Source organism: Phaenicophaeus curvirostris, chromosome 8, assembly GCF_032191515.1.
Source record: "Phaenicophaeus curvirostris isolate KB17595 chromosome 8, BPBGC_Pcur_1.0, whole genome shotgun sequence".
NCBI lineage: Eukaryota > Metazoa > Chordata > Aves > Cuculiformes > Cuculidae > Phaenicophaeus > Phaenicophaeus curvirostris.
Window position 1 is genome coordinate 19,772,380 of NC_091399.1, and position 111,793 is coordinate 19,884,172.

At 50.5% G+C, this 111,793-nt stretch overlaps 5 protein-coding genes across 14 annotated transcripts; 1 reads left to right on the forward strand and 4 right to left on the reverse strand.

Annotated features, from left to right (window-relative positions):
- Positions 1-17,391: 17,391 nt before the first annotated feature.
- GLUL (glutamate-ammonia ligase) lies at positions 17,392-29,019 on the reverse strand. Of its 2 annotated transcripts, XM_069862687.1 has the most exons (8): positions 28,982-29,019; positions 28,579-28,797; positions 22,793-22,983; positions 21,372-21,533; positions 20,952-21,098; positions 20,351-20,478; positions 19,981-20,180; positions 17,392-19,054 (listed from the first exon to the last, which is right to left on the reverse strand). In XM_069862687.1, the coding sequence occupies exons 1-8, from the start codon at positions 29,017-29,019 to the stop codon at positions 18,736-18,738; spliced, it is 1,404 nt and encodes a 467-aa protein (XP_069718788.1). In that variant the 3' UTR covers positions 17,392-18,735. The 2 variants fall into 2 exon arrangements, with proteins under 2 accessions (XP_069718788.1, XP_069718789.1); XM_069862688.1 differs by lacking the exons at positions 28,579-28,797; positions 28,982-29,019 and adding an exon at positions 24,212-24,310.
- A 1,906-nt stretch (positions 29,020-30,925) lies between these two features.
- On the forward strand, positions 30,926-49,621 carry RGSL1 (regulator of G protein signaling like 1). Its single transcript, XM_069863082.1, is given in 19 exon segments — positions 30,926-30,997; positions 34,880-34,984; positions 35,245-35,319; positions 36,067-36,196; positions 37,175-37,283; positions 37,602-37,762; positions 37,940-38,290; positions 38,293-38,654; positions 38,656-38,835; positions 39,378-39,440; positions 41,128-41,266; positions 41,269-41,355; positions 41,454-41,460; positions 42,573-42,766; positions 43,237-43,354; positions 44,100-44,241; positions 44,863-44,987; positions 45,154-45,266; positions 49,458-49,621. Coding segments are annotated over 19 exon segments (2,697 nt in total).
- Positions 49,622-52,217: 2,596 nt separating this feature from the next.
- On the reverse strand, positions 52,218-58,601 carry RNASEL (ribonuclease L). Of its 4 annotated transcripts, none has more exons than XM_069862680.1 (7): positions 58,530-58,601; positions 56,104-57,720; positions 55,581-55,669; positions 54,997-55,187; positions 54,765-54,891; positions 53,892-54,013; positions 52,218-53,499 (listed from the first exon to the last, which is right to left on the reverse strand). In XM_069862680.1, the coding sequence occupies exons 2-7, from the start codon at positions 57,566-57,568 to the stop codon at positions 53,364-53,366; spliced, it is 2,130 nt and encodes a 709-aa protein (XP_069718781.1). In that variant the 5' UTR covers positions 57,569-57,720; positions 58,530-58,601; the 3' UTR covers positions 52,218-53,363. The 4 variants fall into 4 exon arrangements, with proteins under 4 accessions (XP_069718781.1, XP_069718782.1, XP_069718784.1 ...); XM_069862681.1 differs by having other exon boundaries at positions 56,104-58,085; positions 58,530-58,592; XM_069862683.1 differs by lacking the exon at positions 58,530-58,601 and adding an exon at positions 58,384-58,508.
- Positions 58,602-65,851: 7,250 nt separating this feature from the next.
- RGS16 (regulator of G protein signaling 16) lies at positions 65,852-71,146 on the reverse strand. Of its 2 annotated transcripts, none has more exons than XM_069862691.1 (5): positions 70,770-71,146; positions 69,387-69,488; positions 68,641-68,702; positions 67,178-67,344; positions 65,852-66,922 (listed from the first exon to the last, which is right to left on the reverse strand). In XM_069862691.1, the coding sequence occupies exons 1-5, from the start codon at positions 71,129-71,131 to the stop codon at positions 66,722-66,724; spliced, it is 894 nt and encodes a 297-aa protein (XP_069718792.1). In that variant the 5' UTR covers positions 71,132-71,146; the 3' UTR covers positions 65,852-66,721. The 2 variants fall into 2 exon arrangements, with proteins under 2 accessions (XP_069718792.1, XP_069718793.1); XM_069862692.1 differs by lacking the exon at positions 70,770-71,146 and adding an exon at positions 70,074-70,399.
- Positions 71,147-82,384: 11,238 nt separating this feature from the next.
- Positions 82,385-107,232, reverse strand: LOC138723548 (regulator of G-protein signaling 8). Of its 5 annotated transcripts, XM_069862725.1 has the most exons (7): positions 107,093-107,212; positions 99,438-99,496; positions 97,403-97,935; positions 95,437-95,538; positions 94,426-94,490; positions 86,196-86,362; positions 82,385-84,148 (listed from the first exon to the last, which is right to left on the reverse strand). In XM_069862725.1, the coding sequence occupies exons 3-7, from the start codon at positions 97,426-97,428 to the stop codon at positions 83,966-83,968; spliced, it is 543 nt and encodes a 180-aa protein (XP_069718826.1). In that variant the 5' UTR covers positions 97,429-97,935; positions 99,438-99,496; positions 107,093-107,212; the 3' UTR covers positions 82,385-83,965. The 5 variants fall into 5 exon arrangements, with proteins under 5 accessions (XP_069718826.1, XP_069718825.1, XP_069718823.1 ...); XM_069862724.1 differs by lacking the exon at positions 97,403-97,935 and having other exon boundaries at positions 94,426-94,487; positions 107,093-107,232; XM_069862722.1 differs by lacking the exon at positions 97,403-97,935 and having other exon boundaries at positions 107,093-107,229.
- Between the last annotated feature and the right edge of the window lie 4,561 nt (positions 107,233-111,793).

The window sequence follows — 111,793 nt, forward strand, 5'->3', positions numbered from 1 at the left end:
GATGTGTCTCTTGGGGATGGGTCTCTCCATCCCATCGAGCTGCCAGCAGGATAGAATTCAGCCTTGCTGGTGTTACTCTGGAGGAGGTGATGACAACTGGGAGCTGTTTGAGGAGAAAACGTGGATCAAGGGCTGCTTCGGGAGGAGAAGATGGGGAGTGGGGTCTGTCTGAAGATGAAGACACGTCTGAGGGGGAAAGCATTTTCTTTGCTGCTGGGGCACTTCCCCACTACAGCACAGTACAGACCCGCTCCAGCTGTTGCAAACCAGATAAATAGCTGCCAGGGCAGCCCAGACTGCTTCCCCCAGTCAGGGACAGTGAGATCCAGAGGGTTTCCAGTGGAAAACTCCACTGCCTGCTCCTCAGACCACTTCCCGGCCAGCAACAAGCTGCTCCTAGCCACTCCACATCTGGAAGGGAAGCATCAGGAAGAGACATGCTGGGCACTTCCCTCCTGCACATCTGGAAACTGAGAGCACTGCTGCGTTGTGCTAGGGGCAGGGAGGGGTGTGCTGGTGTTATTATTCCAATCTGGCCCGGAGTCCTAGGAAAACAAAAGCTTCTTCCTTGCCAAAGGGAAGGCTGGCTAGGAGCAGCCACTAAAGATGACGGCTGGGCTATTCTCTGGGCTTCTAAACGCTACATTTTGGTAAATTTAGACTGACATTTTGCAGATGTGAGCCCTTCTGGTGAGCCAGCAGCCTGGCCAGCATCAACACTGGCTTTTGCCATTCAGTGTGCTGAGCAAGCACCCTTCCTCCCCCAGAAGCTCAGCCTCGGAGCTTCCAGCCCTGGCAGGGACATAATATGTAGGGCAGACACCATCAGAAAAGAATCCACCCAGATGTGCTCCAGAGAGCATCAAAGCCTGGACAAGGCAGTCTGGTTGGAGCCTTTTTGGACATTCAATGTATATTGAGACAAAGGAAGGTGCTTGCGAATTCTTCTCTTCTCTTTAGACAGATCATAGAATTGTTTGGGTTGGAAGGGATCTCAAAGATCATCCAGTTCCAATGGGTAGGGACACCTCCCACTGGATCAGGGGCTCCAAGCCCCATCCAACCTGGCCTTGAACCCCTCCAGGGATGGGGCAGCCACCCCTGCTCTGGGCAACCTGGGCCAGGGCCTCCCAGCCCTCACAGCAAAACATTTCTCCCTAAGATCTCATCTCAATCTCCCCTCTTTCAGCTGAAACACCATGGTAAATGGCTTCAAGGAGAAGAGAAGACAAAAAAAACCCCAGGTTTTCTTCAGAGCAGGTCTCTCCTCTGCATTTAGATCCCCAGATACAATAGGCGGTCTTTTTTTTTAACCTCCCGAATATATAATATAAAGGCACCAGGCAGTAGTTGTTTCCATAGCGCTTGATCTTACCACCCTGGAAGCCGGGCATAGCCCAGCACTTGCTGAAAAGCCTGGTGCCCGGGCTCTGTGTCCTCTGCTTGAGTTGGCCATTGGAGTTAACGCAGGCAAATAAGGAATCAGGAGGAATGTCATTTATTTTCTAGAGTTCTGCAAACAATTAATACGGCCTTGTCCTTTGGATGAACCTGGTTTGATAAGGATCCTATCCATGTTCTAATGATTCCTTAAGAAGGGAAAGCTGAATGCAAGGGAGCCATCCAGCTCTAGCCTGCAAGGGAAACGCGCCCTGGGAAAAGAGGGATGCTCCAAGCTTTCAAGGCTTTTCTGCACAAATCCAGTGGTGCATGAGAAGGACCCTATAAAGGGGGTAGAAAGGACAGGGAATGGCGGGGAATCGCTCCTATATATCATGACACAAGGTTTTTTTCATACAACAGCTCTCCTGCAACTGGTTTCCCCCAGAAGCTATTCAGCCCCAGCTCCAGACCTCTGGGGTTTTCAGAGCTGTTATGCGTGACTGCTGGGTGGCTGCTAAGCACTGGAGTGGGATGTGGCTGAAGAGACAACCTTACTTTCATAAGGTATCTAAGAACAGAAACACCGCAACAGACCTTGAAGATGAATGGACTAAAGATTGCAGATTTTTAATACATAAATTAGAGTACTAGAATAATGCAAACAGCTGAATATCCGATTTTGTGGCTTATTAAAATCCAGGGGAAGCCAATCCTCTCCACACACAGCTCCCCAGGGATGAACTATATTTCACTGCTCTGTGTCAGGGTTCAGATGCTACAGGGATGTACAGAAAGCTTTTCAGCACAGCAAGCCTCCAGAAAACACAAAGGTAGCTTTGTCTGAAGATTATCAACCTTTTTTTTTTCCTTAAATAGCAATTCTGATCGAAGATAAATATGTAAGACACACAGAAATATGTGCTTCTCTCTAGGAAAGGAACACATACTGCCATGAACAAACTAGGAAGAGCAGAAACACAGAGAGCTTCATGTTGAAAAGCTTATCCTGTGGTAAAGAAAACCTGTGTCAGCGTGAGGAGAACTGAGCAGGTTCGGTGAGTTGCTCAAGCATGGGCTTTGCTAAAATTTTGACTCATTCAGAAAGAAGGATGGAAGAAAGACGCTACTACCCTAACAGATTTAACCAAACATAGCTGCTCTGCTGAAGCTTTGAGTGATCCTGAAGACCTGGGGAATAGAGATTAGCTCTGTTTTGACCAGCTCAGTTGCTCCTACAATCCCCATCTTTCCCCTAGCGAGCACTTTTGCTTTTAACTGCTTCTATTACTTCCTTTGCCTGATCACTCGCTGCCAGGACAGATTCAGCGTTGTCAGAAATGCTCACACCTTCAGACCAAAATGAAGTTCTGTTCTGAAGAGCGGCTGTGGAAGCATTGCGGGTGATTTGATCCCTATGACCTGCAGAAGCCCACGACTGCATCAGTTCTGCAGCACTACCAAGGAATAAAAGGGAATGGTGCCACCAAAGCAAGAGGCTGCTGCTCAGAAAACCCATGGGGACCACATCCAAGTTTCATCAGGTCTTTTCCCTCTAGAGACTGTGTGATGTTTCTCCAGGACAGTCTGCGCTTGGAGATGAACTTGGTGGTTAAGCCACACCAATAAATCCAAAAGGAGAAATAGCATCTATAGGCATAACGAGAACATTGTACAGTCTTTATTGCCCAAAGTCACGTCTCTGCTTTTGATTTTCAGGGATCCCAGATATTTTTGCAAAGGCTTATTTGACCTTGGTAAAAGGGAAATATTGTAGAACAGAATCTTAGAATTGTTAAGGATGGAAAAGACCTCTAAGCTCATCCACTCCAGCCCCCAGCGCAACACCACTGTGCCTACTAAACCATGTCCTGAGTGCCACATTTACACATTTTTTTGAACCCCTCCAGGAATGGGGACTCCACCACCACCTTGGGCAGCCTCCTCCAGTGCTTCACCACTCTGTCAAAAGAAATTTTTCCTCAATATCCAATCTAAACCTCCCCAGGTGCAACTTGAGGCCACTTCCTCTCATCCCAACACTTGTTACTTGGGAGAAGAAACCAGCACCTACATCAGTACAACTTCTTTTCAGGGAGCTGCAGAGAATGATGAGGTCTCCCCTCAGCCTCCTCTTCTCCAGGCTAAACAGCCCCAGATCCCTCAGCCACTCCTCATAAGACTTGTCCTCCAAACCCTTCCCCAGCATTGTCGTCCTTCTCCAGACGTGCTCCAGAACCTCAATGTCTTTCTTGTAGCAAGAGGCTCAAAACTGAGCCCGGGATTTGAGGGGCAGCCTCACCAGTGCCAAGTCCAGGGGCAGAATCACATCCCTGTTACTGCTGGCCCTACCACTTCTGATCCAAGCCAGGATGCTGCTGGTCTTCTTGGTCACCAGAGCACACTGCTGGCTCTTGCTCAGCTCAGTGCTGTCTCCTTTGGGCTAAACTGCTCTGTAGCTGCAAAGTGCCACCCCCTCTCTCTTCTACAGGGTTATACAAATATATAAAACAACTATCTGGGCTTTTACCACCCTATTAATTTCTAGGCAGGTCTTCATGAACGCAGCCCCTCCTGGACGCCATCTGATTTCACAAGTGCCAAGAACTTTTCAAACAACTCCTAGAAACCAGGGAAAACACACTCGAAATGAGTAAAGGCAATCAGCTGAAAAAGAAAATAAACCCTACAACTGCGTGGTTTGAGCTCATCCGGTTGATGAGGCAAAAGGAGGCAAAAAGCCAACGCCAGCCTCGACACCAGCCACGTCCCATCGCGAGGATGCTGGTTGGGAAGGGAGCCCGGCACAGCCCAGCACCTCATATCGCGCTGCCGCAGCTCATGTTGCTATGGCCCTCAGGTCTGAACCTTTGGAAATTAGGTAAAAGGTCTGAACATGAAGCTTTTTTTTCTTTTCTCTCCTCCCCCTACACAGCCGTGCCCCTTGCCTAGCACAATCCCTCTTCCTGCTGAGCTCTAGGAGGAAAGCAGCTGGGATGAAGAATTAACTCTCACAGTCCCAAGGGCTTTCCAAAGCAGGAGCAGCAACGCGCGACACAGACGGTATCGCAGGGAAGGGGAGATGTACGAGCAGATCTCCTTCCTACCTGCCCTGCGGAGATCAACTGGATTAAAAAAAATAAATAAAAAAACATATGCATGAGGATGACTGCATCATTTCCTATCCCCAAAAGGGGGACGGATTTTAAATGGGTTTCAAGTTGGGGGGAACAAGCTGCTTGGAGATCCTAGGGGATGGGATTTTTCCATCCTCTGGGTGGAATCTGGCATATCTAAGGGTGCATCCTAGACCTGGAAGGACTCACTGCTTCCCCTTCTAGAGCAAAACACGCAGTCCCACTACCCACGCACATGGGTCCCTGAGTGGCTCTGCACATCGGAGCTTGGTTTGGTCCAGGCTGGAGCAAGGACATCTCTGGCTGAGGTCAAAGTTGATGTTGAGGTGCAGTGCTCAGCTGGCAACACACCCGTTCACCACAGACCCACAGACTGATGCTGGCCCTGTTCCTGGAGGCAGCCTGCCTGCACCATAGAATCACCAGGCTGGAAGAGACCCACCGGATCATCGAGTCCAACCATTCCTATCACCCACATGCTCTGAGCTACATGGACATGCCTGCACCCCCCTGCCCACCAGGACCACCCCCAGCATGACACAGGTGTACCTGAAAAGGCCACCATCCCACTATAAGCATCTCTACTGTATCGAGGTGGACTGGGAGGGAAGGTGCTGGCCCCACTGGCAATTTTAAGGGTTACCCCATCCAAGCCCCTTCATACTGCTGCAGGGAGGGAGGCTGCAACTCCCGATTAGAAAGCAACTACCACCAAATTTTGGCTCTGGGGAGCTCATGGTTGCTCATCCAGCCTCCCCCTAACCTCTTGCCTGGGTAGCAAGCCAGGCATTTTGATGGTATGGGGCCAGAAAGCTCTGCAGGGCAGGGGAAGGGTAACAAAGGCGTCTTTGTTTCTCCTGCCTGCTTGCTGCTTCTCCCCAGCCCTGGTGCAACACCTACGAGGTGGAGTCATCTTTTCACAGAAAATACCCAGCAGTGTCTCCCAGATGCTGGGTCACCACAGCAGGATCAAGTTCATCACCCTCCCTTTCCCAGCCACCAACTGAGGAGCAGAGGAGCCAGGAGTGATTGCGGCAGGATTTGGCTGGTGTCTTCTCAGCCAGGTGTTTGTATTAATCCTTCCTGGAGCAGACTCCCACCTCTGCCCATCTCCCTGAGAGCCAGGCTCATCTCCCACCTAGTACGTCCCTTCTCCGGCACCGTGGAGTGGGAAGGTATGAAAAGTAGCATACACATTTTACCTGCTCTCTTTCAGTCTTGTTTACATAGGAACATTAAAACAGATAAACTACAGGTGTCAAGTCCTTAGATTCTGTAGAGAAATCAATTCTCTTCTAGCGAGACAGCTAGGAAAACCCCAAAGAAATGCTGGCCCTAATCTATCTTAGGTCTGTGATGGAGCAAGAAGCCTTCAAACCACGGAAGGACCTAGCTTGAAGCTGGCCACATCTCTGCTTACACATTTTTTTTGTTTTCCTTCCCTTGTGCCAGTGGGTCACCTGTTCTTCCAGCAGCACCTCTTGGCAAACGCTGCTTTGTCCATCACCTGAAACCAGCTCAGCAGCCACAACAATGCTACTGGTGCTCAGAAAACACGGTCTGTCTTCTCATGGATGATCTCATTGAGAAATCTATCCCCAGTTGGCACCATGGTTAGAATCATAGAATCACTAGGTTGGAAAAGACCTCTTAGATCATCAAGTCCAACCATTCCTATCTGCCACTAAAACATGTCCTCAAGTACCTTGTCTACCCACCTTTTAAATGCTTCCAGGGATGGTGACTCAACCACCTCCCTGGGCAGACTCTGCCAGTGCCTGATAACCTTTCCTGTGAAATTTTTTTTCTGATGATTAAGTGGTTAGATTTAGCTACAGCAAAATAGGACCACTTTTAGAGTATCATCATGTTCTTTGTTAACCCTTGCAACTCCCTGCTTAGAAAAAGCCCATCCTGAAAAAAAAAATGCCCTTGGATATTAAACATCTGCATCTCCTATAAAACATCAGCTGGGGTCATTGAAAGGAAAGTAGACACCCATCAGTGTCTTGGGCACTCTCAGGTGATTCAGAAGCCGCGAGCTGGGCTAGGATGGAAGCTCACGCTTCCCCCACCAGAATGAGGTCCTGCAGCAGCCTAGCTCCTGGCCATCCCATGTTCCACGCCCAGGAGAGCAGCAAGAGCCAAGCTGGGACCCAGCGGGATCGTGCACCATGTGGCTGTTCAGATCCCAGGCTGCACTGGCACTCTGAGAGGTAACAATTGCCATCATTTTCTTTGCAAACTGCTTTTGGTCTCAACGTATTTGGGATGCTAAAAACACATGGCCTATGCCTTGCTTTTGCTTTCAAATACAGAGCTGCTTTGCAGAGCAGTGCTCTGCTACGCCACCTGCAAAACTGCACCAGGCTCAAAATGAAAACCAAAATCCCAAAGGGCACAGCCTGTCTAGGGTATAATTTACTCTGCAGAGGCCGATTGCTACCCAAAGCTGTAAAAGAAAGCAAGGGGATGCCTGGGGCTCAGTCCTCCTCGCACACACACAGATGGGCACGAGGAGGCGAGGGCTGCTGCCAGCTTGGGGACGTGTGGTTAGGAGGAGCCGGAGCAAGGGTTGAAGGCTGTGTGCCAGCATGGGTTAAAAACAGAGCCTACAGCCAGATGAATCATAGAATCAGAGAATCACCAGGTTGGAAGAGACCCACTGGATCATTCCCATCAACCTCTAAACCACGTCCCTCCACACCTCGTCCACCCGTCCCTTAAACCCCTCCAGGGAAGGCGAGTCAACCCCCTCCCTGGGCAGCCTCTGCCAGTGCCCAGTGACCCTTCCAGTGGAGAATTTTTTCCTAATGTCCAGCCTGAACCTCCCCTGGTGGAGCTTGAGGCCATTCCCTCTCGTCCTGTCCCCTGTCCCTTGGGAGAAGAGCCCAGCTCCCTCCTCTCAGGTAGTTGGAGAGAGCAATGAGGTCTCCCCTCAGCCTCCTCTTCTCCAGGATAAACACCCCCAGCTCTCTCAGATGCTCCTCTTGTTCTCCAGCCCCTTCCCCAGCTTTGTTGCTCTTCTCTGGACTCGCTCCAGAGCCTCAACATCCTTCTTGTGGGGAGGGGCCCAGAACTGACCCCAGGATTCGAGGAGCGGTCTCACCAGTGCCGAGTCCAGGGGGAGAAGAACCTCCCTGGCCCTACTGGTCACTCCATTTCTGATACAGGCCATCCTCACAAGCCTCACTCCAGCAGTGGGCGAGAAACTTCTTCCAGGCAGCCACTCTTCCCTAACCTCCCTACCAAGTTAATAATTTCATCACTCCCACTGATGATGGGCTGACTTCAGAAGCAAGATCATCCTTTGCCTTGTTACTCAACAGTTCCTGGTCCTCCTCCTCTGGGAATCTCCTTGTGTCCAGCCACCCCGAGCAGGGACCAGGCTGGCCCTGGTGTAAGCATCCCACAAGCCACAAGCCCAAGGCGGGATGTGGAAGTGGACGACTGCCCAGAGGGCTGGTTATATGACTTTGGTGGTCCTGCCCTAGCAAAGGCAGAAGTGGGAGCCAAAACTCACTGTGACCAACACCAGGGACTTGGCTGCTTGGGGCAGTTATCCAGGCAGCAAGGAGGAACACACCTTACTTGAATCTCACACCACTTCACTCAGAGCAGCAGCCTTGAAACAACCTAGGCTGCAAGTCAGCATGCACCATCCTTCTTGATGTGCCACGCAGTGACAGACAAGCAGAGTATCCTTTAGCCTCTGACTCCAACAGCCACGCTACGTCATGGCAGACAATTAAATAGCATCTCATTTCGCCTTAGGGTAAGAAAAACACTATTCCTCCCTGCCTCTGCATGAGGAAAGTGATGGGAAGGATGCAAGGTGGAGTAAAAATTAATGAGGTGTCTTCCCCTCCTTCAATTCTCTTTTGCCACATAGGGTTTAATGGCTGGAAAGCAATCCAAGATCAGCAGATGTGCACTGGAAAAGTGCACCCATGCAAATTAGTCACAAACCCAGCATAGCCAAACGAACGTAGAGACAGAGCAGAAGTGTGCAACGCAATAAACGCCACACAGCTCCTGGTAAAGAGAAACCAAGTCAGGCAGAAAAAGCCATCCACAATCACGATTTATTCCATGCCTTCCTCTCACCCCCACTGCTCCCATCACTTATTTCCTCTCGCCACTGTGTTGAGGGCACATTCATGCTGCTCTGGAGGAGCAACCTCAGTCCCTGTGGACATGGCAGGCTGGAACCAGCCAACACAGGTACTGGGACTGGTACAGTTCAGAGATATTTATTCTTTCAAAGGGCAGAGGAAGGTGCAAAGCAGAGGAAAGGCTCCAATAGTAGCAGCATGATGGACATGGTATTTCTGACAGCAAAAGTCCCTTCAGAAACTGAAAAGGACTCTGACAAGGATGTGGGTGCAGCCAAAATAACCCAAACAATAATCAGGGTTTTCTTAGCAAAAAAATGCTGCATGTTTTCTCATGACCAGAATACAAAAAAAAACCCAGAACCTCAAAACAATAAAACCCACCTCCTAGCCGAGTATGTTCCTCTCCCTCCAACTCCTCCCAGTGTTCTCCAGTCCGTCACATCCTTCTCAACCCACTTCCACGCTGAGCTACCCATTAGTGGATAGACAGAGTAGGGGGTTGAGGGCTGAGCTGAGCATCAAGAGGAGACACTAGTTTAACGAAGCCAGCACACGGAGCAGCTTTGCTGTTCAAGACTTTCTGTGGCAAAGGCAGGGGTCTGGCTGAGAGCGTGGGGCAGTGCTGGTATGCGGGGGTCCAGCGTGAGGGTCAGCAGCCCAGGGGCGAGTGCCTGCAGGCAGCGGTGCCAGAGGAACGACTCCTTCCCCTGCCAGGGAGACGAGCCAGCACTGCCCACAGGCACATCTGCTCCTGCTTTCTCTATTTTCCGTGCCACCAACATTCAAAACAAGCTGTTCCCAAGCCCGGAGGAAGGGCTGGCGCCTGCCTCGTGGTACCTGGCACAGCGTATCCCGCAGGACAAGCACACGGTGCTGTGGAAGCTTTCCAGAAGGACTGAATGTTTTGGCAGAGCCAGCGCTCTGGTCTTGCGGCGTGCCTGGGCAGAGCGTAGCGATGCACACACACACACAGCTCCACATGCCCCGGCCACGGAAGAGTCTCGTATTATTTTTTGTATGCTCCAGAAGAGGACTATCCAACAGCAAGTGCTTGGAGATCTCTCCATGTAAGTAAAATCCTGTCTGGCAGCAGCCTCTGCTGGACTGCACAGCCCAGCTCCTCGCCCTCCTGCTCCAACAGACACCACGAACATGCATGACTACTTCACCTCTACAAAGAGCACCTCTCCTACCCTCAAAGCCCCCCAAAGCCCAGGTCTGGGAGCTCAGTTCAAATTCAGTATAAAGCAGCTCAGCGCTGAGGTCCAACTGAATTACATCCATCTCCACCAGCCATGGATTTGGCCCCACTTAGCTAAGAACACTTGATCTCCTCCCCGAGCCCTGCCAGCTGGTCGAAATACAGCTGCTGCTTCAATAGAGCGCAGAAAAAAGGCCTGATGCTATTTACAACAAAAAGACGAGTATTGCAGCATTTGCTGTAGATTTCATGTGAGCAGTTGTCGCTGGTTGGATAGAGGGGGGAGCTCCCGGGTGTCAGAGCTCGTTGGGTTTGCTGTTGCTAGCACCCACCCAAGATGTCCAGTGACAGCAAGGTCACGTTGCTTGCACAGGGAGTGATCCAGCTCACCTATAGCCTGTTAGAAATCCATTCACCCACATCTGGAACAGGCTGCCCAGGGAGGGGGTTGAGTCACCTTCCCTGGAGAGGTTTAAGGGACGGGTGGACAAGGCGCTGAGGGACATGGTTTAGTGTTTGATGGGAATGGTTGGACTCGATGATCCGGTGGGTCTCTTCCAACCTGGGTATTCTATTCTATTCTATTCTATGATTCTATGATGTTCCAGGTGCTCTGCAGAACTCACCTGGCATCGTTGCTTTTCCCCCAACCTCAACCTTTGCATAGAGATTTCTGTTTTACCAAGACCAGATCTTCCAGCAGAAGTTTCCATCTTACAAGCTTCGTAACCTTCTCCAGTGGAAGCTTCCCCAGAAAGTCCAAGCTGCCTCTTTGCAAGATGCAACAGGAAGAAGAGTTTTCTTTCATTTTAAGAGGAAGCACGTGCCCTCAAGCTTACGCAGGTGCAAATTGCATGGCTTACTCCTTCCTGGGTGCTTCTGAGACACCGGGGGTGGCTCATGGCGATGATTCACAGCAATTCTGCTCCTGCTATGCTAAAGATGAGCTCCATGTACACAAGGGCATTGCAGTACATTGTTCAGGCAGCATTCAATCCCTTCTGCTCTCAGTTGCCTGTAAAAGCCAGGCAGACACATTCTGTAGGGTCTGGAATGCTGCCCCTTTATCCCTTGATGTTTCTGAGCTATAATCTACCCTGTGTGCAGATCCTGGTGAGAGGGAGCATGCCTAAGCGCTACAATTCACAAGTAAGACAGCACTGTCACCAACTCTTTTCCCTCCCCGTGAAAACAGAGGCCAAACGACCCAGCTGAAACACCTCACGGACCGGGACATGATCACAGCACTGACTGCCGCATGACGCAAACCTTTAGGATGCTCTTTGGTCCCAAACCACCATCCAGAGATCATCCCTGGCTCCTGCTTTATTGACATTCCCAAAGAAGCGCTGAGGACAACTCTGCCACAGACCACTTCCTTGCCCAGCCAGCTCCATGAGCAGCTTTCCCCATCCTAGAGAGATTACAAAGAAAAAACTTCCTCGCTGTAGCAGTCTCCTTTCTTAATGAAATGCTTCCTCGTAGGTCTAGAGCCCACGGTGACAGTGTCACCCGCTGATCACTGGCACAGTTATTTGCCAAAAGGGAAGGCTCCACGTTGCAGGGAAAACATTTTAAAGAGCGGATGGAGAACTTGCCAGGAGAACCCACCACAAGGAGAGGTGGAAAAAATGGAGCCAGTTAATCACCCTGCATGTGTTCTCCGTCTGAGTGGAAAATAGTCTGAAAATATCCTGTATTTCAGAGCAAGCGCATAGTTTTCGATGATTCAGGCAGCTGGAGCCCTGGCCTCCAAGTTTCAGAGACAGGCTAAGCCCATCTTTAAGCCCAGCTGTTCCCAGGAAGCTTCCTAAATGGAAACGGCATCCAGACAACATAGCCCTGGGCATGGCTATTCCAACCTCCAACTTGGTGGCTTGCTCAGGATCCCCTAAACACAGGGAGGTGCCGAGAAGATTGTTTATGTGGTTGAAGCGAATGTTGATCCTAGCAATTTACCAAATACCTGCTGACCAATGTGCTTTCCAGGATCCTACAGGATTCAGCTCAGAAGGGGAGAAGGATCCTGTTTGCAGACAGTATTTTAGGCATTTTGGCCGAGCTCTGGCTCAGGACAGAAGCATCTCCATGAGCCATAGGGGTGAGCTTGAGCCACCTGGCTTTGTGGCAAGGAAAACCAGCCCAAACCTCTATCTGATTAATAATTCTCACCTTAACAGCATGCTTGGCACTGGGGAAAGCCGCTAGCAAAAACTGTGGAGTGTGGTATCTCATCCACCCACAGAGCATGAAAACACACAGCGAGGCAATGCTGCTATCAGCTTTATCCAAAACCTGAGGGTAGGTTCCTTCTGAACCAGCACGGCCCACGCCCAGCAAAACGGAGTCCTGGATCGCATCAGTCCCGAGCACGGGGACTGAAGGCAGCTTGCTCAGACTGCAGGGGAACCAACAGTGCACCCCACACCCAGCCAGGATGGTGCCACAGGACGCCCGGATGCAGGATCTCCAGGGCTCCCCCAGGCCCTTGGTGGCACAAGGGTCCTGCAGATGTGGCACCCTGGGAGGACAGTCAGTGGTGGGATGGATGAATCATAGAATCACCAGGTTGGAAGAGACCCACCGGATCATCGAGTCCAACCATCCCCATCAAACACTAACCCATGTCCCTCAGCTTGTCCACCCGTGCCTTAAACCCCTCCAGGGAAGGGGACTCAACCCCTTCCCTGGGCAGCCTCTGCCAGTACCCAATGACCCTTTCTCTGAAAAATGTTTTCCTAATGTCCAGCCTAAACCTCCCCTGGCGGAGCTTGAGGCCATTCCCTCTCGTCCTGTCCCCAGTCCCTTGGGAGAAGAGCCCAGCTCCCTCCTCTCCACAACCTCCTTTCAGGGAGTTGGAGAGAGCAATGAGGTGAAGAAACTGCTGGCACCAACGTGGGCTTCCTCAAGCTCTGCAGCCTATCTGCTTTCAACCCACCTTCACCACCGTTTTTGGGGTTAGGATTACAGGCATCTTCTGTTTTTCTCCCCCGCCAGCCTTTCTGAGGAAACGCAACCTGGGCCAGAGAGTTCAACAGACAAACAGAGGAGAGGAAGGTGCCAAGGTGAGGTGTGCACGCTCGGGCCAACCCTCCTAGCAGCCAAGGAAAGGGCTTGCTAAGAGGAGTCACAGCCACAACCTGTTGACAAAGGAAAACAGGGCTCCTGCACAAATGAGCTGGCTCCACCTGGGGCGAGGGATTAGAAACCTCGGCACAACCCTTCGGATTCCTCCCAACAAACCAACTGTGGCTGGAGGCAAGGATTAAACCCAGTGGCAGAGGAATGCGGCTCCTTCCCGCTGCGGAGTCCAAGTTGGCACCGCATCCCCACTCAAGACACGGCTTACATAATGCAGCTTATGAAAGCAAAATAGACTGGCTGGGCGAGCCAGTGGGCAGGCCAGCATGGAGAAGAAAAAAGGGGAAAAAAAGATTTTTTTTTTTTTTTTGGCTGAGGTAAAACGTAAGCTATCCCCCTGAACCACAACCTCAGTACATGCAACAGGCTTGCACCATCTCTCTAGGGAAGGGAGATAAGGAGCAGTGAGGGAGAACACTTAGGAGGGGCAAAGACCAAGGGCCCAGGCCTCCTACACAATAGTAAAAGGCTACAGCTCTGGTGCTTATTCTGAAGTCATAGAATATGGATTTTTCCCTCAAAATTACGCCTCCGACCCTAGGTTTCTCCCCGTCCAGGCAGGCTCCTATCAAGGTCAATCCGTGCGTGTTCTATGTGCAAGGCCACTGCAGGTTTGGGGGGCTAACACCCAGAAACACCTAGCCCCACTTCTCCTTCCTTCCAAACACAGGCCAGACACCTCCAGGAGAAGCTGGGAGAGAGGCTCGGATCCATACCATCTCACACAGAGGATGGAGACCCTTGCGATGCCTCAGTGCGGAGAGCAGGAGGGCTGGGGTACATATTCAAAGGCCATTGCACGAGAGAGGAGAACTGTCCCAAAACATCCAGCACTGGCTCAGAACAGAGTCACAAGGAGCAAACTGAGATCACCATTTCTTCATGAACCAGGCAATTAACAAGTGACATCTTTGGGCAGTCAGATGGGTCATGACTCAAGGACTGGCCCCTTTGTCAGCAAAGGGAGTCAGGACTTGGTTTAAAAGTAGTAAGAGCCAACACAGCAGAACCAGGCACTGCAGGTAGGTGGTTAGTCCCAGCTCAACAGCTAGGAGAACTGCTCCTGGGTGAAATATCCACTCATGAGCCAACCCAGTTGTGACCCTGCACCCAGCTGGCCAGGGAAACCAGGGCGACCTAAGAAGATCTTCCCTTTCAAGAACCCCTACTTGTTTCCTAAGTGGCTGTCCTCAACTTAATCAGTAACTGAACAAGTGGCATCAAATCCTGGCTCAGCTGAAGCTGAATTACTGACTTCAGCGACAGCAGGACTACTCGCCGGCTCCATCAGCCTTCTCATCTGGGTCACACCAGATGTTACCAACCAGCTAAACTTGACCTGTTCCCAGCACCTTTCCAGAGAATGCCTTGGATTCCTCCAAGAGGGCAAAGGACCCCAGTCCCTCTTCAGTGGCTCTACACCAGCTCCCAACAGAGTCGACAAACAAGTGTAAATCTCAGCCGGGACATCTCTGAACACCACACTATGAGAAAAAGTAGAGTGACTCCAGGAGGCATTTGAAGAGAGTGCGGGAGAACACAAGGTTCAAGCACAAAGAGGCTCTTGCAGAGGTCTGCAATTCACCACCTCGGTAGTCTATATCTAGCTGCCTTGCTGGAACCATTCCTTCCCGTCTTCCACCAGCAGAAATTGCTGCAGAACAGTCACATAGGCCAATATCAACATCCCAGGAGAAGAAGAAAACACAGACTCAACAAAAAAAATAAACGAAGAAAAAAAATGCCACTCACTCACCCCAGGTAACAGCATCCGAAAGACAGCTCAGCAAAACTTCACCCACCTAAGACTAGCTGATTTCTCCTTTAGAAGCTGAGTTCAGGAAAGGAGGGCTGGAGGCTGCATAAGGATACGAAGGCTGACCTAACAAAAAGAGTCATCTAGGAAGATTGACCAAAAACCAACAACAGCAAAAAAAAGGGAACATTATGCAGACATCAGAGCAGTATCAGGACACTTTGAAAGAGTAAAATAAACCCAAGCAGACACACCTTATGCATAAGGCTTTTCAGGAAGAGAAAACCCCTCACATCCTCATGGTAATTGGGCTGGCACAGCCCAGCATTAAAAGATGCTGCAATCATGACCTTGATTAGCTAATCTGCTGCAGGCTGTGTTTGAAGGGAGCTGTGGCTAATCTTATTTTGATTGCCTTAAAATTCAGTTATGGAGAAAAGCCCAGTGGGTGAACAGATAGATTAATAGTTGTGGAGCAGCCTTGACTCCTAAGCTGCTGTTCAACCAAAAGAGAGAACAACCAACAGGCACTTCAAAAAGCTGGTGCTATATTTGACTGCCTTGTTCGGAGCAGTTCCTGATGGTCCCATGTGCCTAGCAAGCCCTTTGGAATCAATACTGTCATTTTCTTGTATTTGGTGAATGTTTATATATTATTGCTTATGTTTTAAGGATGTGTGAATAAGCAGAGAAGAGGGATTAGCTTCCTCCTGAGAGGCTAAGATCAAAAGTCAAAATGTTTTGTATAAATAAAAAAGAGAAGGACTTGGGGTGCTGGTGGTGAAGCTCAATATGAGCCTCCAATGTGTGCTTACAACCCAGAAATTGAGAGATCTTAGGAAGAAATGTTTTCCTGTGAGGGTGGCGAGGCACAAGTTACCCAGAGAAGCTGTGGATGCCACCTTCACGGAGGTGTTGGAGGGTAGGTTGGAGACAGCTTTGAGCAACCTGATGCAGTGGAAGTACTGGATCCCTTCCAACCCAAACCATTCTATGATTTGATGAAGTAAATAAGCAGTAAACCCCGCTTCTGAAGGTTACAGGCTCAATTTTCAAGAGCTCCACAGTCTCAAGAGGATGTCTCTCTGCCCTACGTAGTTGCAAGATAGTGTTTAGGTGACTTTCAATTCTAACTCATTATAATATTTTTTAACATACGTTTTTAATAATCATCTGAAAAGCTGTTTTGCAGCACAATGTTTGTTGTTTCAGCCTTGTTTTCAGCTGTGTTTCAGTTGCAAAGTGAGTGGACAAATGCTTTCTCAGCTGAGAACAAGAGGAACCATTAAGCATCAAACTCACGTTCTGCTGTTCTGAATTTATGTTCAAAGCAGATGGAGAAGCAAAGGATTGAAGCCTGCTCCCATCATCAGCCTGGCGACCAGCTTAGAGATGGCATCCTCTGCAGGGGAACACAAATGGTAATCGATGTCTCTGCATCAATGAGGCTCTGTGAGGCACAGGGAGGGGGTGTTTACACCCAGGGCAAAACCTGGCTGCCCATCAGCTACTGCTTTGGCTGCTGGTGGTGCTTGGGGTCCAAGAGTAAGTAAACTGTGCTTCTTTTCCCCCCAGTTCCTTTGTTCCCCACAAGAAAAGGGTCTCTGGAGGGACGTGGCTCCAGCCTTGATGATGCACAGTGCTCAGAGGCACAAGAATCTCGAGCCCCTGATCCAGTGGGAGGTGCCCCTGCCCATGGCAGGGATGGGACTGGATGATCTTTGAGGTCCCTTCCAACCCAAACCATTCCATGATTCTAGGAAACCCCAGCATTTCTGGGCTTGCGAGTTACTACAGAGGAGCAGGGGTTTCTTCTGGCTGCAGTCCCTTGCTCCAACCAAGAGTCCTCGCGGTCGTGTCATGATCAGAGGAAAGAACACGGTGACAGCTTTGCCTCTGCTCTGGTGACACCCCACTCCACACGGGCAAGAGGGTAACCTGGGGGCCTTGGTGAGGCCTCCAACGCTCCCTCAAAGGGAGATGCAAAGGACCACTTGGTCCACAAAAATATGACAGCAGGAACAGCTTTATCAGCCCAGCAGTGTGTGTGTGTGTGTGTGTAGTTAATCCATATTTAAAGCTGGGAATTGCTAAAAATGTCCACCCCTGGAGGGGGTACCTCTCGGGAGCTGGGAAACAGCACCCCAAGCTAAATAAAGGAACTCGGGGAGCAATGTGACACGTTTCTACTACCTTGCTTACTTTTCTAAACGCTTGGTTTTCTACCAGAGGTGGATGAGCAGCATTTTTTCCACAGGGAGAGCAGGAAAGCCTCCTTTTTTTTTGACAAAGTTTGCTGGAATTTTATTTTCTGTGGGATTTCTACATCCCCTGGAACTTGCTTGCAGGCTGCTGAGGAGATGCACAAACACTGTGCTTACCCATCCCAGGGACACTCACAAGCCCAGACTCTTTCTCATGCCAAGAGACCCTCCCCCACCTCCAGACACAGCTAGACAATCATTCACTGGAGAATCAACAACCACCTCCAAAACCCCATTTTCTGGAAAGCACACACAGCCTGCAAGACCCCCACACCACAAATGAAAAGCTAAAGCCCAGACACTCTCAGGGTTAAAATTCCTTCAAGTGTGAAGGCAACATGCATCCAAGAGAAGCTGCCAGGATGAATCAAAAAAAAGGAGGCAGAAGTTGGAATTAAGGTTTTGTTCTTTTTTTTCTTTTTTTTATTATAAAAAAAAAAACCTATTTGGAAGAAGTCCAAATGCAACAGAATATAACTGGCACCATCTAAGATACCCAGAACATTTGAACCCCCCGGCACGAGCCAGGGAGCGCCAAGGCTGGCTGGGAGGGACAGGTGGCCTCTCCCTTCTCCTAGCCCCCATCACAGCTGGATGTCAGGCAGCTCAAGAGCCAGGACACAACAGTGACATCAACGGTCTCTGTAAAACCATTCTGTTTTAGAAACTAAGAACATTAAAAAAAAAAAAAAAAGAAATCTAAATCTTTTTTTTTCCTTTATCAAAAGCCCTGCTTTCGTGACACGCTAGCCCCGCTGGAAAGATAAAACACCCACAGCTCTGCCCAGAACCTGGTTAAGTTGACCGGTCAACTCCTAGTTCAGGACATCTTCCTCCTGGTTATCCATTCATGAGCGTGTCGCAGCTGCTCGAGTTACAGGGATAAATGCTTCTGTGGGATTCCCAGGTCTGGGAATCGCCTCCTGCAAACTCCACGCTGCAACAAATCCCATCTGAGTCTCCTCCACAGAGCCCTCCAAGCTCACCTTCAGCCCTACCTGGAGGCCCTCCAATAGCATCCTCAGGAGCTCTGCCTGCTCTAGCCGGGTGAGTCATAGGAACGTCTTCTCTATGAAAAACTTTTGTATATAATTTTTTTGTTGTTTTTATATTTAAATAGAAAAATACTACTTCACTCTGTTACAAGCCAGAGACCAGTTGACTCCTAGTGACAGAACCTCAACACTCCTACACGGCGCTCAATGCTAGAAGATTCCTGAAAACCTCAGAGCGGCCAGAGGGTGAACATCTCCCCATCACACCATACAGGCAGGAGCACGGGGGGCTCCAACACAGCTCCCATCTTCCCTTCTCGGCAGAAGGACACCAGCCTTAGAGAACCATTAGCCTGCAGGGAGCCAGCGATGGGGATAACAACCCAAACTCAACTCTTGTGGAAGTCAGCAATAGTTTTAAGCTTTCCACTCACCCACTGGCTTTCTGTGTTAGGATTCTGCCCCTGGAAGCCACTGGATCCCATCAGATGTACACAGGAATTAGACGAAAAATAAAACAGTGGTTAAAAGTTCTCTAACACCCTCTCCTCCTCTTGTCTTCTGAAGACTCAACGACAAACAGGCATCAATAAAACTAAATTCGCCCTCCTCCCCACCTCAAGACAACAAGAGTTACTGAGACACAAAACGTGTTATCTTGTACCCTCAGGATTACATCTAGAAGGGAAGTTTAGGGGTATGGGAAGTGTAGGGGGAAGGCGGTGTCTGTGGGCGCAGTCTGCTTAGTTCTTGTACTCCAAAGGCTCGTCTCCAGTTTCGTTGAGGAGACACGTGCGGACGAGGGCCTCTGTCACAGCATAGGGATCACAGTTGGCGGAGGGCCGGCGGTCCTCGAAGTAGCCCTTCTTCTCATGGCCCACGTTCCTGGGGATGCGGATGCTGGCACCACGGTTGGCCACACCAGCAGAAAACTCATGGATATTGGATGTCTCGTGGAAACCCGTCAGGCGCCTGGCATTGTCCAGCCCCCCTTTGGGGTCATAGGCACGAATGTGGTACTGGTGGCGCTTGCTCAGCTTCTCGATGGCCTCTTCAATGTGCCTATCGAGGGAGCAAGGAAGAGGACAAGACACAATGAGTGTCCGATGCATGGTATGAACATCCAAGCGCCAGCAGATTCATTGCTGTCCCCAGGCTACTTCATGATGAAGCCTGTGTCCTACAACCCACTCTTCTGATCATCCCAACACAAGGTTTCTCTTCACTCCTACTCTGACCCAGGCTGGTTCATGGAAAGGGATGACCATGGCCTCAAAATATTCCTTGGGAGAGCTGTGTGTAGAGCACCCCCAGCTTAACCCATGGCCAGATCCCACAAACACATTGCCTTGAGGAACCTGCTCTCAAGGAGGAGATTCTTATATACAGAGCTTTCTGTTTGGGAAGCTTCCACAGTCACGGGCTGGCTCATTATCCCAGGTCATCACTAAGATTAAGGGAAGAAAACACAGCTGCCAGAAGGAATCCCTTCACAGACCTCCACTGCAACTCAGTGCTGGAAGGTCCCTGTCTGCACGCTAGTTCCACATGGGAACTCTGGTTTTAACTTTCCAAGATCACGTTGTTTAAGAAAACATGGCATTTGCTTCCATAGCCTGCCTAGACAGAAGGAAATGGTCTTTCTCCTTTCCTATGGTTCTAAAATAAAATTATTATAAACTTTTGTTTGCAGCACTGACAGATGAAGAGCTGGACAGCCTGTTAAAATCAGCTGCATCCTGGACACCCATGCCCCCGTCAGCACTGAAGTCGCTCTACTGCTGGTTGAATTTCCCACCCAGCACCAAGAAGAGAGTGTATCATACTAAAGAAGTAAAAAATCCAGTAGGAAGGTTCAAACATAACACCAAAGACCAAGGCATCATCTCCCATGTGGTCCAAGGCTCTGCACAAAGCCTGCTGCCAGCAACCAAGTCCAAAGCGCTGCCCAGCAAGCAGATACTACCAGCTCATCTCAAAAAACTTACTTGAGACCTCCGTCTTCCCTCATGTTCTTGGTGCTGAAGTTGGTGTGACAGCCAGCACCGTTCCAGTTCCCAGGGATGGGTTTGGGATCAAAGGACACAATGACACCAAAGTCTTCGCACACCCGATGGAGGATGAAGCGTGCAATCCAGAGGTGATCCCCCATCTCAATCCCTTCACATGGTCCCACCTGGAACTCCCACTAGAAGAAGGAGGAGTCACTGGCTCAGTGGTGCAGAAACACTCGCAGACACTTCCCACCCCCTTACGCTCTGATTGGTGACAAAACTACATGGCTCAGACCCAAAAGCTCCCACTGTCTGGGATTTTCTCTGTACTATCTCATTCCATGAGGCACCCAAAACACGGTACCTGGGCTGGCATCACTTCTGCATTGGTTCCTCCAATTTTCACACCGGCATAGAGGCACGCTCGGTAATGGGCCTCCACAATGTCTCTGCCGTAGGCTTTGTCCGCCCCTACCCCGCAATAGTACGGACCTGCAACGGCACGGGCGAACAGCAAGGAGAACATGAGTTCCAGCAGGAAAAAGGCTTCATTTCAGTCAATACTGAGCACACGCAGGAAAGAACTCTCCAAAGGCTCAGGATGCACGGAAAAGCCCTAAAATCTAGTTTTTTGGGGAGCACTAGCACTGACACAAAGCAAGTACCTCTGAAAGTCTGAGCTTGTGCTCTGTCCTGCTGAGCAAGAGTTTAAGTCACTGGCACACTAACAAACCTAGCAGCAAATTTAGATGCGGCCAATCTTCATCTTAGAATTTCAGTAACGAGCTTAATTTCATGGGTTAGTTTTTGCCCATGTCCTGTTTGCTATTGTCCCCCTTCAGTTTTAGAAACACCTCAAATCCTTCAGCTCGCCTGAAGCACCTGAGCTGCATCACACAGATTACAGTTCAAACACGGCATCAAGGGCTCCTGACTAGGTCCAGCGCAGGCACCCAGAGGGTTACCTTGGGGTCCAGGGAAGCCGTTGGAAGGCCAGCCAAATGGATGTCCATCTGTCCCCAGAAGAGTGTACTCCTGCTCCATCCCAAACCAAGGGTGCTGGTTGGACACCATATCCATAATGCGCCTGCAGGTGTGTCGGAGATTTGTCTCTAGAATGGAAAAGCAACATGAGGCTTATTAGCATCTCTGCCTCCATTCATGTTTTCCACTTAATTTACAGTTTCTGTCCCAGCAGTGCTGGTGAAGAATCCCCAGGACCAGCCCTTTCTCCACCACCGGCACTTTGTTTGCCTTTTACTTTCGGGGCAGGGATTATTTCTGTCATGCATGATGCTAAAGGCATGAACAGCATGTAGACAGGTCTCCCCTTCTTCTCCCCAGAAACACCACCTCCACCTGAAAAAGGGAGAAGGTCCATTCACCTGCAGACTGGCGGTTGTATTTGAAGACCTCGCAGAGAACTAGTTTATTGGGGTCCTTGCGAAAAGGGTCCCGAAACATAGCAGCAGGTCGCAGGTACATGTCACTGTTGGAGCCTTCAGCCTGGAAGGTGCTGGAGCCATCAAAATTCCACTCAGGGAGATCTGGAGCAGAGAGAGAATGAGTCACAGTGAACCAGGGTCCCCAGTCACCAGGAGGACGGGCTCCTTGCTGCCCTCCAGTATTACAGAGGTGAAGAAGCTTATAGAGAACAGGCCTACAATAGGTTTAATCCCAGCTCAGCTGGTTTTGTTCCAAGTGGAGGAAGAAAAAAAAAAAAAAACACAACTGAAAAAAAGAAACCCCAACAAACCCAAAACAAGCTAAAAACAAGGGGAATTCAACTTCCCAGCCACCCTGGGAAACACAAGGAGCTGGGCTGCTGGCCAAGCCCATGCAAACCGAGCAGCACTGAGGACACTTCCCATGTCGCAACAGCAATGGGGATCAGCAGAGCACCCGCTCTGCTTGCAGAGGTGGCTGGGCAAGCTGGGAGAGGGCAGAGCACGAGACATCTTCATGGTTTAGGAATGAAGGGAGCCATGATATACCCTTATCCTTAAAGCCCTAATCAGTGTTGCATGGCCTGGAGAAGGTGGGAAAGCAAATCAGGCGTAGGTGGGGTCTTCACGGAGGAGAAGTATGGGCAGCTTGGCCCCCTCACCCACCCCTCCTGGCCGTGCGCTGCCCTCAGGTCAAAGCCCAGACAGAGAAGCAGTGAACTCCACCCGGAGAATGTTATCTTCTCCATATCCTCAGGGGGAGATGGAGGATGGGAAGCACAAAGATTCCAAAGGAGCTCTGCCAACCACTCCCTTAGAGGGAAAAGGGGGAAACAGTAAAGGGAGAAATAAAAAAAAAAAAAAAAAAGAGATAATTCTGCTCAGTCACACACAGCATTTTCATTTCATAACTGTCTCCAGCCAGCACCATGGCAACCTAGGGAAAATCCTAATGCTATTATTGTGTAAGCTGGGACTGTTTGTTCTGAGGGACACAAGCTCTTAATTACACCGGATAGCTCCATTCTCTCCCCTCCACTTTCTTCTGCCAAACTACTTCCGGCCAAACCGAGTTCTGGAGAGTCAATGGGCCCCCGAGTCCCTGCCAAACGCCCCCAACCCCTGCCAAGAGCCCCCTCCGCAGCGGGGGCAGCACCAGGGACCAGCTCCCAGCCCCAGGCATCCCACACCAACTCCACATCTGGAGAGGTGGGAACATCCCCCCACTTTGGGTACCTGGGGAGCTACGTATCTGAGAGGGGTCAAGGAGCGACGTCTTCCCCAAATACCATCCCTGTACCATGAAAAAGGAGGGATCGCAACCATTCTCCACAGCGAGGGCCAGCGAATCCTACACCAACCTTCAATGCTCTTGGGCTCGTGGTCCAGCGTGCGGGTTTTGCAGCGGAGGTGCTCCCCTGTCCCATCGATCCAGATGTACATGGCTTGGACCTTCTCGCCCTGCGGCAGCTTCATGTACATGTGCTTGATGGCTTTGCTGAGGTGGGAGCTCGCCGAGGTGGCCATGGCTGCAGTCCGGACCAGGGGGTTCCTGCAGGGAGGACGCAAAAAAACAACCCCAATCATGAGCTCTTCCCTGCGCTCCCAGATTTTTCACCCTCCAAGCCATGGAAGAGCACGAGGCAGTTTGGCCACAGGACTGCCTCCCAAATCCAGCAATCCCACGCCGTCCTGCAGGCAGCAAACACAGCAGCTCAGGCAGAAGGAGGCAGCTGGGAAAGCTCCTCTGCAGAACCTTTCAGCGTCCCATTCATGCTCAAACTCCTGCCGGCTCCCTGCCACTAAACTAAGTCTTATCCACCAAGCAACAGCCCTCAAGAGTGCTCCTCAGACCTGAGTGAGTTTGTCACCTCTGTTGCCACCACCGCACTGGAGCAAGGCGAACGCCCAGGAAAGCTTAGCTGGGGCTTTCTTAACAGACTTGCTTCAGACGGGAGGGTTTGCCAGCCCCAGCTGCCCTCTCGGATCAGCTGAAGTTATACAAGCCTTGTCTAGGGCAGGAGCCAGCGCAGAGGAAAGCAACAGGCAGCTCGAGCAACCCAGGCAGCAATGGGGAGGCTGAAGGGGTCCAGGTGGTGAGAGAACCATAGGTTCACTAGGTTAGGAAAGACCCTTGAGATCATCAAGCCCATCTGTACCTGTCCACTACTAAACCATATCCCCAAGCACCTCACCTACCCAGCTTTCAAACCCCTCCAGGAATGGGGACTCCACCACCTCCCTGGGCAGCCTCTGCCAGGGCGCCAGACCCCTTTTGGGGAAGAAATTTTTCCTCACATAGAACCTTGAACCCGAGCTACAAGCATCCCCCAAGCCCAGTTCCCAGGGACAGCCGGGTCCACGCAGCTCTGCGAGAGCTTGGAAGCACAAACAACTTGGAAAACACAAACGATTTGGAAACACGAACGACTTGGAAACCTGAAGGGACTCGGAAAGTCACTCCAAGCAGCCTTCCCCTCCGCTGGGAGGCTCGGGATGCCCGGAGCAGCCCCCCTCAACCCCCCCGAGCATCACCCAGGCGTGCACCTCCTGGCAGGGAGGAAGGCGAGCAGCTAGGGAGCCTCGCGAATTAAAAACCACCAAACATATCCGCTTGCAAGAAAACACTCGCGCTGCCTCTCCGCCCACTCAAAAGAAAAAAAAAGAAAAAACAGAGAGAGCAAAGCGAGGATTGGGGATTTTCCCCTACAAAGCTCTGTCCGGCAAGGGGACCAGCAGGGGGGTGGGCGAGGGGTCCCCCTGCCCCGCGGGGCTGTTACCTGCGCTCGGGATGGATGGAGGATGGATGGATGGATGGATGGAGGATGGATGGATGGATGGAGGAGCGGTGGCGTCGCTCCCCCGCTCGGCTCCGGGGGCACCGCCCGCAGCCGCTTTATCTCCCCGCAGCGCCGGCCCCGCAGCCCCGATTGGGCGGCCCGGGGCAGGACCGGCCCGGGGGGGCTCGGGGGGGCCGCTCCGCCTCCTCCTCCTCCTCCTCCTCGCTGCCCCTGCCCCCTCCTCCCAGCTAAAGCGGAGCGCCCCCCCCCCTCTTCGCTCCGCACCCCGAGGGATGGGGGAGAGGGATGGGGGGGGGGGGGTGTTGGGTGTTTTCTTGCAACCCTCCCGTCTTGCAGAAATAACCCCTCGTCTCGCATAGTTCTGGGAAAGCGGCGTCGGGAGCCGGTCCAGGGCTTTCCACAGCGTTTACATGAGCGGCTGCTTTTGCATAACTCGCAGGGAGGGATGGAAGTCAGCCGGCCCGGGATAAACAGGGCAGCGGGGAAGGAATCACAGAATAACCAGGCTGGAAGAGACCCACCGGATCATCGAGTCCAACCATTCCCATCAAACACTAAACCATGTCCCTCAGCGCCTCCCCAGTTCTCCCCAGTTAAGGGGGTGACAGGTCTGTGTGGCTCCCTGCAGCATCAATGACCTTCGTCCCAGCCTCTCCCAGCCCCTGGGCTGGGGTTCAGTTGGCCTGGCCGGTCAGTTGGGGACTCCTTACCCAGGGGGGTGGGTAAGGACTGGGGGGACAAAGCCTGTGCAGGAGGAACGGGAGCCCCGACAAGCCTCTGGCTCTGGCTCTGTCCGCAAGGGGTGGCACAACAGGCACTGCCTCGCTTCACCCCTTCGCTCCAGCACCTGGATTTGCAGCCCAGACCCTCACTCCAGGGCACGGAATCAGGGAGGAGAAATGCCCCAGCCTCACCACTTCAGAGGCATCCAGGTGGTGAGGGGCACTCAGTAAACTGTAGGTGCTGCGCTGTATTTTTCCACCACCCTGGCTCGTTCGCTGGTCCCATCCTCGCTCCTGCTCAGCCCCCTGCACCTCCCAGCCCAAGGGGTCGGAGAGGGGTGGCAGCCGGGGCAGAAGGAGCCACACACAGGGACCTGGTCCAACGCTTCTCTATAGGTTTGCAGAGAGGGTTTGTTTAATCAGGCCACCAACCGCTCCGAGAGCTCCAAATTCTTGGAAACACGCTTGCTACCCGCACGCCTGTCTTGGGGTGAGGGGATCCTGGGCCACCCCATGCCAGCCTCGGGGGGATGGCACCAGAATTCCTCCAGAAGCCGCACTCTCCTGGCCACCACAGCCACCCTGACGAAGGCACAGCCGCTGCACAGCCAGGAGCTGGGGAAGTGGGCAGGATCCTCAGCCAGGAGGAGGTGGAAGCCCTGGCTAAGGCCTCGCCTTGGTTTATTGCCCAGCTCAAGAGCCAGGTCCCCTCCCTCCAGGGACAAGCCAGCTCATTCTTTACCACCACTCTGCAGCAGCCACAAGTATGTGTTAATGCCCCAAGGCTGTCCAAGACAAGGTGAAATTCAGGTGCTTTTTGCCTGCTCTCATCCCTGCAGCAAGGCAAAGCCACCAGGCTTTACAACAGAAACTCCCTTCTCCAATACCCCAGTTCCTGCACCCTAGGCAGGGTGCAAAGGTTTCAACACAAACAAATACCCGTAGAAATTAGCCTGGGATCCTGTACCCAGACCAAGATCAGCTGCAATCACCAGTAGGGTCTTTAGGCTGGACATTAGGAAAAAATTGTTCACAGAAAGGGTCACTGGGCACTGGCAGAGGCTGCTCAGGGAGGGGGTTGAGTCCCCTTCCCTGGAGGGGTTTAAGGCACGGGTGGACAAGGTGCTAAGGGACATGGTTTAGTGTTTGATGGGAATGGTTGGACTCGATGATCCGGTGGGTCTCTTCCAACCTGGTTATTCTATGATTCTATGAGTCTATGATTCTATGAGTCTAACAGTTTAGCTGAAGAACAAGGAGACAGGAGCTGGTGCAGAGACCTGATCAGGCAAGGAGAGACCTAAAACAGCTCCCATAAAAGGGACCTGCCAAGCCACAAGCAAGGTAAAGCCCTGCCCAGCTCTTCTCTTTGGGTTTGTAGAGAGTGTTTGTTCGATCAGGACACCGATAGCTCCAAATTCTTGGAAACACGCTCGCTACCTGCACATTTCCCAGAAAGGCTGGCTACCAGAGCTGGCTGCAAGCAAGCCCAGGATGCCTGCAGGTGGAAGCCCCTGGGTGCGGGGTGACCCTCGTGCTGTCCAAGCCTTAGGGCCGGGCAGCTCAAGCTCCAAATAACCCCAAAGGGGAGCGGGGAGCACAGGCAGCTCGCAACATCAACACCTCCTCCCTGCCCCATAACTACATCCCGGCCAGAGAGCCCTGGGAGAGGCCTCCAGCGTGGGCAAGAGCTTCGTGGCTAGGGTGGGAGGACGTGGCTGCCTGCCCCGGGGGAGCCTCTCCCCTGCACAACCTGTTTACGAGCCCGCCGAGAAGCGCCGCAGCCGCGGGGCCAGCGCCCTCTCCCGGGAGGCTGGAGGGGAAAAATCCGGCCCTTTGCCTCCTTCTCCGTGTTCCTGGCAGCTTGTTTACCGGCTGCCTTCCCCTCCTCCCCTTGCAGGGTTTTTTTTTTTTTTGGGAAGCGCAGCTCGCCCAGCTGCCTGCTCCAGTGACCCTTATTGTCACCGAGCCTCCAGCGACACAAAACCCTTCTCGGGGAGCTGGGGGGGCCCGGTGCCAACGAGGGACACCTCCCTGCAGTGGGTTTAAATCAGCCTTCAAAGGGCCCCGCTCTCCATGCGCTGCGCCCTCGCCAGGGACAATGCAGGGGCGAGTCCTGACTGGCACGACTTTCTTTTTTCCTCCTATTAATTCGTGGGAACACCTTTATTCGCTTGCCCCGGCACTTCCCTCCGGCGCGGCTCGTATCCTGCGAGAATTGCCAGGTTTGGAAAGCGCCTGGAGAGCTGGGGAGGTCGGCCAGGAACATGCTTTGCAGCCTTCTGCCTCCAGAAGGGAAAATTTCTTCACCAAAAAGGTTCTTGGGCTATGGCAGAGGCTGCCCAGGGAGGTGGTGGAGTCCCCATCCCGGGAGGGATCTAAAAGATGGGCAGGCAAGGTGCTCCGGGCTTTAGCAGCGGAGAGTACGGTTGGACTCGCTCTCAAAGGTCTTTTCCAACCAAGCGATTCTATGATTCTGTGATTCTAAGGCAGCAATGCAAGGTCTCCCAGTCAACAGGGCAGCAGAGGCTCTCAGTTAGCATGAGACGTGCCCGCTTTTACGTGTACCCAGTCTGATACCACCCTGGCACCTCTTTTTCTAGCCCCAGCCCTGGCTTCTCTCCCCACCGTGCCTTGTTGGGACTGCTGTGACCCATCCCTGTCCTCATATCCCCCCCAATCCCACCTCTGCCCTTACATCCCCTCTAATCCCATCCCTGTCCTCATGTCCCCACCTGCCCTGAGCAGTTTGCTCTTGGCACAGGGGCCTTACACCCCTGCCTGGCTGCTAGGAGCCCCTGGAAGTGCAGCCTGAGAAATTTGGGAATGCCTTAAAAACACAGAAATGTCACTCTGTGATTAAGGGTTAAAATGGCAGGATGTAAAACGCCCCTGGGATTTGCTTCTGCAGTGCTGGACTCTTTCCTGGCACCTTTGGGTAATCTCGAAGGATGTTTCCTCACTGCAGCCCCTGCAGCTGGAGAGCTGCTCAACCCCTGGGATCTCAGCCCTGGTCAGCTAAGCCCGGGTACACATTTGCCTTTCACCAGCAAAAAAAACCCACCCCATTCTTAAATAGAAATCAATGTGTATTTTTCTTTAAAGAAGCATAAGCACACAGGGAGGAGAAATGGTGCAGTTAAATCCCAGGAGGAGGCCTGATGGCACAGCTGGGAGGGAGGAGGGACCAGCATCTCTCCTCTCTCCATGCCCAGCAGCTAAGACATTCCCAAATTCACCATTTCAGACCGATCCAGGGAAGCACTTGAGGCAGCAAGGTCCCACGTAAGGAACCAAAACACACCCAGGTGAGAGCAGACGTGGACTGGGTGTCCTGACGGGGCATCGCCTCCATCTCTGCCCACCACTGAGCTTGAAAAGACCACTGTCTTTGCTTGAACACACCAGGCTGTGCCCACCACCGCTGGCACCTGAGCTCCTGACAGGCTCACGGGGCTGGAGGAACTGAAGATGCAGTCCCTTTTGCAAGGACTGGAAAATGAACTTAGCACCAAACAAGTGCTTAATTAACAAATCGCTCCTGTAAGGCTTGAATGGCGTTACTGACCGAGGACAGGGAGCTTGCCACAGGGCAGGGGAAACATCTGCGCTGGGGGGACTGACCTTGTGCAAGCAGCGGTGGTTGAGCCATCTCCTCTGGAGCGGTGTGGGAGGCTGATGAAACCCCCCAAGGCAGGGAGGTGGTAGCTGCTTGCCCGATAGGTGAGCAAACATTGCACGCTCCGCAGCAGGCCCATGCTGCCTTTGAAGATGCTGCCAGGGTCAAGGGTAGCCAAGGGCTGGTGACCAGAGGGCTTTTGGAGGCAGAGCAGGTTACCTGGGCTGTGCAGAAGGACAATTTAGGAAAACCAATTAATAAATGAAAACGTGCAGAGGCTCCCTCCCTGTGCTGCAATACCCATCCATGACGCATTTAGGGGAAGAGGGGCCTTGGACTGCAGCCTCATGCAAACCCCCTGGTTGCCTGCACCTCCCTCTCCACCCTTTTCTCAGCCACCGTGCCCACCTTGCCTCCCCTTGCAGGGAACCAGCACATTGCTTCATTCCCAGCACCCCCAGTTCCTGGCTTGCCCTGGGGAGGGCTCTTTGCAGAAGAGGTGTCGCCGCTGCCAGCTCCAGGCTGGTCGGGCAGCAACCCCGCCAGGCGGCACCTACCTGCCCTGCCTTGCACGCGTGCAAACCTTGCACGGGGGCCGAGCGTCTTCAGTGAGCAGGGGACGCCGCCGAGAAGCACGTGCTCGCCTTCAAAAGCGACCAGGAGAAGCTGGAAGATGAGAACAGCAGGGGCAGGCGGGATTTGAGACCTAGAAATTGCTTGGCTCGGTTTGCTCGGTACAAGGGTGGAGAATATCCCGGGGAGCACTCAGCGCATGCCTTTCCCTGCAGTTGGAAATTGGTCACAGTGTGCATTGGCAGGATTGGTTTATTTTTTTGTTTGTCTTTTTTTTTTTTTATTAGCACTGTTCATGCTGCTAAATGCAGTCCTGGCTTGGTCAGGGCTGTGATAGCTGTGGCTGGCAGATTAATTGCAGCCTAATATACTTTGCGGCTCTGTAAGTGAGAGTGCAGAAATCCTCAAAGCGCTGCCCAAGCGGATTCGATGGTAGGATCCGCTGTAAATTATAAAAGGTACCTAGCAAATTGCTGTTGACTGTGTCCCTTCCCTGTGGCTAAACGAGGTCTCTCTCCTGCCACAGCTTGTGCGTAACCTGGCTGTTCACCAGACAACAGACCCAGCCACATGTATAAGGTTACACGAGCGATTTCGCTTGAGCTGGAGAGGAGGCAAGCGAGCGCAGAGCTTGCTGTAGGGGCTGTCAGGTGTAATGGGTCAGAGCCCAGCCTTCACCGTAAATCCTAAGCAAGGATACTACAGACAGATGGCAATAGGCTCAAAAATGCTTCTAATTAATGTAAGGAAATACCAGAGATGTCCTCACTGAGCAAACAAGTCTTACACCCTCAGGAGACCAAGCATGAAAATCACATTAAAAAAAAATCCTAATATATTCAAGAATATTTAAAGCTGAACTGCCGTATCCGAGACCTCAGACTATTCCAATTTCAAGGTGCTATAGGCCCAAAGGCATCAAACCCATTTGCTGAAAGTCCTTGAGGTGTTCTGAACTATTTATCTAAGAACAGACCGGGACCGTGTGAGGGTGGGGGAACCCAGCCTTGCCCCAAAAGCTCGCTGTGGGCGTAGGAGAGCAGCAAGGTGCTTACTCCTCTCCCTCGTGTTGGAGTTTCCTCAGCTTGGAGGGGCTGTGGACCATGGCCCGAGGTGGAAAGCGATGCAGAGGGGGTTTGGGCTGCTCTGGGTTTGTGGGTACCAATCGCAGCTCGGGGGCAAACAACTCCCACCCTCCCCGCAGCGCCAGAAAGGTCAGGTTGGGCTGCCTGGGGAGGCTGCGAGCGGCCACTGACCGCAGGTGATGAGGCTGACCCTGGGGCCAGGTAGCCTTGGACTTTGCCACAGCGGCAAGCCATGCCAGTTTGTGTTTGGCAAAGATAAAACCCAGCCCCTCTGTCTCCCCAGGAGATGAGGCTCTGCCGCTGGTGGAGGCGGCCTCAGATCTGCTGGGGGTGGGCTGCTCCCTGTGCCAGGGGACGGGGGACGTGGGTAATTTGGGCTTGGACAGAGCGGGAGCAAAGCTTTTCTGACGTGTTTGGTGTTGCAACCCTGACCTTATCTTTGTACAAAGAGTCCGGCCACTCAGTGTTCCTCTCTGAGCCCCCTTCTAAATCTGGACTGTGCTCATGCATCCATCTATTTTTTTAAGCTTTTTTTTTTTTTGTCTTAATAGTTACATAGCTCGCGTGAGCTCCTGTTGCAAGGAGCCATTGCGGCAGGATGAGCAGGTCAGACCAAGATGACCCTGGGCAGCTGCAGCCACGCTGAGCAGGGTTCCGTCCTGCCGGACCTCGTGGGGTCTCCTCCCCAGTAACCATGTCAGCCCTGTTCAATGTCTTTATCAGTGACCTGGATGAAGGCTTGGATCAGAAACGGCGTGGCCAGAAGGTCCAGGGAGGTTATTCTCAAAACCATTCCTGGCAGAAAGCAGCAGAGCTACACCAGCCTCTGAGGATCTCATTGGGCATCTGCTCAGTTGCCAATTGGAAAATTTATTTCTTTGACAGTTGTGACCTTTCTCTGAGGACTTTTGAATCTTTCATAGATGAGACAGACACAACACCAGCTCATCCCTAACCTCTCATCTGAGGGGAGACCTTATCACTGCCTACAACTACCTGAAAGGAGGTTGTAAAGAGGTGGGTGTTGGTCTTTTTGCCCAAGCCATAGGTGATAGAGAATAGCCTCAAGCTTCACCAGGGGAGGTTCAGATTGGACATGAGGAAAAATTTATTCACTGAAAGGGTTATCAAGCACTAGAACAGGGTGCCAAGGGAGGTGATTGAGTGCCCATCCCTGGAAGTGTTTAAAAGGCAGGTGGATGAAGCGCTTTGGGATATGGTTTAGTAGTAGACAGGTACCATACTGTTTGGCTTGATGATCTCAAAGATATTTTCCAATCTAGAGATTCTATGATTCTATGATCTCTTGGTCTTAGCAGCACAAATCCTTATGAATTTGTGATTGGAGCTGCTCCTCCCCAGGGTCTCCTATAACTCCTTCCCACTACTCTGCCTGGCAGCACTAGGACAAGGTTTCACACTCACGCCTGCCCCTTCCCCATGTCCATTTGGCATAGTGACCAGCCGATGCGCTCAGGCTGTGAATATGGGAAGGTGAGGGTGCATCCCCAAAGGGCTGTGTTTGGGGCTGACCCCACAGCAGCCAACACAGGGCAGGCACTGCCGAACCATCCTGCAGCAGGACACAAGCCTGTTCCCATCCCCGCCTCCCAGAAGGAAAGCATCTCCCAAAGGACAACATCCCTTGGTGGTCACCATGAGGACGCGCATCCCACGTGGACACCACCCACTGCTGTTAAACCTGGCAGCTTCAACTGTGACCTCCCCAGGCCACATGTGTGTGCAAGGGTAGTTCAGGCATGATCTCTAATGTGCTTTCACCAGTTAGAGACCAACGGGATGAGGTTTAACAAGGCCAAATGCCGGGTCCTGCACTTGGGGCACAACAACCCTGAGCAGCTACAGACTAGGAGAAGTCTGTCTAGAAAGCTGCCTGGAAGAGAAGGACCTGGGTGTGTTGGTTGACAGCGACTGACCATGAGCCAGCAGGGGCCCAGGTGGCCAAGAAGGCCAATGGCATCTTGGCTTGGATCAGAAACGGCGTGGCCAGCAGGGCCAGGGAGGTTCTTCTCCCTCTGGACTCGGCCCTGGTGAGACCGCTCCTCGAATCCTGTGTTCAGTTCTGGGCCCCTCACCACAAGAAGGATGTTGAGGCTCTGGAACGAGTCCAGAGAAGAGCAACCAAGCTGGGGAAGGGGCTGGAGAACAAGAGGAGCGGCTGAGAGAGCTGGGGGTGTTTAGCCTGGAGAAGAGGAGGCTGAGGGGAGACCTCATTGCTCTCTCCAACTCCCTGAAAGGAGGTTGTGGAGAGGAGGGAGCTGGGCTCTTCTCCCAAGGGACAGGGGACAGGACGAGAGGGAATGGCCTCAAGCTCCACCAGGGGAGGTTCAGGCTGGACAGTAGGAAAAAATATTTCATGGAAAGGGTCATTGGTCACTGTCAGAGGCTGCCCAGGGAGGGGGTTGAGTCCCCTTCCCTGGAGGGGTTTAAGGGACAGGTGGACGAGGTGCTGAGGGACATGGGTTAGTGATTGATGGGGATGGTTGGACTCGATGATCCTGTGAGTCCTTTCCAACCTGGTGATTCTATGACTCTATGAAGTCTCTGTTGTGTCCCCCCCGGCCTGGTGTAGCCCCGGTTCTCCTTGCAGAGGCAAACACGCCAACGCACAAAGAAACGAGCTCAGAGGGATGGAACAAGCCGGTGCCAGCAGCCCTGGGGTCCCCAGCGCCACCCCCACCATTAACCAGGAGCCGTCCCTGTACTAACTGCAGTGGTAGAGCCACAAACCCGTTGGTGAGCTGCAGAGCCCTGTCCCCGCTGGGGGCGGCCTCCCATTCCTGGTTTGACAGCGCCACCTCGTGAGGCCGCTGAGCTCCCGGGGACTCGGGGTGAGGGAACTCGTCCTGTCCCGCAGCTCCTGGGGTGTGGTTTAACCTGCCCACGGCCGTGACAGTCACAGGGGCTGTTGCCATAACGGCAGGAGGGGATGAGACACTCAACACAACATTTTGTCAATGGCCAGACTGAGAAAGCCCAGGGCTTCTTGGACACACAAGGTTGGTAGGGTCTGTCCTGCATCACCCATTTAGGCCAGCGCAGAAGAGACGTCCAGTGCAGCAGAGCCCACAAAACCTCTGCTCCACACTCTCCACAGGCCATGAAACCCTTCCCATTGCCAACCACAGCACAGAATCACAGAATCACCAGGTTGGAGGAGACCCACCGGATCATTGAGTCCAACCGTTCCCATCAGTCACTAACCCATGTCCCTCAGCACCTCATCCACCCGTCCCTTAAACACCTCCAGGGAAGGGGACTCAACCCCCTCCCTGGGCAGCCTCGGACAGGGACCAATCACCCTTTCTGTGAAAAATTTTTTCCTAATGTCCAGCCTGAACCTCCCCTGGTGGAGCTTGAGGCCATTCCCTCTCGTCCTGTCCCCTGTCACTTGGGAGAAGAGCCCAGCTCCCTCCTCTTCACAACCTCCTTTCAGGGAGTTGGAGAGAGCAATGAGGTCTCCCCTCAGCCTCCTCTTCTCCAGGATAAACACCCCCAGCTCTCTCAGCCGCTCCTCATAAGGCCTGTTCTCCAGCCCCCTCACCAGCTTCGCTGCTCTTCTCTGGACTCGCTCCAGAGCCTCAACATCCTTCTTGTGGTGAGGGGCCCAATCAGAGCTAATCAGGCTGCCCAGGGAGGGGGTTAAGTCCCCTTCCCTGGAGGGGTTTAAGGGATGGGTGGACGAGGTGCTGAAGGACATGGTTTAGTGTTTGATGGGAATGGTTGGACTCGATGATCCAGTGGGTCTCTTCCAACCTGATGACTCTATGATTCTATGAAATCAGACCCGCTTCCCCGTGACAAGGTACAGCGGATCCCCCAGGCACGATGGTGACAAAACCCGGAGGACACTAGCAGCCCTGCTGGGTCTGACACTGCGGCGTTACAGGCTGCAGGCATCAAATACCCACCTGGGAAGCAAATTCCTCCTCCTGCCAGGGAAACTGCAGGGTCACTGCTGCTGCAGGGAGATGTGGTTCCTTCTTTCTTCCTCCTCTTCCCACTGAAGGGTCTCCAAGGTTGGCTCTCAACCCCAAATCTGATGAAGCAGGGCAGCTAATAAAGGTATCTGGGGTTGCTGTGTCAGACGCAGATGTAGTGGGCCCTCCTGTAAAATTTCCATCACGAACTGAGCTGATAAGCTGACAGAAACCATGCACAGTGCCAAGGTTCCACCAAGAACCTGGATGAAGGGAAGACGTTTGCCCTAGTGGGGAGAGGAGAAGAGTTTAATTTCAGGTGTGTCCAAGTGTGTTTGCAGGGCTGCTGATTAAAAAAGTGACATTTCCCCCAAGGACAACAAAGAAGGAGGTGCTGAGAGCCCTGTAGCCCCCAAGCATCAGCCAGGACAAGCGTGTTACGAACAGCATGGCATTCCAGAACACGTTCCTGGGACACAGCAGGATGGCAGCCACTGGTGAGTTGTCTTTGCAGGGGGCTACAGCTCCTCTAAGCACACTCAGAAGGGGACAGCAGGGAAAAAGAAGCAGCAGCAGCGTTAGGCTATGGAAACGTAGGTCTTCCCTGTGACACAGAAGCATGATGACCACCGGTGAGTTCTTTGCTGGAGGCTACAGCCCCTCTAAGCACACCCAGGAGGGGACAGGGCGGGGAAAAGCAGCTTTAGGCTTTTCTTCTCCCCCTTGTAGCAACCATAGCCTCTACGGACATGGAGCTTCTGCTGAGAGATGATGTTTTTGTCGACTTTTTCAACACATTTCTGAATCTTCCTGTAAGTCCACTCTGCATCATAAAGTCCAGGACCCTTCTGAGCTCTTCTCAGGTGAATTTTATGCTTCTGCGGTGTTAGAGTCCCCAGGAAAACTGGGAATACACCTCACTCAGCCTGGGAAAATGACAGAAACCTGAGGACCTGCACTTGGAGATAGAGGTTTGAAAGGGAAGATTATGAGGGCTAACTAGAACAGCTGGACTCCGGGCTTCTCTGCCACCCTCCACCTCTTTCAGCTCTCTCCTTTCCTTCTGATATAGGTTTTTGGCCAGACACCAATTTACAACCACAGCACAGGCCAGTGGGACCTCTGGCCAGAACCGCCAAGCTGCCTGGCGAGAAAACATCCCTTGCAAGGAGGGTGGAAGGGAACAGGGCAAGGGAGGGAAGAAGCCAGCTTCTCATTGCCAAACTCTCCTGTTTGTGCAGCTGGGGGATTATTTCAAACCCAGCTCTCACTTAGCTTTTAAGCCCTGGGAGGAGCACAAGACTTTTAAAGTCTTGGTGTAGCTTATAGGGTCCATCCAGCCCTCGGTAAACATCGACAGCTGGAGTTAAGGAAAGCAGCTGTGGTGCCAGAGAAGGATGACGTGATTGTCAGCCCCTTGCATCCTGTACTCCTCCTGAATTCACCAGGAGTGAAGTCCTGTTGATTCTCAAACTGGCACAGCCCTTCCCATGGACGTCCACCTTCTCCAAAGCCACAAGTGCCATTTGCAGCACTCAGATCCCGCAACAAAAGGGAACCTGCTCCTCTCAGTGCTGCCAGAAACCTGCCGTGCCATCCCACCTGGGCTGCAGGAAAGCAGAGAGGCTGCAAGGAGAGGCAGCCTTGCAGGGAGACACACAATGCCAGCTCTCCCAGTTGTGCAGGCAGAGCTCACGGAGATGAGGACAGAGGCTCACGTATCCCCCTTCTTTCACAGCACAGGGATGGTTTGTCTCGCTGTGCAGCAACAGGGTACCTTCCCCTGCCTCCCTCCACCCTAGCAGGGGCCCGCTACTCACCCTAATCTCCAGGGAAGAGATGGCTCCTTGCTCACAGCCTAATCCTTTCCCTGGGCATGGGGTTTTCAACGCAGGATCTCAGCCTCCCAGCTTTACTGGCTTGGCTGACAAAGCACCGCCTGCCTCACTTCTGCAAATCCAGCTTGTGCCTCCACCTCATCCTCTGCTAGAAGCTCCTGGGTTTCATTCGGTCGCAAGAAGCAGGTGAGTCATTGCAACGTGGAGAAAATCAGAGCAGCTTTGCTGCTGTAGCAGGGCTTCCTCTCTCTGGGGGCTGTCACCGCCTTGTGCCTGCCCAACGGGTCGTGCCTCTGCTCAGGGTTAAAAAGGCATTGCACATCCCATTTTCAGGGATGCAGCAAATCCCAGGGTTTCCGTGGGAAGACTGGAGCTTTACCCTGCTGCTCTGTTAGTACAGGCTCGTTCTTTCCATGGAGTTGAGACGAAACAGCTGCTTAGTGGGGTTTGCCAAACAGTTCATGGGTGGAGCAAGGCTGGAGAGCATCCACAGGCATGGGAAATGGGAGTCTGGGGTTTCAGGTTTGCTTGGATGCAGGCTGCCCAGAGCTTTTGTGCTGTATTGTGGTACGCTCCTCATCTGGTGCATCCTACACTGGGAAAACAGGCCTATGCCGTAGTCTGTCCTACTGGCAGCAAGTCTGAATTGTGCTCAGTTTCCCCCTAAAATGAGTCATCTCAGCCCAACTAGCTGCTTTGTCAGCCCACGTGTCAACGCAAGGCCACTGGAAAGCAAGCTGTGGCACCTGGAATGCAGATTTTCACTCCATAAACTTAAGCAGCTCATTGAGGCTCGCTCCAGGGCCGTCACTAAGAGCGCTGGTGCATCTGCTCTGGCTGAGTTGAACCTTAAGCTGAAGGAAGTTGAGGACAAGTCCCAAACACAGGCAAAAAAGGTGGATGTTTGCAAGGGGAAGAGGCATGTTAGCCAGGCAGACTGTCACCTGCGTGAGTGGCTTCTACTGTGTTCCTGCAAACACCACACGTGCATCCCAAAAACCTGCCCAAAGCTCCCTTTTCGGCACGATTTGCTGGTCTCCTGGCTCACAGCACTGCAGCCTGTGTCAGGGAGCCTGGGGGATGCTGGGGGGTCTGGAGGGCTTTCCTGGGGACCACTCCTGCACGCACAGCCCAGCGCCACGCTCTGCACTTTCTCTCTGACAGCAAAGTTGCTGAACTGGCGACGCACTGACCAGCGGCTGCTGGAGAAGTTCATCAGCGGGAGCCAGGGCATGCAGCTCTTTCGGGTCTTCATCCAAGGAATGGCAGGTAGGCAGGGGATGCTCCACTTCTCAGCCAGTCGCAGGGAGGCAGCCTAGTGGGGCAGTGACACAGGTAAGCACTGGTGGGACACGAAGCGCTGTGATCCCACAGAGACCTTTCAAAGATGAGCCAGCAGCAGAGCCGCAGCACGGGCACTGTGTGCTGGAAAGATGCATAGCCCTGACCCTTATTTACACTGTTCCCTCACTTCGTCCAGGTGGTCTTTTCTTCTTTTTTCTTTTTTTTTTATAAAAACACAGGGAGATTTGCTCATCAGCTAGGCTTCCAGGGACTATCTCCAATTCCCACCCCTTGTCTGATCCATAAGGGAAGAACTGATCGACTTCTGGCTCATCACCAAAAGGCTCTTGGTACTTGATGAATCAGATGCAGAGCAGAGGGACCTCTGCTTGTCCTTACTCCACAGACTGAAAGCCACTCACCTACGTGAAGGCTCCACGGTCATCGCTCTCTGCAGGATCACTGATTGTAAAAAACTTGGGAGCTGGGGATAAGGAGTGCTCTTCCAGCTAGGTGGCCTTTCCTGGATGTTCCCAGGGAGATGGGATACCATCACCAGCTTTGCTTGGCTGGGGAATGGTCTGCATGGAGACATCTCCCCATCATAATTCCCTGCATGGTTCAGGGAACCCTGAAATGGTTCAGGGCCACTGCTGAAAGCCAGGCACGTTCAATCCATCAGCACCAGGAGGGAGATCCTAAGAAAGATGCAGGAACAGGCCCTCTTTATGATCCAGAGTTACTGGCTCCCTAAATTCTTTATCCACTACAAGAAGAGAATGAAGAAAGAGAAATCGTGCCAGCCCCTGCTGCAGGAATATCAGAAGCATTTATTATGGGGCAACTTTCAGGAGCCCTCAGGCTTTTCAGAGAATTGCTTCACAACGTATGTTAAAAAAAGCCAGGGTTTGTCAGGGTCCTACTGCAGTAAGAAGGCCAAAGAGGAGATCGGGACTCTGCTCAAGATGAGAAGAGACACTCAAGAAATGAAGATGCCCTTTCTCAAGTGCAACCAGAAAGGCAGCCAAGGCCAGCTGCGAGCACAAAGGAGCCACATCTGGCTGAGGAATCTTGGAGACTGATTCCGCAGCAGTCGGTGTACCCCGCAAACACTGTCTTTGGAGGCAAAGGAGGAGCAGCCTCTCCCAGAAGTCCTAGACCCTTTGTCCAGCTGCCATATCTGAAAAAGCTGGTCAAGGCTTCAAGTTTCCTTCCCTGGGCCCTTAGTGCTGAGAGCTGCGCAGGACGTACCTTCTGGGACTTCTTGAAGTGCCAGGACCGCTCCGTGGAGACTTGCCTCCTGGATCTGTGGCATGACCTGGAGGAATTTCAGCCTGTGGCACTGGACCCCAGAAAAAAAAAAAACAAACAGTTTCTTTCTGCGTCATTTGATGAGCGAGGAGATATGCAAGAACTAACTGAAGGAGGGCACCATTCAACAGCTTCCCCCGGAGACCAGAACTCTCAGGAGCTTGCGGGATGACCTGATGTCTGGAGAATTCTCCCCCTGGATATTCAGAGCCCAGAATGAGATTTGCAAGGTACAGAGTGGTGCTGGTGGTGGTCAGGCTGGGAGTCTCAGTTGGCATTGGCACCCTCGGGCTAGTGCGAGGGCTGTGGGACTGTTTAAGAAGAGAGATATTTTGAAAATAAAGATGGAAAGGAAGGGGAAAACCTAGTCGCAAGTGCCTTGCATTGGAACCAGTGACCAAGATGTGTCCAGTCAGTAGATAGGAGCATCCTCTCCAGTTTACTGAGCAGTGGAGCATTTAGCAGCTGGTGACCTTGGTTGTTAGATGCATGGGCCAGGGGATGGCAGGATGGTGACTGTCCCTTTGCATCCAAGTCATTGATTCCAGCACAAGCAAAAGACATTTACAGCTCTCACACTTCTGGGCAGCCTCTGAGCAGCCCAATGGACCAAGTCAAGTCCACAGCTCCCAGCAGAGCTGCCTTGGACATCCCTGCGAGGTGTAACCTGCCCACAGCATCACTGCTGCGACCTCAGGGTAGGGTGGTGTTGATGGGTGCTGGTTGCTACTGGAGCACCAGCTGAGAATAACCCACCTTTGCTCCTCCTCAGGTACTCTTCTGCATCTATGAAGAATTTCTAGCTGATGATGACAGGACGTTCCTCCAGTTTATGGTAAAGGTGCTGCAGAGGAGACACAGGCATCCTCGTGGGGTACTCGGGCAACAGTGAGGATGAGAAAAGCTGGAGAGAGGGAGGGAGAAGAAACCCAGCATTAGTTGTGGTGGTCCAGCATCCCATGGTGTCCCCTGGCCAATGCTGCTGCACGGTAGTACAGCAAAGCCTGCCCTGCTCCAGGTGTCCGGAGCAACGATCCCCAGCTCTTCCACTGCAGCATCCCATAAGTCAGCAGCACTGTGGGCGCACCCTGCAAGAGCTTCCTTGAGACAGACCACAACCTGGCCCAAAAGCAAGGAGATTCAAAAGCAATCTTAAGTATAAGCAGGGATGAGACCGGCAGCAGGCTAGCTAACAGCATCATGGGCAAAATACTTCTGGGAATTAACTCTCCCCCTTTTTCCCTTGCCTAGAGCAAATACTGTTATTAATGTGACTCATCCAGCATGCTGGGGGAAGAGGACATACAGCCTTTTAGCCTATGATTCAACCATGCTCAAGTTTTCCACATATTTTTTCCACTGTGTAAGGGACGATTTAAGAAAGAAGAGTCACCAAGAACTCATCTTCCCAGACTATTATCCCTCCTGGCAGCATAAATCCCACTAATCCCGCGGTTTTAAATGCCGGCCTCACACCAGGAAACATCCCCACAGACCGAAACCTCTGAGCATCCCACCTGCATCCCTGCACAACAAAAATTGCAGGCAATTTTGCTCTCTGCAGAGGGTGTTCTTCAACCATTGGGCTTTTCCCCAAAACTGCAATGTAAAATCAAACATCTGATCCTAGAAATAATGAGAGGCCATCAAGGCTAGCAGCCCCAAAGGCCTGGCTCACAGAGATGCCAGCATCTCAGCCAGTGAGAGCTGAGCATTTTCAAAAAGTCAGCTGACAGGTTCTGACCCCGATCCGTTAAATGCTCTTGGTTGTAAGTTAATTAGCTGCCCATGTTTTTAAGCATCTCTTGTCAAGGAAATTACCCCTCAGAGCACAGACCTGGCCTGGGATTGCAATTAGCACTTCAGCGGGTGCCGAGGCCGTGCTCTCTGCTGGCATCATCCCCTAAGCCAAGCTCCTCCCGGGTCTCACTACACTGATGTCAGGAGAACTGCTCAGGGCTTAGCAGGGTTATTTTTGGTGCTTGCTCTCAGCAGCATCTTTGTCACAAACCAGCCACTCTGACCCCTCTGCCTGGCAAGTTGAGCAAACTGCTCTTGGTAGGAAGGGCCAAATCCTGTGCGGAGGCTCAGCAGGAGGTGACAGAGGCTCTCCCAGCACATCGGCCACAACCCATCCCAGGAAAAGCAGCCAGCCAAAAAGGCACATGAGGTTCCCTCTCAGCTGTTGAGACCTACAGGGCTGCTTTTAGCCCTCCTGTGTGGATGTCGACATCTCCAGGGAAGATGCAGCCTTTGCTGGCGAGCTGTTGTCTTGACTCCCTGGGGAGCCTGCTGCACGTCCTCGCTGTGTCCCAGCCACAGGCTTTAAGCAGCTGCATGGGCACATTTGAAGTCTATGCTGAGCTTTGTGCTCCTGTAGACTTCTTCAGGCAGCTTCATGCTAAAGCAGAGGTCTAACTTGGGTAGGTTTGTACTCTAAGGCACAGTAAAACATACAACTAGCCTGCTCCTCAGATGGGGTACGCGCTTTGTGGAATCACCATCTGCTCTTCTTGCTGTAGTCTCCCCAGAGCAATGTCCTGATGCCAGAGATAAAAAGCCACACGGTTGGGAAAGATGAATTCTTCCTCCTGTCCCAGCGGATAAATGAGTCCTTGAAGCTCAGCCAAGCCTTGCATGGCACAAGGAACTTGGAAGATCTTTAAAGCAGCAGCTATTAGTTGTCTCCCAGGACATCCAGAAAGGGGGCTTAACAGAGGCAGGTGATGAATCTCTCCTGCACAGGATCGGTAAGAGGCAACACTGAATTTCTGCCAGGGTTTACATTGGCTCAGGCTGATAAGACATATTTTGTGCATCTGTGGTGACCGATGTCCCTAATGCTCAGGGTTATGGTGCGTTGCTGTATTGCTGACAACACACGGACATCGTGGAGTGGGTTGGATGGGTTATCTAGGAGCCATGAGCTATAATCCAAGCTTTGGCTGTGACCTATGGGCCAAATGACCTCCTGCCAATACCAGAGGCACTCACTAACTGCATGAATGTCCACGTGGCTCATGTCTCACCTCCTGGGAATACGCCAGACATGAGTCCTCACAGCTCCACACAGGGATATAAAGGGTAACCAGGATACAAGTCCTGAGTAGTGGCAGGTCTTATTGTTTATTGTGAAAGTCAGTCTCAGGAGCCACACCTAAACAAAGCAAATATTGGTCCCAGTCCACTGATCTTCAAGTAAAAGCTTGCTAAACCCAGGAGCAACTCAAATATCTCACTCAATTCCCAGCTCTGGTTTTCCAAAGCTCTGCTGAAGCTTTTCAGCGTACCTGTCCTGTGGCTTTACAGCTCTTGATAATCTCCTGACCTACCAGCTGCCAATGACAAGGATTTTCCATTCCAAAACACCCTCTCGGTGGCCTAATACATGAAGCCCTCTGCCATTCATTGGCAAATAATTGTTTATTCTCAACAAGTGCCAGAGAGGAGCACAACTTCCCTCTCCCTCTAGTCCTTCCAGGTGCCTCATCCTTACCTGCCTCCCTCCCCTGGTCTCTGCAGGGCTGTCCCACTCTATTTGCAGGTTCTGAGGTCTCCAGCACAAACGCGAAGTCCTGCCATCTCCTTGGCTCCCTGGGTGAAGCGTCTTCTTCAGGCTGAAACCAGTTCATTTGGACACATGGCAGCAAAGCTGTTGGACAGGTGCACCTAGAGCAGAAAAGATACAGCTTGTCGGACGAATCCCACCATGAATTCCCAAAGGCTCAAGGGACGGTGATCTTAAAGGGCTTTTCCAACCGAGACAATTCTATGGCAAGGCACGCAAGGCATGCTGTGCTCCACTAGATCCTGTGGGATCTTCACAGATCCCACACACTGCTCGTCCACATGTTTCTAGCTCTTCTTCAGGTGTCTCTTTCTTGTTGGAGAAACAAGCACAGAGGATCTATTTTCCAGGTCACTGGTGGCACAGAGATCACATCTTCTGGTGTCTCCTCCTCTACAGGCACTTTGTGAAAGTACTGCACAGCCCTGCCTACCTGCACTCCTTCAAGGAGTTCCTCCAGGAGCACGATGCAGATCAACCACTGCATTTCTGGATGGCTGTGGAGAATTTAGCCTCAGAAACCAACACCAACAAGAAAAGCTCCCTCATTGACAGAATTGTCAGCAATTATTTCTGTGGTAAAATCCCAGCAGGTAGGTGCCTTCCCACTCTGCACTTTACTCCATTCATGATGAAATCCTCTTTTCTCCAGGCTGGGTGCTGGTGGCACATTTTATATCATCTTGCAGGGACGTGCCAATTCTCCTTTTCCCTCCGGGGAGCATTTATTTGCTGAGGCCTTTCACTGCCACTTATATTTCTAGGGAGGTGTCCTACTTCTTTGGCAAGACATACAGACAGAGACCTGCAACCTACAATTCCTGCAGTGGAATCTCTATCTTGTCTTCTTTAGACGCTTTTGGAATCACAGCTTCACTCCCAAAGTATGCAATTAGCAGAGCAGGCAAAAGAAAAGGGAGGAGACAACCAAACTGAGCAAAAAGCAGGTTGTGCAGGCAGAGGTGGGACAGGGTGCCACTTGCAGACGTGATGGCAGAAGGAGAGGTCACAGTGGCTCGGGGGTGGCTGGCAGGAGCAGGCAGTGACCACACTTCCCTTCCAGAGGAGCAGCTGGACTGCCATAATTCAATCATCAAAGAAATAAGTAAGGCCAAAGCAGTCAGCCACTGCATGTTGATGACAGCTCAGGTCTTCGCCCAGAAGGCAATGGAAAAACAATGGTGAGCATCTTGGTCAAGGCGGTTCCTAAGAACAAATTGTTAAACAAATATATCCTTTCCATGGGAACCCCAAGGTGACAGATAGCAACTGCTACAAGTATGTTTCCCTATGATCTATCAGCCAGTGCATTGAAATCCCAGGCAGACTCACCTCACCCCTGCAAAACTGCTGTTGCAACTGCTGATGTGTTTATGTCTGCAGGGCTTGTCCCATGGGCACCAAATCACTGTTGGGCTTAAAGGGTGCTGGGCTAGAGGAGGACGTGCAATAGAAATAAACAGCATGGACACTCCCAAGCCTGCTACATGCAAGAACAAAGCCCCCTCTCCTTTTCTCCAGCCTCCTCCAGGAACAGAATTCCAGCAGACCCCAGCCCCAGGACTAGACCTGTTAGCTGCTCCCCTCACTTAGCCATCCTCCCACCAAACCACTACCCTGCTCATGCATCTGGCTGCTCCTTACAGTCTGTCTCCCTGTAGCTGTCTACTTCTAATCTGCTCATGGTTACTCGCCCTTGGAGCCCCCAAAAGCCTCTGCTTCAACCAGAAGACCCCTGGCTCAGGGTTCCTGTTTGGGTATCCTAAAAGCATTTTTGGTTTGATAGTCCCAGGCAATCTAACATTTTGCCTACGAAAAAATTTTGGATTGCTTTTTCTGGCCCTGTAAAGACAGAGCTAAGCAAGAACAGGCCCATCCTAGCAGGCAAGAGCACTTGCTTCAGGAAGATCCCGCGTGCCTTTGCAGGTTTTGCAGGATGGCTGATTCAGCTGACGCTCTGGCAGCCCGCAGCAAGCACTCGGAAAAGGAAGTTGCTTTTCTCGAAAAGAAAGTTGCCCTCATCAGCAGAACCTACCTGAACTCTGATACTCCTCCCCCCAAACTGTGGGTAAGCTGCTGGGACCCACCCAGGAAAGCTGAAGGCTGCTGTCTGTTCATTGCTTAAGACCCCAGCATTGCAGCTGTGAGCGGCTGTGGAGAAAAGGGAACCAGGCAGAAATCTGGATCTGCTCCAGCCAAACATGTTGTGAAGCTTCAGAGTATGCTCTGGGGTCTAGGACCTTCACTTGGGCTCTGTGGGATGGGAACCGATCCACCACCAGACCCACACTGCCACTTGACCCAGGCAGATTGAAAACAAATGTGTGGACAAGGAGATAATAAAATCCCCTTCCTACTGGAGAAATTCCAGGGATGATGCACTAAGATGGGTGCTGCCCTCCACCAGTTCAGTCTTTTCAGTCAACATTACCCTCTCTCCACTGCATCCACTTCTTCCTCTTTAGTAGCCATGGTTCCTCCTGTCCTGAAAGCACAACACGGTGCTTTCCACAAGAATCCAGAGGAGATACCACCCTTGTACCTGAGACAATTGCCAGGATGCAAGTAGCATATCTCTTCTTAGGGACTGCTGAAATCCAAGGTGGGGTCAGGGAGAGAAACACACCTCTGGGGCCCACAAGGAGTGCCACAAACTGTTTTGGTTAAGCAAAGTCTCTTCTGTGGCCAGGTAAACATCTCTGAAGAGGAGAGAGATTTAATCTGGATTTTATCTGCCAAGAACGTACTGAACCGTATGCTCTACCACAGGGCCAAGGTCCTCATCTTCCCAATCCTGATGCACTTCTGGAAAAGGTACCTGCCCCCTCTGTCCCAAGGTGGTGGAGGCTTAGTGCGTGCCAGCCTTTTCCTCCAGCCACCTATTCCTCTGACATGAGGAAAACGCAGCTGAGACACTTGCCAGGAGCTCAGCTGTAGATATCTGCTTGGAGGTTTGCTGTCTTCAATATTTCTCGTACAGATTCTGCACCTGGAGGGTGATGAGGGGCTTTCAGATCCCCAGGAAGGACAAGGTGACACTCTCTTTGCCCAGTACACGTGTTTCCTCTAAATCATCTGCCATCTACAGTCCAGGTAAGCTGAGTGCCTGTCCTCAGGCTTGTTCTTCCAATGCAGAGATGTCCAGTCCTGGGTTTTTGGTGTCCTATGGGATTCCCCTTAAAAGAGCCAAACTCCTTCCTTCACACAGCTGCTTCACATAGCTTTGAAGACAGACATTGTGCAGGTCTATTGGAAAATGAAGCATCTTCAAAACCATCCCTTCCCCTGAAATTCAGTCAAAACTACCTAGTGGGTTTTTAGAAATGTCTTTGGGGAACGGGGAAGTTGGTGCAGAGACTTCATGAGCAAAGAGCGGTTGCATAACTCTTGTTTACTTCAAAAATCAAGATAAAAATACTCTCGCACACACCCTAAAACAGAAATAAAGCAAGTAATTTAAAGCAAGAAATAAAGCAGGAAAAGGAGAACCACCATGCAGCCAAACACCAGGCTCAATGGTGTTACATGGACAATGCTTTGAACATCTGGAATGGAGATAGAGTTTCATTAGGATTTGAGGTGACACTCGCTAGGACATCTCCAGGGAAAGACAAAGATATCATTCTTCCCCCTTCCTCATCCACTTGTTTAGTTTCAATACACGAAATAACTCTAAACTGAAAAACACAAAGTGGTGCTAAGTTCTGTCATTCTGCCTGACAACTCGGCTCCCTGGCTGAATATTCATTTGGTAATTGTCTAATTGATTTTTGATTAAAGAAGAAACCAAAATAGGCATGTACTAATCCTGATTTGACGGCCGAGTGGGTGTCAGCAAGCTGATGTTCTGCTCCCTGTCATTTATCACTGTCAAGTTCTGGTTGAAAATCAGCAGAATTGTGAGGTTTCGATGCCTACAGGTGCTTAAGCTCTAGCTTTGGAGCCAAGCTAGGGTACCAGACCCTCGTGCTGGTGTGCTCCAAGACTGCCAAGCCAGATCTACTAGCTCAAACCACCCCATACCTTGAGCTCTGCCCAGGATAGGGTGCAGTGTTTAGCTCGAGTCTCCGCCTTGCTACAGAGCCTCACTGCACTTCTAGGACCTTCTCAAACATAGCTGTTTTAATGCAAAAGCCCGTTGCCATCAGAAAAAAACCAGACAAAACCTAACCCATTGCACATGTATTCCCAGCTAGTGACAAGCTAGAAGTGCAGTGCTAGACAGGAGCTACCTGCTGTGTTACCTGGGACAACGATATATGTTTGCCAAGGTCCTCAGGAAAAAGGTGGAGATGTTCAATCAGTACAAACAAGGGTTAGGACAGTCCCACCACTGGTCATTTAACTACAAAGAGCCTCAAAGACCGAGTGCATTGAGATTACTCCTCTGCAAAGACATGTAGAAAAGACCGTGGTCTTTCCTCACGGACATTAATCCTGCAGTGAATGCCCCCGAGACAATTCTTGTCCCCACACCAGTCCCCTGTAGCACCTCAAAGGGATGAATAACCAGAGCCTGGCAGATAAAAATCCCTTAGCCCTGGTTGTGTGTCATGGGAAGCAACGTGTGATCTCAAACCTTTCTCACTTGTCCTGCGTGGCTGGCATGTTCGGACGGGTTGAATAAGAGAGGCAGATGCTATCAGCATCAGGCTGCTCTGCTTCGCATCCCCTGCTGACCTGCAGCACTTTGACTGTTGGAGGAGCAAACCAAATCAGCGAGCACCCCATAAGCAGCTGCTGTTCCTGACTGCGCTAATGCCAGTGCCACCTTTTGCTGGGGACACTTTCCTGCAGCTTTTCACGCTCCCACCAATGACCTTTATCTAAGGGTCTTGCTTTTCTGACATTTAATGAGCTTGCTTGCCAGCTGGGGAAAAAAAAAAGGTTATGTTGTCTTTAAAAGGGACTAAAATTCCTCGGGAAAATATCTGTGATTCCAGAGAAAACCTCCTATTGCTCACATCTTACTTTTGTCTTATTTTGAGGGTTTCTGCTTTGTGCAGCTGCAGTGTGTGTACAGCTGGGACGCGCACACGAATCCATCGCCCATCACCAGGCGTCACTGTGGCACCGTCTGTGCCTTTACACAGAGCAGAGGAGCTGGACATACTGCCTACACCCAGATTTATGGGCACGAGTTCCCCTTGGAAGAGGGCACCGAGGCGGGCACAGAGCTGAGAGCACATCTGTGCGCGGGGGCAGCTGTGCACGCACATTCCTTTGTTTCTTCCAATGCCATTTCCCAAACAGCTGCAGCCCCCAAACAGCTTCACAAAGATATCCAGGCAACTCATTTCCTTGCTCAAATACCCTTTCTTGACCTCCACACAAGCCCCGTGGGACTCATAGGGGACAACGCATCCAGCTGTCCTCTGTCATTTGCCATCAGAAGCACTTGCCACACGCTACTACTTCTCTGCTCCCTCGCTAGGTGATTACACTGTCGTCTAGTGTCATTACAGGTGGATCCTGCCACCACGGCCCCAGAAGAAAACACAGGCACTGAAGAAACAAAATGGTGAGACAGGGCTGAAAGCAGCACTCCTGCTCTCAAGGGGAGCTCTGGCTGCTGGGATGGGAGCTGGGCTTTAGGGCTCCCTGCACGAGTCCATGATAGGAAGTTTGAACATATTAGAATCATAGAATCACCAGGTTGGAAAAGACCCACCGGATCATCGAGTCCAACCGTTCCCATCAATCACTAACCCATGTCCCTCAGCATCTCGTCCACCCGTCCCTTAAACCCCTCCAGGGAAGGGGACTCAACCCCCTCCCTGGGCAGCCTCTGCCAGTGCCCAGTGACCCCTTCTGTGAAAAATTTTTTCCTAATGTTCTCCGGAGCAGGCAGGTGGTTGGAGAGGCCACCTACCTCCCCCAAACCACACCAGCACATGGAACACCAGAGCTAAGACTCCCCTTAAAAGCCAAAGGCCAACTGGGTGGGTCTGTGCAAAATGCTGGTCGCCCCCCACAATCTTGTAGTTACATTCACAGAAATCCCCGGTTGCCCCACACCTCTCTGCGGTCTGAGCACACACACACCCCAGGAGCCCCCAGCAGTGCAGTTCATCCCCGATACCTGTACCCTGCATCCCTCAGCAGTGCCCACTGATGCAAAATCTCTCCCTTCCCCGCAGGCACCAGAGAAAGGACAGCCCTCCAAGGAAGAAAACAGCCCCCCAAAGCTACCACCCAGACTGAGCAGGACATGAATGTTCTCCAGAAAAGCTGAGCTGCCTGGGCACACTGCAGAGTTTGCACTTAATCAGCAGCAAGACCTAAAAATAAAGCAACTCACAGCATCCTCCAGCCTGCCTGGTAACACAGAACAGCAGCTTATACATCTTTGACCATGGTAGGGATGTGCCACAACACATTTCGCCCCCAAGGAGGTACCTTTGTCCACATGAGAATCTTTTTCTTCATGTGTATTTGCAGAGGACTGCATTGCCCATAACTGGGACCCAGCAACAGCTTAAATAAATTACACTGGGTGCACATCACAACATCATTTTCAAGGTATTTTTACAAGACATTGGAAGGTACCTACAAGCCAGAAAACAGTCACAGTAAATACCTTGCTTGAGGATGGGGTCCTCGAAGACCATGAGTCCCCTGAGCCCTGCTGCACAGGGGGACAAACCTCTCACCAAGGACAAGGATCACCTTCCTCTACTGAGAAAGCCTCACAACCTTATTTGAGCTCCTCACCCCTCCATGCTTTCCATCCTACTTAAATCCCTCTTGAGGGTGGCGAGGCTAAGAGACCCCACCTGCTTTACTACTCAGCTCTCCCAGGTGGTTGCCAGAGCCTTTCTGATTTCCCAGTCACAATCACCTCACGTCTGACTCGGGGCCTCAGCAGGTTTTTTTAAAAGCCAGTATGTTTACAAAGCCCTAACCTATTGGTATCAAAGAAAAACCTTCATTTTCCCCAGGTGAAACTGAGTCAGAGCGCCTTTGCCAAGTCACCAAGAAGCTGCAGAAATCACAGATGTTCTTTGGACCCCATGAAGAAAAGACCAGGACCTTTGGCACACCTTGCCTCTGACAGCTCCCTCTCAGCTTTGTAACTTGATCTGGAGAACCACAACCCCAAACAAATTCAAAGTCCAACCACATTTCTACAAAGGAGTCACTTAGGAGTGGCACCAGCTTCCTCCGGCCTCGACTGTGAGCAGCTCCTCAAAATTCCTGTTGTGCTGTATCTTGATTTTGCCCCAAAAGCTTTCAACCCCAAAAGTTGGCTGCATTTTTGTGTGTTTTGCACTAACCCTTCAGGCTCCGCAGTCTATGCCCAGCTGAGCCCAGAATTCCCAGGCAGCAGCTTCATGGATGCGCCCAAAGCTCATCACAGCAAAATTGCAGCTAAGAGCAATCTTCGCTCCACTGCATCTGTGGACTTTTTTAGTTTTTTCCCCAGTGAAGCAGATGAGACACAGTGACCTGGGGCCATCCCTGTGCACACAAGTGACAGAACGGGGAGCACCTGATCCCATCATATCAGGTTGAGTCGGCTGCCCCTGGGGTCACCCAGCAGGAGCAGAGGAAAAAGGCAGCGAACCAGCAAAAATACAACGTACGTGCATGACAGCAGGGGAATGCAGCATGCAGGGCCAAATCAGCATGCCCCTGGGCACTGAGCATGGTCTGCACGCCCGCCTGTACGAGGGAAAGGCAGACAGCACCTCCCAGATGGGCTGTGATGCTGGGAGCCACCAACACATCAGGCAGCACTAGCTCTGGCAGCTGCCTCTGCCCCCAGCTCTGCTTTTGGCTCCCTAGGATGCCCTTAGCCCCAGGCTGTGACGTCAGGCAGTGCCGCCCCGCTCAGTTGCAATGCTGCCCAGCTGTCCTTGCCACTCCTTTTCCATCACGCCTGGCCTCTCGCTGAGCACTCGCCCATCCTCCCTGACCCTACGAGGAGAAGAGGCAGCCTGACGTTTCCACAGCGCTGGTTCCAGTACTGCATCCTCCCCTTTTCCCATGGCTTGATGCTCTGTGAGCTTTGCAGATGCTGAGCATGAATAAAGTTCCTCCTCTGACACCAGACTGTTGGCACCTCTGCCTTCTCGGAATGCAGGACACGGCCCTGCAGACCACAACAGCCTTCCCTTGAAATTCTTCCCAGCAGCCCGATTGCCCCACAGAGGCAAGTCACGGCCTCTGTGGGTTTCATCACTGCTCTGGTTTGAACATCCTTGAATGCTCCCTGCTTTCAGGAAGTCCCTTCCCCAGCCTTTTAAGGCTGCCAAGCCACAGCCCTTTAGCACAACAGCAGAGCAATGAAAAAAAGATGCAAAGGTCAAGGCAACCCAGAAACGTAGCTTTTTACAGGAGGCTGAAGGAGCCCAGCGCACGGCCTCAGCCCTTCTTGTGCAAGAGTGGAAAGGTACCGTGGTAGCATGGAACCACCGAGCTCCTCATAGCACCCCTGCTTCCCATGCTGCTTCGACCTGGACGTTCATGTCTAGGTGTCCTCCTACTTTCTGGGCATGAGAAAGACACAATAAGCAAGAAAAAAATGAGCAGAGAGGAAAGGAAAAAAAAAATGTTGATACAAGAGGAGCTGATATTCTCTTGGTTGCATTTTCTCCAATGGTACCTCACAAAGACTTGCATAGTCAACCTGTCTTTTTATATTTATGTATTTTAAAAGTGTAAGAAACAACTTTGTAATCCAAATTGGTAAGGACAAGGTCTCGAAGCAAAGGCTATAGCAGCAAAAATGGTTTATATTTAGGTGCTTTGCAAGTCAGCTGAGTCAGGTGCTCTAGATACCTAGAGAGCACCTGTTACAAGCAGTTAGGGCCTTTTATCTTTTTCCCAGTTTCCTGTCCCCATTGCTCAGGGTTTGGGGCTCACATGGATCTGCAGATGGATTAACCTATCAGGATCCTAAGGCTTATTTTTTTCCTTTTAGGGAGTTGTTTACCTCTTTAAAAACTACAGGTCTCATACAAAATAGCCAAGCAGCATCCTCTACAAAATTGCTGAAGCAAGCACTTAGGCTTATTCTCACACAAGGTTCCCGAGACCACCAGAAGGATGCTTTGCAAGTTCGTGCAACTGTGAGCACGCACAGCTAAACAGATGCAGGGACCTCAATGATGCATTCTGGTAGCCCTGCATTTGTAGAGCAGATGGGACAAACACAAGTAGTCCCACAATTTTACACATACAGAAACATGCACGTGCAAGCATTGATGCTCATCTTCACACCTCAACTCATCTACAAAGATCCGCACCCTGACTCCACCATAACAATGCAAAACTCCCCCCATTCAGCCCATTACTCTCAAGAGACAGTTTGCTTCTGAGGGCAGGAAGCCTTCAGTGTTTCCCAACATCTTTTCCCACCAGACACACAGATGGACCAGAAACAATTCATCTGAGCAGTGACAAAACCATCCACCACCTTACCTAAAGAACCAAGCGACACTTCCAAGGACAGACCAAAAATCCCAACCTTTTTGGTGTTTTATAGAATCATAATGCTTTAGGTTGTAAGGGACCTTAAAGCCGATCCCGTTCCAACCCCCCCTGCCACTGACAGGGATGCATCCCACTGGATCAGGCTGCACAAGGTCCCATCCAACCTGGCCTTGAACATCTCCAGGGATGGGGCAGCCACAGCTTCCCTGGGCAACCCTCACCACCCTCATGGCAAAGAATTTCCTCCTAATGTCTAATCTAAATCTTCCCCCCTCCAAATTCAAGCCATTACCCTTCACCTTACCACTCCATGCCCCTGTAAAAAGTCCCTCCCCAGCTTTACTGGAGCCCCTTCAGGTGCTGAAAGCTGCTGTAAGGTCTCCCTGGAGCCTTCTCTTCTCCAGGCTGAACAATCCCACAATCCCAACTCTCTCAGCCTGTCCTGACAGCAGAGCTGCTCTAGCCCTTGGATCATCTTTGTAGCCTCCTCCGGACCCATTCCAACAGTTCCAAATCCTCGTTATGTTGGGGACAGAGCTGCAGACTATCTCGTTCTGCACAGAGAGGATGGGGGAACCTCATTCATAAATGAGCACAGAGTCCATTTTCCAGACAAGTTTATTCCAAGTTTGGTCCTCCATAGGCTAATTGAAATAATAACAATCTGGGTTTGAAAACAATTAAAAATCTTTTGAACAGCTGAAAAATATTTCCAGAAGCAATGTATAATCACAGTGCAAATGAGAGCATGAGCTGAGAAACAAGCAAGCCCTTGGACAACCAGACACATGCTGCGGGATTTCAGAAATGGGTTTGTGCCTCCAATATCAAAGCTCTGAGCTGGCTGCGTGGATGTTTGGGCACCAGCTCTGTGCAAGGGAGCTGTGTCTGGCAGGAGGACAGTGACACACCAGCAGCAGCATTGTTTTAGAGACGTGGAGTGCATTGCCCTGCTTTGCGGTCACAGCCTGCCATGGGGATTGTCCTTTGCAGGAGGAACCAGTCTCTGCCGTCCCTTTGAGGTCGTCGACCTTTTTTCTGATGAGTCAGGACTACTTGCAGTAGCAGAGTTTCATGGGATTGTGCTCCTTCGATCCGTTCCTCATAGAAACGTCTCCTGCATCCCCTAAAAGAAGTCCTGCAGGTCTCAGGAGGCTTCCCAGAGTGTGCCTCTACCAGATCAGAGGGATAATGGGCATGGGGCAACTCTAAAGCCAGACCATTGCCTAGGCATCCCATTTTCTGGCTCCGATGTCTCAAAAAGACTGAAAAACAGAGAATCCCTGTCTTTCTAGGAGTAGATGAGCAGCTCATCGGTGCAAGTTGTGGGGAAAATTGGCCCTAGCAGGGAGTTAAGCTCCTTCTGTATCAGTCTTGCATTATCTGGCACAGGCTGAGCTCTTCTCCTCCTTCCCAGATGTGTTGGGTAAATGGGGGCAGTCGCACATCTCTCTGCTCTCCATAAGGATCAGGGCCTTGATCTCCACCTCACAAAGCCCAGAGGAACACGGGTAGCCAAGGGGGATGTGGGCTGGCATCCAGCTTGGCTCCTCCTAAAAGCCCATTGCTGTTACACCAAACACTTCTGAAGCATCTTTCATTTCTTAGTATAAGTTGTCCATGCTCTGTCCCCACGTGTGCTCTCTCCCATCTACTTATCCACTTTATTCATCTGTTTCGCAGATGAGGAAATGGGGAGTAAAAAGAGGTAGTGATGGTGGGTTCGGACATGCAATGTGAGGCAATGATACCCTACAGCAAAGGGTCCTGAAAGTCTGCAAAGTGGCTATATTCAGGGTTCTGGCGTAAACTATTATAGACATAAATGGTAAGTGCTGGAAAAAGCTTCAAGAAATACGCAGCATGATCTCCTATTTTGTTGGTGATCCTGGAACAGAACAAAAACAAAATGGATTTTTTTTTAAAGCTTGGCCAAGGAGTCAGGATGCCCTAGTTCCTCCGTTGCAGAGAAAAAGCCATTCCACAGGATTTCTAATAACACAAGAAGGCTTCCTAGAAATCCTTGAGCTGCAACTTTTCTATACCTTCCTTAAGTTACTCAATTTTTTCGCTATTCTTCCTACAATCAGCCTTAGCTGCTGGGGTAGATAGTCCATTAAAGCCCATCTCACTAGAAGGTCTTTCTCCTACATCCCAGTTGTGTTTGCTCTTCTGGCAAACCATCTGAAGAAGATTTTGCTCTCAAACATCTTCTGCTTGCAGATATCTAAATGCTCCCAGCAATACAGCTGTGGCAGGGACAAGGATGTGAACATATACCTGATATCTGGGTGTTCATCCATGTTTCTGATGAACCTCAGCAGGTTGACAACATCATTTCTGTATCTGAATGGTTTTCTTCCATGAGGATGTTGCATGATATTCAGAACATCATCATCAACCTGAAAAAAACAACTGTGTAGATTATTCTGCCTTTCCCACACTATGAAAGCAGCACATCTACCTCCACTCACCACAGCCGCTACCCTTCTGCAGGGACATCATCTTGCATAGATAAATCTTGTGAACCTTAAAAGCATATTTCCCAACAGGAGCAGAAAAGTTTGCTCTGTGCCATACAGACCCCCCCTGATTCTGCTAAGCGCTCCTCTGCTGCCTGGCCAGGGCTTGTTAGGACTGTCAGCATGGAACAGGAGATTTTCATGCATCCCTGGAGAGCAGAAAGGGACTTGGAGGTCTTGATCCAACAGTGCCACTGTTGAGAAGACTACATGGGCTGCCGTCCTGCACAGAGATAATCGGATCTCAAGCAATGCAGCGTGTCTTCCCAGGATGCTACCTGCAAAAGCAAGACCTGGTCTCGCTGCTTCGGAGCCAATCTAACAAAACACTTTCATTAGAAGCTTCCTGGCACCAAGAGCCTGAGGTCCTTGTCTTAAGGGTTCACCAGCTAATTCTGTAGCAACCGCCCCCTACTACCACCAGTCAAGAGATGCTACCGTTAACATCAGTGTCTTTGATATGGTGTATTTTGACTACACGGCTTAGATTTGTTTCCTCCAGTTATCTGTATTTGTGTGGGGCTACGTTTTGCAGTTACAGTCTTAAACAGGACCTATGAAACGCTCAGGAAAAGCCTCTGCCTGAAAGTCTGTCTCAAACGTCACATCCATCCAAAAAGAAAAGGATTACCTTCTCGGTCCATGATGGGTAAGGAAAACTTGTAGTAGCATTAGGAGCCCGGAAGACAGCATTTCTGTCTTTTGGGCTGGGGAAATCTTTGATTTTATTCCATATAGACTTCAGGAACTGGAACCTGCTGTGGAAGGAGGAGTTTCATTAGCTGCAAGAGCACATCGTTGATCCCAGCGCTACAGACAAATCCCGTATTGAAACCTTTTCCTTTGGTTCTCCCAGGACTTACGTCTGTTTGCTCCAGAAATAGGGATGTTTGCTCAAACCTTCCAAGCCTCGTTCATCATGGGAGACCAGGCTCTTTGCAAGGTCCACAGCCTCTTCATAATCTGGGGAATCAGCATCTAAATCCTCGATACTGACCTGCTGAAGAGGTTTCCTACCCCCTGTTAAAACATACAGCACGAGCTTCCCGAGGGCCTGCAAAGAAACACATCACTGCTCACATCCAGATGTGTGAAACTTCTTAGCAAATGGAAGAAGACGAGTATTCCTAAACAAGCAGACCGCGTATGTGAACACATACATGTGTCTATAGCTGTGCAGAAGCACATAAATAAAGACAAACACAAACTTTGAAGCTGTGCACACAAAGACAGGAGGAACCACAACGGTAACAGAGTACCTGTGGGTACCCGCAGCATCCCAGTCACCATCATTCTTATGCAGCATCTACTGTTATATAGGCTTCCCCAAAAATCAAGGTATTTTTAAGTGAGGATGCAAAAAGTCTTCCCCTAGGATTCATGGCAACAGAAAATATCAGAGAGAGCCTGAAATTTTAAACCATACACAGATTCACAGGGAAGTTACCTCTAAATCTGAGTTTACAAGTTCGTTATTGCCTTCAATCAACTTCCTTTTATTATCAAAGTCCGCCAAGTAAATTTTGCCACCTAAATCTGAGGATATAAGAAAAACTGTTAACAAATCATAAAATCACTAGGTAGGAAAAAGACCTCTTAAAGCATCAAGTCCAACCACTAAAATAGTAGTGAAAAATCTTGATACAGTCTGTCACTGACTTCTGGATAGCCTCTTCTTCAGAGAACAAATCTCTGAAGAGATGTGCTCTGAGCTGATCTATCTGCAAAGGCCTGGAAAGGAGGGCAGATCTAATGAGACATGTAAAGTTGTTCTGTTCACTCCCCTGTGGCTGTCTGCACACACATCCATACTTATTCAAAGAGAAGAGCTAATGCTACAGACACTTTATTCTGCATAGAGACGCCTGCACTGGTGTTTCATATCTGTGCTTGTACAGACAGCTGTGAAGCATCTTCTCTAAACTATAAGCAACCAAAATGAAAACATTGAGAAAGGAAAAGATGATAACCTATGAGAAAGTTGCTGGGTCGCAGATCCTGGTGAGCGAATTTAAGGGAGTGCAGCTCCCTCACTGCCTGGAAGATCATCCTCAAAGCATCTTTGTAATCCATTTGGTCTTCTGATTCCTGCAGATGTTCCTCAAGGTTTTTCTCCCAGAGGGGGAAGCACAAGTACATGTAGCCTTTTTCCTTCTCAAACTGGAAGAGCTTTAGTAGACGTTCACAGTTTCCACACTGTTCGAAGAACAATTTCTCTTTTTTACCCTCTGTACTGCGGCTTATTCTTACTGCTACCTCTGTCCCACCGTGGAGCCCCAGGTAGATGCCACCCTGAGAAGTGTTTTGAATTCTCTGCTGGATGTATTGAAACGTCTTCAGTTTGCCGATCATGGGACGATATATTTTATACAGTTTTATCAGCTGGTCCCTCCAGCGTTTGCTGTTTGGCTCCCAGTCACTGAGGGTTTCAGGAACAAACCTGGCGTTATACTGGCGAAGAAGACGAGACATGTTCTGAGCGCGATTCCTGTTCACAATCGCTATAAGGTTTCCCACATCAGTCCTTGCTCCTTTTTCACACAACAACTCTGCTATATCGTAATCATTTCTCTTTACAGCCACCATCAGTGCCGTGTTGCCCTCCTCATCTGCATCATCAATGTCTATTTCTCCCTTCTCCAATAAAGCTTTCACCAAATCTAGGCTCTGCATTTCAGCAGCTAGGATGAGAGCAGTTTTCCCACATTCATCTTTGCTGGTCACATCAGCACCGCAGTCCAGGAGGAAACGGCCTATGGAGACCACTGACTCATATTTTTTCTTGTCACAAACATCCTTGAGGGCGTGGATCAAGGCATTCCTATCTTTGTTGTCACGAATGTTCACATCAGCCCCCATCTTTTGGACCAGAGTTTTTACAATCGAGAAGTGACCTTTCTTACAAGCATCCATCAGTGCAGTTTCACCTCCTTTAAGCAGCTTTGCTTTCTCCTCACTGACTGCCCTCCTCAAATTCACCTCTGCTCCTTTGTGATACAGGAATTTCAAGGCTTCCTCCTGCCCATAGCATGCAGCCTCCATGAACGCTGTGAAGCCATTGTCATCACAGTCATCAATATTTAACCCGTACCCAAGGAGGAGCTCCAGTATATTCACATTTCCTCCTATTGCTGCCTCAATGAACGCGGTGCCACCATTGTCCTTCCTGGCATGTGGACAAGCTCCCTTGTCCAGCAGAAGCCGGACCATCTCCTCATTGTCAGCTTGCACAGCACTCTGCAGCGGCGTCCAGCCGCTTTCTGCTTTTGAGTTCACATCGGCCCCTTTCTCCAGCAGCTCCAGCACGACTTTTATATCATTGTCCCTCACAGCAGCGTTTAATTTGACAGCAAGGTCTTCTGCCGTCTCCGTGCTGGAAGAGGTAGGTGCCTTCTGCTGGCTGTGAGCTGTGGGCTCCACGGTGGAGAGCTCCATACCTCTGATGTTCCTCAGCTGAGTCCAAGAATTCCATCAAGGGATGGGAGAGGTGCTGTGCTCAGTGCATTCATTGCGAGGGATGCTCCAGGTTTGGCTGACGAAACATGAGGTAGCATAGGCTGCTATTTTAAGAGCTTCTTGGTCTTCACCTAAATGATGAAGACAAAATCTTGTTTTATTAGACTGTGAAACCTCACCATTTACATTTAATGTCGTGCAGATCTGCGTGAGGGGCAGCTAAGGACAGTAATGCCAATACCAGCTGAGAGCTAAGGCTGGCAAGAAGGCTTTAGCACTTATCCAGAAATATGCACCCATCCTGTTTGCTTGCCTGGTCTCAGCACTGATCACAGCCCAGACAGACACCCCCAGAGGGATCTGGGTGAGAAGAAAGGGCAGAACTCGGGATGTTCTCGCTATACATCTTACCTCAGATTTATTACAGGTTACCTAATAAGCATTCACCTTCGTTTTTAGATGGCAGACACACACACAGTCCTGGAAAGTCTGATTCCTGGAATAAACAGAGCCAACCATAACCCCTCCTGCTTCCATAGACAATCAGGAGACTCTTCCTGACCAGAAGCTTTTCATGATGTGAAGAGGTTAATCAGGTAGGACCTATCTATATCTATTTCATATCTAGAAAAACTGGAACTCCAATATCCCTTTTCCTGACTGTAAATGGAGGTTGAAGTGACCAGCGCATTCAGGAGTCGCTATCTGACAAGCTGAACTGGAAATAAATGATATAAGCAAATTAGAAAAGGTATAGAGAAGTCATAAGGTATAAAACTAAAGTATAAACTCACATGAGTTTATCCTTAGGAAAGGCAAGAACCACTTTAGGATGGCTTCTCCCCAGAGGAAATGAATACTCTATTTCATGGATCGAGATGTATCTCATTTCCTTGTGCTAACTTCTATGTCTTCTGGAGAATAAAAAAAATGATCTTACTTTCCTGGCTGGGAAAGCAGCACAGCATTCTCTGGCACCGTGGAGGTCAAACTCCTCACCCCCATCAGGAAGAGGGAATATGGGTGCTGTGCACCTTCTTCCTCCTCTTATGCTGAGCACCAGAGCAGCAACCATCCTACCCTATGAAATGTTTAAACGTGTTTTTTTTCCCTCCCACTGGCTTTTGGCCAGCAGCCGCTTCGCATCTGCGTGTTACGAGTGGCGGCCGATGTGCAAAGTCATGTGCAAACCCTGCCTGGCGTCACTCGGCATCACCCGCTCCAGGAAGGTGAAGAAGGGCAGCCTCTGCCCTTCCAGAAACTCAGCCACTGCTTAAAACGCCTTCAAAGCCAGGGAGCAGCTTTTCTCAGCAGCTCCACTTCCCTGCTGCTTCCCAGCAAGTATCTCCAGATAGTACTTGCTTCCCAGCAAAGCATCTTGTCCCTTCCCGCGATGGAGCAGCCCTGGGAGCATTTTATCCACTTACAGGGAGATGCTGGCGTTTCTGAGGAGGTATTTGGCTATTTTTTTTAGCACACAAGCAGAGATGCTGTGAGCAAAGTCCTGTCCCTGCACAGTCACCCCAGGTAGACCCTATTTATAAACTCGTGCTCAGCAGCGGTTCAGCAGCTGAAGGCACGGAGATGTTAAATGCTCCAGTGCTGGGATTTAGCAGGTGGGAAGGGGTCTGGGGGTTACTTGCTAAATCCATTCATAGGAGAAAAACTAGTCACGCTGCTAGAGTTCACCCAGGGAAGCACTGAGGTGCGTTTGTGCCACAAGCAGCGTGTTCCTAACCTCAACCCCGCTGGTGAGCAGGTGGGTGTAGGCAGCTCTGCATAGACACAGGGGAGCCGACCACTCCAGCTCTTCCCATCCACCTGCAAAGCGCATGCTGGAGATACGTGAAGGGGAACCCAGATTCTGACATGGCACCCAGTTTCCCCCACTGCCCTGTAAGATGAGCTCACCGGCGTGCAGAGCCCCCACAACATCCCCAGCCGCCTCCACCAAACCACGCCGGCCGCAAGATTCAGATCACACTTGAAATGGGGCTGAAAACACATCAGCAAACTCATATCTGGTGTTCCAGAGTGCAATGGTACATGCACAAACTCAGCAGCCACGTAAGTACACAGGGATGTGGCTGGATGCAAACACACAGGCACAAATGCAGAGAATACACCCTAAAAGGGTGCTTGATGCAGTCCTGTATCCAAATCCTTCTGTGCCCTGCATTTCTTGCTCACATCTGCATCCCAGCGTTCACAAATGCTCTGAAAAACTCTGCCAGGAGTACTTCATGGCACCTAATCGTCACGTTGAGCATCCTGCTTCCCACAGCTTGGCTGTGCGTCCATGAGGTCTGGGAATATCCCACAGCCTCTGGATGGAGTTTCACAGAGTCTGTGTTGCCACAGGAGACCTTGACACAGCCCCACAAGGACGAAGACCATGAAAACTCAGAGAACAGTCTCAAATCATTCTCAAGGCTGTTAAGATCCCATTTTAATTCACAGAAATCTGCTGAACTCAACAGAATCTCTCCTTATTCAACCAGAGCCGAGGCTCTAGCTGCCAGTGTTCAACTTCCTATTTGCAGGCTGGAAAAAGAGACAAACAAGCAGAGCAGGAGCACATCCCTGGCTCAGAGTCAACAATAAAGACATCCACAGGAGGGTAAACATTACAATACATAACAATACCATGTCACCCAAGTACAAAAGCCTTCTTCAGCTCGCTGATTTAATTAAAGCAGTTTATTATCTCATGGTGGCAGGATGAAAAACCCCAGGATGGAAGGAACCCAAATCCTACGATGCTAGGAATGAGGCATTTGCAGCCAGCAGGGCTGCAGCAGAAGCATCCCATGACTGTAACCCAGCAAAGAAGGATTTGCTGGTAACGCTTTCCCTATCTCTCATCCATGATCCAAATCGCTTTCCACAGAGTCCCCAGTTCAAACTCTTCTGCGACAGGCAGCTTATGGGGAACAGAAGGGCCTCAAAGCTTTTTTGAAGCAAGAAAGTCACAAAGGTTTTTTAAAAGTTTTTTCACAAAAGTTTTTTTAAAGCATCTAAGTCCACAATTATTCCTGTAGCCTCAGGACCGTGTAGTTCCTACAGTATTGGCACTTTCACAGTCCTTATTTGCCCCCCCCAGCCCCAGGGACTCAAGAGATGAGCTCCTGAGACATAATCATCAGTGAAATCGAGGGCACAATCAAGCAAATCTCCCTTTTTCTCCATCCTGATGGACACACACCTGTTTTACAACCCTTCCCCTGAGAGAACATCTTGAAGCATCAATGCCTTGGCCACCAGCCACAAACAAATATGAGCTAAAAAAACACAACAAAAACTGCCTGCTAAGCCAAATTAATTTTTAAAGCAGCTATGAATAGTAGAATGTCTTTTCCCTTCATGTGCCCTGTACTTGCTTCCTTATTGTTTTTCCAAATGGGAAAGTCCCAGGGTTTATATGCTTGGCTGAACTGATGTGACTTTCAGTGCTGGAACACAGCCCTGGAAAATAGTCCACAGCAGGATACAGTTTAAACACCAGTAGGTGATGCTGTCCACACAGCAGCATCTGCCACATTTTGCTTTACCATGAAGTATTTTTACATTTTTAATCTACATTTGCTAGCTTTTGAGACTATTGCTCGATCCTCACCACCATAAAAAAACAGACCAATGCATCTGCCAGCAAGAATGGGCTGAGAAGAAGAGGTGGGGGCAGCAGAAAGGTTAGGAGCTCACCCAGCAGGGCACTGCATCCCAGCCCCTGGGCAAGGAGGGCAGAGCAGGTCCATCAAAAACACCCCAGAGCAGCTGAAACAGGTCAACAAAGCAGCCAGGCTCAGGACCTGAGCTTAAATGTGTTTTCCAAGCGGTGGAGGTGGTTCCCCAGCAACATTTCTCCCACCTGTTTCTCATCCTCATCTATCTTCTCGCAGGCTGAGCCCACGTTGCATCTTCACTGGGCCAGAGCTGCCCCGGGGAGGCAGGAGATCTGCAGAGCCTGGCGCTGCCCTCAGCGCCCCGGCAGTGTCAGAAAGCATGAATGTTATCCTTTTTAATTTTTTCTCAGTTCCTGAGGCACCCTGGGGGGAAGAATCTCTGCAAGCAGCTGGACCAGGTTGGAAACCTTGGTGTTTAGCAGCACATGTAGTGAGAGGGACACGAGCCATATGGAAATAACATCACGTGTGATCTCTGGCGCTTTATTTGGGGCCAAGGCGGTGAAGGCAAAAGCTGCAAAGTGAAGCAGCGTGATACAGCTGCTCCCTTCCTCCTGGCTGCCACAGGGGCTGGCAGAGCTCCGTAAAATGCTGGAGAAGGCGTTTGCAGTATCTGAAACGGCTCAGTGCATCCCTTTTGCTGGTGAGCTTCATTCAAAACCACATTTGAACAACATTTTATAGCAATTATTTGCAGACTGTGATTTTTTTAGAAAGATCATGGATGTACACGCATGCACATGCAAACACACATGGATTTGCCCACATGTGTGTGTCGCTTTGCCTGTGTATCCGTTACGGTGCACGCAATAGAAAGCTCAGCATCCATCAACAGGCTGCCCAGGGAGGGGGTTGAGTCACCTTCCCTGGAGGGGTTTAAGGCACGGGTGGACGAGGTGCTGAGGGAAATGGGTTAGTGTTTGATAGGAATGGCTGGACTCGATGATCCCGTGGGTCTTTTCCAACCTGGCGACTCTATGATTCTATGATATATGCACACTCATCTGCCCAAATATGTGTCTTCACGGAGCCATTTGTGCACTCAGGCTGCCCTGAAGGCTGCTTGGTCCTATGGGAGCGTGGGACCTGTCAGAGCAGGGATCCCCGACCACAAGAGGCGATGGAGTAACTGAGGAGTGATGCCACCGCACCGAGCTGGAGCTGAGAACATGCAGTGTCCCTGGGCAGAAGTGCTTTATTCCACCAAATAAATCATAGAATCATAGAATCACCAGGTTGGAAGAGACCCACTGGATCATCGAGTCCAACCATTCCCATCAAACACTAAACCATGTCCCTCAGCACCTCGTCCACCCGTGCCTTAAACCCCTCCAGGGAAGGGGACTCAACCCCCTCCCTCGGCAGCCTCTGCCAGGGACCAATGACCCTTTCTGGGAAAAACTTTTCCTAATGTCCAGCCTGAACCTCCCCTGGTGGAGCTTGAGGCCATTCCCTCTCGTCCTGTCCCCTGTCCCTTGGGAGAAGAGCCCAGCTCCCTCCTCTCCACAACCTCCTTTCAGGTAGTTGGAGAGAGCAATGAGGTCTCCCCTCAGCCTCCTCTTCTCCAGGATAAACACCCCCAGCCCTGCTCATGGAAACCTGGCCCTGGAGCAAGTATGTGCGGCACCCAGAGTGGGCAGTGCCAGCCCCCACGTTTGCTCCCCAGAGCTCAGATCTTCTCTGCTGCCTCCAAATTCGCAGCCTCTGCCCTGGGAAAATTCGGCCGTGGTTTATTGGAAGAAGCAGCAGCTGCCCATGCCCACAGGCAGTCACAGGGATCTTTGGCTCCTCTTTCTCCATGTGGTTTTGTGGGTTGGCTTTTTTTATCCTCCCAAGGCTTTAAAGGTTTTGTTATACTACCACTGAGTTTTGCCAGCAATCACGGAGGATGCGCTGGACGCAAGTGTGGTTTTATTGACCGAGTTTTTTCTTTGGGAAGCATCTCAGACTTTTAGAGATGGAACTAGACTGCAAGCAGGATACTTCAGCCTCAGCTGTGAAGTCTAAGCGCTACCGCTGAGGCTGAGACTCAGCTTGGGCCACCCATTTCCATGCATGGTGCAAAAAGAATGGACACATCCCCAAACTCCTTCTAAAAAAAGCTCAAAGAGATTTTAGTTCTAAATTTTTCTTAGTTCTTTTTTTTTGTCAGCCAGTTTAAATATTTTTAAATGGAGAATCAGTTTTACATTAAATTCAAGTTGTGCAAGACAAAATATTCTTTTTTATTTTTCAGTTGGGAGCTGTAGTTAAAAACAAAATCATTATTTTGTTTCTATCTGCTTCTAGACTGTTTTGCTGCTCTCACCGAGTCTTTTATGTCAGATAATTTAAATACTTCCCGGACACCCTTCAGCTCATTTCTTTCCTCTGACATGCACTAAGACCAGGTATACAAGCAGACTGCTGTGATTTCAAACTGTCTTGTCTTGTAAGACAAGGCTACGCTTAATGAAACGGGGAATAAAAGATAAAGGGAATTTTAAACTGTCTTCCTCCAGTTAGGTGGACGACAGCTGTAGAATCATAGAATCGCCACGTTGGAAAAGACCCACAGGATCCTAGAGTCCAATAGGGATGGAGAAGAGTCGATGTATTTTGCAGTGAACAATGATCCTTGGACTCTCTGTGGCTGTATTAGAAGAGACATAAGGTGCTGTGTAGACACAGTTGCTTGTAAAAGGCTTTTTAATGACAGAGGCTGCCTTGTGCTAATGGCAATACCTTGACACCTAAGTGTTCCTGATGATGCCAGCTCCTCCTTGACCGTCCACTCACACTCTTCTGCGCTGACGCAGGCCAGTTCATTTTGGCTTCCAAAACGCACAATATGTAGAAAGAAGACAACTTAAACCCACACTCTGTTTGTATTTTTTATTCAGAACATTGGCATCTCTGTGCTGCACTCGGATGCTTCCCTCCCATCGAAGGTCCCTAGAGATGCACACACCACACGACCCTGGCTCTGCCCTCCCAGAGCATCCCACAGGCACTCAGCTCGGACCTCCAAGACACCGCACGTTGTAGCAAGGGTAAGATGCTTTCTAACATCCCTTCTGGAACCAGATACTGCCCCCTCCGCTCCCCCTGTAAATGAATTCAAACATCAGCTGAGTTACGGATAAAAGTCTAATATTATGACAGCACCTCGAAAGAAGTTTTTAAAAACAGCATCTCTAACCTGAATCCCCCTGTACTTTTACAACAATGGTGTCTTGCTGATATTAAGTTGGTGTTGGGAACTGGGGTCCTTAAAAGTGCTCAGAAAATGGCAAGCAATACAAACAGGGCTGACCACTGGCAATTAATACATTAAAAACTTAAATTCTGCTTTCATTCTTGCCATGAAGTCTTCAATTCTCTTCAATAAGACAAATACCATGAAGCTTTACTCTTCACAATCCTTCCCCTTCCTTTCCTGTTCAGATGCTGCAACTTTTAAAGTGACTGTAAACGCTCCTTGAGCCATTTAATGCAAGCAGCTTTCTTTAGTATCCTCTGCAAGTCATCCCAATATAACATAAAAACTAATTGGAAGCCCACAACAAAAAACAAAACAAAACAAAACATATTGTCGCAGTGTTTTCTTCTTTACATTTTATTTTATGACAATATTGTGTTAGCAATGAAAACAGACCATTGTGCGTCATTCACGTCAGTAACACAACGAAGGTGGTTCCAGTTGTAAAAATAAATAATAAATAACAAAACAGCTAAAATCTCCCTGTAAACATAGCCAGGACCCATCGAGGCTCAGAGGTAGAACCGGGATGGGAAAGTGGAAAAGGATTCAGAATAATGTTCTCACACTGATCCTCTCCTCGGTCCCTTGCTCTGCTGAAACAGCCACAAAAAGCCTGAGTGATCCTGTGCTCTGGCTCATGCTGTGCCAGAAGAAGATGGTTCCCTTGGCAATGAGTGAGTACCAGCTGGATAAAGGCCTCTAGGTTAGGTCTTAGGGATGGCTGGAGGTACCTGTGGCAGCCACAGGCTTTAACAGTAGAAAACGGCGCTGGTGGTAGGTTGCTTTGTTCCCCAAGAGCCAGAAAACAGGACACTGGTGGGCTCCCCAACACCCATCCACGTGGCTGCAGACACCGTTGCTAACAAGTGGGATCTACAGCTCCCCGGGGTGGCTGGTGGACCCGGCTCAGTGGTCTGAGCTGATGAAACGTCCTGCTGCCTCCCAAGACGCTGAATTAATGGCACACATCACTGTTTCCTCAGTTTCTGACAAAGTGCTGTGGCTGAAGGCTGATTTCACTGGCCAAGGGAACACCACGCCCAATTCTACACCAGCAGGAAGCCCCAGGTTTTCTCTCCCACACGTGAAAAATAAGTTTTCAAAAGGATCACTCACCAGCGTGCCTGTATTACATCGCTATTTGTTGTCTAGGACAAGCTGCAGGTCCACTTGCCAAGAGGCTGCTCACATCTTTAAGGGGAGAAAGGAAACAGCACGGATGGCAGAGCAGCCTTTTTCTGCCACCAGCGGTCCTACAAGCTCCCAGGACATCTATCACCTTAGACCCTTCTAGCAGCCTTGCTGGACCACAGCATCTCTCTGCTGCTAATTCACATACCTTGCTCCACGGTCACGTTACACATCTGTCTCTCAAGTAATCATACAGAAAAGGTGAGGCATGCTGAGTGCTACAATATCTAAAATAATTTAATTTACAGGCTCCTTGGAGCAAGAGACGTGTTTGCTTTGAGCAGTGCTCTTCTCATAAATATATGTATTATAGTAATGATCAAATAAATAACAGTGATAAAGTTATGCATGGGACCTAAGATTGTGTCATAAAGGTCATGTAGCGTAAGCAACAGATAAAAACATCACTGCTAGGGTTACGGTTTACTGGAAGAAGGTGTAAAGCTTTGAAGCAGAGCATGCATAGGAAACAGCAGAGTAAGGATCTCGCGGGATCAGAAGAAGGCATGTGCAGGGTTCCTCTGGCTGAAGATGCCATGTAGTCTTTGGACTTTTTGGTCTCTGGTCATTTCCTCAGAGAACAAGCCCTGCCAGCAGGGTCTGGGGAACTCCAGGCACCTGGTGCTGCAGGTGAGAGGCAGGGTCCTGAGAGCAGGCAGGAGCTCTCTGGTTACGGATGCTCAGGGGAATCCAGACTTTTTTTGCTCAGCTCTCAACTCAAACCCAACTTCTTTCTGTCCCTGCAGTGGTGCAGGTCTGGTCGTGATGCCAGGGGAGGCATCGGGCATGCTCTGGCACACAAGCCATTCCCACCTGCTCCGCTCCTCGGGGCAGGGAGGACTTCTCTTCCCAGCAACTCTGTGAGATGTGGAAGCGCTTGAGGTCCCGAGGATCTCCCTAAACCACCAGGACTTCAGCCGAAACCCTGCCACGCAGACCTCAGTGCTCACAAACCGTCTCTCAGCCTCCGTCTGGTCCCCTGGCTCATCCCCCTGCGGTGGATTCGGGCTCGGGTCAGGTATGCGACCGCTTGCTGATGCTGCGGCTGGTGGCCTGCTTGGTCATGTCCTGGTAGGAGGCAGATTTCAGGAACCGAGGGTAGGAGTCCTTCTCCATCAAGGTGCGGGTCTTGGCTTGGGCTTCGTTGAAGCAATTGGAAGTGGCACCCGAGAGGTTCTTCCGAGTGATCTCCCTGGTTTCATGGTCGATATTGACCTGCAAGGAAGCAGCGTCCACAAAGATTAACTTAGCGTTAACTCCCCTCCCATGGAAGGAGGAAAACAGTTTTCTTCATCTTCAGATGAGGGTGAAGATGTTCGCAAGCCTTTATGTGGACAGACCACGTGAGGTTGAAATGAAAGCTCTCATGAACAAGAGCACATCTTCCCACTTTAATAAAACCCACTAGGATATTTTGCTCCTTTCTCTCCCTGTCTGATGCCACAGGACAGAGGCAGAAAACGCTCTCACCTCCCTGGGTGCCTCGCTTTGGACAAACTCCTCATAGATCCTGTTGGCCTTGGAGGCCAGCTTGTTTTTCGACCTGGTCTTTTTGAAGTCCTCGCATGCCAGCCAGAAGTCGAGGTTCTCCTCGCTGAACTCTGTCTTCAGGAAGGTGTGGAAGGCCGTCACCCCACCTGGGGAGGAGATAGAAGAGCAGTTAGCAGGGCAGAGGAGGGGGAGGAAGAGGAGGTCAGCTGGCCAGCGTTGCTCTGGGAGCTCAGACCGTGACATCTGCAGATTTCCTTTCCCTCAGGACAAATTCCACCTTCCAAGAGGCTGGAAATTGGCCTCTAGACTCCAATAAAATCCTTTCCCACAGACATGTAATCCTCTGGTTTTATTTATGTGACCTTTCTGTAATAAGGCTTCGGAGTATTTTCTTTACAGCTTTGCAAAGAGCTAATTCTGCCTAAAATTAAATCCACCAAGGTATGAGACCGCCTGCAGGAGCCGAGCAGCAATGGCTTTATTTTTATAAATCTAGGGGGAAGGAGGAGGATGGCAGAGTAATTGCAGCAAGGATTTCAGAGCCAGGCTTGGAGGATGCATTCAGTTACAAATCTGGAGATATTTGTTAGCAATCACAGCACGTGAGGACGGCTGGAAAAAAAATACACCTAACCCCAAACTAATGCTAGGGAAGGACTTTCCCTTGCTGTGGAATAGCTTTTAAGGTAGATAACCACTTTTACATTAAAATTTGGCACTTTTGCCATTGTGTATCTGCTGTAAAGTCCAGTTTAAGGGAGGGATTATGTGTGGGACTCAAACAGCGGTCCCCTAGCTGGGTCTGGAGCTACTGTCTGATGGAGGAGAAGGTGACAGCACCTGACAGGAACCCTGTACATGACTACATAGAGCAAATATTGGAGAGGAAAATCGCTACGTGGAACTCAGTAAAGCAGCTGAATTCCTACTCCCCGAGGAAAAGCCATCCCTAGAGCCACAGGACCGACAGAGAGACAGACAGAGGGCAGCAAAGCAGTTTTCCAAGCAACAAAAAAGCCTGTGGGGAGGTTGCTGTGTTCCTGTGCAGGGGAGGACTCTGAGAGCAGACATGCTGCCTTCTCAGAGTATGGAGAAAGGGATGGTCAGGGCATGGCACGACTTTCTCCCTGATAGACTGCAGTGCGTAGGTTGCCCATGATGATGCTCTTGTCCTGAGGAAGTCAAGACAGCGCTTGTGGCCCCCAAAAATCACCCAGACAGAAGAAAAGGGCACAGCTCTGTAAGCCAGGCATTGAGCTACATGCAACAGCTCTGTCAGGGCAGGAAAGAAGCCTCTTCCTAATTATTAAGCCATCTCCTTTGTGGAGCAGACAAGATTTCCTGGTACACTGGCTGCAGGTGTACAGTCACCCTCCTGTTCACGGGAAAACACGCTTCTCGTACACGCTCTCACCAATTGAAGAAAACAAGATCCTACTCACTTTTACTCTTCAGGAGCTGGTCAAAGGATTCCCTCCATTCGAGCGCCTCTTGTGAGGAGTCTCTGGAAAAGACAAAAGGGCGTAAGGCTCACTGTCCCAACAACAACACTTCTCCTGCCCTGCAGCGAGGCACTTCAGTCAAGCAGCTCCACTAATGGGAAACAGAGCAAGAAAGGAGGCAGTGGCACTTGGTAGGAAACCAAAGGGAGACCCCAGTATCCATTACCTGTGGACTCTCTTTCCTTTCTGCCTCTCTTTTACCTTCCCTGATGCCTCACCAGACCTCAGCTCCATCGTGCAGCTTTGGCCAAGCAGCGCGGCTTCTCTAGAGGATGCTCAGAGGAGCCCTTTTCCCCTTGGTACAAGCCCAGCAGAGCTTCCTCTGCTAGAAGAAGTCTTGCCTTCAGCAGCAATATTTAGTATTTCATTTTAAATGCTGCCTGCATTCCCTAGGGGTCCCAGACACTGGTTGGAGACATCAGGAATCACGGGAGCCCTCTGAATTTCTTGCCTACTGCTAAAGGCCCTGCTCTTGTGCCTAATGCCAGAGCATCGGTTCCCCAGGCTGATTTTTATAACTGGTGGAGCTGGGAAATGATTCGCCTTCCCTGCCTGCTGGGGTGGGACCATGGGAAGGGTGAGCTGTGCTCTGTCCTCCCTGCGGCGCAGATGGGCAGGAGCATCTCTAGGACAGCCTGGTCCACAGGGACCTGTCCCAGGCTGAACCTGGGCACCGCTTGCCTTACCTCTGCCTGGAACCCAGCTGCAGCTTGCTAGAGGTCCTCATTCTGTGCCCCAGCTCTGGTTTATGAAGCAGGATCCCTAAGCGAGTCTTCAGATCCTTGGCTCTGGAGGGAAGGAAAGGGAGAATTATGATTGCAGGACCGCTGCCTCCTACCCCCAGCCTCGCAGGGGCTGCACCCCATGGACCCAACACAGCTCACAGCCCTCGCTCCTCGGCTTCAGCTGCTTCTTTGTCTTCTGATGTACAAAATAAATGCTCCAGAATGCTTTTTCTGCTCCCTGGCAACCACGCTCAGCGGTGCATTAAGCTCAGGGGACCATCTCCTCCCGCTCGCTTCCCAGGTAGCGCTGGATGCATTTATAAAGCACAACAAGCTTTTTCCTCTGAGGCAGGTAGCAGAGCAGCTGCGGAGTGCCCAGCTGGAGCCCCCACCAACCCCCAGCTCCCTGGAGCTAACCTGGCTCCTTTCCCATCCCTCTCTCCCGGCAGCGCTACGCTGCTCTTAAAACACTGGAAAAACGCAGCAACTGCTTTCTGCTCGGCAAAGCAGGAGCATCTCCTTGCTGTAAGGCTGTGGCAGCAGGGCTGATGCTCCCCGATTATTTGTTTTATGGGTGCCCCTGAGTCACCAGGAGCTACCACCGTGCCACAGAGGTGGCTTCATTCCCCGGTGGCACCATCCACCTACCCCATGCCTTCGAGCCCCGGGGCAGTACGATGCTCCTGTGCCAGAGCCCCCTCTGCCAGAGCCTGGGATGCCGCTGCCCGTCACCGTGGTGGCACGGAGGCACCTCCCTGCTGGGATGTCTCTGCAGCAATACGGCTGGAGCTGCTGCTAAATCAGCTGCTCTCCCTGGGGTCCTCCCAAGGCAGCACACAGCCCCGCTGCTATTCGTGTGCTGCAGTTCATTCCGGCATCATCCCAAGGCGCTCATACAAAAATAAGTGTTTAAATGTCAAGCCGGCAGCATGGGGCTTTGTAGCCGTGTTTGGCAGGAGGAGTAACATGTCGCTTAAGATTTCAGCTGTGTTGACCAAATAGTCCTGTTGGTGTCAACCTGAAGCAAGTTCTGCAGAGACGGAGCCAGGTAAACAATCCTGGTGTGTTTGTCCACCTGGACACGCGCAGGGCAGCCCTATCCAACCTGCTCTCCCTCTGCTTGTTTTACCTCTGTGCTCCCCTCCCAGGGAACAGAACGGACGCAGACAGAACAAACCCCTCATACCGTCCTTCGTGGTGAGTTTCCTTGTGACCTGCACCCCAATTTCTAGAGAAACATCCCAGCTGCAGTAGCAGAGGCTGGCCCAGCCGCTCCGAAGTTAGATGCATCTTTTCCAGCTAACCCTCTGCATCCCAGATCTGAAGCGTGGCGAAGCTTCTTACCTTTCCAGGCAAGTGATGGGGAACGTGGCTAACCCCCGGCACATGCTGAGAGCTGGGCACCCAGGCATCCAGCAACTCATCGGGTCCTTACAGCGGCAGCAAGGATGCGCAACAGGCAGCTGCAGCACCACCTGCGCTCGCAGTCGTGTGCCGTCAGCTGGAAAAGCGGCGAGGAGCTCTGCTTTATATCGAGTAGGAGGTGGGAAAGCTGGGAGGGGGACCCAGCTCTGCTCCAGCCTCCAGCCAACCAAAAGCTGCTCCAGCAGCGCCGGGTGAAGATAACTGTTTAGGTAGGTTTCTTTTGTGCTGTTAAGGGAGGGGGGAGTGGGAGGCCGAGGCTTGTCCTTGAGCATCACAGTCATAACTGCTTCCTCGATAACAGGAAAAAACAGGCTTGTTCCCACCGATGTGCAGAGCCCGCTGAGTAATCCCTGGCGGGTGGGTGCGCAGATGGGGAGAGCAAGAGGGACAGGACAGACGCCGTATTCGTCAGCTCCATCCTGCTGCCCAAGGACTCCCAAGCCTCCCAGCACTACAAGGGCTGGTGGGGCAGCATCACCACCACAGGCTTTCTCCGAGGTGGTTTAAGGAGGGGATGCCAGTCCCCTCCAGCAGGTCGTTTACAGCATCCCAGGGATGGATGCAAATCCCCGGTGAAGGGTTTATGTGCTCCTGAGGGCAGTGCAAAGCACCTCCCTTGCACTACAGGTAGAGGAGAAAGGTGTAACATCTCCGCATCCCCCCAAGTTACACTGCCAGGCCACAGATACAACAATTAAGGATCGATGTCTGACCCCGTGTGCTGGCAGAAGTTGCATTTCTGCATCACAAATTCTCTGCTGGGTCTGTGGTGGGGTAAGAGAATGGTTGCACATGAAACAAAGTCTGAACAAAGCCTGGGGATGTGTTTGATAAAAGTGGATCTTAATGAGAACTGAAGGTGGAAGAAGAGATTAAAAAGCAGGAAAACTGGAAATGGAGGGGAAGGAATGAACCAGAAAAACAGAAGGCTGAAGAGAAAGAATTAAACTAGTGTCAGGCATTGCGCAGGAGTGAACCCTGCAACAAGGAGAGAGGTCCCTGACAGCCAACAGGTCCCCCATACCAAGGTCAGGCTGACAGAAGGTCCAAAGAGCTGCTCTCCTAGCAATTCCCCCATTGGTGGTGCTGGGAGGGAGCTCACCACCACGAGAGCAATCCTAACATATTATCCCCATTCAAAAGCAAGAGCTGCCATCTCCACTCCTCACCCTGTTCCTTCCTCCCCGTTCAGTCCCTGCTGTTACCAGCTCCACAGCCTGTGCAGGCATCTTTCCAGAGCTCAGGTTGTCTCCTACCCTTGCTGCCTGCATTAATCACAAGCCTCTTGCACATGGGAGATGAGCCGTGCTGCAGCGCACAGGAGGATGAGCTGCTTTCAGGGAGCAGAAGCACGAGGATATCAGGACAGGAAACTTTCTGAAGAGCACTAAGCACCCTAGTTCCCTTGAACTGTCATAGGGACTCCTATCTATCCCCCACCACTTAGAAAACACCACTGAATTGTCTTGCCCACAGCCAACCAGAAGAGATGCATCAGGACTAATGACCAAACACATTTTTAGCTCCTTTCTCAGCTTTAATTACAAGAACAGTTTCTCCCCTGATGGTTCTGGGTTTCGTTTGTTTATTTTTTCACTTGAATTAACAAGGTTAAGGCTTCTTGGTTAGCAGATATTCAGCGACAAATAAACATTGGGAGCTACAGAAAACCTGTTCATGCCTTCCCTGTGCCTTAAACCCATGATTAGAGCTGTGACCCTATCTGTGCATTTAAGCAAAGAAAGACAACAGCAAGGGTAAGAGGGCTACAAGATCGCCTCTGCCTGTACAGATGCTAAGAAGGTGTGTCTCTCATCATTTTAGGGCATGCCCAGTGTTAAACAGGACTTCATCTCTGTCCTTTTTCTTTTTAAAATCGTGCTTACTCATTGCAACCCGTTTTCCCACCTGCAAATCCACAAAGATATAGGATGCTCTGGTGACTCTCCCTGCTGCTTGAGGCATCTCCTGAGTAGGTTTTGCAGAGAGCAAAACCTCCAAGAGGCTGAGCACGTGTTACAGACACACAGGACAGATGAATCCTGGCAGCAAGTACACAGTCCTGGAGACAATCCCTGTGCTGGAAGCCACGTGCCGCTTGAAGCTTCCAGGGAAGTGTAACTGTATAGCAGAACCACAGCCAGGGCCCATGAGAAAGGAATCCAGGAATGGGATCAGGCCATTGTGTGATGTCCTTCACACTAAGACCAGGACAGACCCTCCCCCTGCTCTGCCACGGCCACCAGCCCCTGCACAAGTCACCAGACCTCAGCTCTGCTCCTTTGGGGCAGCTTCTTTAACTCTCCCACTCTGATGAGGTGGGAGATGCTGTTCGAGGACAGGCAGCTCACCAGCACGGCATGCGGTAGGTGCAATATCTTATAACACAGAGCTCTTCAGTAGGGTTATGCAATAGCCCCTGAGCCCAACAGCGTACGTGTACTCAGATGTCTCTATGCTGCTCTATATCTAATTTAATTACGTGCTTCCTGGCTCATTTAGCTTAGCAGCCTCCCGTGGCTCCACCCCACTTGCCTGTATAATCAGTCTTTGTTTTGGAACAGAAAAAAAACTCACTGGTATCACAACTCCTGGGACCAGGCTCCATTCCCATAACCGTGCTGCAGCCTTGCTGGCATGAGCTCACCTCCCATCCATGGGAACCGACCCTTTTGAGGTTTTATTTCTACCAGGGAGGTTCCAGCAAGCCAGGGGGAACCCCAGATGCTCCAAATGCAGGTTGTGAAGGCACCTGAGGTGACATCCACAGCCACCCTGTGCGAGCACAGCATCCGTGTTTGTGGGGTACAGCTACCAGCTGACCCATCAGAAGCGAAGGGAAACCTCAACCTCAGGTATCGCTGCTGTTATTTCCAGGGTAGTATTTGTGACGTGCCAGCAACCTTGAAAAACAGGAAAATAAACTTCCCAAAACCACAGAAATGAGGCAGGTAACAGGGAAGCAGGGAGGGACTGGTGGCAGGGTCTAAAGCATCCTTGCACTTGTGCTCCACAGCATAGCCAAGCTCTGAGGAATTTCTGGTACTGTGTATTTGTGGGGTTTTATGTTTCAAAAGGAATAATAAGGGGAGGATACAGGAATGGATAGGAAGGGAAGGCAGGGAGGAAGAGAAGAGCCAGGGTGAGCCGTGCTGCTGGGGTCTCGCTGCATCATAGACGTGGGCCAGGCTGACAGCTGATTTCTCCTAAATCACTGCAGAACCACGGAGGTGGCGATCAGGAACAGGGATATCTGAGGATGGAACCGTGTGTCCTCTGCATTGCTTCAGCAGAAAGTGCCCCATGACCCCCTGGGAGCTGTCTGGATGAAATCAAACGCAAAAGAGTAGAAGGGAGAGACTTAGAGGCACTGCTGACATCCCACAGTCCCTTCCTCCACCAGCAAAAATGTTAAGCTCTGGTTGCATTTAAGGGGAGACGTAGGCAAATGAGAAGGAGAAAGGGATGCTGGCAGGGGATCACCCATAATGGGAGGTTGCTGCTGCAGATGCAGGAGCGCAGCATTGCTCGAAGGCTGGTGACGGTGCCCAGGAGGAGCAAGGAAGCCACCAAGGCTGCAGCTGCACAGGGGCATTTTGCAAGAGGTCCCCAGGAAGCCGCATTACACCTGGATCTTAGCCAGGGGCTCAGTATTTCATAGAATCATAGAATAACCAGGTTGGAAGAGACCCCCTGGATCATCGAGTCCAACCGTTCCCATCAAACACTAACCCATGTCCCTCAGCACCTCGTCCACCCGTCCCTTAAACCCCTCCAGGGATGGTGACTCAACCCCCTCCCTGGGCAGCCTCTGACAGTGACCAATGACCCTTTCCATGAAAAATTTTTTCCTAATGTTCAGCCTGAACCTCCCCTGGTGGAGCTTGAGGCCATTCCCTCTCGTCCTGTCCCCTGTCACTTGGGAGAAGAGCCCAGCTCCCTCCTCTCCACACCCTCCTTTCAGGGAGTTGCAGAGAGCAATGAGGTCTCCCCTCAGCCTCCTCTTCTCCAGGATAAACACCCCCAGCTCTCTCAGTCGCTCCTCTTGTTCTCCAGCCCCTTCACCAGCTTTGTTGCTCTTCTCTGGACTCGCTCCAGAGCCTCAACATCCTTCTTGTGGGGAGGGGCCCAGAACTGACCCCAGGATTCGAGGAGCGGTCTCACCAGGGCCGAGTCCAGAGGGAGAAGAACCTCCCTGGACCTGCTGGTCACGCCGTTTCTGATCCAAGCCAAGATGCCATTGGCCTTCTTGGCCACCTGGGCCACTGCTGGCTCATGTTCAGTCGCTGTCAACCAACACTCCCAGGTTCTTCTCCTCCAGGCAGTTTCCAGCCAGACTTCTCCCAGTCTGTAGCTGCTCAGGGTTGTTGTGCCCCAAGTGCAGGACCCGGCATTTGGCCTTGTTAAACCTCATCCCACTGGTCTCAGCCCACGGATCCAGCCTGTTCAGATCCCTTTGGAGCCTCCCTACCCTCCAGCAGATCGACACTTCCACCCAGCTTAGTGTCGTCTGCAAACTTGCTAAGGGTGCACTCGATGCCTTCATCCAGGTCATTGATGAAGACCTTGAACAGGGCTGGACCCAGCACTGAGCCCTGGGGAACCCCACTTGTCACTGGCCTCCAGCTGGAGTTAACTCCATCTCCCACCACTCTCTGGGCCCTCCAGCCAACCAGTTTTCCATCCAGGAGAGTGAGACAGGGATTAAGACAGGGATGGTCAGGAGCAGCTGTGGGATGCCCATGTGGTTGCAGATGACGCTTGCTCCATCCGTGCAGCCCTACCCAGGGCAGCCTCCACCCCACACAGGCAGCAGTTTGTCCCTCTGCAGCTTGTGTGCAACCACAGGTCCTTTCCCTGCCCCACAGGGTGTTTAATTGATTCCAAACAAAAGCACACGGTGCGTTCACATGAAGCACGAGAGGAAATAGCTGCTCTGGAAATTTGTAGCAGTGCGGAAAGAGATTATTGAAATAAAAAAAATTAGAATTACAAATGAGATTTTCGAGGGGCAGCTGTTATCCACTCTGCTCACGTGTTTGCTTCGCACAGTGCCGGAGCACATCTGCACAGGGAGAGGTATCTGACAGCAGGTATTTTTAACCTTCTTTTTCTGTTCCTGGCACCTGCTCTTTAAAGACACTGAACAGCAAAAACAACCCCACAAAGAGGATGGCTAAATATATCCTAAGTAAAAGGAGAGAGAGAGCAGCACTAATGGCAGATCCTTCCTTGGATGCATGTAAATTGTTTTGGCTCAGAGACAGGCTTAGAGGGAAGAAGCAGCAGATGTAGAGGGAAAAACAATTTCAAAAGGAAAGGGAATTAGGGCAAAAAAAGGGGGGATAGAAAGACAGAGGAACTGATAAATTCCACTGCACTGATTTCCAAGAAAACCAAGCTCATTAATTTTTGTTTTTAAATACATCCCTGCGCAGACCACGTAGCAAATACTCGCCTTTTGGCAGTGAGCGTGGGTTCTGTGCCAGGCAGGGATGACTTCAGTGCACCCAGGGCCAGGCTGGATCCAGGGCTCCGCTCCCCCTCGCTTGCCAGACCTGCTCAGGGGATGCTCTGCTTGGCCTCAACCTTTCCCTGTTGAAACCCCTTCTCCAGGTGAGCTGCAGCCCACACAGAGTTGCTGCAGCTCCACTCTGCAGCTCGTCTCCCACCATACAATTTTCTGCTAACGTACAAACACCCACCTCCTCCAACTACCCCCACTCTGCTTTACAGCACTGCTAACACCTCCCTTTACCCCTTTAGTACCCAGGACTGCCCTCAGCTGCTCTCTGGCCCTTCCCCAGCAAGCCCAGGTTCCTCCAGTCTCTCTAAATTGGCCCTGGGGACCTTTCAAGCTGCTCTGACTTCTCCAGCTCTTGCTGCCTGTCTATCCGCACTGCTCCCTTTTCCGAGAGACCTTGCTTGCGTATCCCCCACCGCGGGTCCTCACACAGGCAGCAGACTCAGCACCTGTTTGCACACTTGGCTATAAAGCAGCGTGACCAAACAGCTGCCAGAGAGGCAGGTGAGAGCCACGTCACCTGCAGCATCGGGTCTGCAGGAAAGGCTGCTGCCCTAGATCTGCCGCCGTCACCTCTGGCTGTGCCAGTGGGTTTGATGGGCTCGTAAAGAGCATCCTCTCCCCAGCCATCGCTGCTTCTCCTCCCAGGACAGCAGGATGCACACGGGGGCAGTCAGGCTGCAGAGGGGTGAACAGCTGGTTCGACAGCCCCCCGTGCCCCCAAAACACTCCCAGCAAGGAGAGAAGTGCTTGTTTTTCCATTATCCCTCTGGAGCTTGTCTGAACAAGCATTTACCTGCTCCTGTGGTCTCTTGGATCCGACCGACAATATTTCTGAGTCCTCTCCCCAAACTCTACCTCCAGGGAGACTGGATCTAAATTGCTTCACAGAGGAGACTGACTGCTTAGAGTTAACATTGTCCCTTCTTTGCTGCCCCATCCAGCGTGTCTGTACAGGTGAAACCAGCGTGCAGAAGGATGAAGGGAGGGTCTGAGAAGGCATGACCTCCTCCCATCCTTTTCCTCCCCAGCAGTTCTGCTAGGAGACCTCCCCCTGTCCCCAGGCTTGCAGTTCCCACTTTTCTTTCCATGCTCAACTCGTACCTATTTTGAGGCACTCGGGCACAGAGCAAGGAGTCTCAGGCTGTTTATTATGCCCTCGTGGTCTCTATACAGTGCAGGTGAGTAACGTTTTACAACGCAGTGACATGACTTGTGGGGGGAATATGGTAGCTGGTAAGACTTCTGGAATGGTTGAGGAGCTTCTCCAACCTCATAGAGGAAGGTGAGCCCAGCAAATGAGCATCTAATAGAGAGGGAATGTCAAACCAAACCCAAACTCATGCCTTCCCCTGAATGGGAAGGAATGGGACTGAACAGCCTGCACATGCTCCCCAAACAGCTCCCGCTGTTATCTACCCACACCAGAAGCTGGAGGCAGTTAAAGCATCAGGACCTAATTAAACTAAAAATGTGGCGTAGAGAAGGTCTTAAAGGTGCTGGTCTTTCTACCCAGGTACTTGGTGAGTTGCTTCTGAGCTCACTGCATACAGTAAAGCCCTCCTAAATCTCTTCTGAGCCACCCACATGCATGTTTCCCAAGGAACAAGACATCTTTAATATTTGAGAGCCTTATTCAGTGCTTGGGTTGGAAGCAAGTTCCTCAAGGCCCCTTCCTGCAAGTGCAACGCTGACATCCCAGCAGAGACACGGGTGCTAGAGCTTAAAGAAAGACCTGAACTCTGCGTGTCTGATTTGGGTTGCTAGTAGAGGCAGGTGGGGAGAGGTTACGGGAGGATGAGGTCCTTTCATTGTGGGTTTTTAGGAAGGGGGTTCTACTCCAGGGAGTATTTGTATCCTGCTCTCTCCGTAATCTCACAGACGACTGCATCAGTAAACTCAACACAAGATGTCTCCTTCCCCTCGTTGCTTTTTAGCTGGTGCCTGCAGGCAGTGATAGAGGAAAGAGAAGACATTTCTCTCAAGATAATGCCATTATCTACGCAGCCAATGCAAAGCTGAGCAGCTCCTCATCCATCACATTTCAGATCCAGCCTGAGGCACACAGCACACGATGCAAACTGGTAACTGTGGGGCTCCTGGAGACAAGCGATTCGCACCACAGCTGGTCCCCACACCTCCCTGGTACACTGGTTCCCTCCCGAAGGAGGCATTGCCTTTGCACCAGTAACGTTTGGGGTTTTTTCAGTAATAAGCTCAACCCCTTTTGCCACCTCGCTCCCACACCTTCACTCCCTGAAAACCGGTTGAGTTTATTGCAGTCTCAAATTAGAGGTATGACCCTCCAGTAAAAGCAAGAAGAGGCACAGAGCAGAGTGACTGACTTTACTAAGCAAACACAACACACACACCTTTATTTACACTCTTTTTTTGTTGTTTCTGACAGCCAAGAGGAAGCACAGCTGTGACCCTGCCAAGGCAGCCGCTGCCTCCGTGCCCTCTCAACTAGCCAGTCCCTGCCACGAGCACAGCACGTGGGGTGTGGATGGGAGAAGAAACGACATCGGGTACAAGATGAGCCTCTGCAAAGCCCAAGTAGTAGAGAAAAGCGTTCTGATCTAGCAGCAAAACGTACTTTAATTCCAGTTCTGTGATATAGAGCTTCAGTGCTAGAGAAAACACCAAGGAAGAAGACAACTGTGGCAGCCCCGGGAAGGAAAGATAGCGCAGAAATTATGCGAAGCATTTTCTTCTTATATAATGGGCAAGAAATAGCTACTAGGAGCTTAATAGTAACAGTAGGAGGAATGTAGGAGATGGCAAGACCAGAAACAAGCGTCTGGGGAAGTAAAAGGCAAAGAAGAGAGGGGAGATAAATGGGAATGAAGGGTATGCAAAGAGGATGGTGTGAGGGGAGGTTATGTGACACCAGGCTCAGGGGATCTGGGGACAAACAGCGCTGGTGGAGAGGCAGGCATGGACAGGAGTGAGTGCTGCAGGGAGGAAACCAAGAGGAGGAGGAGGAGGGAAGACCACAAGGACAGGGCTGAGGAGGAGAGGAGGGTTTGGGGGGGAAGCAAGAGGCCTTCGGGGAGGAGAGAGCTTGTGCTGACGAGTGAGAGGCACTCCAGGACTGGCATGAGGTATGCTTTGCTATTGCTCTAAATGCTGTAAACATTTTGGTTTTGTGTCTATCAGTGAACATTCAGTTCAGTTTGATACATGTGCTCTTATGGGTAACTGGAAGCCTAGCAGAATTTTACATCTCTTATTTACTAGTCAAACGTACACACGAGGCAAACACAACACTGGCTAAAAGTCTCATTTTATGTCATTTATGCCTAATTCTCCTATCTTAACATGCACATCTATGTCTCAGAAAAGCTTCTCTAGTAGGAGACACTAAATAACACACATGAAGTCACATGCACTCTCACCCACCCACACCTGCAGACACACACCCCCCCATTTACCCCACCTCGCTCTCACTAGCAGGACTTTGTCTCTTCCCAGCAGGGCAGCGACCTGTGGGGACCCTAACGAGTCCTCTAAAAGTGATAGAAATCATCCCAAACCTGGCTGATGGGCCAAAGCAGGAGAATGAAACTCAAAGCAGATTTGGGTCCTGTGTCTGCTTCGGGAGTTAACATCTGAAGCTTAAGAGAAAAGGCAAATTGTAAATTCCTCTTCCCTTTTGCTGTCAAAGGACTTGGGAGCTGACTGGATGCTGCCAGCAAACACAGGGAATAAAAAGAGCTGAGCAAAACAATTTTTTCTTGTGATGGCACACTGACATTTCTGGAAATGGGAGCAAAATTTTGGAGGTGTGTGCTTCTGTAGAGGGGAAATGGGTTCGTAAGGGATGAATATCCCTTTCACATCACTGAGAGATGAATCAAAGATAGGATATTTGTCTTTGATGGGGATTAGTCATCACTCAGTGCTTTCCAAAGCTTTGGCTCAGTCATTATTTCCTTAATCAGCCCCTGGTTTAAGAGGAAGAGCTATAAGCTGCCTATTTGAATTCACTTCAGACCGACATTTGGCATAAAAGAAGCAGCTGGTGCCAATTTCTTGGTTTTTTAAAAAAAAACTACTTTAAATAACTAGTCTGCTTTCCTGCGAGTGACACAAACCATAAGAGCAGCAACAAAAATAACCGTGATAGACTCCTCTGCCTCAGACAATACTTTGTCTCCTCTCTGTGCTCTAGGATGTTTCCTGCGGAGAGCATTAGCTGACACCAATATAAGGGCAGAAGGCTTCTGCATCAGCCAGTTCCTGTCCCCACTGCAGCAGCAACGCCTCTGAACGCACCCACTCAAAGCAATTCCCCAGGTTGAGGGAGGAGAGAGAGAGAGGAGACTGTTTGCTACAGGGTGTTGGCTAATTTGAAGGCTTTCCATGAATTCTGACACCGAGTGAAAGGATGCCAGCACCGGCACTGGAAGAGCTTGCTGAGAGACGTTACCTCCTGGGCTTTCTGGAGTCACACTCCAAACAGAACCAGCCTCTCTAGTCACCAGGGAGGCGTGGGGATTGTCCTCAGCTCTGATTTTCGGTTCCTCAACGCTAACATCTTGTCTCTGCGACCCTCCACGTGGGTGGCTGCAGGGCACTTGGCTGAAAAGCCTTGTCTGGGATGCATTTGCTGGCACTAAGGGTCAGCATCATCCAAGCCCACTCTGAAGCTGCGTAGGTGGCTTTAGGAGAAACACCGCAAGGCAGTTATCGTGGCGTTCTGCTTTCTTTTTAAAAACAATGACTGCGTGAGCCTGCTGCTGCTGCCTCTCACATCCACAGCAGCACCGGAGCGCTTTTTGCACGTAAAGTCAAGCTGAAAGGCAGGAAGGCAGAGACAGACAAGGCGACCTCCCTTCATCCCTTGCCGCACAGCTTGTTTGATGCCGCAGCGCTGGGGAGCCGAGCTGCCGTGCTGCAGCGGTTGGATCACTGGTTGTTGTGCCATTTTGCAGGTCTAACTGGCACCACAGGCCATCTCACGGGGAGCTATCTCGGCCAAGGCAACCTGTGCCCCTGCGATATCCCGGTCCATCCTGTGTTATGGAGGTGTAGCGCACACAGCATTTCTTGGAACGTCCTTCCAGCCCCTCCTCACAGCCAGTGGCTTTGCATTCTCCTTGCAGGTCAAGCACTGGGAGTGTTTCATCACCGCGTGGGATGGTTTGCCCTCCTCTGTCCCTTGCACCTATAGCAGGAGGGGGCTCTATAGGCGACGTGATTGATTCTGTTCCACTTGGTACAGCCTGGATACCACCAGAGACAGACACTGGACGCGTGGCTCTATATCCTTTGCTTCTGTCCTCCCAGAGCACTGTGCAAGTTTCCCCAAACACCTTTCCTGTTAGACCTTCTTGCCAGCTACCTTTTTTTTTTTTCTTTTTTTGCCATAAAGCTACGGGCCCATGAGCAGCTAAACTCTCAGCTAGTTGAGCGCCTGCATGATGCAGACCCCTTGGATGAATCTGGGGCACTTTCTAGTACCAACATTTCACTGATCTTTTCCTACAAAAAAAAACCAGAGAAGTCTAGAGCCAGCCAACCAGGTACTGAAAAAGCAGGTTGCGCTACTGAACATGATTTTTGTGCTTGCACCATATTTAGACTTTAGCATCTTAGAGACCACGAGAATACATCTCCAAAACAAAACAAACACGCTCACCATCCCCGTCTTGTTCTTAAAGCTGTTTATCCTAACGTCATAGAATCATAATATAGTTAGGGTTGGAAAGGACCCAAAAGATCATCTAGTTCCAACCCCCCTGCCCTGGGCAGGGACACCTCACTAGGTCAGGCTACCCAAGGCCCATCAACCTGGCTTTGAACAAGGATGGAGCATCCGCAGCTTCCCTGGGCACCCTGTCCTGCACAGCATCCTCGCAAAAAGCCTCAAAACCTGCTTCCTACCTAGTGCAATGAAAGTAACTTTTATTCTCCAAGCAGGCTCTTTGTATCTCCTTCCAAACATGTTATACTTAGCTTTAGAATTCAGTCTACCTGGTTTACACCATATTACACTAAACCTTTATCACCAGCTTTCTGATGTATCAAACCTACCCACGGCCCTCAATGAGAGCAGAGGTTTACAGCCTCTGATCTCTGGGTGACAGAGAAATGGAAAAGATCCACGAGGTCACTTCCCAAGCCTTTATAAAGCTAAGAAAATAGACCTCTGGTCTGTAGGCTCAAATCCACGGACAGGCTGTCTGCTTCTCCACTAGAAAATATTGCAAGAATCTGACAGCTGATAAGCTGGAAAAGCAATGGCAAAGAAATGGGGCTTTCATATCCTAAGTATTACTGCATAGCAGAGAGGTGCTGCACAATTGACATCTACACAAAATCTTCTCCTGCAGCTGGTTCTCCAGGCTACGGGAATGGAGCCAGAGTACACTTCACGCACCATTTCATACCCAAACACTTGTCCTGCTCACTGCACGCTTCCCTGTGTCCAGTTCATAAGCAAGCACCACGCAGCAGGGTCTGTGTCTTTAGTGATTTTACATGGCATTGAACCCACAGTGGACAATCGGTAGGTAACAACAGTCAATAATAAGTAAATAACAAAAATATAATAGTGATCTTCATGTGACCCCTCCCTGCCATGTGCTGGTACTACAGGAAAAAAGATGCCTGGGCTAGCAGGCACGTCTTGTGCTCTTCTCGCATCTCAGTGTGGGGCAGACGGGACATTCCTGCTCTCCACTCTTTCCCAACAACAGCCAGGCCATTCCCAAGAAGCCACCAAGTCTCCAGCGGTGCGGAGCCTGTTTGTGTAGGTTTTGGTATGGTGCCTAGCACAATGAAGCCTGAACGATGACTGGGGTCCTGAGGCTGAACTACAGTGCAAATAAATTAATATTAATGAAAAACAATCATTTGCACTAGAATACTTGCCTGACCAGGTCTAGCGAGAGCTTTTGAGAATACCTTCCTCGTGAGAAATACTCAGCTCCTTGACAGTCATACGGAAAATAACTTTAAGTCTCCATCCCTGGAAGATAAGAGGCTGGAAAGGGTGGCAGGTGGTGTCATAAGGTGTGCAACCAAAATGGAAAGGTGAGCTGAGTTCGCTGATGGTTTCCACTCTGGGAAGCAGCATGGATCATGTCCCTTTGCCTTCTCTCCCCCTCCTCACAGTCTCTGGATCCAGCCCGCTGCCGCCAGCGTGGGAGACAATGCTTCAGACTGGACTTGGCTTCACAAGGTTCAGAACTGTCCTTAGGGTCTTTCCAAACACAGGGGAGAGATGAGAGCCAGGGAGACGTCTGGAAGGATGGAAAGGTGCAGTGGCGTTATTGACACACAAACCAGGATAGTAATTTCAAAGGAAACCAGCCTTCCCAACAGACGGCCCTGTGACTAGAGAGGATTATGGGTTTGTGCTAGAGAGAGGCAACAACAGCGAGATGCTACTGCTAACTGAATAAAATCCCACAGAAATTCAAAGAATTCTAATACCACCTCTGGATCACACTCTGGAAGTCTCCTCTTCCCCTTCTCCCTCTTTTCTCGTTCCCACTGCTTTTAACACCGAGGAAGTTTCACATTTAGACATGGATTTTGGTTGTTGTGGGAAGCACATGGTTTCTGAGGGCCCATCACTGCTCTAGCTGAGCCTTCTCTGGGTTTGAGACAGCAGGTCTGTGTAAATTTTGGATCTCAGGAACCTGGGGTAAGAGTCTTTCTCCATCAGGCTGTGCACCTTCCCCTGAGCTTGGTCAAAGCAAGAGAGGGAGGGCTCCTGCATATTTCTTCTTGTCAGCTCCCGTGTCTGGAAGTCTATGTTCACCTGGGAAAAGTAGCAGAAGAGAGTTTGGTACCAAGTGACTGGTTTCCTTGCTCAAAATAGTACATTTTATCTCAGACATGGCTGAAAAAGCAGCAGAACAACCAAGCTCCTACCCTCATCCATACCCAAACATCCTCCCAAACTCTGTGGGATTTAGTGATCCAGTGTTATAAATCCTGCTCCAAATTTTGAAAAGTTGAACTAGATTTATACTGATCTAAGCACTTCTGAGAGCAAGTTAATTTCTTCAGGCTTTTAAGCACGGGTTTACGTAGCACGTCATCTAAAAACACTCCACTCAGTCTAACCAAGGTTTCTCTATTCACTTCATTCTTCACTATGTGCCCAATATAAGGGTGAATGAACTTTTAGCTTGGTTTAAACTAATAGTACATTCTTATTAAATGTTTTTCAATCCTGTTGTAAAATAAATAGATTGATTTTTCCCATAACAGCTTTGTGTCTGAAAATCTTGAGCAGAGACTTGAAAAAATAAACCACCCCACGTTATGGCTGTCGTTTGTTTGCAAAGCCATCAACCTGAGTTTTCCTGTTTTCTTTCCCTAGCAAAGCAGTCAGCTTTTGTTAGGGTTACTGTTTAAAACCTGGCTGAAAAGTTGTTATTTGTTGTTATTAACCCAGTGTCCAAACTTAAAGGAGACTAGAAAGTAAAGCTTTCTGCCTTAACTCAGGCGACAGCAACGTAGATTTGCTCTCTGTGTCACTCAAGGGTCACATCACATGCTACCATGCCAGAATTATGACAACAGGACCAAATTTAAGGAAGAATCCTAGAGAATCATAGAATAGTTTGGGCTGGAAGGGACCTTAAAGCCCATCCAGTTCCAACCTCTCTGCCATGGGCAGGGACACCTCCCGCTGGATCAGGGGCTCCAAGCCCCATCCAGCCTGGCCTTGAACACCTCCAGGGATGGGGCAGCCACAGCTTCTCTGGACAACCTGGGCCAGGGCCTCCCCACCCTCATAGTAAAGAAATTCCTCCTTACATCTAGTTTAAATCTGCCCCTCTCCAGTTTATACCTATTGCCCCCAGTCCTATCACTACAAGCCTTTGCAAACAGTCCCTCCCCAGCTTTCTTGTAGGCTCCCTTCAAGTACCGGGAGGTCGCTATAAGGTCTCCCCCAAGGACCTCATCCAGCCTGCACTCATATTTCTAATCCAGATTCAGATTCTGAAAATCTCACCCATCTTCATGGATAACAACAGGAAGATGCTCACTGGGCAATGGGGATTGACTCATGCCCCGAGATGCTCCCACCACTTGCTGTAAGTGGCTGCTTCTCGGTGGCCTCACAATAAACCTCCTAGTTCAAAGGTGTAGTGAAGGGAGCCTTTTTAGAGGGATTCACCTGTATTGTGACAAGTACCCGTGCAATCCAGCAGGACAACTGCCGTGGGAGAGCAGGTGCACTAAGCACCCTTCTGGTTGCATTAAATACAATAACACAACCCAACCTCACAACGCACGGTTTGACAATCACATCAGCCTGTCCATGCTTGAAAGAAGATTTAACAATCCGAGGCTTCGGGTTGTGACTGCACTTTTTGTTCAACTCCGAGCTACTGTTTGCATCTTTTAGGAGGTCTAATTGAGATGGGGGTTAGTCAGCAGATAAACACCCCTCCCTGGAGAGTCAACAAGTTAGTCATTCGTGGGATGCTTCTGCACAACGTGTCCTGTGAGAAATGAGTCCAATAGCCTGCTTGGGGATTGATAGTAAATGAGAAGAGCAAGGTGAAATACCCCTAGGAAGCTCATAGAGGTTAAGAAATGTAGGTTGCAATTGCCGGTGAACTTGCTGGCTGTGACTAATTTAGTATCATCCAAGTAGTTGCCCTCACCAGAGGATGAGTCACCATCAGCAGAGGCAGCTGTAGCAGGCAGGATAGCATCCCCAACCACCTTATCCACTCCTGATCATCACCTCTGGGAGGGAAGGGAGGGCTCCCCAACCCCTTGGCCCTCCACAGGTCTCAGCTGGGGGAGATGGATGCTCTGCCTGCCCAGGGTGCTGGCATACCCACCTCTCGAGGAGCCTGCACGTCGATGAACTCCTCGAAGATCCGCTGAGCCTTAGAGGCCAGTTTGGCTGCTGAGCGGGTCTTCTTGAAGTCCTCACAGGCGAGCCAGAACTCCAGGTTTTCCTCGCTGAACTCCGTCTTCAGGAAAGCACGGAAAGCGGCCAGCCCATCTACAAGAGAGACTTGGGCAGTTACAACAGGAGGAGAAAGCAAGCAGGGAGCAGCCTCTTCAGCAGACATCCTTCCACCCAAAGACCGTTCCATTTTTCTCCCAAGGTCTGCAATCCGAGGACGCGTCCTTCACTTACACCACTGCACCAGCTGGACTCTCGTGAGCTGCCACGCAGCCAAACGTCACTTGCTGTTGCTCTGAAAACGCTTTTTGCCAGCTACCATGACAAAAGGCTTTCTTCAAGACTGGGGGACCTAACCTTAGGAAAGCACCTCTTGAAAACATCAAGCTCCAATGACACTGTCTCTTTGCCACAGCATCTCGTGCATGTTAATGCAACGCTTTGTGGTGTTCTATCCGTCATTAAGAAAACCTTTAATAAAACATAGCGTCTGTGGACTTGTCTCCTATGTTTTCTGTCACTTTGCTTTATTGCCTTGTGACATATTCTTAGTTCTTATTTAAACAGAGGATGGATCTTGGAGAGCCGAACTGCTACAGCGACAATAAAGGGGAGAGAGAAAGGACGTGGCATAATTACTACTTGTCTCATTGGTGGTAAAAGTGTTCTTATCACTTGTTAATGCTTAGCAATTGTGACATTTCAGAAATGTAATCTGAGTCAGCCAGAGCAGATTAGAAATATGGGAAGATTTATTAGGCAATCTGTGTCCTCTTAAACCCCTGCCTGGGTGTATTTATGGATGCTACTATTGTTCTTTCTTTCCTTTCCCTAAATGGCACAGGCAGGGGTGAAGCAGCTGAAGTTTTCACACGTGCCCTTTCTCTTTCCCTTAGCCTTGGGATAAGTTTGGCTCCAAATTTTTCTTTTTTTCCAGTAACATGTTTCCAACTTTACCTGGGTCTGAATATTTGTAGTTCATGACTGGAAATCTCCTGAGTCAGTATTGCCTACTTCCAAGTAAGTTTCTAAAAATATTGATGGAATCAGGAATGTACTTGGCAAGGTCAGACTCCTCCAAAAAGATGAGGAAGCAAGCGCACGTGTGTCTGGCAGGGACATACAAAGTCCGATGAGGGTTTGTAGGACCTGAACTCCTGCAATACTGCGTGTTAGGGGCTTCATCTCCCTCTTTTCTTGGCTGTGCTGCCTCCTCTCCTTCCTCCCATGGCAGGGGACGTGGGGACTGGGACAGAGCCCATGGGGCAGTGCTCGGTGTAGGTTATCTTCACATCTATAACAAGCCCACGGCCACCAGGGACAGGGCTGGCCTCGTCACAGGACCCATCACAAGCTCCCTTACAGCTTTGTCCTCGTTTCCTTGCCTGCACGGGGTACACCAGGAGAAGAAGCAATGTAACACTGCCCTTTTTGTCCCTTGTGCATCCTAAAATTATTTCTGCCTCTCTTGTTTTCAGTAATAACTTAGGACACAGAGATACTTTTTGGTTCTAGGTCCTGAAATTCAAGCCCTAAGAAATGGCCTCAGGCACTGAACGGCATCTAACAATCCTATTTCTGGCTTTATATAAGTCAGTGAAAGCGTCTTCTGACTGCTCAGATTCTCAAAGGGAAAGACAGAAGAGATAATAGGCCAGGCAGGACCAAACTCCAGGCTAAACCACTCTAAGTTTCTCAAAGCTGCTTCGTTTCTGGACACTGCAGAGCTCCACGAGCAGTCTGTGTCATGAAGAGCACAGCAAGCAGCCTCTAAAACAGGGACATCCCATCTCAGCCACGCTTGCTTCTTCTGCAGCCCCAGGAGGGCGAGAAATAGCTGTATCGCACCAACTCATCCCACCACTTCTTAATAAATGCACTTTTAGGAGAAGATCGGGGTTTTGAACTGCTGCTGTGGACAAAATCATGGTGTTTTTCTTCCAGCGAGCGCTGCGGAGCATTAAACAGCACAAATCGTGGCCTCTAGCCTGGGGCGTTAGCTCCAGAGAAGCTTGCAGAGCAGAGAGTGCTGAAGGCATCTCCAGGAGCCACGGACCTGTCGGGGTCACGCTGCCTTAGGATGCTCCCCACAAGGTACGTCATTTTACATATCATCAGCTTCTGAGATATTTGACATTAAATATTCCAGCACCCAAGCACACTGTTGCCACTGTACAACCTCTGCTGTTGGTCTCTGCAGAGGTCTTGCTCCCCTTTCTCTGTCTTGGTCTTTTTTTAGCTCCCTTTCCTCTACAACAGCCTCAGAGCCCCAGTCCTGAGAGAGGATCACTTGCAGAAATAGCAGCTTTGCATGGCAAATACAATATCTGCAAAGTATAATATTTGCTAAAAGAGGGGGACATCATGACTGATGAGGTGAGAAAGGCATTTGCTTCATCCCTGCCCTGGAAAGCAGCCAGAGCAGGTCCAACCCAGAACCAGGAGGTTTCCATATGCTCTGCCTCCTGCTCTCATGTCAATCAACTCTTTTTTATCTTGACATCAGTTTAGATGGAGGAGAGATAAATAATAATGTCTGGCTGTTCTCCGTTACTCTATATATTCCTCACAGCCTTTGAGGAGCTGGAAATGAGGAGGAGGACCTTGCAGAGGTGGTGTTGGATGCAGGAGAGGTCATCCTTGACTCAAGGCTACCAGGCTCTCCGCAAATATAACCTTTAGCCTTTGTCTCCCTGCCAGTGTTTACAGCAGGCAGAGTTCAGAGATGGAATCCCAGACGACTGCACAACAGTAAATCACTGCCCACGAGTTTGTTATGGAACAACAAATCTAATTGCAAGGGCAGGGGGACAATTAATATGGGAACTGCCATCACCTGAGCTGGAATTTGACCTGGATGTTGACTTTAATCACAAGACAGCGCTCATGTGCAGGCGTCACAGCCTTCAAGGAAGGACCATTCATGAATGATCAGCATTTCAAAGCTCATCCCACCCAGACCGACAGCTTTTTTCACTGGGATTGCAGTGTGGGAGAGCATCACCTGATGAGTTAACCTCCTGAAATACCCTGGAAGGTGGTCGGAGCACCCGAGAAGTGCAATTTCAAGGGGGTACTTTACAGAGAAAGCACAGAAACGAAAAGCAGGATTAGAAGTCTTCGGATGCAGCACCACAAGGTATCCCTATGATGTGTAGCCTAAAGGCACAGCCATTTGAGAAGACAGAGTATAGACGCGTGGCCCTCAAGACAACTATTGGAAACTTATGCAGGTCTTTGACTCAAGAGGTGGTGAGCCTTGCTTGAAGCCAAAGGAGCGAATCATACTGATGGAGCAGGCAGGATGAAGGCACGGGAATGGAACTCTTCTACTGAGCATCAAAATAGCCTGAAAGAGAGGTGGAAGGCATTCGCTTTTTACTTTCGTAGTGTAAATGTAAGCTTCAAGATGTCCTGCCTTCTGATCAAACAGACCAAAGGGATGCAGAAGGTTATCAGGAAGGATTGTGCAAGTGTTTGTTTATCCCCTCCCAAGATCTCGCCGTGTTTCGTACAGCTAGAACCCTGCAGGTAACCTGTGAATTGGACAATGAGAAGAATTTGTGTTTTATAGATGGGGACTGCCAGGCAGATCAAGGACTGTGTGAGGATTGGGACTCAGATGTTGCTGACATCCCATTCAAATGTTGTCCTTCAGGCCATGGAGAGCAGGTCCTTTCCAGCAAGAAGGGCTGTGGAGGAAGGGACTTAACTGGTGAGCACAAAACACGACACAGGTTTTAACTAAGTCAAGCTTCAGCAGCACGAGGAAGAGCTGAGATGAGTGGCTCAAATCATTCAGGCAGACAGCTTAATAACCAAGCATCAGCTGCTGTCAGAGTAAGAAAGGGATCAACAATCATATATTTAATGCATACATTTCATGCCGTTAGGGTAATCAGCGTTTTGTGTAGGAAATAAAGATAGATTCCTCAGGCTGGTAGGTGAATGAACTAGCTCTATGGAACATGTTGGGTCCAGGGCTGAAGAGACAAGACCACAGTGCTCTGCGTAGCATATGTACTTGCTATCACTGCTGCTTAGCATTGCTTTGGTGAATGTTAGCTGCCTGTCACCAGCACAATGCCAATGCTAATGCTGTTCGGGCTTAGAAAGAACCAGGAGTAGGTTGCAATATTCCTGTGCTGTGTAGGAAGAGGAGCAATGTGTAGACAACAGAAGGAGGAGGACAATAAAGTTTGTGCAGAAGAGCAAAGAGATCACAAAACATGGTGGTGGGGGGGAAGAGGGCAAAAAAAAAAAAAAAAAAATAAAATCACCCATGAGATAAAAATGGAAATTGAGTGCAAAGGTTTTCTGTGTTGGATGCTTCATTGAAAAGTGACTAAGGGCTGAGGACAGACTGTCCTGCTGGATTCTGGACAAATGACAAGCCATGTGTCCAGCCCCGTGAGGGATGCAGAATGAGACATGCCATTGCTTGTGTTTCCCTCCAGCAGCCTGTCAAAAGATATCTCCATCTGGCTGACCAGCCTGTACCTCCTGGGCACGGCTGCAGAAGCAGGATTACTCCTCTATTACTCACATACACACACACTCTGCGGACCACACTGAGCTCCACTTCCCTGGGAGCCACCACTAATCTGCACTGGCACAGAATAGGAAAAGATGCCAAAATCTAGCATGTTAAAGCCACTGCTTTTGCTCCCTGAGCATCCAAGAAAGCATGCTGCATATGATCTGCCTCTCACTCTCTCAATTCCCTGCTGCAGAGTAGCATCAACCTCCTTTCTCCTGTTGCTTGCCACCCTCCGAAGCCCTGACCCAAAGGGGCTCCGCAGCGCTGTGCTCGTGTCTGCTGCTGTGAAAAGGGGATTGACTGGCTCACCCTATGGTTTCAAGTCGTTCTGTTTCACCCATCAGCAAAACCAATTAGGATATAATTGCATTGAGCTGTTCCTCTCGGGCTGTTAACGAAACAATCTGAGCTGCATCCGAGAGTTCAGCACTGGTTACTCTAAGAGGGCTGGGCTGAGGGATGCTGAGGTCTCAATGCTGGTGCAAAAGGAAGGTGGGCATAGAATCATAGAATCATAGAATAATCAGGTTGGAAGAGACCCACTGGATCATCAAGTCCAACCATTCATGTGACTGAGAGCGCATTTCTGCCTTCCCTACTTACAATCTCTTGCTAATGCCAACATAAATTATTCTTTAAGTGACCAGGGAATTGGTCCAAATAAGTCCACTGTACACAGAGGGCCATTGTCCTGCCCAAGAATCTCTGCAGACGTGCAACTGCTTCAAAACCCAGCGTCCCTCCATCCTCCACTCAAGATGCTGCCAGAAGTAGCACATCAGGATCCAACATTACCTACAAAGGTCATTAATTAAAACAATCAAAGAGGAAGCACCACACTGCCAGCACACGTCAACAGATATTTGACAAAAATAAGCATAATGACACTCTCCACAGAGACTTTATAATGCACGACACCTATTCAGGTCGCTTCCATTTGGAGACTCATGAAAAAAACAAGTGGAAGAGTACAAGTCGTTTGCCTTTCCCATGAAGAGTTCTGCAGCCCTGTGAGCCTCCTCCGTGTACAGGGAGAGCCTGCTCACCTTGTCACTTCAGAGTCATCTGGGGAGCTCTGATACACTTCCTTGCCCCTTGGAGCTCTTTTTTTTGCATCTGCCCAGCCCCTTGCAGTATTTCCTATAAAAAGCCTCATTTTCAGCAGCTACACCCAGCTCCTACTTGAGCATTCTGGCGTTTTTCTCCACCAAGGAAAGGGTTGGAAAACCATTGTAACATCTGCCTGCAGCAGAAAGCGCCACTCAACCCCCCAAAATCAGCATCACAACCCCCCTTCCGAAACAGATGACCTTCCCCTAGTGAAGAAAGAGTTTATGACAGATGCGTGGGGCAGAAGTTGTCTACCTGCTGACTCTGGAAGCCTCAGGGGAAATTCTCCCCGAGCCCAGCTGGTGCTTAGCCCATGCCCCTAGGCATGAATTCAGATTTTCCCTGGCTAATACTGTTCACCTGAGCAGTCACAGAGAAATTAGACCGAGGCACTTCTGTCCTTCTCTTGGCACTAGAGCTGAATATTAGCTGGCAGCTTTACTAGAGACAGATGCTGGCAGGCCAGGCGCTGCTGTTCTTGACCTGAAATTTTGGGCAGGGAAGGCACACGATGCTGTTACCTAACATCAGCACGTATCGTATCTCTAACAGCAAAAACACAACTCCTTTGTTCTGCTTTCATAGCAGATCTCTGGAAATTGTTCTGTGTTTTGGATAAAAGTATATGTAAGAGAAGCCACAATGATTTTACAAGATAATTCATTTATGGATACACACTCTACTCTCCTTTAAACCAGCGTAACTGAAAAAACACTTCTCTTTCAAGAGAGCCTTTTGTATTTGCTTCATTATAACCCTCGACCACCAGGCTAGCAATTCCAGAAACTTCAGCTGCAGAGCAATTGTAATATATTCCTGTAGAAAGTAGTTTATTAAGCAACATTTTTTTTTTTTTGTCGCTGATCACCAGGCAATGTCACCATGACTGCTGATAAAAAAAAATAAAAATATTAATTTAAATTTTAAAGATCGCCCTCTGTTGCTATTAGGAACTGAGTATTTTTCATTAGGTGCCAGAGAGTTATCAGAATTACTTTCCTTTCTAGACACAGGAAAAATTCTGATAATTCATTTATCACACTATAAGGCTAATTTATTAATAAATCCAGGCACTCCTGGGGAGGCTCTTGGATGAAATAATTGAACTAAGGTTTGGTTTAGCATTCACAGCAGTCAGCTGAAGAGGGAACAGTCTGTATAACACCAGTACATAGATGCGTAAATTCACTGGCTTTTGTAACCAAATCACTTTTGCTGCAATCTGGTGAAGGAGGAACAGGGGCTAGAATACAGACTAGTTACACTGATGCGAATATCCCACCCTCTCCACACCCCAGGCATCCTATAGCCTCTTTGGTGCATTTTTCCCTTCTTATTTCAAATTTTGACAAAAGGAAATGTTCCCTCTTACCCAAACCCAGCTACACTACTTTTTTTTTTTTTCCTACTGGCTGCAAGAGCAATGATCTCAACAAGATACTGCTGCTAAAATTATATTCTGCTTTTTCTGCCTTGGACAGCCAGCCTGCTTAAAGTTGTCACTTAATTCCCTGCCAAAACTGTTGTCATCTCAATAGAAATCCAGCAAAACTACACTTTATTTAAAATAATAATTTATTTCTACACTTATATTTTAAAACATAAGTGCAGAGAAAAAACTGACTCTCTAAGAAAACCAGATGGTTCCTTATTGCAGCAAAATAGTTCACTGCCCACATTGACTTCTCCCCAGCCTCGACTCGCTCTTGTTTTACTCCCCAAAAGAAACAAGTTAATGAATTATACTGTGAACTTGACTGTCTTGTTTATAATTTCTCAGCATGAAAATGTTGGTGAAGCAGAATAATATTTTCTGAACAGACCTGATAACATTGATCTGTAGAATGGAGCGAGGTGTGCTGATTACACGTTTGCATAAGGCTTCCAGATGTGAAATTTTGAGGTTTACATTGGTAACTGTGAATTAGATCCTGCTAAGAGCTGGCATGCGTGATTTCTCTGCTACAGAGCAAGTGGTTCAAGGCTATTGAACCACACACAGCGTTGATTTGCAGCACTCCCAGCAAAGCCTGTGCTCCAGCACAGCATAGCTGCACAGCAGCTCGGAAGAGCAGCTGCAGGGAGAGGGATTGAAGCTGGTGCCATGGATCCCAGGAGGCTTTAGCACGCTGAGAACCTGTTATTTGCTTGTGCAGAAAGACTGGACCCAAGGGCACGTGCCAAGGATGGTACACGCAGGGCTGCAGCCTTGGGATCCTGCTTCCAGGGGACCCACAGGAGCTGGAGAAGGCTAGGTGGATGATTTTATCAGTTGTGACCATCCAGTCAAGAGCAAAGCCAGGGAGGGAACCCAGAGAAACTCACTTCTTTGCTTTTTAACCAGAGGACAAGACCTGTCTATAAAATTACTGTGCCCATTGCCAAGTGGATCGTCACCCAAGGGGCTGTCCCTGTGCTGTACAATCCATCCTTCGCTTGCCCCAGCTGCAACAAATTTTAAGGGTACGAGGGGGGCAGGAAAAAAAGGTAGAATTTCATTTCTACTCACATTTATGGGACAAAAGGACATCAAAAGAGTCTGCCCATCTTGTTGCTTCTTCTGTTGACAGCCTTCTGTAAAGAAAGGAAAAGGCAAGCTACAAACAACACGTGGCTGCTGAGCCCCTCTGGGGCTGCTTGACAAGAACACGGGGGAAGGCTGAATTCTTCTCCCCTAACTTTGGAGGAGCACAACGTAGAGGTCTCCAGGTGAGCAAGTCGCCCTGGGCTCCCTTTAGAGTCAGTGAGGAGATACCAAGACTTGACTCTCTTCACCTCACGCCCCCTGGTAGGTGGGAAAATAGGCTTGATGAATCACAACCACAAAGGGACCAATTATTCCTCATTGACTGCGAGCAGAAGCCCAGAGAACGAGTTCAGGTGTAGACACTTACATCGTAAATGCCAGAAGTTAGGTTAAATGAAACCCACCCCTGCAGACTTGGGTGACTTAAAGAGCAAGGTTAGGAACGGTTGGACTCGATGATCCGGTGGGTCTCTTCCAACCTGGTTATTCTATGATTCTGTGATTCTTAGCTTAGATGTAAACAGTGACTCGTGGTCAGGTGAATCCCATCCCACTCATCTCAAATCAGGACCCTGGATTGTCTGAAGTATCTTCCTCAAGTGCTGTGCAAACTAATATAGGACTTTTTGGTAGCGTTGAAAAACAAGGCTAAGCTAAAGAGGACTGTATCCTGAAATTGCTGGTCACCTCTTATAGAGAGTAAACTTTGATTTGTGATGACAGAGGTATAAATTCAAATACACGCAGGTACATCCCACGTTCAACAGCAGGGACCGTGTGTCCTATCTAATGGCAGAGCTCACATCAATGATCCAGGTATTTCCTCAGGCTGTTCCTGCTGTATCAGTGCTTTTTTTTGTTTTCCTCCTTCCTTGTGGCTGGAAGAACTAGTCAACGCTTACACAAAGTACAAGAAAAGGAGGACAATTCCAGAAGGGGAGGGCGAGGAAGGACAGGAATGGGAGTGGGGTGGGGTGCTGCAGCTATACTCACTTCAAAGCCCGGTTGGGCTTGTCCGGAAGAATAGCTGTGAAATCATTATATGAGTCTGATTTGTGAGACAGGCAGCCCAGGCGAGTCCTCATCCCTCTGTTCCTGTGGTCGATGTGAGGGAGCAGGGGGGTGAGCAGGGGAAAACCAAAGAAGATGACGATTATAAATCTAGCCAGAAAAAAAAAAAAACACTAAAAGCGAAACACCTTAATGGCTCTGCGCCCCGTTAAATCTCTGTCCTTGGCTCCCTCATCTCTGGGAGGGACCCTGAAACATCTCTAGGAAGATGCCAAGTGGGCACTGAGGACAGACACAGCAGCAGAGCAGCTGAAGGCTCACCCACAGCAGTCATTCAGCTGCTGTGACAGGCAAAAAGGCTTTTAAAAGCTGCGCTTTGGGATGGTTTCTTGGAAAGTCCCGCTCTGGTCAAGTGTGGGAGGAGGGCAGAGGGCAGCAATACCAGGAATCAGTCATCGTGACCCAGCAGCACCAGAAACAACATAAATACCAGGGCTTGAGGGCAGGAAGGGGCTGGAGGAAGAAGAGAGGGAGCAAGGCACCGGCAAGGTGAGCCTATGCTGCAGAGATCCCAGCCAGGATCCCAAGTGGCTTCTTTAGATTCAGGATTACATAAGCAGGCTAAAACTGCCTCTTTCCTGACAGGCTTACCCAGGCAGAAAATGGCTTTATCGCTTTTTTTTTTTTTTTCTCCCTCTACATTTCAAACAAGCCCCAGAGCCTTCGCTCCTCTGCCGGCCCCTCTCATCCTTGCCAGCCCCTTCCCGGGACAGTCAGGTCTGCAGCATCCTTCATTACGTAACCGCTGGGCAAGGAGGAGCACAGGGGAGAGGGAAGCGCAACACACATGCATTATGCAGGACTGGCATCATCTCCTCTCAAACCACACAGGTCCCAGTTAATGGTTTTACATGATCCCTAGAAGAGCAGAGCCCGTGATTTGCCTCTCCAGCCCAAGGGCGTCTCCTACTCAATTCCTCAGACATCGAACAAGGTCATTCTCTCCTCTGAGCCATGGGAGAAGGATTTAGCGACCAAGTCGCCGCTTCTCAGCTGCTGGACCCACTTCCGAGCTGGAGAAAACCCTTATTCTGAGCCCTGCTGCCAAACAGATGCCAAATACTTTCTGTGGCTGCAGAGGGAACCACAATATTTTTTTCCCTTCCGCATATAATTCTTGCAGAATACTTCAGCCCCAGCGACCCAGCCAATCTGTAGCGCCTGTTTCCCCCTTCTCCTCCTGCCCTTCAGAGAGTTTCTATTATTGCACATTTTAATGTAACCTTAAAGCAAATTAAATGTTAATTAAATGCAATGAGCGTCTCCCTGGTGCAGCACAGGCAGCTCGCAGCATTTAACAAGCACAAAAGCCTGGAGACCTTCACTCGCAGGAACTGTTGCACAGCCCCAAAATACGGACCCACGGGCGGTGGTCTCGGGATGCTACGAGACGTCGGTGCAGAAACACCGAGTGCAACGTGCTGTGTGCCGAGCTGAGTACGCTGGACCTTAAACACACGCTGGGTCCGCTACAGGATCTTTCCGATACCTTTCCTAACGCCTCCTGCCTCCAACCTTTATCTTCCCTGCACCGTTGGCTCTAGCGAGCTCACAGATTTCGCAGCGAGAGGTGTGACACGCGTTACCGCAGTGCTGCTCAGAGCTCTCTCTGATGCCCGAGATCAAGGGAGCGCAGCAGGGAATTGGAGCGCACGGGGGACAGAGAAAACGCGCCACGAGCAAGGAGCTTGGCTCTCATGGAACACCGACTTCCAAGACAGGGCACGGGAGAAAGAGAAGGAAAGAAACCGGGTCCACAGGAGGTGGAGAGACAAGGGGAGTGCGGGAGGGAAGAGGGGACATCACAGTGAGCTGAAAGGCTCACCGAACAAGGTAGACAGCGACAAGATGGGCAAGGGTGAGGGATGCATCATGTCTTTGCAGTTACCTCCGTGGGATCAGTAAGGCAGCCATTCAGGCATCCAGTTATGGTTAACCCTTTAACTGGCTGGCTCGGGCAGCAGTCAGGGCTTTGTGCAGGAGGCAGGAGTGCAGGAAGGAGGGATTTACTGTTTCATGTCCTGGCATTTAAAAATACACAAAAGATTCCTCAGCAAAAAAGGAGGGCCAGTTGCTCTCAACCCATTTGATCCTCGCCGCCTAGCGTGGAAGGTCGATTTTTCAATGGAAGATGTTCAGAGTTGAGGGATGGTCACAGAGAAGAGACAGCATTTCCTTCTAAGGCCAGGACCGCAGGTTAAGTCCAGCTTCAGGTCTAGAGTGATCTGGGTTTGGCGTCACAGCTCACCACGGAGCAGCAGGAGTCGGCATTATCACACTCATCATTCAACACCTTTGAAGGTCTCTCCTCAACAGGCAGAGCTCCGGGCTGACCTCGCTAAGAAGAGCAAACTACCTCTTGTCCCTGTCCCTCCAGGTCATGGCTGATGTTACTGGCCAGGCATCATGGAAAAGCTGGCACTGCAAATAAAATAATAGGAGGCTTCACGCGTCTGCAGATGCTGTTCCCTTCACCATCACAGGCTCAAGCACTCACACAAAAATAACTCAAAGACAGCAGCTCCTCTTTGAGGCAGTGGGAGCCTGTGGGGGGCTACCAAGGAGATGCACGGTCTGCAAAGGGGAGGAAAGGAGGGAGGGAAGGAGGGGATCGTAGGGTCCCTTTGAGCCCTGGCACACAGGCAGCTGGTTGAGCAAATCTCACATCAGAGAGCGAAGGCACCACTGGCCAGGAGACCAATGGGACAGAGAGCAGGACTGTTGAGTGAGCAAAAGGCAACAGTTTCTTATTTGTTGAGTAGGGCCAAGCTCCAGATAACCTCCCTGCCCTCTTGCCCAGAGGGAACAACCAAGAAGGAGACAAAGGAGATGATGAGAGCAGAGATGGTGTGCAAAGGAGCCAGGACCCTGCTCTGCTGGGGCCTGGGGGGATCCCAGAGCTTGGGCTGCCCATCGCAACATCCCTGTTAAAACCTGATTACATTAAAAACGCACAAAGCCTCTTCCCAGCTAAATTAATGGAACCGGGATTGCGCTACATGCCAGTGAGTGCATTTCCTTAATCCCTGCCCTGACCGGCTGCTTCGATATGCTTTAACTGAAATCAATCCTTGTAATTCCTTAAGCCCCTTTAAATTTCCTCATTAACAGCCTCACCTGCATGTGGGACCACAGCGCATGATTTCCTGGAGTCCAGCAACCCCTACTCCCCTGTCCCAATACTGCTCCGAAGCGATGGCTGGAAGCAGAGCCCGGTTCCCTCTCTCTCACATCTCTCACAGCCCCCCAGCAGCCTGATTTTTCAGAATACTGCCATGAAACAGCCTTCTGCTCGCCCCGCTCCCACCCTCTTACCAGCCCCCGCAACAGCCACCTGCACAGGTGAGCAGCACCCAACTTCCCTGTGATCCCAAAGTCTGTTTGACCTCACGGATGCTGAGACCTATTATTTCCCACTAAGGCGATCCTGCTGCTAGGCTGATGTCCCCATGGATATTTCCTCTGATTGCAAATAAAGCCAGTCAGTTACGACTTCAGAATTATAATCTGTGGCATGTGGTAAAAGCATCCCAGAGGGGTCCACATGGAGGTTTTTTCCCTCTGCTCCATCATTCATCCTACCTCACGCCCTGCGAAAGGACGTTGGTCAAGGAGAAATGCCAGTCTTGTCATGGATGTGGTTTGGGGGGGGTTCTCATGGGGAGGCAGGGGGTGAGGGGTGTGATTAGGACATTCAGGCTATCGAACCACCCCAGGAGATCACCTGAGTAAAGATGAAGAAGCCATCCCAATAGAAAAAAAAAATAGCAGCACAAAGGTTAAAAAAAACAAACAAAACAACAAACCACAAAACCTCAGGGGCTTGAAGAGATTAAGACTATCCATCCGCATGCAGAGAAAGCCAGGAAAAACCACAGAGGCACTGCAGACAGACAGACAGACACAGAGACAAGGATACTCACTGCTTCTGACCTGTCCTCTCGGGCGGTGGGTCTGTGCTGGCAGGGTGGTCAGAGAGGCTCTGGGGAGAGAGCAGAGTGGTTTTCTTCAGCGACAACCCCCTGCATGGGGTGAAAGTCACACTTGGACAGCCCTCCCCTCCCCACCTCTCTCCAGGCAGCAGCAGCGCGGCTCTGACATCCAGCAAAATCCCTTGAGCACCCTCAACCTGGCAGGTTCCCACGGCTCATGGGCAGCGCTGCCCACCCCATCAGCATCCCCCTCCTCACCTACCTGGCAGCAAAAGCCCAGCCTGTCCCCCCTCGGAGCTCGGGGACCACCTCTCCGCACGGGCGGCGGATGCCAAACGCTGGCAGGGAGCATCTGGGGGTGGGAGGGGGGGGGACGCCTGCGAAAGCGCTCGCTGTTGTCACCCTCGGTATGTTGGAATAAAGCATCCGCCTGCATCGCGTTAATCGGCTCCTCGGAGGTTTCGGGAGGGTTGCTGCCCTCCGATCACAGACCATCAGGAGTTGCCGCAGACAGAAGCGGTGGGAGAGTTTTATTAAAAAGCCCAGGTGTCAGCAGGGACAAATAAAATCGTTAACGGGCGACGGAGCCCGTTATCACAGGGCACGGGCTAGCAGAAGGAAAAAAATCCACCTGGCAAGTCAGTGATGTGACAGACCCCTTCCATCCATCTCCCCTTCTCTCAGCTGGTGTGTGCAGCCCCGCTCGCCCCACGGTACAGGCTCCCATTCCCTTTCCCCTCCTGCAGCACACGCAGCTCCATCCCCCAGAGGATGTATATGGGGTGTCCAGTGCACCCCAGTGACTCCAACAACCCAACCCGCAGCACCTACATGGTGGGGCTCAGCACAGCCCCCCAGCTCCAGGCTTAGCCCAGCCACCCATAACAACATCCAGGAGTCTTGCAGGCTGCGCAGGCACTAACGTGGGTTATTGACTTCACTGAGGCCTCAACCTATTTCATCCCCATTGTTTTCTTTGATTCTGATGAAGTTGATCGAGTAAAAAATAATAATAATAATAATAATAATAATATATAAGTCCCTCTGCGTGGGGCACAACAACCCTGAGCAGCTACAGACTAGGAGAAGTCTGGCTGGAAACTGCCTGGAAGAGAAGGACCTGGGGGTGTTGGTTGAACAGGAGCCAGTAGGGACCCAGGTGGCCAAGAAGGCCAATGGCATCTTGGCTTGTGTCAGACACGGCGTGACCAGCAGGTCCAGGGAGGTTCTTCTCCCTCTGGACTCGGCACTGGGGAGACCGCTCCTCGAATCCTGTGTTCAGTTCTGGCCCCTCACCACAAGAAGGATGTTGAGGCTCTGGAGCGAGTCCAGAGAAGAGCAACGAAGCTGGCGAAGGGGCTGGGGAACAAGAGGAGCGGCTGAGAGAGCTGGGGGTGTTTAGGCTGGAGAAGAGGAGGCTGAGGGGAGACCTCATTGCTCTCTCCAACTCCCTGAAAGGAGGTTGTGGAGAGGAGGGAGCTGGGCTCTTTTCCCAAGTGACAGGGGACAGGACGAGAGGGAATGGCCTCAAGCTCCGCCAGGGGAGGTTTAGGATGGACATTAGTTAAAAATTTTTCATGGAAAGGGTCATTGGTCCCTGGCAGAGGCTGCCCAGGGAGGGGGTTGAGTCACCTTCCCTGGAGGGGTTTAAGGCACGGGTGGACGAGGTGCTGAGGGACATGGGTTAGTGTTTGATAGGAATGGTTGGACTCGATGATCCAGTGGGTCTCTTCCAACCTGGTGATCCTATGATTCTTTTTTGTGAAAACTTGCAGTCACCCGCCTCTTCTCTGCTAAAACACTGCTTGGCCTGACACTCCGGTGCTATCAGCAGGAGACATGTCTTGAGATTGCACATTATCACCAGGCAACATCCCTGGTGAGTTCTGCAAAACTTACGATGAAAACACAGGGCTTAGTAGCACTGCAGCAGCGATCCTGAGTCTCCATCATCTTGGATCCCCTCCTTCAGGGTCACTGGTCCCTGTCAGAGGCTGCCCAGGGAGGGGGTTGAGTCCCCTTCCCTGGAGGGGTTTAAGGGACGGGTGGACGAGGTGCTGAGGGACATGGGTTAGTGTTCGATAGGAATGGTTGGACTCGATGATCCGGTGGGTCTCTTCCAACCTGGTGATTCTATGATTCATAGCTCAGCTTGGCAAGCCAATATTTGCCTCGTTCTCATTGCAAAGCCCAGGTCATTCTGGCTCAGATTAGTCACGTCCCCAGTTATCAGAAGGCAAGCACTGAAAAAAAACGCTGATACAATCTCCTCTCAGCCAAGGTCAAAGGTTGAGGTTCATCTCTTGCCTCTGGTACAACAAGCCGGCTTGTTCAAGTTAAATAACAATCATCTGCAGCCCTTGCCCCAGACCCAAGCCAACTTTAATACAACATCACTAAGCGTTTGACTTCTAACATGTAATTTTTGTTTTAATGCATTTCCACGCTTCCAGGTTCTCTCTGGGCAACTGCAGGATGTCACCAGTGGTGCTTTCACAATACATCTAAGACATCCCTCGGACCTCATTTGCACACACAGACACTGTGAATATGGAAGAGGTCAACAATATGTTCAATTAACACTGCTCTACACAATTCTGGTCTGTTATTAGGGTACACGGACTTGACTGCAGGCTCAAACAGATCAAAAACTCTGATTCACTGACTTTGGGTGGGATTGATCAGAGGATCCACTCCTCCTCCTGCTTTTACGCCAGTTTTATATGTAGCCATCACCAGTATGGACAGAGATCCCAGCCCCTATTTCTCCAGTACATCAGCACACCCTTGTTGTGACCTCAGCAAAACCCTAGAGCAACCTACAAAAAGCTCTGAAGAGCAACAGTTTTTAATTCTAGTTTCCTGGGGCAGGTGTGAGTTAACAGAGAACAAAAATAAGTGAACTATGCTGACATAGGCACTATGGGAAATGTAATTAAATTGCAGATAAAGAGAATTATATTTTACATGTTAATACTTTAGAAAGCTTCTGTGAGGTTTATAGCAAATTCCTTCTCAAACAGCCCTCCCGCTTCTGACTATCCTGTAGCTTCTATTTAAAAGCTTTTAATAAAAATAACTCATTTTGATATTAAGCTTGAATCCCATCCAGAATTTTAAATCTCTCCAAGACATACTTTAAAGCAATTTCCTCATGGTCTGTTAGCAGCAAACACACAAGCAGTGAATACGTGCGGTGTTCGGGGCGTTGACTGTCACTGGACAGGGTGGGAGGGAATTTGTTAGCCTGTTCCCAGGACATTAATCTTCTCTCCATCATCTCCAGGGTCCTTTTCACCCTCCTTGTTATTTTAAACACCTCCCTGCCTGTCTGTGCATTTGATCATCATTCAAGTGCTTTTTACCTGAAAAATTCTTCTGGGCAAACACCTCCCACCATCTCGCTTGGTCCCAGTTTCTGCCACCCAGCTGCTAGATTAAAGGGCATGGCCTGAAGACACCTGCTCCTCACATATCCACCTGGACCAGGAAGGCAGCTCTGGCTGGTAGGTGTGTGCCTCTCGCCTCTTCACGTAGAAGGACTCTCTTCCCAGAGCTGGCAGCTGACTACCCTGCTCAGTTTGGAGCTGGAAGACGAGAGGATGCCCACCTTGACTAGCTCAGTTTCTTGGCTGACATTTCCAGTGGGTTTGCCTTAAATAAAGTCCTTCACCTTAACATTTAATCAGACTCCTCCCTGTCTTCTCACTCTTGCTCTGTGTCCTCAGGGGTCTGCTGCCACCCTGGGATTCCATTATTTTATGCTTAATGAGCCGCCACGTCAAGCCTGCCGCGGCCATTTCCACCTCTTATTTCTGACTTTGTAGCCTTGTCATATTTACAGCGTTCCATGCCACTTTGAAGGGCTTTGAACTTCTTTGGGGTTGCATTTGCTCTTCCTTTGTGACTTTTCCTGGTTCTGTGACAGCATCTCTCTTTCCTAGTACCGTGCTGCAAGGAGCTTGTTCTGGGGTGTGCTTCACAACTTGCTAATCCAAGAGGTTTTTCACCTATCAAAGTGCTTCTTCAGGCGGCTGTGATGTTTGGCAGCTACATCCCCACAGCTGAAGTCATTCTTTGGTACATTTTCATGAGATCCTGTTGCCTCAGGGGTGGATGAGGTGCTGAGGGACATGGTTTAGTGTTTGATGGGAATGGTTGGACTCGATGATCCGGTGGGTCTCTTCCAACCTGGTCATTCTATGATTCTACAATTCTCTGTGATCCTTCTGGAAGATGGTCAGTGACGCAGGCTCCGTGACTACAAAATGCCAATTATATAGGGCCATCTGCCTTTGCAGTGGTTAATACCTTGGGAATGCAGGTGACCTGCATGCTGCAAAGCCTGCCTTTGACTCAACTGCAAGCCTCCAGCCATGGGCCACTTCTGCTATGACACAAAGGAGCTTTTCTTTTTTGCTGGAGGACTGGGAGGAACAACCACCCTTGACCTGGAATGACAAATTTCTCATAGCAAGAAGAATTATTTGATCTCCGCTGACATACGGTCATTCAAAATTTATCCAGAATTCAGCTTGGTACCTATATAAACCCAACACAAAAGTCCTTCAAATTAGTAATTAATTTATCTCCAGAGCTTGTTTTTCTCCATTTTTGCTTGCAATTAAAGCTGGAAAAAATTGTTGTAACAAAGATCTGCTATGCCATTCTCTGCTCACTGTGCCAGGCTGCTTGCCTGCTTGTTTGAGGGTCCAGAAGAAAACCCACTTGGTCCAGCACAAGGTGACTGTCTTGACAAGACAGAATTTTGACTGACACAGACAGCTTCCTAAGCTGTGAAACAAATCACAGACTTGCCTAACTTCATAGAATCATAGAATCACCAGGTTGGAAGAGACCCACTGGATCATCGAGTCCAACCATTCCCATCAATCACTAACCCATGTCCCTCAGCACCTCGTCCACCCGTCCCTTAAACCCCTCCAGGGAAGGGGACTCAACCCCCTCCCTGGGCAGCCTCTGCCAGGGACCAATAACCTTTTCCATGAAAAATTTTTTCCTAATGTTCAGCAACTTGTGAAGAGAGCCATGAGAACATCTCCCCATTCTATAAAAGGAGCTCCAGTTACATCAGAAAACATCCACAGATGTAGCTCAGGATGTTTTTAAGGGGTTAATTTTTTTATTCATCCTAAACTTGAAATAATTTTCCATATCAGGCCAGGCAGGCAGGAAATTCCAGATGGTGAAACAAGGAGAGCTCCGGTTTCGGGGACAGGTGAGGAAACCAAGCAGCTGATGCACTGGACGGGGCTCGATAGCAGGCGACACCACTCATGTGCTAACAAGGCAGAGCAAGAGGTAGGAGACAACCACTGAGCTGAATTTGCCTTGAAAATACGAGACCATGTTTAAAAAAAAAAGAGTTATATAAAGTGCGATCCACGGTTCTGTCTCCAGCTTAGCTCGAGAGCAAGGCAGCTATTTAAATTCTCTCTGTGTCAACGATAAAAGTGTCTCCTGGCCTTTTTTGCAGCTCTCAGGCACCGCGATCGCTGCGGCAGAGCAGATGCCTCTGCTGCGAGATGCTCCTGGCCCCAGCTTGCGCACTCCAGACTCCCTCCCAGATTCCTCCAGGCAGGTAAAATACAAAACCAACAGCTCAGCAGCGTGGAAAGCTTCAGGCTGAGAGGGGCAGCACGCGAGACGAGGATCAAAGGGAAGAATTTCCTCTCTAAAGCACATTATTACAATTTCATAATTGTTCTCCCAGGAAACATGCTCCCGTGCCCAGGAGCAGTTTCACGTGAAGAAGAGCATCGGTGCCTCTGCGCGTGTGTGTCGGAGGGGATGCTGACAGCGTGGAGCGAGGAGGCAGAAAGGATTGGAGTTGACACAGAGCTGCTCTGTGCAGCCTTGGAGCCCTCCCAGCTTCCAGCATCGCTGCTGCTCTCAATATGGCACCGTCTGCAACGCAGTCGGTGTGGGAAACCGAGACAGACCCACCCCAACAGGCGGCTCCACCAACATCCCCTACCACAGACGCCCTTGTATGCTTAGATCGAGCTCTGGTGCACAAGATGGGGTTAATTTTCTGCTGAGAGATCATTCAAAGGCCTCGCAAGCAGCCTGCGTTTTGCTAGCTGAACTCTGCAAACTAGTCACACAGTGAATGTTAGAAATTAGACCAGAAATCTCAGGGTTGCAGTCGCAAATCCAGTCGCAAATCCATTTATGGTGGACAAGGTCTATGCTTATTTGCTCTTATCGCCGTTATTTCGAAGACTTGGGCTTACAGGGCATCCAGATCCCACAAGAAGGATTTATTGGGGCTATTAACCACTGTACAGATACACAATGTGGCACTGGGAGATCATCCCCACTGCAGAAAAACACCTGAGCACGTGCTTAACTTTAACCACGAGAGCAGCTGAATGGATATTTGTACGATGAAACACAAACAGAGTTAACTGAACGGGTGAGCTGGGATTTCTCTTTCATCTCTGGAGGCTGCTGCTCTAGCCTTAATTAAAACATAAATGAAGTGAGTTAGATGGGTTCATCCTCTCTCTCCAGCAGATGGTGGTTCTTTCATAAAAGTGCCTATTGCATCCAGCATCAATCTCTCCTTTGGAGACGGGCGATCGCTGCCTGTGTCCTGCCAGTCTGGATGGAGACGCACGCTGAGCTCTGCCAGCTCCTGCACTATCCAGGACCGGAGAACCGGGCAACGTCCCCAGAGCCACTCGGAAGGACTCTGGGGCAGGGGCCAGGCTTGTGCTGCCAGCGCTGCTTTGGAGGAGCCCGGGGCTGCAGGAACAAGCGAGTCTCAGAGAAGGGCAGCACAACAAGACAGCGAGAGCACAGCCCTTTGTGCAACGTGTTTGCTCCCCGAATGGAGGAATGCAACTGCAGAGGATGCTAGCACGACAGGTCCCTTGTATTTCTCAGCTATGCCAAATTACCCCTTATTTCCCCCACCCATCAAACAATAAAGAGATCTCCATCCCACAGCCAGGGATGCAGGAAAATGAGCCCCTTTGGGTTAGCTCTTCCCCCAAAGAGCACACACACTCCTTCCATCTGCAAGGTTGCACCACAGCCTCTGCTCAACGCAGTCCTCTCACCTCCAACGTGTTTTTCTTTCGCTCCAATTAGTCTTACTTTTAACCAGCTCAGCCCCAGCGTTCGTCCTGGGTGTTAGTCACAATGTCACAGACACCCAAATATTAAAAGGAAATACAATCCTCCATTTTAAAATAACAACAATAGCGAAGGAAGGGGGGGAAATAAAAGACGGTGAAGATCTCAGAGCTGCAGGCACCAGCACGGATTGATGTTTTCTCCCAGCATCAAAGGCCCACCACTAATCCCATTGAAACGGAGATCACCCCAGAACCAGCCCTGCTCCATATCAGGGTTAAAGTAAGAAATATGCTGCTCTCTTTCCCCACCTGCTAATTGGAAGCAGTGCCTGCATCCCTTTGACCATCCCTAAGATGCCAAGGGAAGGTCAACGCACCAGGAGAAGCTCCGTCGTGACATTAATAGGGGTGACATCTGAGCAGCACCCTTCCCCCTCCTGCTCTGCCTGTGGAGCCATCCTTCCCACAGAAAACTGGGACAGGAAAAAGTAAAAATCCCTGCCCTGAGGCCTCGTCCCCAAGCCACCTTCTGGCTCTTACCTGTCTTGCAGCTGGCAGCAGGGTGGTGGCTACGTGGCTTTTGGTGCTTGATGGACATGGCTGGTTGGGACCCTGAGGACCAGCGTCCGCAGGCTCCCAGGGCATCGGGGAGGGCGAAGGGCCACAGTTATCTCTGGAGGAGCAGCAGCACTGTGCCACTTTTCCTGGCTCCCTCGCCCTGCACATGAAAAGAAAAAGAGCTGGTGGAAGGAGGGGGGGTTACAAAAGAGAGGGAAGGGGGAGAAGGGAGAGCTGGAGCGCGCGCTCTTGCAGATGCACACACAGAGCAGACAGAGGCTTGTCTAGGATGGCACTGCCTGACTTGCTCTCATTATTGCTGCGGGCTGGCTGCTGCCCACGGAGCGCTCGCCAGCATCCGCTGCTGGCTGGGGGCACAGTGGGGGAAAGAGATTAAACCTTCGAGGACCATCGGAGCGAGGAAAAATACCAACTTGGCCCTGGGGGCTTTGCTTTTACCTGGGAGGGGGAGAGTCAAGCCAGAGAGGAGGGAGGCATTGTGGTGATAGGGAGTTCAGCTTTTCCGTGATGACTCCTTTCTTCCTTTAAACGTAAAAAAATAATCAATTCCAGCCCTCCTCAGCTGCACCGAGGGATGGTGGAGGGCTAGCCTGACCCAGAGGGCATGATTTTAAAGATGTCATAGAGTTAAGACAGACAGAAAGAGGGTTGCACGAACCCAGAGAAATAACATCATGGAGAAGCCAGCCCCCCCGGCACATTCCCACTCTCCAGGTCATGCCGATAGGAGTCGGAAGGCTTGGCAGGGCGGTTGGAGGGTGTGGACAGGCTCTCCAACCACGACACCTCCACGCCGCGTGTTGCACAGAAAGCTGCGCGCAGAGCTGCCTGCGGCCCCTGACGCTGAGCTCACCCGCCGCGACCACAGACCCAAAGCAACAGGGGTTCGGGGATCCAGCCGTAACCCTCCCAGAAGGGGCACCGGCTCCTCACGCCACAGACCCTTACAATGTGCTTTTCTAAAGCATCACACGCTCAGAAGTCCATGCCCCTTTGGAAGGAAGGGAGAGCTTTGCGCCTAATGCCTTTTTCAGCTTTTTGAAAGATCCCACACCTCTTCCCCCAGTGTCTTACAGCTCCGAGGGGCTTTGACTCACTCAGGGAGCTCAGTTTGGTCAGGAATGAAAGCAAAATCAGACGCTGAAGGCATCACACTCTCCCCTGACCCTCCCCAATCACCCACTTGCCACAGCCCCCTACTTAAGTTTTCCCACTGGTGATTTCGGAGACACGTGGGTCCTGAGCCACGTGGCTGCTCTTAATAAAAATCAATAGGTGTGATGACAAGGGCATAAAGTCTCCAAGCCAATACCCTCCACAGCAGTTACCCTGAGAGTACATCCCACTGCCAGGTCCATCTCTAAGTGACCACCCTCAACAGCACGACTTCAAGACTCACCTGAGATAACCTAGACGTCTACAGCAAGGCAGGGTAGGACCTCATCCTCCTGAGCCAAAACCCAGCACCCCAGCTGCCTGCCTGCTCAGCTGACCTCGGGACATCGGTGCCCAGCTCCAGGAAACATCACCCTCACAGGTCACCCTGCCAGAAGCTGTCAGAACACATTTCAAGTCACAGCATGCCAGCAGCCCTGGAATAGAAATAGGAATGGATCTCACTGTGGATCCACAGCTTCTCTGGCTGTAGCAGCAGATCCACCTGCCCGGGGGATGATCATTTCAGGACCTACAAGCAGGTATCCTCCCCTTCCCATCGCAAGAGGCGTAAGAAGCTGAGATTTGATGCTGTGTCAGGATCCTGACAATTCCTCTATCACAGAAAAACCCCAGTGGCACTGGGGAGCTGGATCCCTTTGGGCTGCTGAAGGAGGGAGAGACAAAGGGGGAGTGTGGGCACCTGTCTCCAGCCTCGTGGACTATATAACTTACACAAAAAATAAAGCTGCCTGGAGTCTCAGGGGATGCAAGTCAGCTTTCTCACACCCCAGAGCTGGGAGATTTCCAAACGACATCCACTCTCTGTGGGGCTGGTTTTAATGCAGATACACTGCAGCACAAGCTCCTGGTACATTCAGGGACCCATCTTCGGGGAAAATATTCCCCACGTCTGCACCTTGTGGGGAGCGGGGAGCCACCTGCTCTGCGCCCCGAAACACGCAGCCAGCCTTCCAGTCTCCAGAGAGGGAGACGCTCTGGGATCCTCGCAGCTGAGGTCCAACTTTCCTAGGGGGGAAACAAGGACAAGGCACCTCGGACGATTTGCAATGCGGTGTCCAGGACGGGCTCGTGCCACTCACAAGGCGACACTGTCAGCGCCGCTGTCTGTCACCTCTCCGAGAGCTCGATACAGGCAGGGACGGCTCCTTCCCGGGTGAGCCAGGATCTCCAGCTGTGTGTGAAAAATCAGAGCGTTTGTTTTGCATGTGCGCGAGAGCCTAAACTTAGCAAGCAAGATGTTAATTCGTGAGGGGAAAATAGGCCATATTTATGTAACCGAAAAGCTGCAGCGAAGGCTACGGATCCAATGGGAGAGGAGCGTACGCTCAGGGCTAACGACAAACGCTGCTATTCACTCGGCTTCGTCAAGAGCTCCAGCAACTGCATATTCATCGCCCTACAGTGCGGAGAACCAGCTTCGAGGCTTTCCTGGCTAAGAATAGAGGTCTTGTTGTGTTTGCTGCTCCACAGCCAGGGTTTTGTGCAGGATTAGAGGCACTGGGGTGTGGAAGCCTGGCTGGGGGAGCGCTGCAAATGGCAGCATCTCCACTGCCTGTGAGCAGAGCTGGGCTTGCGGCTCAGCAGGGGTGGGGAGCGCTGAATAAAGGGCGAATTCATTCAGAACCACACAGGATGGCATTAGTGCTGGCCCCTCGCTCTCAGAGACGTCCCCCGTGGTGGAGGGGGTACTCACCAAACACGACTCCCTTGTGCATAAACAAAACCCAAGCATCTTTAAAAGCAGGCAGCCCAGGCAGTGCCATTACTGAAATTAGCCGCTCGTCCTTGCTGTAAAGTCTGATGGCCTGGATCCACCTCAGGAACCCCGGTTCCTGCGGGGACTGACAGCTTCACGGGCTCTCTGCCTGCCCGTGACATTTCTCTCCCCTTCTCCTCACACGCCCATAGTTCTACTTAAACCCTGAATCCAGCAATACCCTGCTCTCAAATATAAACCCCAGAGCCAGTTCCTCGGGTGTGGTTCAGATGCTCTGCACCTCAAGAGGTCTGTTTGGTGCAGACACAACCCTGTGGCAGTGCTGGCACCGGTGGGAAACAGCGCAGGGCTGCTACGCATCTGGAATTTGGGATCCTATGACTCCAGGAAAGTACTTTATTTGCTAAAATGGTCTTGCAAATGGCAGAAAAGGCAAATTCGCTCCCACGGGGAAACTAAGAGAAAAAGCACTGAATTAGGGATGCTCGTAGCAGCCTCTGTTCCAATAGTCCCCAATCCTGGGGCCATGTGCACCCAGCTGAAAGCAGCAGGGGATGAGACTTCCAGAAAGGACAGGGACCCAGGGCTTTGACTGTCTACAAGCCAAGGGCAGTGCAGAACAAAGGCATCAACCGCAGACCCCTGTACAGTGACTTCTGTGTGACTGCGGTCCAGCCTGGGACCTAAGGGAGATCACACCCTCCACAGACCAGAGGCTACAACCAACCTTAAGTGTTGTTTTCAAACAAATGGAGAAAGAAATGAATTTCCGAAAGGTGCCAGGAACAGATTAATCTCCTGAGGGAAAGCACAGTCTCCAGAGAACATCTGTCTTGCTAAACCACCACGTAACAGAGAACTCTTTGGGGAAAGGACTCTTGAGATAACCTCTGTCTCTGTTCCCTAAAGTAAACGCCCCTGGGAGAAACGCTCTTTGTAAAGTATTTCTGGAGAAAAAAAAGGTTTTTTTAAAAAAACCCTGCTATTAATTCTGCATTTACCCTTTCTGCAGCAGCGACACACAGAGCTCAGAGGTGAGCCATCACCTTCCAGCGCTCCTTCCTAATCACAGCTGAGAAGGATATAACAGCGTTCCTGCTGCTCTCTCATTTCCTTCGGCTGCAGCTCACGGCTCCCTCCAACTGTGAGCAGCAACTCTGCAAAATGTGTTTTGCAGGCCTAGTCTGGCTTTGCGGCGCACAACAACCAGGGGCTTCCCATCTGCTGCTGTTTGTTCAGCCCTTGCATCGCTGAACCAACACCTGGGGAGAGCGCTGAGCTGCTATTTAAAGCACTCGGAGAGGAGATGTCTCTGTCTTCACCCTCTATGGAAGACGGTGTGACCCAAGAACCATTTGGTAACACCTTATGGATGACTAAAGATGTCTAAACGCTGTGATGGACAGAGATAGGGTCACATTTCAGGATTTGCCATCAGCCGCCTTTGCAAAGACACCGTTTGCCTAACAACAGGCAGACAAGATGTTCCTGACTCCCTGCAGCTGCTTGGACAAGTGAACTAACCCAGATCCAGAAGATCTCGAGCTCAGACTGCCTGAAATGGCAAGTTCCAGAAGTCCCATGGACGTCAGGCAGCACCATCCGCAAAGGCGCAATGGAAACAGCCCCTGTGCTCTTAAAATCCCATATTGGGAACATCTGCTGGCTCTGTAAGGTTAGATCTGAGAGAAGCATGCAATGAGATGAAGTAAAAAATACGAGAATTGACTTTCTCAACCCCCTGAATACCAGTACCTTTCTCTTTT

Coding starts and splice junctions, on each gene's coding strand:
- GLUL (XM_069862687.1), bottom strand. CDS start 29,019: ATGAAGCAATGTGCTGGTTCCCTGCAAGGGGAGGCAAG. Junction 28,798..28,981: donor TCCCTGCAAGGGGAGGCAAG/GTGGGCACGGTG, acceptor CCTTCTGCACAG/CCCAGGTAACCTGCTCTGCC. Junction 19,055..19,980: donor AGGGAAGACGGAGGTCTCAA/GTAAGTTTTTTG, acceptor CTCCCTCGATAG/GCACATTGAAGAGGCCATCG.
- RNASEL (XM_069862680.1), bottom strand. CDS start 57,568: ATGGAGCTCTCCACCGTGGAGCCCACAGCTCACAGCCAGCAGAAGGCA. Junction 55,188..55,580: donor TTGTAAACTCAGATTTAGAG/GTAACTTCCCTG, acceptor GTTTCTTTGCAG/GCCCTCGGGAAGCTCGTGCT. Junction 53,500..53,891: donor GATGAACACCCAGATATCAG/GTATATGTTCAC, acceptor GTTCTGTTCCAG/GATCACCAACAAAATAGGAG.
- RGS16 (XM_069862691.1), bottom strand. CDS start 71,131: ATGACTGTGATGCTCAAGGACAAGCCTCGGCCTCCCACTCCCCCCTCC. Junction 69,489..70,769: donor CCCATCACTTGCCTGGAAAG/GTAAGAAGCTTC, acceptor CCTTCCCTCCAG/AGCCAAGGATCTGAAGACTC. Junction 66,923..67,177: donor AAAGCGAGGCACCCAGGGAG/GTGAGAGCGTTT, acceptor GCTTCCTTGCAG/GTCAATATCGACCATGAAAC.
- LOC138723548 (XM_069862722.1), bottom strand. CDS start 107,197: ATGCCCTGGGAGCCTGCGGACGCTGGTCCTCAGGGTCCCAACCAGCCA. Junction 95,539..99,437: donor GAGAGGACAGGTCAGAAGCA/GTGAGTATCCTT, acceptor CATCGACCACAG/GAACAGAGGGATGAGGACTC. Junction 94,491..95,436: donor AAGCCCAACCGGGCTTTGAA/GTGAGTATAGCT, acceptor CTTTCTTTACAG/AAGGCTGTCAACAGAAGAAG.